The 142,102-nt window shown below is 48.6% G+C and overlaps 2 protein-coding genes across 8 annotated transcripts; one reads left to right on the forward strand and one right to left on the reverse strand.

Moving 5' to 3' along the window:
• Nucleotides 1–412: 412 nt before the first annotated feature.
• On the reverse strand, nucleotides 413–49,383 carry UROC1 (urocanate hydratase 1). Of its 6 annotated transcripts, XM_044754967.2 has the most exons (23): nucleotides 49,245–49,383; nucleotides 47,564–47,686; nucleotides 41,525–41,680; nucleotides 34,559–34,689; nucleotides 33,387–33,480; nucleotides 32,386–32,445; nucleotides 31,920–32,048; nucleotides 31,723–31,784; nucleotides 27,273–27,339; nucleotides 27,043–27,186; nucleotides 25,912–26,000; nucleotides 23,959–24,021; nucleotides 23,481–23,660; nucleotides 23,056–23,153; nucleotides 22,255–22,327; nucleotides 20,673–20,794; nucleotides 19,071–19,141; nucleotides 16,007–16,105; nucleotides 14,220–14,319; nucleotides 8,885–9,003; nucleotides 8,376–8,457; nucleotides 2,176–2,275; nucleotides 413–1,147 (listed from the first exon to the last, which is right to left on the reverse strand). In XM_044754967.2, the coding sequence occupies exons 3-22, from the start codon at nucleotides 41,648–41,650 to the stop codon at nucleotides 2,202–2,204; spliced, it is 1,983 nt and encodes a 660-aa protein (XP_044610902.1). In that variant the 5' UTR covers nucleotides 41,651–41,680; nucleotides 47,564–47,686; nucleotides 49,245–49,383; the 3' UTR covers nucleotides 413–1,147; nucleotides 2,176–2,201. The 6 variants fall into 6 exon arrangements, with proteins under 6 accessions (XP_044610902.1, XP_014701578.1, XP_070348827.1 ...); XM_014846092.3 differs by lacking the exon at nucleotides 8,885–9,003 and having other exon boundaries at nucleotides 49,245–49,376; XM_070492726.1 differs by lacking the exons at nucleotides 8,376–8,457; nucleotides 8,885–9,003 and having other exon boundaries at nucleotides 49,245–49,381.
• Nucleotides 48,115–81,881, forward strand: CHST13 (carbohydrate sulfotransferase 13). 2 transcript variants are annotated; one of them, XM_070492728.1, is made up of 4 exons: nucleotides 48,115–48,339; nucleotides 71,473–71,688; nucleotides 72,073–72,152; nucleotides 77,336–81,881. In XM_070492728.1, exons 1-4 carry the CDS (start codon nucleotides 48,243–48,245, stop codon nucleotides 78,179–78,181), a joined length of 1,239 nt encoding a protein of 412 aa, XP_070348829.1. In that variant the 5' UTR covers nucleotides 48,115–48,242; the 3' UTR covers nucleotides 78,182–81,881. The 2 variants fall into 2 exon arrangements, with proteins under 2 accessions (XP_070348829.1, XP_044611119.2); XM_044755184.2 differs by lacking the exon at nucleotides 71,473–71,688 and having other exon boundaries at nucleotides 48,118–48,339.
• The last annotated feature ends 60,221 nt before the right edge of the window (nucleotides 81,882–142,102 follow it).

Below are 142,102 nucleotides of genomic sequence, written 5' to 3' on the forward strand. Positions count from 1 at the left end.
AGCAACCAAGGGTCAGGGAGGCAGGAGGGGCCCTAAAAGTGGGAACCCTTGAAAAAAGAAGTGCCTGCTTCAGAATGAAGGTCTGGAAAAGCATGGTCACAGAATTGCCTTTGCCTGGGGCTCCGCATCTAAGGCTGGACTCGGATCTGGGGGCGGGAGCAGGAATCTGGCCTCAGGCCCCCATGGCTCCTGCAGGGCACGTTCCCCTAAAGCGGCCCCTGAGTGGACTTCTGTGTCATGAGTGACCAGGCTGCATGTTCTTGTGCTTTGTGTTTTGCCGCCTGCCAGGAGCCCCTTCCTCTCTCCTTTTCCTCCCAAGAAACCATCACTTATCCTTTAGCACAGAGCCCTGCCTGTCCCCCACCCGCCACCCCGTGTCCCCCCTGCCCACGACACCTGACACAGCTCTCTGGTCAATTCTTTATTTCCCGGTCTGTCATCCAAGCCCAGGGCCTGGTCATGCTCCTTCGTGCCCAGAGCCAGGGCACCGAGGTACAGAAAGTACCTGCATAGACAAATGGATGGGCCAGCAGATGAACAGATAGCTGCGTGGATGAATGGAGGGCAGACAGGAGACAGAGAGACCGATAAATACCTGGCCAAAGGAAACCCTGCCCCTTGTAGGAGAAGGGCTGGCAGGAGCTTAGAGGGACTCGGCTGGCACCTGCTCAGCCAGTATTCACGGCACGCGCATCCCCCAAGGCTCCTGGAGCCTGCTCCATGGCAGACTTGAGGAGTCAGCCTTGAACAAGGCTTTCACTGCCCTCCAAGCATTCCCTGTGGTCGTGGGCAAATGGCTCCACCTCCCTGGGCTCAGCTGGCCCATCTGAAAAATGGGAACAGTAGCGGCACACCTTCCAGGGTGTTGTGAGGCCAAATGAGGGCGTGTGTGTGAAACTCCTGACCCAGGAGACAATGGTCTGTGGTAGGAGGTGTGGTGTGGCTGTGAGAGTCACGACGGGGACCAGGGGGACAAGGGGACCATGGCTGGCTCTTGTATTTCTGCTCACGACTGCAGGGCCTGCTGGAGCACATGCTCATCAGCCACCTCATGCGGGAGTGTCACCACCAAGCCATTGTTCTCTTGCATGGTCTGGCAGATGATCTCATAGGCCTTCTGGTTCCCGGACCAACAGCGGCGGGCCACCTGCCAGGAAGACGGAGAGAAGGCGGTGCAGCAGGTGGTACCAACATCACCCGGTTCCCAACAAGGTATTCTGGACACACTGCGACTTGGTTCCAAACCCCCTGCCCTCCTGCACATCAGGGACCCTCTGTGCTATCGGTAGGGCCAGCAGTCCTTTGCATCTGCCCCATCCCTACCCCTGGGTCAGACCCCCTCCTCCTCTCTTGGCCAGACTTCTGATGTGCCCACCCCTCTGATCTGCAACTGGCCACCCTTCCACCCAGCCTACCCCATTTCCACGCAGGGGCTCCAAGCTAGGCACCAGGACTCATCCTCAGCACCCCTCGGCTCCATCCTCATAGAATACACATCAGCCTTGGCTCTGCCTTAAACTCTCTCTCTGGTCAGCTTCCTTCTCTCCATCTCTGTCATCAGGGCTCACGCGGATGACGGCCATGGTACCTCCTCTGCCTCCTTGCTAACCATGTCCCCCCCACAACTCCCCCATCCATTCTCTCACTGCTTCACTGCCTTCAGGATGAAGACCACCACCCCTGTTGGGGGCTCCTGGAAAGTCGGCCCCCCCAGGGACCCCTCGACGCTCCACTCTCAAGTTCACCCTCTGGGCCACCCAACGTCACACATCACACTCTGGGCCCTTGCACTCAGCTCCCCAAGCCCTCCTCCCTATTTTGCTCAGGTCCACACAGACCCTTCCCCATTACCACCTGACTTCCCATTTGTGCTGCTTCCTCCTTCTTGGCAGACTGTGATGTTGTCATGGGGAGGGATGGAGCGCTCCCTCCCCACGCACACCAAGAGAAGACTGCATGGAGCAAAGTAGGTTATAGCTGCACTAGCTTAGGAAGCTGCATCTGACCCACCTTCAGAGATGGTGGGAAGCTAGCGCTTTAAAAGGAGGCCTCTCAGCACCAGCAGTGGGCATGATCTCACTGGGAGGGAAGGGTTGGGACCCTGGGGCCCTGTGAGAACAGAGGCAAGGGATACAAAGGAGACTCTGGGAACAGCCCTGGAGAGCTGTGCCTTACTCCGTTGGAGACGTCCCAGGTGAGCATCATCTTGGCCTTCTGCTCAGCTTCCTGGGTCCCGTCCAGCACAAGGCCAAATCCCCCGTTGATCGCCTCACCCCTGCAAGAAGCAAAGGTCACTCTGGGCCCTGACCCTGCTGGAGCAGGCAGAGCACAGCTTGGAACGTTTTGGAAGCATTGGCTTGAGGAGGTGGCACAGTGGGCCCTGCAGCCTGGAGCCGGCACCCTCTCCACAGCCTCGGGGATGCAGGCGTCCCATGGCTCTGCACTGCCCACTCATGCCTCTGTGCTTCACCGGCTTGGCCATGCGCCCACCTTTGGGACCCATTCCTGTGTCACTTCCCGGAGGCAACGTGACCTCCCTCTCCTGCGGTTCTCAGAGTGCTTCCTATAAAGGTGTGCTTTCTTTATAGGCGTCTCTTGTATGGCTCAATTCAATTGTCCTTCTTCCACGCCCCTGGCTTTCCCTCTGTGCTCCCGATCTTCCTTACCCCTTCTTTCTGCTACAACTTTAGGTGTATTTTGGGATCCTGATCACTTGATGTGAAGGCTGAGTTCCCTTATTTGCAGTATTTCTTGTTTTCTAATTAGTGCATTTCTCTGAGTACTGTTTTCACTACCTCCTCTCACAGGTCAATATGTTTTTGTGGTCATTCATTTCTTCATAGATGGCATTTGAATCCCACTGAAGATATTACTGCTACTCCAGTTTCCACATGTTTGTCCCCAGGTTTGTCTCCATCAGCTATGAGGTCCTTCTCCTCCTGGAGCCCCTGGATCCATCCTCGCCCTCAACATCATTATCAAGGGCTGCTGGACCTGGATGCTGGACCCGGCCTCGGTTCCTGCTCAGCTCACATCCCTACATCCCTTGTGCCTCCTTCAGTTACACGCACTGGAAATGCCTGGATCTTGTCAGCACCTGCCAGGGCTGTACTGCCGAACACAAGCCCCTGGGACCACAGCGTCTCGCCTTCCAGTCCTCACTTCCAGGGAATTTGCTCTTTCTTCTCCCGCCCCCAAAAGGTGCAACTGTGCCTCCCTCTAGTTTCTCTAGTCTCACATCCTCAGGCCCGTCTGGCCTTACCTGCTTCTCTGCCCAGCCTGGACCTTACTGACAACTTTAGCCAGTTCCCACCAAGAAGGCTGAGGCCTCTGTCCCAGGAGCCATCAGCGTTCCCCACTCTGGGCAGGTAAGCTGAGCACCTCTTGTAAGCAGGCCAGCTGCCCCTGCCTGCCTTCAGCCTGTATTCCTGCAACTGGCAACCCTCTGCCTATGAGCCAGCTCCCATCCCGTCTCCCACCAGCCTCCAGGGTGGAGGCTGCTTTGAATAGACTTAAGGTCATCACCATTCACCAGTCAGAGGCTGATGGTGGGTATCAGAGGGGAAAGCAGGCGGCAGCCACAGGCACCAAGCGAGGACCTGATGCGATCTTTGACCAGAGAGGGGTTTTGGAAATTAGTACTACATCTTTTGTTTTGGGAGTCTGAAGCCCAGTCAGAGAGCAAAGCTACTCAGCTCCAGTGACCTCAGCAAACCCCACCAGGGAGGAGCCGGAGCACACTGAGCATGGAAAGATGGGATGAAGAGAAAGGCAGCACTGCTCTCAGTGGAGCCCTTGGGCCACTCACAGACAGTGGGGACAACCAACTGTCCCTCTTGAGAAAAACATGAAAGCAGGGGCCTACATCACACAGGGAGAAGATGAGTGCCAGGTGCACTAAAGAAAGGAACACTCAAAATTATAGGATGAATAAAGCAACTTTAGTTGCCTGTTTTTTCTTAACTCAAGAATGGAGGAGGTCAGGGCCGGCCCCATGGCCGAGCGGCTAAGTTCATGTGCTCCGCTTCGGTGGCCCAGGGTTCACTGGTTCAGATCCCAGGTGCCAACCTACACACCGCACATCAAGCCATGTTGTGGTAGCATCCCACATACAAAAGAGAGGATGATGGGCATGGATGTTGGCTCAGGGCCAGTCTTCCTCAAAAAAAAAAAAAGAAAAGAATGGAGGTCTTTTAAAGCAACATTTAAAAAAGCAAAGAGCCGGAAGAGACAAGTCACTGGACAAAGATGTGAAGCTGCCCTGTGGGAGAGGAGGCCGGTCCAGGCACTTTGCCCAGAAAGCCCTGCCGGGAAGGCAGTCCACTCACAGCCCCCGTGATAGCTCCTCAGGGTCCTTCTCAGGCGGAGGCTGAGCGATGCTGTGCATGGAGCCCACCCCTTTCTGCCTGGTGCAGGCTCCTCCAGTGGCCATCTGGGCCCTGGAACTCACACTGGGCAGCAAAACTGTGGGGTCTGCATGGAGACTGAGGGCCCCCCAACCTGTCCTGCCCCTCTTCCTTTCCCAGGTGGTCCTCCCCTCTAAGCCTTTTGCACACTCCCAACTCAACCTCAGCGTCTGCCTCCTGGAGAAGCCAACAAGCCAGTTACTTTAAACAAAGTTCAAAGACAGGTGACAGGCAGCAATCTGTGCATCTGAGACCTAGAATAGATCAAGGACATCTGCAAATCGATAAGGAAAAGCACACGACTCAAAAACAAAAACCTGGGAGTGGAAAATTCAAACCAAAACAAAAAGGATTTGTTACTTCTTGCCGACCAGCCTGGCAGATCCCGCGTCAACATCCAGTGGGCGGCAACATCCAGGGAGATGAGGTTATGCAAACAGGGATTTTTATCTAGAGAAACTGCCGCAGCTGCCAAGTTTAAAATGCCCACACTTTTTTTTTTTTTTTACTGAAGAAGATTCAACCCTGAGCTAACATCTGTGCCAATTCTCCTCCCTTTTGTGTGTGTGCGTTGCCTCCACAGCTTAGCTGGTGAGTGGAGTGGGTCCGCGCCCAGGTTCTGAACCTGTGCACCCGGCTGCTGAAGCAAGGCGCACGGGGCTTGAACTGCTCAGCCATGGGGCCCGGCCCAAAAATTTTGCCCACACTTTTTGAGCCTGCAATCACAAATACCTCGCACACAATGAAGGTTAACACTTACGGGAGGTGTGCTGCGTGCCGGGCCTGTTCTGGCTCCTTTACGAGTGACTCGCGGTGGTGAGCGCATGCGTGCGGGCCAGCCCTCCTGCAAGCCCTGCTGGCTGTGAACCCTGGGCCAAGTCACTGACCCCTCCCGGGCAGCACTATGTCTTAGATGGGACTGTTACGGCAAATAGACGAGCTAACATATGTACATTTCTTAGAAGGCCTCACACATTATGCACTACGTACACGTTAGCTATTATTATTAACTCATTTAATCTGCACCACTAGCTTACAAAGCAGCAGCTGTTATTATGACCCTTTTGTCAATGAGAAACAAAGCTGAACAAGCTTAACTCATGCAGACAGATCCACCTCAGAATCCATGCTCTTAATTGTGCCACAAAACGGTCCCTACGAAGATGCTCCTCCTGAACAGTGCAGGGGGAGCCTCAAGGAGAGGGCTGTGCACAGACACCAGAGCCCTCGGAGCCTGGCTACGCAGAGTGGAGGGGTCCCCTGGCCAGCAGAAGCAGCACGACCTGGGAGCGAGTGAGGTCTGCTGAATCTCTGCCCCACTCCAGACCTGCTAGTCAGAATCAGCATCTTCACGAGCTCCCAGGGGTCTCCTATGCACATTCAAGTTTGAGATGGCTCTAAGACATTGTTTGGTGAAAAAAAGGTTAGTATCCAGTAAAGATGGTGGATCAAATATATGCCTTTATTCCTCAAAGACATAGGTCCCCTGGGCTGGATCTGGGTGTGAGGGCAGAAGGCACATCTGAAAGTGAGACCATGGATATGAAAACACAGGGATTGGGGCCGGCCTGGTGGTGCAATGGTTAAGTTCACACATTCTGCTTTGGTGGCCTGGGGTTTGTCAGTTCAGATCCCGGGTGCGGACCTACATGCCGCCCATCAAGCCACCTGTGGCAGGCGTCCCACATATAAAGTAGAGAAAGATGGGCATGGATGTTAGCTTAGGGCCAGTCTTCCTCAGCAAAAAGAGAAGGATTGGTGGCAGATATTAGCTCAGGGCCAATCTTCCTCAAAAAAAAAAAAGAAAGAAAGAAAGGAAAAAAAAAATATACAGGGATTGAGGAGAAGTCTCAACACCCAACAGTGAGGACCTGTCCTTCCCACTCAGCTCCCAGAAATGGCTACACCCTCTATAAGGAAAGGAGACCAGAGGGTCTTTACTGAGCTGTCCAACCAGCCCAAGACCAGAGACTGGCCACTGACCTCTCCTGCTCTGCAGCCCATGGTCCAAAGGTCCACGAGCACACTGGGCTGCCACCTGCCTGCCTCTCTGAACATGAGGCTCCCTGCTGCCTCTCCTTGCACCAACTAACCAGCTTTTACTTTTCTACCCCGGTTTGTTGTCTCTCTGGATTCCCATCCTGGGGACAAGAACCCAGTGTGCCGGGAACATTGCACCCTGGTTTTCTCCAGGCTGTGTATCCGAAAGAACAGCTCTCTAGTCACATTTTCCGTTAAGTAGAGCCACCCGCCTGGGCTGCAGCTCGGAACTCTGGCCTGGAAGGGCCCAAGGGCCAGCCAGCCCATTGGAATGCTCTGGGAAGCTCCGGTGCTGAAGGACCTGGCTCTGGACGGTAAGGCCAGGCTGGGCTCGGAGGCCGGGTCAGAGGCGGCCAGCCTGGGCAGCTGTCCTCCTCTCCGAAGCCACAGCACCCTCTCCTGCTGGGAGTAGCCAGGGATCCAGCTGCCTGGGAGCCCAGACCGGGGAGCTTCCCCCAAGAGACTCCCCACAGAGGCGGCCCTGCGCAGGTGCAGCTCATTAACCTCCCAGTGCCCCAGTTTCCTCATCTGTAGAATGTATTTTCCTTCTAAGATTAGGTGAGAGAGTGGATTCAAAGAGTTTAGCAAATGCTTGCCACATGGTCCACGTGCAATAAACATTAGTTATTCACTACTCTTAGCAGTGGATGTGATATTGTGACTTGTAACAATCAACATGTATGTGGTCTTCGTCCCTGTCTCTGGCACAGAGCTCCTAAAACCCTTGACACTTGCTAAGTGATAAGGGCTATAAAGGTGTCTCTTGTTATGTTAATGAGGTGACTTTTGGAAAGCACCTGAGGATGCGGGCTGGTTGCCAGGGGAACCAACCACATGGTTAGGGGGTTGAACTTTCAGTCCCACCCCCTGACCTGCAGGGAGGGGAGAGGGGCTGGAGGTTGGATCAATCCCCAATGGTCAACAATTTAATCAATCGTTCCTATGTAATGAAGCCTCCATAAAACCCAAAAGGACGGGGTTCAGAGAGCTTCCAGGTTGGGGAACCAGATGCTTCCACATTCCACTGTGTCGGGCCCCAAACACCACAAGGACAGAGCTCCTTTGCTCGGGACTTCACCCTGTGTATCCCTTATCTGCTGCTGGTTCGTACCCTTTAACATCCTTTGTAATAAGTCAGTAATCTAGCAAGTAAATGGGTTTCCTTAGTTCTGTGAGCTGCTCTAGCAAATGGATGGAACTCAAGGAGGGGGTCCTGGGAACCTCTGGTCTATAGGAGCACAGGTGACATCGTGGACTTGCCATTGGCATCTGAAGTGCAGGCAGCCTTGTGGGACTGAGCCCTTAATCTGTGGATCTGATACTATCTCCAGTAGACAGTGCCAGAAGTGAGCTGAATTGTAGGATACCCAGAGGGTCCTGGAGAAGAGCTTGGTGGGGCGAGGAGAACTCCCACATGTTGGAATTAGGGGTGCAGAATTATAGTGGACATCTTCACAATGGAACTGTGACTGTCAGCCAAATGAGACCCTTCCAGAAACTGCAATTTCCCCATGGCACAGACTGGAAACAGGCCTGCAGGACAAAGCCGTGGGCTGGGACCCAAGGGAGCCCAGAATCCAGATCTCGTGCCTTCCAGACCAGCCACCCTGGGAACTTTGGGTGGAATGCAAAGACCTGGGCCGGGACAGCACTGAGGATTCCTGAGAAAACATCTTTGAAAGCATCATGGAAACTGACACGAAAGGGCAGTTGCTGCTCTGACAGCATCACAACAGGCCTTCATGTCAGGTGTGACCCCAAAGGTAGAGTGGCTTCGATGAGGCGCCCCCACACCCTCCAGTTTCCATCCCACAGAAGGAACACGTAACAGCAAAGCCTTGAGCAGACGGAGCTCAGCGGAGGCGGGGCCTGGGACCCTCGAGGGAGGTGCCACGGTCCCCACATCCCGGGGCTCTGAAGCCTTCTTACCAGCCGACGCCCCCGCCGTTGTGAAGAGCCACCCAGGTGGCGCCACGAAAGGCGTCTCCCACGAAGTTCTGCACAGCCATGTCTGTGGAGACAGAGGCCACCCGTCTGGCCTGAGCGAGGCAGCCGGGGTGGGTGCACAGTGGGCCTCTGCAGGTCCCACTGGCTAGCCAGCGTCGCTCAGGCCTAAAGGACAGATAGAGAACTGGGATAAGCAAGTCTAGAAATAGCAATAATTTATGTTTGCAGAGCCAGCGAAGGCAGGAGGAACTGACAAAGGCCAAACTGGCTTCCCTGTGGCTAAGCTCTCTAGCACCGAATGCCAGATAAAGGGCTCCAGAGGCAGGAAGAACACAAGAACGAAAAGGGACGTGGTGGCAGTTTCAGCTCAGAGATGCAGACAGCCAGAGTGTCACTCCCACTCTTAAAACAACAAGGTGGGGGATGAACTGCAAATTAATGACTTTTCCTGACCCCATCAGAGAGCTGAGGGCCCATGGCAACCAACTGACCTGAAATCTGGGGAGACACAGGCACTTGCACAGAGAAGCAGAACCCAAGCTGGTTGCCTCACAAGGGTCTGACAGATCGCTGAAGGACAGGTGTGAGCCAGCCTGAGCCTGTGAAGCCCCTGGAGACACAGATATAGGGAGGGGTTGCACCCTCTGGCAGGGTCTTCCGCCAAAAACCCTACTGATCAGGGACAGTCCTGATCATGCTCCCCCTGGTGCTGGGCTGTGAGAGGCAAGAAGTGCAGCTCAAGCATCTGGAAGAGGCTGGAAAGAGGCTCTCCCCCAGGGCCTCCTAGGGTCAGGGCCCTGCCAGTACCTTGACCTTAGCCCACTGAGACTGGCTTCAGACTTCTGAGCATCAGAACTGCGGGAGAACACAGCTGTGTTGTTTTAAGCCACTGAGTTTGTGGTGATTTGTTACAGGGCCACAGATATGAATACAAACTATATTAGCATCAGAGAATTTCAGAACAAGGAATAATATCAGGGACGAAGAGGGACATTACATAATGATAAAGAAGTCAATTCTCTAAGAAGACACAATAAACCTAAATGAGTGTGTACCTAAAACACAAGGCAAAAATTGATAAGAACTGAAAGGAGAAACAGACAAACCCTCAAATAGAGTTGCAGACTTCACCACTCCTCTCTCAGTAAGTTGTAGAACACGTAGGCAGGAAATCAGTAAGGACCCAGAGGACCAGAGCAGCATATCAACCAGCCTGACCTACTTGATGTTTAGAACCCACCAGGTAAGAGCAGGATACATGTTCTTCTCAAGTGCACCCACACAGACCACATTCTGGGCCACAAAACAATCCTTAATAAATTTAAAAGAACAGAGCCAATACAAAGTAAGTTCTCAGACCATAATGCAATTAAACTAGAGGTCATAACAGGAAGATATCTGAAAAATCTCCCCAAACTTGGAAATTTAAAAAGATACTTCTAAATAACCCATGGGTCCAAGAGGAAATCTCAAAGGAAATTTTAAAATATTTTGAAATGAATAAAAATGAAACTACATTATATGAAAATTTCTAGGATTCAGCTAAAGCAGCATTTTAGAGGGAAATTTATAGCTTAAATAGATACATCAGAAAAGGAAAAAAAAGGTCTCAAATCAGTAACTTCAGCTTCCATGTTATGAAACCAGAGAAAGAAGAGCCAATTAAACCCAAAGCAAAGAGAAGGAAGAACACACTAAAAATTAGAGCAGAAATCAACAAATTTGGAAGCAGAAAGCAACAGGAAAAAAGTCAATTAAACTAAAAACTTCTTTTCTGAAAGACCAATAAAAATGATAAACTTCTAACCAGACTGACCAAGGAAAAAGAGAGAAGACACAAATGACCAATATCAAGAATGAGGGGCCAGCCCTGTGGCCAAGTGGCTAAGTTCGTGTGCTCCACTTCGGTGGCCCAGGGTTTCACCAGTTCGAATCCTGGGTGCGGACATGGCACCACTCATCAGGCCACGATGAGGCAGCGTCCCACATAGCACAACCAGAGGCACTCACAACTAGAATCTACAATTATACTGGGGGGCTCTGGGGAGAAGAATTTAAAAAAAAAAACAGAATGAAAAATGGGACATCACAACTGAACCCACAGACATTAAAAAGATAATAAAGTTGAGGCTAGCCTGGTGGCATAGTGGTTAAGTTTGGGTACTCTGCTTTGGTGGCCCAGGTTCGCAGGTTCAGATCCTGGGCGTGGACCTAAACTCTGCTTGTCAAGCCATGCTGTGGTGGCATTCCACATAAACTAGAGGAAGACTGGCACAGATGTTAGCTCAGGGCCAATCTTCCTCAAGCAAAAAAGAGGAAGATTGACACAAATGTTAGTTCAGGGCCAATCTTCCTCACCAATTGGAAAAAAAAGTACATAAGAAAAAGGTAATAAAGCGATACAACTATATATCTATAAATTTAATAACTTAGATGAAATGGACCAATTCCTTGATAAAGTGATGCAGATGGTGTTCCTGAGTGTCTACTTGCTTCCTTTGGGATCCCATCCATAATGGAAGGAGCCCTCAGGTGCTGGGAATGAGAAAGCTACCCCAGAACTAAACCTGCTAGTCTCTGTGATGATTATAATAATTACAGGTATACTTCATTTTATTGCACTTTGCAGATTGTGTTTTTTACAAATTGAAGGTTTGTGGCAACCCTGAGTTGAGCAGGTCTGTTAGAGCCATTTTTCCAACAGCATTTGCTCACTTTGTATCTGTGTCACATTTTGCTAATTCTCGCGATATTTCAGACGTTTCATTATTATTATATTTGTTATGGTGATTTGCGATCAGTGATCTTTGATGTTACTATTGTATTGTCTGGGGCACCACCAACCACACTCATATAAGACAGCGAACTTAATTGATAACCGTTGTGTGTGTTCTGACTGCTCCACTGACCAGCCTTTTCCCTTCTCTCTCCTCCCCCTTGGGGCTCCCTATTCCTTGAGACACAACAATATTGAAATGAGGCCAATTAACAGCCCTACAATGGCCTCTAAGTGTTCAAGTGAAAGGAAGAGTGGCACATCTCTCACCTTAAATTGAAACCTAGAAGTGACTGAGCTTCATGAGGAAGGCATGTCGAAAGCTGGGATGGGCTGAAAGCTGGGCCTCTTGCACCAAACAGTCAGCCTGCTGTGAATGCAAAGGAAAAGTTCTGGAAGGAAATTAAAAGTGCTGCTCCAGTGAACACACGAACGATAGGAAAGCAAGACAGCCTTATTGCTGACATGGAGAAAGTGTGAGTGGTCTGGACAGAAGACCAAACCAGCCACAACATTCCCTTAAGCCAAAGCCTAATCCAGAGCAAGGCCCTGACTCTCTTCAATTCTCTGAAGGCTGAGAGAGGAGGAAGCTACAGAAGAAAAGTTTGAAGAACCAGCCAGCGGAGGCTGGTCCGCGAGGTTTAAGGAGAGAAGCTGTGCCCATAACACAGAAGGCGAAGCAGCACGTGCTGATGTAGACGCCGCAGCAAGTTACCCGGGTGATCTAAGTAAGATATTAATGCAGGTGGCTACGCTGAACAACACGTGTGCGATAGAGACACAACAGCCTCATATTGGAAGAGGACGCCCTCTAGGACGTTCACAGCTAGAGAGGAGTCACTGCCTGGCTTCAAAGCTTCAAAGGACAGGCTGACTCTCTTGTTGGGGGCTAATGCAGCTGGTGACTTTAAGTTGAAGCCAATGCTCCCTTTTTTCGTTAGTGCCCTCGAGTCGATTCTGACTCCCAGTGACCCTGTGTACAGCAAAGTGGAACCATGCCTGGTCTTTGTGCACCATCCTCTCATCTTCCAGTGCTGGATCAGACAATGCTCCACTGCTATTCACAGGGTTTTCAGAGCCAATTTTTTCGGAAGTGGATGGCCAGGTCCTTCTTCCTAGTCTGGAAGCTCCACTGAAAACTGTCCACCATGGGTGACCCTGCTGGTATTTGAAATCCCAGTGGCACAGCTTTCAGCAACACACAGCTGCCACAATATGACAGCCAACAGATGGATGGTGTGGTTCCCTGACCGGGAAACATACCCAGGCCACACAAGGGAGAGCACCAAATCTTAGCCACTAGAACAAAAGGCTGGCTATAGTGCTCATTTATCATTCCAAAAATCCCAGGGCCCTCAGGAATTATGCTAAATCTACTCTATAAATGGAACTTTATAGAGCCTGTGCTCTATAAATGGAACAACGAAGCCTGGATGGCAGCACATCTCCCTACAACATGGTTTACTGAATATGTTAAGCCCACTGTTGAGACCTGCTACTCAGAAAAAAAAGATTCTTTTTGAAATACTACTGCTTGTTGATAGTTCGCTTGGTCACCCAAGAGCTCTGATGGAGACACACAGTGAGATTACTGTTGTTTTCATGCCTGCTCATACAATATCCGTTCTGCAGCCCATGGACCAAGGAGTAACTTCAACTTTCAAGTCTTACTATTTGAGAAATACATTTTGTAAGGCTATGGCTGCCATAGATAATGATTCCTCTGATGGATCTGGGCAAAGTAAATTGAAAACTTTCTGTAAAGTGTTCACCATTAGGAACATTTGTGATTCATGGGGAGAGGTCAAAAATATCAACATGAACGGGAGTTTGGAGGAAGGTGACTCCAGCCCTCATGGACGACTTTGAGGGCTCAAGACGTCAGTGGAGGAAGTCACTGCAGATGTGGTGGAAACAGCAAGAGAACTGGAATTAGATGTGGAGCCTGAAGATGGGACTGAGTGCTGCAATCTCATGGTCAAACTCTAACGGATGAGGAGCTGCTCCTTGTGGATGAGCAGAGAAAGGGGTTTCTTGAGATGGAATTTGCTCCTGGGGAAGACGCTGGGAAGACTGTTGAAAGGACAAGGATTTAGAATTTACATAAACTCAGTCGATAAAGTGGCAGCAGGGTTTGAGAGGGCTGACTCCCATTTTGAAAGAAGTTCTGCTGTGGGTAAGATGCCATCAAACAGCACCGCACACTGCAGAGAAATCGTTCATGAAAGGAAGAGTCAGTCAGTGCCGCAAACTTCATTGTCGTCTTACTTTAGGAAGTTGCCACAACCACCCCCCTGCTCCAGCAACCACCGGCCTGCTCAGTCAGCAGCCATCAAGGTCAAGGCAAGACCCTCCATCAGCAAAAAGCTTATTACTCGCTGAAGGCTCAGATGATGGTTAGCATTTTGTAGCAATAAAGTCTTTTTTAATTAGGGTATGTACATTGTTTTTTTCAGACATATTTCTATTAAGAGACTCTAGCATTGTGTAAATAGGACTTTTATATGCACTGGGAAACCAAAATATTTGTGTGACTCGCTTTATTGTGGTGTTCTGGAACCAAACCCACGACACATCTGAGGTCGCCTGTAGAGTGGTTGTGGCAGCGGCAGCAGTGGCAGCAGCAGTGGCAGCTGGCCTTCACTGAACGCTGGCTGCGGGACACTGATGTAAGGCTGCACGTGGATTAACTCATTTCATTCTCACAACAACGCTTTGAGGCGGGTACTACTGTTATTTCTATTTGGATGAGGAAATTGGGGTTCAGAGACTAAACACCTTGCTGAAGATCACCCAGCAAGTGCCAGGGCCAGAAGCACACTCAAGTCTAGGGCACCTAACTGTCCCCGTTTGGCTGACGCTGGCCCAGTTTCAAAAGCAGAAGCTCCATGTCCCACAGCCCTCTGTCCTGGGCTGCTTACCCACGCAGGCCTCTAGACGCCAGCACATTTTTTGCAAAATCATGACTGACTGAATGAATCAGTTGATTTTTAAATAAAATCCAAATCCAATATTAACAAATTTTTTTTTTAATTTTTTGTCTTCCTCACCTGCACAGAAGGCAGAGCCATCGTAAATGTTGGAGGTCTCCCTAAAGGGGCTGTCTGTGCCACTCACATCATGGTGGTCTCGGCTCAGGACCACCGGCGCCTGCAGTGTGGAAGGATATGAGATGTCAGCCAACAGTGTCCACCATGGCTGCCCAGTGGAGGGCAGAGGTCAAGGGTCAGGCCACACCAGAAGCCCTTCCCCTGGAAAATAGATCTTCTTTAGCAAGAGGAAGCGCAGACATCCCCGATGCCTTTCTATATTTATGAATAGATTCTGCTGATTTTGATGCTTTCTATATGCACAGGAGCACCCACGTACTACGCATGTGTTGCTCAGTGCGTCTTCTCAACAAACGCTCCAGAGGAGTTATCATGCCCGTTCTATAGAAAGGAAGACTGAGGGCCAGAGAGAGTCAGAAACTTGCCCAGCGTCACAGAGTTGGTGAGAGGACGGGCTGGGATTTAGTCTCATACAGTTTCCCTATGTCGAGCTCTCCCCTCGGGCAGCGTGGCCCTGAGTCTGTGACACCACTGGGTGTCAGGGTTCCCTGAATTTCACGGGATCCCCATGTAGGTGGAGGTATCCCACTGAAAGGGGAACTCCCCCCACTCTGAATTAAGAGGGCCTCCTCTCCTTTCCTTGGACAGGCCAAGGTTGCTCCCGCCTCTTCACCTTTGCCCTGGAACCACCTGCACCCAGTGTTCTGGCACCTTCTGGATATTCAGGCCTCAGCTCTACATCAGCAACTCAGAAAGGCCTATCCTGAGCACCCCTTGAAAGTCACCCCTCGAAGGTCACCCCTCACCCTCACCCCATCACCCTCACCTTGTCACCTCAGTTCATTTTCTTCATATGTCCATCACCGCCTGAAACTCTGAATTTATACCGCCGGCTGTGCATCGTCAGTTTCCCCTCACTACGAGTAGATACGCTGAGTGGGGACCCTGTCTATCCTGTTCTCTGGCACTTTGTCCCTAGTGCTTAGAACAAGACTGGCACAGAGGAGGTGCTCAATCAAGCTCTGTCGAATGAATGAATTCATTCATTCATTCAGCTCTCTGGGCCAACCAGCCGACTAAAGCCTGGATGGGAGCCTGCCTGGAAGGCTGTTCCAGCCACGCTGCGCCAGCCATCCACACAAGCACCTGGGCTTTCAGGAAGCGCCCAGCAGCCATGCACGCTGCTGGTGCTCCCTGAGAAAGGCTGGGGCTGCTGTCCTTGCCGCCAGTGCCACCCGGGGCCACAGGGACAGCCTTCACAGTCATCCGTCATGACTTCCTTCTCACATCTGATCATTACTACTCCTGGTCCTTGCAAACAGAGGGATGCCAGCAAGAACTCAGGCAGGAGGCACAAGAGGAGTGAGAGGCCCTGAACAAGTGTGCCTGGAGCTCCACGCACCCCAAGGTGGGCCAGGCTGACTCGGAGGAAAATGGAGAAAAGCTCGGGAAGCCTGTTATGATTTGAAAAAGATAATTCAGCAAAGATATATGAAATACTTGTGTGGACTGACTCATTTAATCCTCACACCCATGATCTGAGGTTACGGTTATTTTCCTTTCACAGAAGAGGGAAACTGAGGCTCAGAGGGGGCACCTGACTTGCCCAAGATCACACAGCAGGAAACAGTGTCAGAGCCTGGGTCTGAGGACAGGCCTCATCACTCCTGGCCCCCAGTTACCCGCTCCCCACCTGACACACACAGAGCTGGGGCCCCAAGGCAGGGCTGGCACTGACAAGAAGGAGCCTAAGGGAGGCCTCCCACCAGCAGCACAGGGCACGTCACCTTGATCTTCCCACTGGCGATGGCTTGGTTAAAGGCCACGGCAATGGCCACACGGCCTTTCTGGTCAGAGTACAGGATCCTTGCCTGGGAGCCTACCACCTGCGGAGAGAGGGAAGAAGAGGCACCTCGGTGACCTGTGACACGGGGGGAGACTTGAGTGACATGTCCCACCAGCAGCCAGATGGCCACCCCTAGGAAGGTCCTGGAGGCCCCCGAGGTACATGGTGGCTCTACAATCCGTGGGCCTGAGGCAAGGCCTCACATCCAGCCCACCAGGCAGCCACGCCAATTGCCCGCCTGTTCACGCGCAGTCTGGGCCCCCGGCGTCCCTCTGTGGTCCTTCACCTCAAGGGCTAACCCCCGGAGGGGCCTCTGAGACCCTGAGCCACATCCTACTATGAGCATCACCCTGCATGAGCCCTTCCAATAATAGTAACAGCAACACCACCTAGTGCACTGATGGCTGCACCCGGCACAACTCCAGGAACTTACACTCACGCATTTGTGAGTGTTATGAGGAAGATGCTGTTACCCTCATGGTAGGCTCCATTTTACAGGTGAGGAAACTGGGGCCCAGAGGGGCAGAGCAACCAGCCCAGAGTCACCCAGCCGGGAGGTGGCAGGGCTGAGCACCTACGCACTCAACCACCAGGACACAGCGCTCCTGGAGGGCGAGGCACAGCTCCCAAGAAAGAAAGGCTTCAGCAAATGACAAGGAGTCACCGTGCAGCACAACGGTCCTCAGCCAGAAAGGCATCTGGCAATGACTGGAGACACTTCTGGGTGCTGCCGGCATGGACAGGGATGCTGCTCAACATCCTACAAAGGCCCCCATGACAAAGAATTATCCAGCCCCCAGGGACTCGAAGAGACATCTGTACACCACGTCCATAGCAGCATTATTCACAGCAGCCAACAGGCGGGAGCAACCCAAGTGTCCATCAACGGATAAATGCATAAACACAATGTGGCCTGTCCATACAACGGAATATGATTCAGCCTGAAAAAGGAGGGAGATTCTGACACCTGCTACAACACGGACGGACCTTGAGGACATTATGCTAAATGATATAAACCAGTCACAAGAGGACAAATACCGTATGATTCCACTTACGTGAGGCCCCTAGAGAAATCAAATCCATAGAGACAGAAAGTAGAATGGGGGCTGCCAGGGGCTGGGGAGGGGGTGGGGAGTTGGTGTTTAACGCGGATGAGCTTCAGCTGGGGAAGATGGAAGAGTTCTGAGGATGGACGGCAGCGATGGCTGCACAGAATGTGAATGTACTTAATGCCACTGAGCTGTACCTTAAAAATGGTTACGATGGTAAATTTTATGTTAATATTATTTTACCACGTTTGGAAAAAAAAAAAAAGAATTATCTGGTCCCAAATGTCAGTAGTGCTGAGGCTGAGAAACCCTGGATTCTCCAAAAAGGTTGCAGGTGCTTCCCTCAGCTGCCTGGCCAGCTGGTGCAGGAAGGGGTGAGGAGGCAGGAGCGTGGTGGAGCCAGCCTTGTGCCTGACCAGGAGCCTGAAGTGAGAGCTCGGTCCCGCCACGTCGTCAGCGGTCAGCCGGCTGCTGCTTACTTCCTCGTGCCTTTCTCTCCCTCGGCCCTAGTGTACTCACATCAGTGGCCTCAGGCCCTTTTTGGAAAAACCATACTATACATCAGCACTGCAGAAATTTTCAGGTTTCTTCGATCCAGAAAAAGAAAACTGAGGAGGAACTGACACAGGATTGCAGCTTTGGCAAGAGCATACATTAAAGAAACTCAACTAAAATTTGTACAAAGGACGACCTTCTGCGATGACCATTTTTCACAAGAGAAAGAGCAACATGAAACAAGCAGGAGAACCCAATCTCTGAATAAACGAACTTAGACACAAGGACAGAGGCCTGCTTATGGCCCTCGCAGCAGTGCCCAGCTGGCCACGGCACGAGCCCTGATCGCGTGGCCACCTGGCACGACCACCTGGCAGCCCTTCTCCTGGGGGCTGGCGGCCCGCCCACAAGGTGGGGTGCTGCTCTCCCCTCCAGGCCCCGTTCTGGACCAGCCCTGTCCTCCTCCCTGGGCCCCAAGCCCTCAAGTCGGCAGCCGGGGCCTTGGGCATCTCCGACTTGGCTGGCCACAGAAACGCTGTTGGCACAGGGGTTTTGCGGCTGAAACACACGTGCGAGGCAGGGGGCGAGGAGGACAGACGTTTGGGAGGATGCTGTTGGAGCACGGAAGCCCAGGAAAGGGGGCAGTGCTCAAAGCAGTCCCCTCCCAGCCCAGGGCCCAGCCAAGGAGCCACTAGTCCAGACGTGGTGGCAGTGTCGGGCTACTGGGGTCTGTTGCCGAACATGTGTGAGCCACAAGCCCGTTTCTCGTTCTGGTACAGCAAGCCCGCTGCCACCTCAGGGCTGTGACTTGGCTGGTCCCTCTGCCTCTGGTGCCAGTCACACAGCTGCTCCCCGACTCCCCAAACCCCAGCATTGAGACCTGAACCCACGAGTCAGCTCCTCAGAGACACCTTTCTGCCTGGTCTGTACACAGCAGCCTCCAGCCCATGTCACCCTGATTCGTGCGCACACTCACAGCCACAGAAACGAAGCAGCAGGCACGCCTGTCTGCCCAACCCGGGCCCCGGCTGTGCCTGATGCACCAACTGCCACAGAGGGCCTGCTCCAAGCTCACCCCCACAGCCAGAGTGCATGTGCCATCACAGCATCTCATTGCACAGATGAGGCAGGAGGCTCAGAGAGGCTGAGCCACTCACCCCAGGTCACACAGCTGAGAGGCCAGGAGGCCTGGCTCCAGGGTCCTGCAGGGGCCACCTCTTGAGAGAGCACTATTTGTGGCGTAACTGCGTGAAGAACGACCTAACTGACCCTGGTCGCTGCCCCAGAGCCCCAGGCCACCTTCTGAAAGGCCCTGGGCTTCTTTGTCCAGCGGCCCCGTGGCGAGGTGGCTGCTGCCACCTCCTATGAGGCTGATGGGGCTGCCGCCTAAGCAGTCTCATGGGACGTGTAGAGACCCTCTCCGGGGGCCCAGCCCTGCCTCCCCCAAGGCTGAGCCCTCACCAGCTGGTGCCTGGCGGCCTCCCGGATCCAGCGGATGTTGTCCACATACTGCAGCCTCACCGCCGGGTTCACTGCAAGGGGAGAGGGAGGGGTGGCATGGCACAGAGGCCTCCGCCCCGTGGCGGGGGGCGCAGACCCTCCCTCTCGCAGGCTGCTCGGCGCAGCCACCTGTTCTGCACCCATCACTGGAGCCCGGACAGCGGGTCAGGGAGACCCCATCCCAGCACCACACCAGGCCATTCGCCTTCTGGACCCAGCAATGCACACGGTCACGTGAATTAATGCACTGCCTGGTACCCTCATTCCCTCCACAAACAGCTATCGAGGGCCTACCATGCGCCAGGCACTGGGAACAAAGACTTCCACGGGTCATGAAGAAGATAAGAGTGCAGTGAGGGCGTCACTAGCATGGGGGGCAGGGGACCAAAGGCCTCTCTGAGGAGGTGGCAGTCAAGCGACGTCCTAAATGCTAAGGAGAAATCGGCTACATGAAGATCTGAGGGAACAGCATTCTAGGCAGAGGGAATAGCACGTGTAAAGGCCCTGAGGTGGGAAGGAGCTTGGCTTATCCCAGTAAGACCAGCCAGTCGGCTAAGGAACGGAGGGCACGGGGGAGGAGAGCAGGCGTTAAACCTTCAGGAATTGTGTGAGCCAGTGGTTAAAATTTCAACTAAATAAACTTACACTTTAAAAAGCTTTTATTAAAAATGAAGGTAATGCTCACAAGTCGTCACATCTTAATTCCTTTACTCTCTTCTACCAGGACCTGTGCTACAAGGTTCCTGCCTGGTGGAAACACTGCTGCTGCTCCAGTGGAGCCCCCTCGAGAGCAGCCACCCCGGGAGCATGTGTCCCGCGCAGAGGCCCCTGCCGGAGGGCGGCCGCTGGCCACCTGCCACCACCTGCCGAGGGCCGTGCAGCGGTTCTAACACCAGGAAACCTGCGAGGCCTCTGACCAGATTTCCAAGCAAAGGCCACTTCCCACCTGCCCAGAGGCGCCCCCGCCAGCTCCTCCCCCGCACCCCCCAGCCTGGCTCCACAGCCCTGACCCCTGGCCCAAGGAACCTGGATGCAAAAATGGCCCCTGGGGATGTAAAATGACAGCAAAGGCTGGCTGACCCGCACAGAGATGGGGAGAGAAGCCTCCTGGACCGAGGCAGAGCTGCAGCGAGCCAGCAGGAGCCCTGACGGCGAGGAAGCGTCCCCCAGGAAGCGCCTCTCCCCTCCCCGGATCAGAGACACGGCAAACCCACCCCACGAGAAGGGACCGCGGCTAACCGAGGGGGCAGGCAGACGTGGCCCGCCACTGCCGTCCCCATGCGGACGCAGAGCTGGCGTTCCATGTCAGAGAAACCAGAGACGCACTGGACGAGCCCTGGTGGGGAAAGCGGAGGGGGGCTGGGGGCAGTGAAGGCCACGGCACAGACGGGGCACAGAGAGCAGCCGCAAAGACCCAGAAGCACCGCTGGTGGCACCCCCCTGAGGCTGCATGCTCCTGCGCCCACAGGCAGGGGACAGCGGAGAAGTCGGGGGGTGCGGAGGGGCAAGGACAACCGCCTGCACCGCTGGCTGCCAAGAGCACCTCCCAGCCCACGGCCCTACCTCCGCCAGCAATGGCCGCCTCCAGCACAGACACAGCCAGCTGGTCCGTGACCGCCAGGTCCTGGGGGTCCCCTGACGTGCATACCCAGCGGAAAGGCCCGAATCCTTGGGAGAATATGTCCCTGCAAAGACAAAGTGCCTTATCACTCTGGGGCTTCCCAAGCTGGCTGCACCCCCTGGCCAGGCTCACCACGATCCAGGGAGGGGAGGCCAGCAGATGATCCAGAACTGAGTGGGGTGACGGCTGTGTGTGAAGTGAGCGTGTGCTGGGGTGCGTAGTGTGTGGGCATGTGTAGTGAAGTGGGAGCTTCCACATCTAGAATTGTTACTGGAAGCCCCTAAGCCATTTATTGGACAGGAAGCTGCGGAGGCCCTGCCTGCCACAGGCCCCCTCCCTCCCCTTAGCCCCTTCGTGACCTCAGTGCCCCCCTCAGCCCCCTCAGTGTTCCCTTTCCCTCTAGCCCTCTGCCCCCATCTCAGAGCTGCACCATCTCTAGCTGCGGGAGCAGGGACCTGGGACACGAGCAGAAATGTCCTTAAACTGCTGTTACAGACAACCTAAAAATCAGTCAAGTAAAACTAAATAGTTGGGAGAAAAGTGAAAGTGGGGACTTGGCCACATTTGCCTTAGGGGACCTGGCCTTCCCAGGGGACCTGACCTTCCTGGGAAACCTGACCTTCCCAGGGGCCTGACCCTCTCAGGGACCTGACCTTCCCAGGGGATCTGGCCTTCCTGCGGACCTGGCCTTCCAGGGGACCTCGAGCAGAGGGTGCAGCAGCCTGGGCGTCCCTGGCCTCCCATGCTCACCAGCCCCCTTGCAGGCTACCTTCCTGCCTCCCTCCTCAGAGACACCCCAGCTGCCCCTGCCCCTGTGGCCGGCACCCACATGGCTCTGCCTCCCCACCCCCAGTGAGCCTGAGAAGGAGGCGTTTTGGTCTCCCTCCCTCCCGCCCTCTTGCCCACCTGGTGCATGCGAGGGCTGGCCAACCTTCCAACAGCATCATGAGGCTGCCGACCCCCCACCTCCCCCTCCCCCCGCCGCCCCCTTCCCCCCTGCCCCCTGCGCATCTGTGTTGCTTAAGCCTAGGTTGCTTGGCTTGGCGTCGACACCTCCACCCTCAGCCCAGCCCCTTGGGCACTGCCCACTCCTCCCTCCGTGTCCTGGGCCGCTGGTCTCTCCAGACCTGCCTGAGAGGCCGGGGGGCACACAGGCTTCAAAGTCTTGGCCTTCATGGACTGAGCCACCAGCTGCCTGCTCGGAGCCTGCGGCTGTGGCCACGAGATGGGCAGCAATGTGGATGCAGCACTCAAGGTACACAGACGTTGGGGTGTTCACCAGGAAGTGACCTCGGCTGGCGCCCCCAGCCTCCTTGCTCTCTCCCTGAGGCCCTGCACCAGGTCACTGAGGGTTTCAGCTCCTCTTCACCTGCATTTTGTGGTGGAAGCCCTGTGACCTGGTGTGATGGCCACTCTACGGCTGAGCAAAGGCGTCAGTGCACGACCCCAGCGGTGGTCAGAGGGGGCAGCTTGCCCGACCTGATTGTCCAGGCCCAGGACGCTGGGAGGGGCCCCATCACCTACCCCATGATGTGCTGGACATACGAGGGGTAGCGGAATTCTGTCTTACGGGCGCCTTTCTTCTCCACGTCGGCTCCTGTGGACAGAGCCCCCGCCCAGAATCACTTGGAGGGGCCGAGGGCTGGCAGGCCCCCCAAGGTAGGACATATGCCACCATCCAGAGGGTGATTTAACAAAGGCCTGAGGAAGGACCATGGGAGCACCCTGTCCCGACAGGGAAGCACCACCCGTCTCTGTCGAGGTATAAGGAGGAGAGAGAGAGCAAGGGCACGCTGCCCTCTGTGCACACTGCACGGGGTATGGCTGCCTCTGCCCGTCCATCTGCCTCGCATCCAGACAGGCACTCCAGAGGCTGAAGACTCCAGGAGGGAGCTGGTGCCAGACACAGGCCAGGAGGGAGACTTCCCACTGTCTATCTTTTGTACCTTTTGAACTTTACCCTCCATGAATGATTCACCTGTTTTATAGAAAGAAGTTTCCATCACAGAAAAGTAAAAGTGCATTTTCTTGCACTTTTTTCCCTTATACCCAAGCATCGCACCTGCTCTCCCCATGGTGCTTTCCGTTGTTCTTAAAGCAAATGGAGAAACCAAGGCCCAGTGAGGCCAAAGACTTAGCGGGGCCAGTTTCCAGAAGGCCTGGGCAGGGGCACTGTGGAACCTGCATGCCGTGGTCTCCACCTCCCCCAGGCACCTACCAGCCACCCCTGGCTGGAGAGAGGGCAGGTTGCCCAGTGCCAGCATCTTGGCCCCTCCCAGCCAGGGAGGCTGGGGCCCCCTCACCCAGCCTCAATTCTCCTCTCACCTGCTCTTTGGGCCTCCAAGAGGAAGGCGTTGCCATAGTCCCAGAAGAAGAAGTTCTCCTTGGCCAGCCTGTTGATGGCTGAGACTTGCCTCCTCAGGCTGCAACAAAGCAGTGGCCAGTGGTCAGCTCGGCCCACCAGTGAGGCTCTGAGAGCTGGCCCTCTCTGTCCCACCTCTGTCATCGCAGAGCCCCACCCCTTGGAGCTCAGGCAGCTCTGCTGACTTCCACTTTGTCTGATAGAGGTGGAAACAGAGGCTCAGAGAGATTAAGGGTCTTGCCCAAGGCCACACACCTGGCCGCTGGAGAACCAGGTGGAGGCCAGAAAAGCCCAGTCCAAAAGCTCCTGCCGGCCGTGTGTGCTTCCCCGACTCTGCGCCCATGCCCCAGGCCCACACCCACCCCCGAGCAGCCCAGGGCCAGCGCACCTTTCCTGGACCAGGGCCTTGAATGCAGCTGGGTTAGAGGCCAGGAGGCTCTGGGCCTCTGTGAAGCCCAGCTGCACAGGGTAGTAGCCGCCATTGAACGGGTTGTGGCAGGACGTCTGGTCTGAACCCAAGTCCACCAAGAGCTCCCCTGTGGTATCCAGTTCGTGGACCAGGCGCTCCCTGGGGAGATGCAGGGTGGGTGGTGATTGCCAGGTGGCACCTGCTGGGGGCAGGGGCGGGCACCCTCTGGCCTGTAGCACATTTTGCAGCCCACAAGACCTGCAGCAAGCTGAGACTAATCCTGCATCCCCCCCACAAAGAATTCTGCTGGGGAGACTGCCGGGCCTGGCAGAGAAGCTGCTGTGAGCTGACACTTGAAGCTTTGTGTCCCAGGAGTACTGGCCGCCCTGAGGACCTTGGCCAGAGGGGGAGGTTCACCTGGGGTTCTCTAGGCTGCCAATGCCATACCCCAACTTACCAAAGATCCACCACATTGCCATGGTAACCAAGGCTGAGCACCTCCTTCCTTCTCCTTGCTTCCCTAGAAGAGGATACAAGCAGGACAGATGTTCCCGTCACACCTGCCCACAGCTGCCCCCCACAAACAGGGGGCACCAAGCTGGCCAGATTACAGGAAACCCAGAGGACCCCCGAAAGTTCTGTGTGCAAGTGGAGGGCAGGGCCTGAGGTGCAGGCACTGATGAGGCATGCCATCTGAGGACCTGACTGTAAGGGCCGTGGTCTCGGCTGCCCCAGACAGGAGAACGGACACAACAGTGTGACAACCCTCACCCAAGGACGATGAGGAGACTCACAGAACTAGGGCTATTGCTATTAGGGCTCTGGGAGATCTTTCTAGAACTTACTCAAGGTGATCCTCAAATTGTAGATGTCATTAAAGATGATTCCAAACATTACTTGGAAAAATAAAAGGACAAAAATGTGAAACATATTTTGGGGAAGAGATTTGAACATATAAAAGCCATCACAGGTATCAGAGGTGTCAGAAAGCAGTCAGTGAGGTGGCACGGCACCTGCTTAAGATGCAGACTGACTGAGCCCAAGCTTGGCGGAGGAGGCCAGGCACGCTCCTCTCCCAAGAGCGCAAGGACGACGAAGCAGGAAAAGGCACCGAGTCCCGGAGCAGTGAGTGGGCCCCCAGACCGTGCCGAGCTGGAGGAGGACTGCATCCCAGCCGAAGGGCCAGCACAGGGACGGGGCCCCGGAGCCTCACTCCATCCCCAAGTGTGTGTTCCGCAGCTCAGGGAGCAGACGTGCGACGACAGGCTGCTTAAGGCAGTTTGTTAAACTGACTTGAAGTGATTTTGTTGTGTGTGTGAGAGACAGCAGGAATTAAGCTGGCCCAAACTTTGTGTGAGCTACAAGAGGGAGAAGGCAGATGGAAGAGAGATATTTAGAGATGACAAAAATATCAGAGCGGTTGGAAGTGTGTGTGAGAGCGTATGCATGTTGAGTGTGTATGTCTGCATGTGTGTGAAAGTGGGCATATGTAGGAATGAGTGTACATGTGTATGTATGTGGGCGTGTGTGACAGTGTGCAAGTGTGTGTGTGTTTTCAGGATGCTAAACAGCATTAACAGACATAGGAGCCAGATGAGGCCGGACCCTTCGACGCCACACCAGGAGTTTGGAATTTCTCCCATAATTGATGAAGAGTCAGCTGAGAGCAATGTGGTCAAAGTGATATTTTAGATAGATCTATGTCAAAATAGTACCCAGTCTTCAGTGTGCATTTTGACATTTCATACAAACCCCCTTTGAAGCCCCGGGTTCTAAGCGTGGCTGTGCGGCGGCGGCCTTCCCCGCGGGACCCAGGTCTGCTAGCAAGTGAGCCGAGAGGGCGCTTCACAAATCGCATCTGGGTGGCAGCTCCCAGCCAGTTGCCCCCCATTCCCACTAAAATACCTCAGGAGACATCAGCGAGGAGGGAAACGCTGCCTCTGATGCGGCACAGACACCCCAGCCTAAATGGGGAGGAACCTGAGGGGTCCCGCTGAGGAAAAGCTCCACCGTTCAAAGGCTCACGCCCCCTAGCAGGTGAGACGGGCACATGCTATGTGGTGTGTCCGGGCTGGCACTGAGGCCACAGCAGGGAGAAACAAGACACATTCTGTGCAGAACTGTGGCTGAATATCATGCATAACTGTGGGAACACCAAGAGAGTGACTGAAAATCTCTTGGAACCCAGTGTCTCACCACAAATCTGCAGACCCAGGGGTTTCCTATGCACTGGCAATACGGACCAGCAAGAAACAGACATGGAGAAGACCCTCCCCCGATGCTTCTCCTGTACGACCTGAGTATCACTTGGTGTGGTGCCCACCGGTGGCCGGGTGTCAGGCACTGAACAGCCACACGAGGCAGCTCAGCCTCCGGGTCCCCACTTTCGACCTCACATCGGTTGTTGTACCTGAGTCTTTGAATGCAGTGGTCCAAGCTGTCGGCTACCTCCATCAGCCAGCCTTGCTTGTGGCGTTTCATGAGGGCTGCTCTATCCACCTGGGACCATGAGACACAGAGCCACCCAGTGACTAGTCACCCCTGAGTGTGTCACCCTCCTCTAGGCAGGTGCCAGGCCCCATGTAGATCACCACTTTTTAACAGTCAGTGCCTTCCTTATCAACAGAACTTGGATTTTGTTCAGACTGACACTGTGCTCAGTCCCAGGAGATGAACCATGTCCCAGCTAATCACAACTGTCCTTCCCACTGTTTCCAGCCTCCCTTGTAGATTGACCAATGACATAAAAGAAGGAATTTCTAAGACATTATTTTTCTGCTAAAATAGAGTCAGCCATAGCTGGCACTTCCCCTTCTCCCTTCTTCCTGTCTTGAATATAGATGGGATGGCTGGGGCTGAAGCAGCCATTTTGTATCCATGAAGGAAGCTCAAGAGAATCTAGAGATGTTGGCCCTGACATCACTGAGCTGCTGAACCAATGCCAGCACCGCTGGTTACATGAGAAAAATAAAACTATTTGTGTAAGCTGCCTAGTTCAGTTTTTTGCTAGCTGCAGCCAAATGGGCTCCAAACAAGTACAGCTACATATGTCACAGGTTTAGTATTAACTAAGAGCAAATCACACTGGTGTGTATCAAGGCTTTCCTCAGAGCCACTCACCTCCTCTTCCTGCTTCCCTTCCTCTCCTTGGCACTACCGATGAAAGCTGAGAGCCCTGAAGGAAAGCCACCTGCCCTCGCCCCCAGCAGACGGCAACGTGTCACCTTCCCCACCGAATGGGGACCGGCTGAGTTGGCGGAGTCTGTGTTCATTTATTCTCAAACATTTACTAACTCCCACCTACATTCCAGGGATGTGGTGGAAAAGGGAAGTGGTGCCCACAGAAGGTCAGTGTCATGGGGGCATCGACAGGCCAGGGAAGGTGGGGGCACATCGAGGGCAGCAGGCGTGCTGCGGTGGGGACCCAGCCTGGGAGGCTTTGAGGAGGGGTGAGAGAAGAGAGGGTGAGGCTGTGAGCGGCTCTGGAAGGAGGATGGGGGGAGGTGGGTGGGAAGCAGACTCGGTCCTCCTACTGGCTCACCTCTGCTATCACGCCGATGCACCCCACGATGACTGCCGCTTTGGCCTGAGCTCCACTCATGCCGCCCAGCCCAGAGGTGACAAAGACCTTCCCGGCCAGGTCCTCGGTGCCCAGATACCGACGCCCGGCATTCAACACGGTGAGCTGCAGGGAGAGAGTGGGGCGCTCACTGTCCACTCCCAGGATGTCCACCTCCCATCCCCGACGGCCAGACGCGGCCCCTGTCTCACCACTGTGCCGTGGACGATTCCCTGGGGACCGATGTAGCAATAGCTGCCCGCTGTCATCTGGCCATACCTGACCACAGAGAAGGCAAGCAGCGAGGTGAGCCCAGGCCCAGCTTCTCCCCGTCACCCACTTTGGATGCTCGAAAACTCATTTTTAGTTACCCCAGAATGCATTAGTACAGTCTCCTTAAAAAGCATTTTAGAAAAGGCTACAGTCCCCATTCCTGGTGCCCTCTGGCCTCTCGACCTGCTATAAACAGGTTTCGCTCTCTCAGAAGCTGTGGTCTCAGTGGCAGGATTGCAGTGGGGAATACTTAGCCACATCACCGCACGCTCAGTGTGACCTGACCCAGCACCGGCACTTGCACTTTCCAAGCTTGTGCCCACGTAAGGACGCGCACACCATCGTTCACAGCAACCCTGAGACGGGGAAGCGCCCATCACAGGAGGAGGAAGATGAACCGCAGCGAGCATGATGGAATGCACCCAGCAAAGAAGAACGGAGCCCTCCCATGTGCCACCCTGCTGAGCGAAGAAGCCAGACATTAAAAAGAGTACATTCCGCAGGGGTCCACTCAAGGACCTTTACTCAGGGAGCCTGCCCGCCAGCAGGGGGGAGTGAGCTACGCATACTTGTCAGGGCTCTCCGAGCCACACTCTTCAGGTGTGTGCACTGTGCTGTGTGGGAACGGCATTCAGAGAGCTGTTTGGCGCGAGGAGTTATTATTATTGTTAGTATTATTCACATCAACGGCCTCATTCTGTAGGTATTGTTTCTGAAGCTTGTTTTTCCCCTGAACACAACGCCTGTGGGGGTCTTTGCACATCAGCACACACACATCCTGCTCGTTGCCTTCACGGCTCGCAGTACACAGCACCAGGAGCCACAGAATGTTCTTCTCTCCCCTACTGATCATCGGGATGGCTCCAACTCTGCTACACGGACAACGAACAACACTGCAGCGAGTGACCTCCTGTCCCCCTCCTCGGGCCCAGGGGCCATGCCGTCCAGGGTAGAAACCAGAAACGGGAAGCACTGGGTCCTGGGTCCTCAGTGCAAACATTTAAAATATGAATGGATACCGTCAAATTCAGAGGGATTGTGAGCAGCAATGCATGAGTGTGCCTGTTCCCATCACTTGACAGCCATCAACACTGGAATCTGGGCCGTGTGACGGGAATGACAGCCTTTTGCTCTTGCCTGAGTTTCACCCTTCCCAGAGGACTGCAGAGGTAAGGAGAGTCTTGAGCGCTTACTTCCTTGTAAACTTCAAGTTCACTGTTCTTCTCTATTGGGCTCCTGCCCCCCAGCAACTTTCCCCAGCCCCTTCTCTCTTCTGGATCAAGGGTGGACCCTGATTCTCACAGGTCTGTGTCTGAATGCCAAGCCTGTCCCAAAGCTTAGGCAAGGCACTGGTCCACTTGGAACCTCTGCTTCTGTGACGGGGGAGCCAGGCAAAGAAAGGGTTACTGAGAATCTCATCAATAACTGAGAAGGTCTGTCAAATGTTTTCCAGACAAGGAGAAACTGAAAATGTGCTGTTTTTCAGAAGCTGATGTACCGGTCTCACAGATGTTGCCATCTTGCAGAGAAACGCAGCAAAACCCCTACAAAAGGCTCCAGCCGCAAGCGTCCAAAAGTTGCCTGGAACTTGCTCTGTAATGGTGTGTCACCTTGCACTTGGTGCGTGAGGGTCTGCTGACCCACTACACAGGCGCCCTAGTTAAGCACCGTCATTACACAGTTGTAGCAAATAAACCCGTTATCCTCAGAACTCTTGTGTACGACGTCTCTACTGGCACTGAGCTCAGGGAGACACTGCTTTTGAGAAATGTCCCTGGTGTTCTCCATTGCTTGTGAAAGCAATAAACCTTTCCTTCACCCACTTCTGCCTTGGTTGTGCTTTTCAGCTCTGCACTCACCAAGAAACGAACGTACTGAGTTCGGTATGAATATCACACAACGTAAAAGAACACTGCTAACATAACAGACCTCCATCGGGGGCAGGTGAAACCATCAGACCCCCAGCCCGTGCCAGAGCTGTGCTCCCTGGTGGGCCTGCGTCCACTGGAGCGGAGTGCCCAAGGGCCCCCTTCGTGCCCCGGTGCTAAGGGTGTTACCTTATCATTTCATTAGTTCTCACACAATTCTCTGAGACAGGAGCATCAACATGCCCTCTTTACGGCCAGGACCCGTGTTCTGGTGTTATACAGGGACACATGGCAGAGCTGGGAACTGACGTCAACTCTTTCTGCCTCAATCCTTTGTGACCTGCTGCATGCTGCTCCCAAGATAACTCTTGGAAGTAAATTTGTGGGGACAAATTTTCTCCATTTTGAACTTTTACCCCAGTCACTGGAAGTGACCCTCTTGGCCACCTGTGGCCTTGCTGTCCTGACCTAGACTCCACCCCAATCTGTGACTGCCGTTTTCCCCACAGCCTCCCCAGCACTCGGTGCCATCTGTAGCTTCATTTTTTGTCAGCCTGAGAGTGAAAAAGCTTTGTTTTATTTAGTTGTTCTCAGATTGCTTAGACAAACTTTTTCCTGTCTCTACTGGCGATTTGCATCTTTTCTTTAGTCAAGTGCCAACAGCACCTGGGTCAACCCTCAGGTGCAGCCAACCAGGTGTGACTCTGCAGCTGTACCCTCTTTAAACCTCCAACCTGAATCTACGAAGCAGAAGTCCAGCAACTGCCCGAAGTCACAGTAGGCAACAGTGGAGCCAGGATGTGGACCCTCTGACTGCACGGCTGCTTCTCTTGGTACAGAAGAGGTCTTCAGGCCTCACAATAACATTAACAGCAACAGGAACAACTATGACCAACCAAAAAAGTGCCTGGGTTTCTGAGCCTCAGTTTCTTCCTCCACAAAATGGGTTAATAAGGGTACCTAGTTCAGAGGGTTGTGTAGAGGATTAAATGTGATGGCATCTATAAACCCTGGAACAACACAGTGGTGACTATTATTATGATTATACGATGAAGCTAATGCTGAGGCTAAAGCTAACTAGCCTGAGGCCTGCTTAATTGGCTCCCGGTACGACAGACATGATCACATTTTACTCATGGTTATTATCTCAGAGCAACGCTCCCAGAGAGCCACAGAGACATACGAATCAGGACACTCACTGTAGTATTCATAATCCCAGAGAACTGGAAACGACCCAAATCAGGTGGCAAGTGGGCTAAATAAAGTAAATAATGGTGCAACTGACACCACAGGTAAAACAAGAGTAAGTTAGACCACCTGTCCGCAAATGAGCATGCTCCAGGCTGTGAGGTCAAAGCAGAAGGGCCAGTGCCGAGGGCACTGATGACGGGCTCATTACCTAAACCTGCACCCACACACACGAGAAATGCGTGCAGACACAGGAGTCACTGTGAACTGGGGAATCCAGGGTAGGAGAGGATTTCCCTTCATTGTAGCTCCTTTTACAATGTTGGAGGGACAAATTCTCAGTCTAGAGCATGCATTGATTGCACAACATAAAACGGTAGTGCTCTGCACCTTGACGGGGTTCGAGCTGCACAGGTGCGCGCATTGGTTAGAACTCATTGAATGGTGCACGTAAGGTGTACATTTATTACATATAAATTTCACCCCAAAAGAAAAAATATAAACACATATGGAATTCCAGGCCATAATATTGCATCTTACTTTGAGAAGCATCAAAAACCAAGTTGGAGGGATAGATGGGAGGACAGATAGAAAGATAAACATGGGATAAAGTGAGTTGAGTAGTGTGTTAATCACAGAATCTTGGTGTTCACTGTAAATTCTTTCAATTTTTTGCATGTTTGAAATTATTCATAATAAAATATTGGAGAAAAGGATTCAAACTGTATGTTCACTTGCTTACAAGTATATAAAAATTGTAAGCATATCCATGAAAACTAGTAGGGAACACGTAAATATGAAATTGTGCTCCAGTGCTGTGATTGGAAGTGGTTTTGAAAATTGTATTTAGCATTGCTACATTGTTTTATAATGAAGCATGGCGTGAAATGAATAAAGGAAAATCTCCTTCAAAGTGAGGCCAGGAAGCCCTGAAGGGGGAGCTCTGGTGCACACACCGGCTGTCGCAGCTTCTCGCACAGCTCCGGGAGGAAGCAGGTCAGTCACCATGCCAGGAGGAGGGGAGACCCCCCTGCCCAGCAACAGCCCAGCTGCTAAGCAGCTGTCACCACCCTGAACGCTCTCTCTCCTCCAGGGGACTTTTGTTCAAAACAGCCCCTCCCAACTTCGCCCTTTCCTCTATAAAAGCAAGTCCCTCTCCTTTGTTCTCTGGACTTGCCTATGATTTTGCCATAGTTTGCACATCCTGAGTTACAATTCTTCTGCTATCCCTGAATAAACTCATTTAGCTGGCAAAATGAGTGGCTCTTCTGCTTTTAAGGTCAACGACGGCTAAGGTGGAAACGCCATAGTATAAACTGAAATAGCGACTTACATTGTAACCCCCATGGCAAAGAGCTTGTCATACTCTGTCCTGGAGGAGTAGTTGGGAATGACCTGGAAGAGAGGGACGGAGCCGAGGGCTGGGGCAGCACAGAGCCCTCGGAAATGACGGCTGAGCAAGTGTCAGGAACACCCGGTTCTCCCCGCTGCCCCCGGGCAGGCTCTGTGCCCAGCTGCCCCGAGACCCACCATCCCATTGGTGATGACCAGCCGAGGGGCACCAGGGCTGCTCGGAAAGAGGCCCAGCGGATGTCCACTGTACATGACCAGGGTCTGCTCCTCTGTCATCTGTGACAAGTAGGACATCGTCAGCCAGAACTGCAGAGGAGAGCAAAGCACAGAGGGCTCTGTTAGTGGGGGCCCCACAACAGGCCTCAAGTCACCAACCAGGCCCAGAGGCCCCCACAAGCCCTGGGAGTCCCCCCTGGTGCCTCTGTCCCTCCAGGTCTCCATTGCACTCCAGCGGCTCCTGGGGCCCCCAGTAATGCCACTCCTGCCCGCAGGACCTTCAACATCCCCAAAGAGGCTCCAGTGATGGCATCTCAGGCATCCGGGGGGCAGAGACCTGAGTCCTGAGCTGTGAGTTTGTAAGCTCCTTCCAGGCAGAGGACGTGGTTGGGGGAAAGGCCTGGGAGTGAGGGCCAGGCCAGCATACCTGAGCCCAGTTGCCGAACACCTGCCCATTTCCTCCATAGGTCACGAGCTCCTGGGGAAACTGGAGAAGACGCAGTGTTGTCTGAGCTGAGGGCCTGGGAAGGGAGGGCCCCCATCCCTGCACTGGGCTCAACAGGGCACGGTGGCCCACAGCCCCTGAAGAAGGAGTTGGGGGGGGCAGGGGGAGAAGCCAGAGGGGACGAGACCCAGGGACAGAGGCCTCTGTCGGAAGACTGGCCCATCTGTGGGGTAAGGGCGTGGCTTGGGGTGAGGGTCAGAGCTAGGTCTGAGGTCACTTTGGGAACTCATCCTGGGGTCAATGTCAGGACTCTGTGACCAGGTTCCGGGGCCACGGCCAGGGCTGCAGAAGCTCTGACCATGAGGCACAGTGGCCAGATTCCAGGGATGTATTGCCCTCAAGTATGACCCTGGGACTCACTCCCGCAGAGGCTATCCTTTCTCAGATGTGGGCATCCGGTGCACAGACCGGCTCTCGAGGATGCCTGTGACAGGCATGTGCGGCCATGTCCACGTGTGGCTATCAAGCCCTTGAGCCACGGCTCGTTTGATATGCTCTAAGTGTAAAATACACCCCTGATTTCAAAGACTTAGTAGGAAAGAAGATTGTGAAATATGTCAATAATTTTTTTATCGATTACATGTTAAAATGATAATATTTTGAATATATTGGGATAAACAAAATACAGTATTAAATCTGCTTCTTTTTACTTTTTCATGTGGCTATTAGAAAATTTACAGTTACACGTGTGTCATTGTACCAACGTTGACGTCCTGGTGCTGATGCTCTGCTATAGAGATGGAAGATGTACCACTGAGGGAAGCTGGGAGGGGGTATGTGGTCCTCTCTGCACTATCTTTACAACGTCCTGTGAATCGATCATTATTTCTAAGTACAAATCTTAAAGGAATTACATGTGCGGGTCACATCATGTTTCTATTGGACAGCGCTGGCCCCCAGGCCTTGGCTCCCCCAGCCGTTACCTGGGCCACGGCAGGGTCCAGGTTGTTCATGATCATGTGCATGATGGCCGCAGCGGCTCTCGTCCGGCAGGGGTACTGCTCAACTGGGTAGGCCCTGCAAGGGGAGGCCAGTGGCCAGGCGTGAGGATGGGAGCGCACCAGGCTTCCCTCTGGCAGAGCTCAGGCCCACACTGGCCACAACCCAGCACCTGGCCACACAGGGGTGGACAGCCAGACCTGCGTCCTGCACAAGTCGCCAAGAAGCTCCTAGCAGGAGGTGGTTCCAAGCTACCAAGGGGCTCATGCTGGGCTTTGTGCTCCCCCTTCTAGGGGTGGGGAGTAGGGCCCGAGCCCACCTGGGCCACCCTTCCTTCCTACTTGGCAGGCTCCAACTGGGAGAAAGCTGACTTTGAGGCAAAGCTGATGGCTGCTTTCCAGAAGCCTCTACCCTGGGCAGAGCTTACTTATTCCTTCTTTTCTTCATGTCACCAGGGTTCCTGGGCACTGATTCCAGAGCAGGTGCAGGCCAGCAGACCCTGACAGGAATGAGGGGACACGGCTCCTGCTTTATGGGGAGGACAACAGTCCCTAGGTAGTCCCAGACAAGTCTGGCTTCTGGCACATTCAAGACCAACGGTGCTCAGCGTGTGACCCCTGGGCAGGGGCAGCAGCATCTGGGAACTGTGAGAAAGGCAGACCCTCCCACCCCACCCTAAAACTACCGAATCCACCGTGTTGGGTAAGGCCAGCCAGCCACGCTCTCACAGGGCCTCCAGTGCCGCGCATGATTCAGCTTGAGACCCCTAATGGGGACCCTGAGCATGTGAAGATGCACAGAGACCCCTCTCCTCACCCTCTGGCAGGACGGCAAGATGTGAAGTTTAGAAAGCGATTTTGTACACAGTTTGGCTCCAGAATTGCACAGAACTGACTGCCCAGGACGGTGGGCAGAGACCCATCTGATAAGGATCCCGTATCTAGAGACCAGCCCCAGGCTGCAGACGCCACAGATGACAACGCAGCCACCCCCTCTGCGCGAGTGCGTCAGCTCGGCATGCCACGTGCAAGGGGCTCCTGGTGCACAGCCCGGATGTGCCCCCCTCCTGCTGGCTCTCCCGGGCACCTGACCTCCAGCACCCCTCCTGGTAGCCCCGCTCCGCGCCCCCTTTGAAAGTGCGCTTTCCGGTGCTCACCTCATTTCAATGCTGGGGCAGAACCGGTACATGTAGATGTGCCCGTACAGTCGCAGCTCTTCGGCGAACTCAGGGGCCAGCAGCTCCTGGAGGTCCGGGGGGAAGTAGCGCAGGGCGTTCCTCAGTGCCAGCTGCAGGAGGAGAGCGGTGAGGGGCAGCAGGCGGTGCAGGGCTCCAGGATGGGCCATCCTTTGTCCTCACCTGGATTTGCCTCTGCTCCACTCAGAAACATACGGTGCCACTCAGAGACTGCCTAGTTCTCACCCCAGGCCCATCTACAACATCACCTCCTTCAGGAAGCCTTCCTGGATTGCCCTCCCCCTTCACATGGGCAGACCTCTAGTCCCTCTCTTTTCCACATACTGGGGATCAAGTGCCTTGACCCCAGGCAAGGACCAGAGAGGGGTCTGCTCTGAGGCTCGAGACTGCAGTGAGAGATGCAGACTCAAGAGGAGGAAAAGCAGGCCTGCAGGTCCCACAGGCACCTTGTCAAGCGCAGGGGGAGCGCCCTCCAGCAGCACACAGTGTGGTCAGCAGCCTCAGGCGGTGCTCAACTGCATGCCTGCAGCTCTGGAGGGAGAGCCCGCGGATCCCGGGGAGCTCTTCTCAGGAGGAACCTTCGAGGGCTTCTCCTCGTCCCACCAGGGAAGGCAGCCCCAACTCCCACACCCCACAGCCGTCAGGCCTCTCCAGACACCGGCTGCTCCTGTCCTGCCTCAGGGCCTTTCACTCACCCTTCCCTCGGCCTGAATCCCCGCCACCACCCCGCCTTCTCTCGGAGGGCGGGGCTTCACCCAGGCCTCGGCCCCAGGCCCCTCCTCAGAGGCCTGCCTTGACTCCGCCTTCTTGACTGCCAGCCTCTCTCCCCATCTTTGTTTCCTTCCCAAGCCTTACATTGTCAGCGCTCTACGGTTTGTTTCCTTGCTTCCAATCTGTCTCGCTAAGCTTAAGGAGGGCCAGAGTCCTGGCGGACCCTTCACAGCCCTCTTCCTTCCAACACCAGGACTGGATCCTGATGGTGGGAGCAGGCGAAGGCGGAGGGGCCCAGGGTGATGACCTGGTGCACGGGTGCACATTGAAGCCATTTATTCAACCAGCTGACCCTGGAGAACAAACCACTTTGGCGGTGAGGGGAGATGAGGAGCTGGGTGTGACGAATTTATTCATTCATTCATTCAACACGTGTGTGTTGAGGGGAGATGTGGTGGAAGGCAGGAGGCGACAGGGGAAGTGCCTAGGGCACAGGACTGGGCCCTGAGGACATCAGTATTGGGGCAGTGGCAGAAGTGCCACCCAGGGAGACCAGGAGCTGGGAGCTCAGTCAGGAGCACAGGCGCCCTAGGGACGAGGGCAGAGGGGTGGAGAAGGAGGACAGCCAGTCCAGTGCACCCAGAGGTCCAACACAGCCCAGGCTAAGACATGTCCCCAGGATGGAATGACAAGGGTGTCACTGGGGGCCTCAGGGGTGGGGTGGGGCGGGAGGAGAGAGAAAGAGAGGGATAATTCAGGAAGGAGCTGAGGGCAAGACCAGATAACGAGGGAAAACACCAGCTCAGGGAGCTATAGAAACTGGAAAGGTTTGCAGAGCCGTTCCCTCATTTAATTTTCACATGGAATAAAAGCACAGACTCCCTTCTCCCTTGGAAAAACCTGATCAGGAATATGAGCTTCTCCAGAATGGTGGCTGGAATACGCCCCAGCAGGAGGCGCTCAAACTCCAGCGGCCATCACCATCGCCCAGGTCTGTGCAGCCCAGGGCTGGGCCTCCCGAAGTCTCTGACTTGCATCTCTGACATGTTGCCAGGTGACGCTGCTGCTGCTGGCCCAGGGGCCCCACTTCGGGAATGGCTGCAGGACAGCAACGAGGATGAACAATCCAGAGCTCTGTGCAGCAGGAGGATGACTCTCCCGCCGTGAGCTTGGGAGAAAGAAGCCAACGCAAAAGGGGCGCACTGCACAGCTTGCAGCCTGGGATTCCAAGAGCAGCAAGGTTCAGGGGTGCGCTCAGGAGTCAGGGCAGCGGGCCCTCGGGGTCGCAGCCCCTCCTTTCTGCCCGTGCGTCTGTGAGGGGCACACCTGTGCACAGGTGATTTCAGCTGCTTTCTGTGAACGTTACACTTCATCACAAAGACTGGTTTTTGTTTGTTCGTTTTTTCCTTGTGTACAGCTGAAACCAGGGGCCAACTTGCTTTAACTATACTCAGTTAGTTATTTGCAAAAGCAGTCAGATAGCGCATTACCAAAGCCCAACCTACAGACAGCAGCTCTGATGCTTGGTCACCATGGTAACGCATGCTTAAGCTGTTTTTCAGGAACTGAGAGTCGACTCCTGGTCCAGTTGAGGCCAGTTAAGATCACTGACTCATCAACTGACAGGCACCCTTTGATGCCAGAGGGCCGAAAACTCCACCCTCAGATCATGCTGAGGCCACGACTTTGTGAACACATGTCCTATGAGGAGCCATGAAGCTGGGCCACGCCTGCCCAGATCCTCAGTTACCTTACTCCTGCTCACCTCCAACCATCCATCCCACACTTCACACCACCCTGCCCTTTTATCCCATAAACGTCCCTAATCCCCATTTTCGGGGAGGTAGATTTGAGATCTGTGCTCCCCTCTCCCTGCTTCACTGCCTCATGAATAACCCCTTTCTTTGCGGCAAACTTGCCATCTCAGTGATGGGCGTTCTGCGTGGCAGGCCAAACAAGCCTGGTTCGGGAACACAGCTTCTAATCAGAGCTTGCCAAGCGAAACTGAACATTTAAAGAAAAGTTTCAAAAGCAATATCTATTACACACACACACACAAGACTTGACCTTACTACCCGGGTCCTAATATAGTCTACCCTATTCTAGCTTCTTGCATTTCATTTTCTAACAAATACTGAATGCAACACCCTAACCAATTTCATAACTTGCCAAAAGGTGGCAGCCACAGTCTGCAACCCCGTGTTCCCGTTTCCCAGCACTGCTGCTTCCTTACTGGGGTGAGCCTGGCATCTCACTAAGATGCTAGATGGAGGGGGGCCCGGGCTGAACAGAGTCAAATGCTTTTGCAACAGTGTATATAACTCGAAAAAGCAAAATTAAGGTTCCCGTCAAAATTAATGATTTTTAAATTGTATCATCGATAGAATGGACCTGGCCACTCTTTAAATGTTTTAAAGGCTGTACTAACATCAGTCTGTTCTAAAATGAATGCACGTGTGCCATAAACATCAAGGGGATTCTGGAAAGTTCTTGAATCCTAAGCACAGCACAAAAGCTGTTTCCCACATTCTCCCTGGTATAAGATTTCCATCTTAAGACCACTGAAATTTTCTTTATCCCTGAAATTCACTAATTTAGCCTAGACATGTCTCCTTTTCTCTTCTTTTGAGGATAAACGTTATCTTTTCATCTGCAATTTCATGTTTTTCCTTAGTTCGGGAAAATCGTCTTCTATGCTTAACAGGCATAAGAATCTAACAAGCTTAGCAGCCTGCGCCCTTAGGGCCAGAGGATTGATTCATAAAAGGTCCCATGTTCAGCCATTGGGTTGGAGAATTCCTGATGGTATGGTGGGCAGAATAACGGCCCCCAAAGCTGTCTTCGTCCTATTCCCCAGAACCTATGAATATGTCACAACACACGTCAAAGGAGACTTTGCAGGTGTGATTAAGCCAAGGATTTCTAGTTGGGAGATGACCCCACACTATCCAGGTCAGCCCTATGCAACCACAAGAATCCTTCCAAGAGGGAAGCAGGAGGCTCAGAGCCAGAGAGATGTGAATTTGCTATGCTGCTGGCTTTGAAGGCGGAGCAAGAGGCCAGAAGCCAAGGACTGCAGGTGGCCTTGGGAAGCTGGAAAAGGCAAGCAAAGGGATCCTCCCCTCAGAGCCTCCAGAAGGAACGCAGCTCTGCTGCATATACTTTTCTTTCTTCCTTTTTTTTTTTTTTGAGGAAGATTAGCCGTGAGCTAACATATGTTGCCAATCCTCCTCTTTCTGCTGAGGAAGACTGGCCCTGAGCTAACATCCATGCCCATCTTCCTCAACTTTATATGTGAGACGCCTACCACAGCATGGCTTGCCAAGCGGTGCCATGTCCGCACCCAGGATCCGAACCGGTGAACCCCGGGCCACTGAAGTGGAACGTGCGCACTTAACCGGTGCATCATGAGGCCGGCCCTGCATATACTTTTCTAACTTGACATTTTATAAAATACTTAATGCTACTAAAAATAGATTATGAACTTTTAAAACATAAACTAGGACAATCTGATATGTAATATTTGTGCCAAAAAATGAGAATCACGAGACCCAACAGGGGAAGCAAAAGAACAAGTATGATTTCAACATGCCTGCATTTGCACTAATACTTCTTGCCTTTAACCCAGTGAAACCATTTCAGATTCCCAACACCCAGAGTTGTAAGGGAACACAAGTGCGATACTTGAAAGCCACCATGCTGTGGTGGGCTGTTACCGCAGCCCTAGGAGACTGACTCAGTAACAGAATCCTGCCTCGGGAAGAAGGTTTCTCCTGCCATGAGCAAACCCTTCCTGTGTGGTGGCTGACCACCTTGGATACTGGCCTATGACTCTGTTTAGCTCACAGACAAGTGTCTGTGTTTGTGTACACAGTGTGTGTTTACACTGTGTGTGTGTGAGAGAGAGAATTTGGCCTATGCCTTACTCTCATTCTAACCTGGCTGCGTGCTTGTGGGGCAAACCTCACCCACCTGAAAGTTTTTGTCACTATTTCTGCCGAAAATGATGGCCATGATCCAATTGGCCTGGCCTTGTTTGAATCACCCCATCCCTGCACCCGCTCTGGCCCAGCCTTCATTAGGCCAGTTCTAGTAGGAACTGGAGCCAGACTTCCTGGGTCCAAATTATGGCTCAGTCTCTTCCTAGGCCTCTCCAGAGCTTCCATGCCCTCTTCAGCTCTCCACCCCCATAGGTAATGGAGGCTTGAGCAGGTAGGCGTGATCAATTATTAACTCCATTTCCAGCCCCTGTCCCGTCTCTGGAGGATGGGGGGTGGGGCTGACCTGTCCAAACTTCTAATCATGGCTTGGTCTTTCTGGCCACCAGCCCCCATCCAGGAGCCCGCCGAGAGCGGCCTCTCTAGAACAAAAGACACTCCTACCACCCAGGAAATTCCTAAGGATTTAGGAGCCCTGTGTCAGAAACCAGGATCAAAGACCAAGTACCAGTAGAAAGGGAGGGCGGGCAGAGTCACCATCTACATACCTATCTTATTTCACAGGCCGAGCTGAAGGCCGGCTGAGGCCAGCACCCACACTGGAGACTTAGCCCTTCAACAGCTCAAACTCCCCAGACCAACAAGTCACCCCTACTCCGAGGGCTTCTGCCCTTCAAGCAAACGCCGACGTACACGGACAAAGACAGGTGGCCCAGCTCCTCAGTGCCCTCCTCCCAGCACAACACAACATCACACATCTGAGATGTGCAGGTGGCAGAGCTCTCGTCCCCCGGGGACCTGAGGAAGAGGCGTTAACGCCTAGGAGGGAGGTGATCAAGGGGGAGAAATATAACCACGGCTTTGACCAGGCTGAGGCCGGTCGGAAGGACCATGCAAGAGGGGCCGTACTCTTCCCCAGCGCCTCCCACCGCGGCCCCACCCCCCCACGCCCCCCCACCCCGGCCCGCCCCCACACCTTTCCCCAGAGCCCCCCTGCACCCACCCCACCCCCATCCTTCCCCAGCGCCACCTACACCAGCCCCACCCCCACCAGCCCCACCCCCACCCACCCCCAGCGCCCCCTACTCCCGCCCCGCCCCTTCCCTTCCCCAACGCCCTCCACCCCCGCCCCGCCCCCATCCTTCCCTAGCGCCCCCCACACCCACGCCGCCCCGCCCCCGGCTCCTCCCACCCCGCCCTGCCCCCACCCGCACTCTTCCGAGGGGGGGCCCCCCCACACCCACCCCGCCCCCAGCGCCTCCCGCCCCACCCCCACCCTTCCCCAGCGCTCCTTCCATCCTTCCTCAGCGCCCACTCCCGCGCACAGCCTAGGGGGGCAGCCACCGGAAGCGAAGCAGTGTTTATCAGGAGTGGTGGGACTCCTCTTTTCATCTTTGTGCTATTTGTATTTTCTTTTTCCCATTGTTCCTGAAATTCCTGAGGAATCTTGCTTTTTTAAAGGTTGGCACCTGGGCTAACAACTATTGCCAATCTTTTTTTTTTCTGCTTTTTCTCCCCAAATTCCCCCAGTACATGGTTATATATTTTAGTTGTGAGTCCATCTAGTTGTGGCACGTAGGATGCTGCCTCAACATGGCCTAACCAGTGGTGCCATGTCTGCGCCCAGGATCCGAACCAGGAAACCCTGGGCCGGGGAAGCAGAGCACACGACCTTAACCACTGGGCCACCGGCCAGCCCCCAAACTTCCTGAGTAATTTTTAGTAAAGGAAAAGGCGAGAACTATTTCTATAATGGGTCACCCACTTCATTTCATCCATCCCCCACTGGTGCTGCCCCGCAGCTGCAAAAGACCTTGAAGATTTGAGGGGAGGGACACAAACGGAAACAAGAGCTGCCCTGCTATGGGTACAGCTGCAGGGTCCTGGCTGTCTGGGGCAGGAGGGCTCGCGGTGGGCTGCTGTGCCTTCTCGGCACTGCACACCGGCCCCCCACTCCTCCGACTGGAGGCCCCCACAGGGCCACCACTGACTGGCTGAGTGACCTGGAGCCTCAGGTCCTCATGAATAAATGGGGACAGTAATCCCGCCCTGAAGGGGGGGGCCATTGTGGAGAGAATGAGGGATATGGGGTGTGATGGAGTCTGGGACACCTTGGTCCACACCCCACTGCCCCCGCACTGGGAGCTCCTGGAGGGCGGGGGTGGGGGGCGTTGAGTTGAGGAGCTGCAGCTCCTGCAGAAAGAGCAGGAAGTAGAGAACCCCACTGGGACCACCCAGAGAGCAAAGGTCCCCACAGGAATGGGGCCCAACTTCTTACCTGCTCCTCAGCAGGGCTGAGGCGTGGGGTCCTGACGGGGGCATGTGGCACCCCAGCCTGGCGGCCCCGGTTCTCGGGTAGAGGCCACAGGGGCAGGCCGGAGCACAGTGCCTGGAGACTGGACATGTCTAGCGGAGGCTGAGATGGAGGTTAGCTCTGTGGGGAGGCCAGGAAGAGACTGGGCAGTCAAGGTCCAGGTGGGCGGGGACCTCCCACCCCAGGGCCACCTCCTCCAGCCCCTCATTGGGCCCAGGGCCTGCAGAAGGTCACAGGGTCACTGGCTCTAGGCTGGCAGCCTGAGGTGTTGACTTGGGGGGGGGTGCAGGCTTCATGCAGGGGAGGCGGCCAGGTGGAGGCCCATTTGTCCTCTTGGTGGGGTGTTGGCTTTGAGGGGCTGCTGTGTTCTCTAGGACGCAACTTTGGAGAGCTGGCGGGGCTCCAGTGTTGGGGTTTGCTCTGGCCGTGGAGGCGGGGAGTTACACAGGAGGTGATGTTGGGGTTTGGGTCTTGAAGAGGAGCCGTGTGATACTGAACCTGGCCCAGAGGTCGGGCTCTGTGCAGAAAGCACGCAGTGTCCCCTGTGCCACTTCTCCCTTGGCCTGGAGCCCACTCAGCAACAGGTGTATCCTTGTTGGCTCCCACTGAGGTGCACATTGCTCCGCCCCCCCAGAGATGGCTCTCATCCTCAGTCCCATCAACAATCTTCCAGAAAGTACTTCCCTTTAGCCCTGTTCTACAGATAGGGCACGGAGGCCCAGGTCTCACACACACAGCCAGGAAGTGGCTGGAGTCCATCCTGGCTGTCCGCGGAAGCAACCCACCTGGGTGTGAACCAGCGCAGCTCCTGACCAGCCCTGTGGCCTTGGGACCCATCCCAATACACACAAGTGGGTGGTAATTAACCCATCAGGCTGCGGAGACGCAAATTGGTTGTGTAAGCGCCAGCGCAGCGCCTGCGCGGAAAGGTGGAAAGAGCAGCCACCCCTTTCCCGTGTTACCGCTGCCGAGCCAGCCACGTGACCCAGTCCACACTGTCCTCTTGTCGGCCTGTGGGGCTCACTGTCCCATTTTACGGTTGTGGAGACCGACGTTGAGAGAGATGAGGGGGCTTGCCCGAGGCCACGCAGCTAGTGGAGCTGGGATTTGAACCCTGGGAACCCAGAAGTCCGGCTCTAGCCACCCTCCGGGCTGCTCTTGTTCTCACTGCGGGAGAACAGTGAGGACACGAGCGAGGCGGGCGCCCCTCCCCAGCGGCGGCTGCTGACGGCTGAGCGCCCAGCGCCCTCGTGCTTGCGCTCTGGCGCTCACGCACTCACTCCATCCTCCAGCACCGTCGACCGGGCACCTTCCCACGCCAGGCCCTGTTGTAGGCCCCGGGACGGGAGTCCTGGCTGCAGACCCGGATCCCCCACCCCCGCCCTCCGGGCCTACACTGCATGCAGCCTTGTCTACCAGCGGCCAGCGCCTGCATCTTTCTGCTCCAGGGCTGCTCCAGGTGACCCGGTGCCTGCGCTTCTGGCTCAGAGGCGCTGGGAGGGCTGGAGAATCGACAGCCCCCTCCCCACCTGCCCGGGAGCAGCCCTCGGCCAGCAACAGATGGGGGCTGGGGGATAAGTACCTGCTTCCTCGCCCCTTGTCAGCGGTGGGGGTGGGCCGTAACTCTGGGCAGTGTTCTACTCTGTCTCCAGAGTCCCCAGTAGGGCTGGGCTGAGCCGCCCCTGGTGGGTATCGCACCCCCCCCCCAACCTCGGCGGGCCGCTTTCCCTCCCCCGCCCCCTCCCCGCTCCCAGAACAGACAGCCCTCAACAAACTGCCTGGACTGAAGCCTCTCAGGATTTGCTTCTGGGGGCGCCTTCTCATCTCACTGCTCAAAAGAAGACAGAAACCTGACAGGTCTTGTAAAATCTCTTTCTTTTTAAATGTTTGCAGCCAATTCAAATTATTTGTTAAACATGGTACTGAACAAGGTGGGTGGCTTGTATCGATGCCAGTGTCCTGGCTGAGATATTTACCATAGTTTTGTGAGATGTTACCACTGGGACAACAGGGCACGTAGGGTTTCTCTGTATTATTTCTTTCACATGAATCTACAAGTATCCCAAAATAAAGTTTAATTTTTAAAAAATTGTACAAGCTATTTTAAAAAAAGAGAATCTCACAGTTGTTAAATATGGTAGACTGGTAGGTTCAAACTCTGGCTATATCACTCAGTGGCTGTGTGTGCTTGGGTGAGTAACTTAGTCTCTCTGTGCCTCAGTTTCCTCAGCTGTGAAATGAAAGTAATATATGCAAACATACATACACATGTACACACATATATACAGACATAGAGAGAGATCTGGGCATGAACTATTTCTGAAGGACACACGAGGGCCTGGGAGAGATGAGGAAGAAAGAAACTTCACTGTAAGTCTCTGGTGCTTTTGACATTGTCAGTGTACTAAATGCCATGGAATTGTATACTTTAAAATGATTAATTTTATGTTATGCGAATTTGACCTCAATAAAAAAAACTCTGGTGTTTCTGAATTTTGATCCATGAACAAGCAAAGTGAATAAAATTTAAAAACTAAGGAGTAAAGGAAGGCAGCTGGGGGGCCGGCCCGGTGGCCGAGTGGTTAAAGTTTCCTGCGCTCCACTTCAGCGGCCTGGAGTTCGTGAGTTTGGATCCCAGATACAGACCTACTCCACTCATCAGCCATGCTGTGGAGGCACCCCACATACAAAGCAGAGGAAGACTGGCACAGAGGTTAGCTCAGGGCCAATCTTCCTCAAGCAAAATAAAGAGGATTGGTAATGGATTTTAGCTCAGGGTGAATCTTCCTCACACACAGAAAATACATAAATAAAAAAGAAAGGTGGGCAGGAACTGCAAGCCAAGCCCTGTCTCACAATGTGCGCCTCCTGGGGCCTCAGCCCTGGGGCTCCTGCTGCTGGACAGGGCCTGTCACTTTTCAGCCAGCAAGTGTCTGCCTTAGTTTCTCTGGTGGTCGCCCCCTAGCTAGTGGCTGCTGCTGTCCTGGCCACTCTCTCCTCCTAGCACCGCTTGGTAACCAGCAGCACACAGCCCAGCCCTGCCCAACTGGCACTCCCAATCCAGGCCACACTAGACCCCAATCTCTGCCATGTCACCAGCATGTCCAGCTGACCTTCCTAAGCCAGGCAGTACTGTTGTCCCTTGGATCATCAGCCTGCTCCCACCTTCCCGTCCTTCCCCTCCTGTCACTCTGCCACCCTGGGCACCAGATACCTTCCCTGAGCTGCCCTGACCCCTCTACCTTCAAAACATAGCCTGGACCCTGGGACCACCACACCCTGGTCCACGCCCAGCACCTCCCCCAGAGACAGCACCAGCCTGTTTTCCGGTCCCCGCCGCCCACAGCCTACCAGCGACACAGCTGTGGCCGGTGCTGAGAGGAGCCCACACGCAGCCAGGATGCACTGGGGACAGGGACCCCTGTCTGCCTCTCTGCCTCCTCCACTTCTCCCATCCACTCTCATCCACCCCAGAGCCTCCTTGCTGGTCCTTGTTCAAGGAGTGCATGTTCACGCCTGTGATGGTTTAAAAACATGCTGGCAAATCTTGCTTCTCCAAGTGAGGCTGGGGTGTGGCCCCACCTCCTGAGCCTGCCCAGCCTTATCAGTTTTCGGGTAACCAACAGAACGTGGTCGGGGTTCCGTGGGAGCAGTCCAAGTGCCCTGGGACCCCAGGCTGGGGCGTGCCATGTGGAGGTGCTCAGGGCAACCTCCCTGCTGAGCTCCCCAGTGGGAGGGAGCCGCAGGAACGGCCAACCTGGGCCAGCCTCCAGATAGCCAGTCCCAGCTGCCGTCTGACAGCAGCAGGAGGCACTCAGTGGGAAGCACCCAACTGAGCCCCTTCCCCAATTCCTGACCCACAAAATTGTAAGCAAAATTTAAATGGCTGTTTTAACCTGCTAAATTTTAGGAAAATTTGCTACTTAGCCGCAGCCCCAGAACATCACCTCAGGACCTTGCACGGTTGCCCCTCTGCCTGGAAGGCGCCTCTCCCATATCCCAGCATGGCTCCCCTCACTGGATTCACACCTCTGCTCAGGTGTCACCTCCTCCCAGGCCTCCCCCACCACCCTTGTTATAGGCAACGCACCCTTCACATCTGTTCATCCGCTTCATTCTCTTCACAGCACCAGCTACACTGTCCCCATGGGATACACTTACCCCTGGTTTCTGTGCCTCCCCATCTACGACGTAAACCCACGAGGGCAGAGAGCATCTCTCCTGTCCTCCCCCTGGGGCCTCAGCACAGGTGGGTATTCAGGACCGGCTGAATGAATGAATGAACAAGTGAACCAATGCCTGTGAGCCCCTGAGAGAGGGCAGAGGCTGCAGAGGGCGTCTGCTCAGGGGACTACTGAGGCCCCAGGGCTCTGGAGAGGCATATTCACCCTCCCACCAGAAGACCCAACAGTGGGGCCACCCATGGGCCCCCAGGGACCAGGTCTCCAGGGACTTTTCCGGACACGGATGGGTTGAGATGTTGTTCTCAATTGTGGCCACCAGGTGGCAGCCCAGGAGGCCAAGACTCAGGCCCTAAGGAGGCCAGGGGCTGGGACTCCCTACAGAGAACCCTGCTGCCTGGGCGGCTCAGGAAGGCAGGTGTAGATGAGATTTGGGCTGGCTGGTGGTGTGGATGACCCGGAATCTCTGGGGCCTCGGCCCAGAGCAGCAGCAGCCCTGCCTGTGGGCCAGTCCGGGGGTGAGCTGGACGCTCCCCAAGGCTCTCTGTCCAGGTCACTTGGAAAGCCATAATAAGGAGCTTCTGGTTTGATATGTGGGCTGGGTTTCCCACCCCTCTGCCATTTGACTCCTATCATCACCATTTGGAGACAGCTCTTTAAATCAGCAAAACTATTGTTTAATTAATATTCTTCCTTAAATATACCTTTAAAACAAATCAATGTAACAGGAAGGAATTTTTACACCACCACTGTAACAGAAACCAGAGTCACTTGCCAGAAACAGGCAGTAACTGTAAAAATAGTTAATCACTAATATCAAGTCTTAGATGGCACTCACTGAGTGCCAGCCGCTTCCAAACAGCTCCTGCATCTCATTTAGTTCTCACAACATGATGAGGTATGTCCTAGTGATGTGGATTAAGGCTGCCCCAGGTAGAGAAGCCCAAGGTGACCTGGCCTACATGCCAAACTATATGACCCGGTGGATTTTTATGGTATGAATTAGGGCTGCCCCAGGGAGAGAAGCCCAGGGCATCCTCACCTACATGCCAATCTATATGACCAGATTCATATCTAAAGGTATATGACCGCACAATAACCAGACCCCACCTGCACTGAAATCACTTAATGACTTTTTACATCATCTTTTCTTTTACCAGTAAAAATAAGTCACATACCCATGCCTTATAAAATTAGCCCTAACCCTCAACTCAGGGCAGCAGCACGAGCTCTGACTGCCCATGGGTCCTGTCCCCATGCAGCAGCAGCAACAGCTCTTCACTGCCCATGGGTCCTGTCCCCATGCCTGCAGCTCTTCACTGCCCATGGGTCCTGTCCCCATGCTATTCTGTACTATTCTCTAAATAAAAGAGCACTACTGCCAGACCTTGAGAGTCCGAGAAATCTTTCTTTTGACTCCTCGGCTCACCAACCCCGCATCACTAGCACCACCCCACTGTATGGGAAACTGAGGCACAGAGAGGTTAGGTGACTGTCCTGATCTCACACAGCCAGTAAATGGCACCCGCAGGGTTTGGAGTCACTAGATTTTTCAAGCGCAGTTAAAAAACTGGAATTTACTGCAACACCCTTCCCTACCTGCTCATGCTGCTAAGTGTGGGCTAAGCACACACACGCACACGCACACAGCACCAGCTGTACCCTTGGGTTCCCGGCTAGCCTGACTTCTGGGCAGCAAGATGCTGGAGCCAGACCTGGTCTCGCCACCCCAAGGGCTAGCTGGATGTCTTTCTCTCTCAAGCCTTGATTTTACTCTCATCCCCTCACACACAGGAGTCCTCAGCAAGTTCTGAGTGCTCACCTGGAGTCTGGAGGCTGAGCAGGTGAGGCACAACTGTCCTGATGCCCAGAGGGTGGTGACCTGAGACCTCTCCTATGGAGGGAGGCTGGCCGGAAGCGGCATGAGCCAGGATTCACGCAGGACCTGGAGACACCCACGGAAAGCAAGGCTACGGGGTGGGCTTGGGCAAGGAAGGGGCACCCTTAGGCCTGGTACTTGGGATGGGGCCCTGGGAGAGTCGCATATAGGGGGCTGCTCTCCCATACCCGCCCTTGGGCCCTTAGCATATAAGGCAACAAAAAGGCAAGGGGACACGGCGCTCCTCTGGTCCCCCACCCTCCACCGTGACAAGGCTTCTTGGTCTTGGCTGGAGGATGGCACCCCAGGGCAAACTGCAGGAGGCGGAGCCTCACCCGCGACAGGGCTGCCTTCACATGGTCTCCACCCTTCGCGCCCTGGACCTCTGCCCTGCTTCATCGGCAGGGGGGCCTGGACACTGGACCCGGCCCTCGGACCCGCCCTCGCCCGCTCCCCAGGCCCCAGCGGTCTGCCCCGCCCCCACCTCCCCGCGGGCAGCGCCCTCGCACCCCCGCGCCGCGCGGTTGGTCCGCGCCGCCGGCCGGGCGGGCGGGCCCTGGGGCGAGCCGGGTCGGTCCCTTGGCCCCGCGGCCGGCGACAGCAGCCTGGCGGCCGGGCCAGCATGGGGAGGCGCTGCTGGCGGCGGCGCGCGCTGGCGGCCGCGTGTCTGGGCGCCGCGCTCCTGCTCCTGGGCGCCGCGCCCCGCGCCCTGCGCCCGGGTGAGTGCCCGCCGGGCCCCGGGGGTCGCCCTACCCCCCGGCGGCCTGGCCCCTCGACGTGTTGGGGGCACCTGCTGTCTCCTCCTGGGCTGGGGGATAGGGCTGGGTGGGCCCAGAAAGCCTCCCGTTCCTGCCCAGCTCCCAGGAGCGGTGACCGTTCGGGCCTCACAGCGTTTGCCTGGGGCCGAGGGTCAGGGGTGGGCGGCGAGGGCATCGGGCCCAGTGGCGAAGGCAGCCTCATTTACCGCGCCCCCACCCCACCGCCCCCCGAGCGCCCGAAGCCCCTCCCCGTAAACCGTATGCGCGGGCGTGGGGAAGCTTGACGCTGCTGGGTCCGGACCGTGATCCCCCCGTGCGGGTGGCTCTCTGCCTGGAGGGCGCTGCTCCGCCCTGAAGTTCCCGCCAGAAGGACTGGGGCTCCTTCGCACCTACTTCATGGTCTAGTTGGGGAAACTGAGGCAGCCAGTCAGGACTCTGCCTTGCGGCGTACCTGCTCAGGGCCAGGCATGTGCTGAGCCTTCACTTACGGCATCTCCCCATTTCACATAGGAGGAAGCTAAGGTCAGAGAGGCCGAGGGACAGGTGTAGATGTCTAACTTGAGTGCGCAGGCAGTGGCCTGTTCTCCTGACCTCTGGCTGTTAGCCTCTCCCCGGTTTGGGGGGGGGAGGGATCTGCACTCTCCTCCCCCGCCCCCTGTGGGCTCTTCGGGAATCCTCGGGGTCCCATCTTTGGAGCCTGAAGACACAGTCCCAGGGAGTAAGGAAGCACACGCAGGATGGCCAGGGACCCCGGGGCAGTGGGGCTGGGTGGCCCAAGAAATGAGGCTGAGGAGGCTGTTCTTGGGGTGGCACTCACCCACCCACCTGGGTCTTGTTCGTGAGTGAGGGTCATCCTACAGCCTTACCTGCGGGTGACTGTTCCCTCCGCTCTGAGAGCCTCAGTACTCCCATCTATCAAATGGGCAGCTCAGGGCCTTCCTGACACGCTTCTGGGAGGTGAAGTTATGCAAGAGCAGACAGGAGGGGCTGACCCTGAGCCTCAGGGCGGCAGGGCTCCCTCCTTCCCGGGGAGGGCTGCCTTCTCCTGCCCTGCCTCCAGCTCCTCTTGGCTGCCTCTGGGCTGGAAGCCAGGGTTTGGTTTGGATCCAGGTGAGCAGGGCTTGGGGAAGCCTCCTCAGTCACCCTGTCACTCACATCGTCCCCTCCACCTCTGGGCACAGACGCCCAGACCTGGACGCCTCCCCAAGCCCACAAGAGAGAGCCGCGGTCACTCTTCCACCTTCTGTGTTGGGAAGTGGCTGGCTGGCCATCTGAGGGCGGAGCTCCCAGTTCGTGGTGGGTGCTCCCAGGTCTTAGCTGAGCAGTGTCCCCCGGCACAGTGTGGGCTGTGGTGCTGGTGTCTATGGCCGTGACAGTCTCTGTCTGCACAGTCATTCATAGACGAATGTTTGCCAGGCCCTGGGATGGGGCAGCACATGGTGGCCCGCAGCCCCGGGGCTCAGCCACTGGTGTGGGGGGACAGAACCCCAGCGCGCCTGGGCCCCGGCAGGGGGCGAGTGTGCTCAGGGAGGATCGGTGGAGGTGTGGGCATGTTTGGGTGGCTGCCTGTGAGGCGAGTGTGTGTCTCCGAGGCTCTGGGGGAGAAAGTGTCATCTCCCCCCAACCTGCTCCACCCAGTGTTGAGAGGAGATAAAAATCAAGGCATTGCTCTCCTGTGCTGAGTTCCCTCCCATGGCCCTCTCTCTCCTGCAGACCCAGAAGAGCAGGTGTTCGGGTGGCTCACATTGCCCTCCCCAGCCTTTGCCCAGGCCGTGCCCTGCCTCAGGGATACCCTTGGCCATGACCCTCCCAGCCAGCAGGCTTGTCTCACCATGTCTGGTCTGGCAGACCCTTCTGGACCCCTGCTTCTGCTCTCCTTAGGCTGGGCTGGGCCTCTTCTCTGAGCTCCCATAGTGCAGCCCCTTTTGCCTCCCAGAGTCCCTTTCTGCTCCTGCTAGGCCCTCAGACCTTTCCCCATGGCCTCTTTGCAGCCATCACAGCTTTGTGGGTGACTTTGGATAAGCAAGGGTTACCTACCCGACCTACCTTGCTGGCTCTTCTCCCTCCCAAGCCAGAGAGGGTGTGTTAACAGGGTCCCTGCAGCACAGGCTGCATGTCTGGAGGAGAGATGGCTGGGTGGAAAGGCCTCTTGCCAGCTATCCCGCCGGAGGTGGATCTTGCTCCAAGGCCTCTGGAAATGGCGTCAGTGGGGCTTCGGCAGCTCTGAGTGTGTCCTGCAGCTGCGGCCTGAGTTGGAAGGGTTGAAGCATGTGGTTCATGGCCTCTAAGGGCCTTTGGCCTGGGAATGGGCCTCCAGAGCCCAGAAGGAATTTCAGCCTCTCTGAATTCCAGGTGGGCGGGTCGGGCACTGTCCCCTCCTCCAAAGCAGAAGGTGTTGCCACAAATTGGGCAGGGGACCCGTGAATGGCTGTCAGCTCAGGCCTGGGGCTCCTGCTGCCCCTTTCCTAGTGGGGAGGTCTGGAGCAGCCCGCCCCAGCACCTTCCGGCCCCCAGGACTCCACCAACGCTAACCTAGTGCCCAGGGCCCTGGGGATGAGGAAGATGCAGGGGGAAGGCGGGACAGCTGCCCAGGACGCTGCTGGCCTCAGCACCCCCCTCGCCCCAGGGTCCCAGTGGCAGGTGCACTGTCACACCTGGCCCCTTCCACCTTTGCTTCCTCTGTGTCCCTGCCTGGGTGACTGTGCTGCTGTGGGACACCATCGACCAGGGATTCGCTGGGCGCCTGCTTGTGCGAGGCGTCTATCTGGGACAGGGAACAACACTGACTAATGTCCCTGTCCTCACCGAGCCAGCATGTCCAATATTAAAAACCCGAGTCTCCATCTGCACCCTCCGCCCCGAGTGGCACACCCAGGGAGAGCCGTGACGCCGCTACCCTAGATCGCCCGGCTGGCCCACAGGGGCCTTCTTGGGGGTGCTGGACCATCCCCAGCTCGTTCTGACCCTCCATCCCCTGCCTGGGTTCCCAGGGGCTGAGCATCTTTCCTGACATTGGAAGTCATGGGTGTTTCTCCTCGAGCCAGGCTGGGCCTCTTTCCACTTCCAGGGGACCCTGGGGCTGGTGGTGGGAAGGGAAGGTCTGGAATGACGTTGGGTGGGGGTTGAGGAGGGCCTGTTCCAGAGGAGCCCCCCTACCCCACTCCTGGATCGCCGTCCTCCTCTTCCTCTAGGCCACATCCCTTCCCTTAGGGCCCAGGGCTTCTGTCCAGGGTCCGAGGGTGATGTGTGCTAACAGAGACCTTCTCCCCACCTAACCCTTCCTGGAGAGTCTCCAGGGGTAAGACCCAGGAAGCCCAGGTGGGCCCTGGCCCCCTCTCCCTGCTCTGCCACCACAGCACCTGGGGGCACAGGCTGCATAGACAGTCATGGCCCCTATGCAGTGTACAGTGTGGCGGCCCTGTGAGCATCCAGCGTTTTTAGTGAAATATTAGTATTTTGGTCCTATGCAGAAGGCCCAGTGACTAGTGGGGAGCTAAGCTGCCAGGGCTGAGGCAGGCTGAGGGGGACTCAGATAGGCCCTTGGAGGGCTCAGCAGGGCTCCTCAGTGCAGAGGTCACGGCCATCGCAGGAGCAGCCAGAGGAGGCCTGGGTAGGCTGATTGTTCCCCAGCTGCCCTGTGTCCACTGCCTCCCACTCAGCCCCTGCAGGCCCCCCGTCTGTAGGCTCTCCTTCAGCACCCCTGCCAGTGGGGCCCCAGTGCCTGACTCTGCACATCCTGACTCCTTCCCCAATCCCAGCCCCTGGTCCCTCTCAGGCAAGTGAGGAATCAGAGATTGGGAGCCCCAAGACAATAGTGTCCCAGCAAGGACAGTCCAACTCAGACCCACTTAAGCCAGATGTTGCTGCCTTCAGGCACAGATGGATCCAGAAGCTCAAACCATGTCTCCAGCTCTAGGTTTGGACTTTCTCTATGGTGGCTTCACTCTCAGCTCCCCCTCAGCAGAAAGGGGTGGCTCCTTTCCCAGTAGTTCCAGCCAGAGTTCCAAGGATGCATCTCATTGGCCTGGACTGGGTCGCATGGTGCCCACACAGAGCCAGTTGCTGTGGCATAAAGGGATGGACTGCTCTGACTGGCCTGGCCTGCTCACATGCCTATCCCAGCAGCTGTGGGCAGAGGGCAGCCTATCTGAACCACATGGACCAAATGTAGGCAGTTTGCTCCTGGAGGGAAGTCAGGTGGGCTGGCAAAAGGAGACGGAGTGGCTGGTGGGAGCCAAATCAATAGGAGCTCGCCACACTGCTGTCTGTTCTCAGGTCCTGCCTGAGTGTCTGGAGCTCAGAGGCACCTTCCGGGCCTCCAGAGAATCCCGCGAGAAGAGGTAAGCTGGCAAGAGCGATGGCTCGCCACAGCAGTGATTTTGTAGAGGAAAAGCTAAGACCAGGAGAAAGGAATCGCCTTGCTCAAGGTCATCCAGCTGGGAAGTGTAGGGGCCAGGATTTAAACCCTAGTTTAAATCCAAAACCCTTATGCTTTCTACTCTACAGGGTGGAGTTATTTGAGTTGGGCTTTGAAGGTGGCATAGGAGTTTACCAGGTGGGAAAATGAGGAAAGGGAATTGCAGAGAGAGGGAATGGCACAGACAAAAGCAGGGGAAAGTGAAATGGCCTGGTGTGTTAAGGGATGTGCTGTGGGCAGAGCTCAGGAGTTATGAGAGGGAGTGGTGGGGTGGAAGCCAGAAAGGTATTCTAAGTTGGGGCCCAGTCTTAAGTGGCCTTGAATGGCAGGCCAGGAGTTAGGGTGCTCTCCCTATAGTCATCGGTCTTTAAGTAAATATCCACTGGCACTAGTGAGGTACAGCGTTTATAGGGAAACAGGAGAGTCCCCTGCCTTGCAGAGCTGCCCTTGCAGAGGGCAGCCAGGTGTCACCCACACAGAGATGATTTCAGCAGTAATAACCTCCGTGAACACAGGAAAAGGAGAGACTGGGAGAGATCCCAGTGTGGAACCTGTTCATTGGAGAGGCCCTCTGTCCGCAGGGGACATTTGAGTTGAGATCTGAACAAGAAGAAGTTTCTATGCCAGAGGGTAAAGATTCCTGGAGGAGCGTCCCGGGCAGAAGGAGCAGTCAGTGCAAAGGCCCTGAGGTAGGAGTACACTTAGTGTGCTCAGTGATCTGCAGGAAGGCCCGTGTGGCTGAAGCTGAGTGAGGACGCAGGGAAGCGGGGAGCTGTGCCCAGAGGGGCCCTGGGGAGGAACTGGGATTTGTTGTTAGCCGGTGGGAAGCCACTGGGTTTTAAGATCACCAGGTGGAGCGAGTAGAAATAAGAAGCCTGGCGAGGAGAGGCTGGGACTGCCCTGGGCAGAGTGGATGGGGCTTGCCCCGGGCTGGCTCCCGTGGAGGAGTGGGCGCTCCTGATGGTTCTGGAGGCAGGGCTGAGGGGACTCTACCCAAGAATGGCCCGGTCAGATCAGGGTTCCGTTCCAGATGGTTTGTGGAGGTCAGTGAGTAGAATCTGAATTTTAAATACAAGTGGAGAGAGCTCTATTTCCTCCAAAAAAAAAAAGGTGGTATTGTTGTTTACTTGTGAAAGGCTGGTCAACATGTCCCTCCCCAGGCCTGATCGCTGGAGGGAATGTCCCTGACCTGGGGCACACAGGTCACTCCAGAAGGCCAGGTCACGGCAGGGACTGAATGGGGCGGGCTCCCAGCGCAGGCTCGCTGCGGGCGGCGCTGGCTGGGCCTGGCAGCTCCGCGTCTGGTCTTGCAACACTATGTCCAGCTAGAACTCATTAACCAGAACTCGTGTGTCGGAATCTCTGCTCATGGAACAGGGGATCACCAAACAGCGTTCCCCCCAAAGTGGTGAAGCACAGGTTGTCCGCTGAGCGACTTGTGCCCTCCCTTGCCAGGGGGCCAAGACTTTCCTTGGAGTGGGCATGCCTAGGACGATCTGTTGGGTGTCTCTATTTTGTTTCCCTGTGTGGCACATCACCGACTGGCCTGTGGGTGCCGGGAGGATGGGTGGAGTGGGTGCCCAGAGGCAGGACAGCAAGGCTGCATTCATGCTGTCGTCTGGGGTCAGGTCCTGTTTCTGGCCCTTACTTGCTGTGAGGCCTCTGGCACATGTCTTTGCCTCTCTGAGCCTGTTTCCCCATCTCTAAATGGGGATAATGACAGTTTCTACGTGGCAGGACTAAGTGTGTCAGTGTGCTCAAAGCACGGAGCCAGGCGCTGGAATTTGGGGGCCTGGCTGTGTCCCAGGCTCGTCCTGCACTGGTCCCCCACCAGGCCAAAGCCCTGCCCCCTTTCCGACTGCAGTGCTCCCCAGGGCTGCGGGCCCACAGGCAGGAGGCACCACAGGGTGCCGGGTTGGGGCCCACTGGGCTGGGCCAGTGCCTGCCCGCCCATCTGGGGCTCCGTGCTTCTGTGGCCTGGGCCCCCGTGGGCATGGGCCTTGGGCTCTCCCAGACTGCAGGCAGCTCATCCCCCACTGTATCCCTCCCCTCAAACCCGGCTGGTCTGCTTCGAGCTATTTCCAAAGTCCGCTGTTTCACTACTGTTATCTCTGTCTGCCTCTCCTGCTCCAGCCTCGGTCCCTGTCATGGTGTGCAGCTGTCTGTCTGTCTGTCTGTGTCTTTGGCAACCCCCCAGTCCCTCCCACCCTCCCTCCCACCAGCCTCTCCCCTTTTCTCCCCCTCTGTCTCTGTTTCCTTTTCCAAAGCAGGACCACCTCCCCCCCCCCGGCAGTTTTGCCTGTGGCTGCTCTGGGCTGGCCCAGGCCCCTCCCTGGGCATGAGAATGGGGCCTGCCCACCTGGCTCTCCCTGGCCTGTCTGTTCCACAGCGCCCTTGGCAGGAGACCTGGGACCTGGAGCCTAACGGAGGGCTGGGGGCAGAGGACATAGGCCAAGAAGGGCTCGGGGTGATGGGAGTGAAGGTTGGAGGATGCCTCAGTGTGGCCAGAGTGGGGGCTGGGCCCCGGGATCCTCCGGGCGCTCCTCTTCTCACCCTCCTAGACCTGTCTGTCCTCATCTGGGGCCGGCCTGCCCATCCCGCCAGACTGTGGGTTGCTCTGACCTGGGTGGTGGGCAGGGGTGGGGCCGGGTGAGGGCGGCCAGCCCTGTAATCACTGGCCACAGCTATTCTGGTGTGCCTTCCCTCTCGTCCTCCGCCCACTGGCCCCTGGGGTCTGGTATGGGACCCACTTTCCTGCCGGCTGTGGTCTGGCCAGGAAATGAGAGGCCCTACGCAAGGGCTGGTGTTTCCGGAAGGCTGGGCGCCTCCGAGCCGTGGGGCCCTGGGGTAGAGACGGGCCTGGGTTTGCTTCAGTGTCACTGGGGACTCCTCCCGCCCCCATGGTGGGCACCAGCCCTTCCTCAATCCCCAGGGGGGGCCCTGAGGGGATGTGGTCACCGGGTGACCTCGGAGCCTCCACCTTCCCAGGCTGCCCTGCTCCCGGCCGTGAGCGGTGCTGGGCTACAGGGCGGCCAGCAGCTCCTGGCGGCTGCTGCTGCACTTAGGCCAGTGATGGTGGCCAGACTCCCTGGCTCCCAGGCTGGGGCCTCCCCACACTTCAAAGGGCCAGCCAACATTGCTGCCCTCTCCTGTCAGCTTATTTTCTGATGACAGTTATGTCCCAGGGACACCATGTCCAGCTGCCACGAAGGCCACCGTGGTTCCCACAGAGCTCCCTGGGTCCGAGTTTGGAGACAGAGGTTCAAGTCCAGGACCACTGACGAACCCCAAGACACAAGCAGGCCCTGCGCCCCCAGGGCCTCAGCCTCCTCCATATGCCCCCGTCCCAGGAGAGCCCTGCTCTTGTCTGGGTGATAATGGAGTGGGAGGGTCCCTGAGGCTGCCAGAGGTGTGGCAGGGGAAACTGGGTGGGGCTTCAGGTGCACACAGAGGGTCTGGAGGCCAGGGCAAGGCCAGTCTGGCTGCCGTTCGTTCATTCACTCATTGAACCGACCTCTGTTTATGGAGCACAGCCGTGTGCACCCTGCTCTACCCATCAGGCATTGCTCTGGGGCCGCTGTTCTCCAAGCGCGCTCCCCACCAGCGGCCTCAGCATCACCTGGGACTGTTGGAAATGCAGATTCTCGGGCCCCACTCCAGACATCCTGGGCCAGAACCTCTGGGTGTGGGGCTGGGTAATCTGTGTTTTAAGAGGCCCCCGTGCACACAAAAGTTCCAGAACCACTGTTCATGGTCAATTTGCCAACAAATCCGCTCTTCAAATTTTCCAAGTTTATTTGTGGGCCACAAACTTGTCTTAAGGAAAACTCTTGAATCTTCAACGAATATATTCTTTTTGGCAGCATTTTAAAGATTCTTCATTTTGTTGAAAGCCAACGGTCACGGAAACATTCTTTTTTCTTATGAATATATTCATTTCTCATATGTTCCTGAATCCTTGAAGATATTCTTATGAATATTCAATACTCTTATGAATTCAAGAATATATTAAGATAGTCGTGGGAGCCGGCCTGGTAGCATAGTGGTTAAGTTTGTGCGCTCCGCTTTGGCGGCCTGGGGTTCACAGGTTCAGATTCGAGGCGCGGATCTAGCACCGCTCATCAAGCCACGCTGTGGCAACGTCCCATAAAATAGGAGAAGACTGGCTCAGATGTTAGCTCAGCAACAGTCTTCCTCACACACACACACAAAAGATAGCCATTGCATGTATTTAAATTGGCAAACTAGATTTGTATAAAATGTTCTTGGATATATTCTGTTTTATGATCAATATTTTTATTTGTTTTGAGAGAGAATTCTCATTCCATAAAATTCCCTTTTTAAAAGTGTACAATTCAGTAGCTTTTAGCATATTCAAAAGTTGTGCTGTGTCACCGCTGTATAATTCCAGGACATTAGCCAGTAGCAGTCACTCCCCATTCCCCAGTGCCCCCCCCTCCCCGCCCCTGGCAATCACTAATCTACTTTGTGTCTCTATGGATTTGCCTATTCTGGACATTTATGTAGATGGAATCAAACAATATGTGGCCTTTTGTGTCTGGTTTCTTTCACTTATATAATGTTACAAGGTTCAGTCACGTTGTAGCATGTATCAGTACTTCATTCCTTTTCATGGCTGAATAATATTCCATTGTACGGCTATGCCAGATAGTCTTTATCTTTTCATCAGTTGATGGACATTTGGGTTGTTTCCACTTTTTGGTTATTATAAATAATGCTGACAGGAACATTTATGCATAGGTTTTTGTGTGAACATGTTTTCAGTTCTCCTGGGCATATAACCTAGGAGTGGAGTTGCTGGATCATATGATAATTCTGTGATTAACTTTTTTTTCAATTTTTTTATTGTGGCAAAATACACATAACACAAAGCTTACCATCTTAGTCATTTTTAATTGTATAGTCAAGTAGTAGCAAATCCATTCATAGTGCAGCCATCACCACCATCCATCACCATAACTTCTCATCTTCTAAAACTAAAACCCTGAACCCATTAAACACTGAGTCCTCATTCCGCCCTCCCCCAGCCCTGGCAAGCACCATTCTGCCTTCTGTCCCTATAAATCTGACTACTCTAGGGAACTCACATAGTGAGATCATACAGTATTTGTCTTTTTGTGACTGGCTTATTTCACTTAGCATAATGTCCTCAAGATTCATCCATGTTGTAGCATGTGTCGGAATTTCCTTTCTTTTTGAGGCTGAATAATATTTCATTGTCTGAATAGACCACATTTTGCTCATCTGTTCATCCACTGGTGGACACTTGGGTTGCTTCCATGACTTAGGTATTGTGAATAATGCTGCTATGAACATGGGTGTACAAATATCTTTTTGAGACCCTGCTTTCAATTCCTTTGGGTATATACCCTGAAATGGAATTGCTGCATTATACAGTAATTCTAGGTTTAATTTTTTGAGGAGCCTCTGTACTGTTTTCCACAGCAGCTGCACCATCTTACATTCCCACCAAAACTGCACAAGGGTTTCAATTTCTCCACATCTTCACCAACACTTGTTTTCTAGTTTTTTTGACAGTAGCCATAATAATGGGTGTGAGATAATATCTCATTGTAATTTTGATTTGCATTTCCCTAACGATTAGTGATGTTGAATATCTTTTCCTGTGCTTATTGGCCATCTGTATATCTTCTTTGGAGAAATATCCATCCAAGTCCTTTGCCCATTTTTGAATTGGGGTTTGTTTTTCTGTTGTTGAGTTTTAGGAGTTCTCTGTATTTTCCTTATCAGATACATGATATGCAAATATTTTATCCCATTCTGTGGGTTACCTTTTTACTCTATGGATAGTGTCTTTTGATGCACAATTTTAAAAAATTTTCGTGAGTCCAATTTATCTATTTTTTCCTTTGTTACCTGTGCCTTTGGTCACATCCAAGAAATCACTGCCAAATCCAATGTTATGAAGCTTTTGTTGTATGTTTTCTTCTAAGAATTTTATTGTTTTTACTACAATGAGGTATCGCCTCCCTCTGGTCAGAATGGCTATAATTAACAAGACAGGAAACAACAAATGTTGGAGAGGATGTGGAGAGAAGGGAACCGTTGTATACTGCTGGTGGGAGTGCAAACTGGTGCAGCCACTCTGGAAAGCAGTATGGAGTATCCTCAGAAAATTAAGAATAGATCTACCATATGATCCAGCTATCCCACTGCTGGGTATTTATCCAAAGAACTTGAAAACGCAAAGGCATAAAGATACTTGCACCCCTATGTTCATTGCAGCATTATACACAGTAGCCAAGACTTGGAAGCAACCTAGGTGCCCATCAAGGGATGAATGGATAAAGAAGATGTGGTATTTATACACAATGGAATACTACTCAGCCATAAGAAATGATGAAATCCGGCCATTCATGACAACATGGATGGACCTTGAGGGTATTATGCTGAGTGAAATAAGTCAGAGTGAGAAAGTCAAATACCGTGTGATCTCACTCATAAGTAGAAGATAAAAACAACGACAAACAAATACATAGCATTGGAGATTGGATTGGTGGTTACCATATGGGAAGTTGGGGAGGGCAAAAGGGGTGATTAGGCTCACATGTGAGGTGACGGACTATAATTAGTTTTTGGGTGGTGAACATGATGTAATCTACACAGAATTCGAAATCTATTATGATGTACATCCAAAAGCTATATAAGTTATAATCCAATGTTACTGCAATTAAAAATAAATAAATAACATAAAATAAAAGAATTTTTATTGTTTTTAGTATTACATTTAGGTCTTTGATCCATTTCAAGTTAATTTTTTTTGTATATGGTGTGAGGTAAGGGTCCAACCTCATCATTTTGCATGTGATTATTCAGTTTTCCCAGCACCATTTGTTGGAAAGACTGTCCTTCCCCATTGAATGGTCTTGGCACTGTGGTCAAAAATCATTTGACCTTGTATATAAGGGTTTATCTCTGGGCTCTCTATTTTATTCCATTGGTATACACGTTTGTCTTTATGCCAGTCCCACACTGTTTTGTTTACTGTAGCTTTGTAGTAAGTATTGAAATCAGGAAGTGTGAGTTGTCCAGTTTTGGTCTTTTTTAAGAATGTTTTGGCTATTTGAGGTCCATTGAGATTCCATATGAATTTTAGGATGGGATTTTCTACTTCTGCAAAATGTCACTGGGACTTTTTGTAGGGATTCCATTGACCCTGTAAATTGTTTTGAGTAGTATTGACATTTTAATAATATTAAGTGTTCCAATCCACAAATACAGAATGTGTTTCCATTTATTTATATCTTCTTTAATTTCTTTCAACAATGTTTTCTAGTTTTAATTGCACCAGTCTTTCGTCTCCTTGGTTAAGTTAATTTCTAGGTATTTCCCTCTTTTTGATGGTATTATAAATGGAATTGTTTTTGTAATTTCCTTTCCAGATTGTTCATGTTTGTGTATGGATATGCAACTGATTTTTGCGTGTTGGCTCTGTATCCTGCTACTTTGGGGAACTCATGCATTAGATCTAACAGTTGTTTGTGTGGAATCTTTAGGGTTTTCTACATATAAGGTCATATTATCTGCAAACAGAGGTAATTCTAATTCTTCCTTTCCAGTTTGGATGCCTTTTATTTGTTTTTCTTGCCTAATTGCTCTGACTAGAACTTCCGGTACTATGTTGAATAGAAGTGGTGAAAGTGAGTGTTCTTGCTTTATACCTGATCATACAGGAAAAGCTTTCAGTCTTTCACCATTGAGTATGATGTTTATTGTAGGTTTTTCATATACAGCTTATATTATGTTGAGGTATTTTCCTTCTGTTCCTTGTTTTTTGAGTGTTTATATCGTGAAAGCATGTTGAATTTTGTCAAGTGCTTTTTGGGCATCAGTTGAGATGATCATGTGGGGTTTTTTTCTTTCATTCCGTTAATGTGGTATATTACACTAATTTATCTTCATATGTTGAAACATCTTTGCCTTCCAGGAATAAATCCCACTTTGGTCATGGTGAGTAATCCTTTTAATATGCTGCTAAATTTGGTTTTCTAGAATTTTGTGGAAGATTTTTGCATATTGATTCATACAAGATACTGGTTTGTAGTTTTATTTTCTCGTAGTGTCTTTCTCTGGCTTTTTAAAAAACCAGGTTTATGCTGACCATACAGAACGAGTTAGGAAATGTTCCCTCCTCTTCAAATTTTGGAAAAGTTTGAGAAAGATTAGTATTAGTTCTTCTTTAAATGTTTGATAGAATTCACCAGTGAACCGTCAGGTCCAGGGCTCTTATTTGTCAGGAGATTTTGATCATTCATTCCATCTCCTTACCGGTCATAGGTCTGTCAGATTGTCTATTTCTTCATGATCTAACGTTGGTCGTTCTTGTGTTTCTAGGAATTTGTCCATTTCATCTAGTTATCCAGTGTGCTGGCATACACTTGTTCACTGTGCTCTCTTATAATCCTTTTTATTTCTGTAGAGTCCCTAGTAATGCCCCCACTTTCATTTCTTCTCCCTCCTTCTGTTCTTAGTCCATCTAGCTAAACTTTGTCAATTTTGTTGATCTTTTCAAAGAACTTTTGGTTTCATTAATTTTCCCTATTTTTCTATTCTTTATTTCATTTCTCTCTTCTCTAATCTTTATTATTTCCTTCCTTCTGCTAGCTTTGGTTTAGTTTTTTCTTCTTTTTCTAGCTCCTTCAGTTGTAAAGTTAGGTTGTTGATTTGAGATGTTCCTTGTTTTTTTAATGTGTTTATACCTCTGGATTTCCCCCTTAGCCTCCACTTCTGCTGTGTCCTATAAGTTTGTGTATGTTGTGTTTTCATTTTCATTTATCTCCCAGTATTTTCTGATTTTCCTTGTGATGTATTCTTAGATCCAGTGGTTGTTTAAAACTGTGTTCTTTAATTTCCACAAATTTGTGAATTTTCTAGTTTTCCTCATTATTGATTTCTAGCTTCATCCTGTTGTGGTCAGAGAAGAGATTTTATATATCTATATTTTTAAATCTATTGAGGATTAATTTGTGGCCTAATATATAATCTATCCTGGAAAATGTCCCACGTGTAGTAGACAAGAATGTAACTGCTGCTGTTGTTGGAGAGAGTGTTCTGTATAAGTCTGTTTGATCTGGTTGGTCTGTTGTGTTGTTTAACTCCTCTATTTCTTTACTCATCTTCTGTCTGGTTGTTAGTACTACCCCTTATTGTGAGTGGTGTACTGAAGTCTCTAACTATTATTGTAGAACTTTATATTTCTCTCTTCTATTCTCTTAGTTTAAAAAAATCATTTTATGAGGTCATAATGGCTTAGAACACTGAAATTTCAGGTGTAAATTATTATATATCAGTTTCGGTATAGACTGCATGATGCTCACCACCAATAGTTTAGTTTTTATCCGTCACCATACCTATGTGCCCCTTTACCCCTTTCGCCCATCCTCCCGACCCCCTTCTCCTCTGATAACCGTTAAGCTGTTCTCTTTGTCCATGTGTTTGTTTATCTTCCACATATGAGTGAAATCATAGGTATTTGTCTTTCTTTGTCCGGCTTATTTGGCTTAACAAGGACCTCAGGGTCCATCCATGTTGTTGCAAATAGGATGACTTTATCCTTTTTATGGCTGAGTAGTATTCCATTGTATATATATATATACCACATCTTCTTTATCCAGTCATGAGTTGATGGGCCCTTGGGTTGCTTCCACATTTTGGCTATTGTGAATAATGCTACAATGAACACAGGGGTGCATAAATCTCTTTGTATTGTTGATTTCATGTTCTTTGGATAAATACCCAGTAGTGGGATAGCTGGATCATATGGTATTTCTATTTTCAATTTTTCAAGAAATCTTCATAGTCTTTTCCATAGTGGCTGCACCAGTTTGCATTCCTACCAGCAGTGTATGAGGGTTCCCTTTTCTTCATGTACTCTCCAACCTTTGTTATTTCTTGTCTTGGTGATTGTAGCTATTCTAACAGGTGTAAGGTGATATCTCATTGTAGTTTTGATTTGCATTTCCCTAATGATTACTGATATCAAACATCTTTTCATGTGCCTGTTGGCCATCTGTATATCTTCTTTGGAGAAATGTCTCTTCATATCCTCTGCCCATTTTTTGATCAGGTTGTTTGTTTTTTTGTTGTTGAGTTGTATGAGTTCTTTATAAATTTTGGAAATAAACCCCTTGTCAGATATATGATTTGCAAATATTTTCTCCAAGTTGGTGGGTTGTCTTTTTGTTTTGTTCATGGTTTCCTTGCCTCGCAGAAGCTTTTTAGTCTGATGTAGTCCCATTTGTTTATCTTTTCTTTTGTTTCCTTTGCCTGAGTAGACAGGGTATTTGAAAAGATGCTGCTAAGACTGATGTCAAAGAGTGTACTGCCTATATTTTCTTAGGAGTTTTATGGCTTCAGATCTTGCATTCAAATCTTTAATCCAATTTGAGTTAATTTTTATGTATGGTGTAAGATAATGGCATACTTTCATTCTTTTGAATGTGGCTGTCCAGTTTTCCTGACAATATTTATTTATTTATTTGAGGAAGATTAGCCCTGAGGTAACATCCGCCACCAATCCTCCTTTTTTTTTTTTTTTTTTTTGCTGAGGAATATTGGCCCTGAGCTAATATCTGTGTCCATCTTCCTCTGCTTTATATGTGTGACACCTGCCACAGCATGGCTTGATAAGTGGTGTATAGGTCTGTGACTAAGATCTGAACTGGTGAACCCAGGCTGATGACACAGAGTGCGTGAACCTAACTGCTATGCCACCCAGACAGCCCCATCCCAGCACCATTTATTGAAGAGACCTTCCTTTCTCCATTGTATGTTCTTAGGTCTGTGTCAAAGATTAGCTGCCCATAGATGTGTGGTTTTATTTCTGGGCTTTCAATTCTGTTCCACTGATCTGTGTGCCTGTTTTTGTGCCAGTACCCTACTGTTTTGATCACTATAGCTTTGTAGTATATTTTGAAGTTAGGGATTGTGATGCCCCCAGCTTTGTTCTTTTTTCTCAGGATTTGCTTTGGCTATTTGGGGTCTTTTCTTCCATATAAATTTTAGGATTCTTTGTTCTGTTTCCAGGAAGAATGTCATTGGGATTCTGATGGGGATTGCATTGAATCTGTAGATTGCTTTAGGTAGTGTGGGCATTTTAACTATGTTCATTCTTCCAATCCATGAGCACAGAGTATCTTTCCATTTCTTTATGTTTTCTTTCAATAATGTCTTATAGGTTTTGGTGTATAGTTTTTTCACTTCCTTGGTTAAATTTATTCTTAGATATTTTACTCTTTTTTTGTGATTGTAACTGGGATTGTATTCTTTTTTTTTTTTTTTTTTTATTAAAGATTTTATTTTTTTCCTTTTTCTCCCCAAAGCCCCCCGGTACATAGTTGTGTATTCTTCGTTGTGGGTTCCTCTAGTTGTGGCATGTGGGACGCTGCCTCAGCGTGGTCTGACGAGCAGTGCCATGTCCGCGCCCAGGATTCGAACCGACGAAACACTGGGCCGCCTGCAGCGGAGCGCACAAACTTAACCACTCGGCTACGGGGCCAGCCCCTGGGATTGTATTCTTGACTTCTCTTTCTGCTACTTCATTATTAGTGTATAGAAATGCAACTGATTTTTGTAAGTTGATTTTGTACTTTAAATCTTTGCTGTAGTTGTTGATTATTTCAAATAGTTTTCTGATGGATTCTTTAGGGTTTTCTATATATAGAATCATGTCAGCTGCAAATAGCCAGAGTGTCATTTCTTCTTTTCCAATTTGGACTCCTTTTATTTCTTTTTCTTGGCTAATTCCTCTGGCCAAAACCTTCAGTACTATATTGAGTAGGAGTGATGAGAGTGGACATCCTTGTCTTGTTCCTGTTCTCAGAAGGATGGCTTTTAGTTTTTCAGTTAAATATGATGTTGGCTGTAGGTTTGTCATATATGCCCTTTATTACATTGAGGTTCTTTCCTTCTATATCCGTTGTATTGAAAGTTTTTATCATAAACGGATGTTGGATCTTGTCAAATGCTTTCTCTGCATCTATTGAGATGATCCTGTGATTTTTATTTCTCATTTTGCTATGTAGTATATCACATTAATTGATTTGTGGATGTTGAACCATCCCTGCATTCCTGGTATAAATCCCACTTGGTCATGGTGTATGATACTTTTGATGTATTGCTGTATTCGATTTGCCAATATTTTGTTGAGGATTTTTGCATGTATGTTCATCAGAGATATTGACCTATAATATTCCTTCTCTGTGTTGTCCTTTTCTTTGTCCAGTTGAGTGTTTGGTAGAATTCTCCAGAGAAGCCATCTGATCCTGGACTTTTGTTTTTTTGGGAGGTTTTTGACTGCTGTTTCTATCTCTTTATTTGTGATTGGTCTGTTCAGACTCTCTATTTATTCTTGATTCAGTTTTGAGAGGTTGTATGAGTCTAAGAATTTATCCATTTCTTTTAGGTTATCCAATTTGTTGGCATATAGTTTTTATAGTATTCTCTTATAATCCTTTGTATTTCTGTGATGTCCACTGTAATTTCTCCTCTTTCATTCTTAATTTTATTTATCTATGCCTTCTCTCTCCTTTTCTTAGTGAGTCTGGCTAAGGGTTTGTCAATTTCATTTATCTTCTCAAAGAACCAGCTCTTTGTTTCATCGATCCTTTCTATTGTTTCTTAAGTCTCTATTTCACTTACTTCTGTTCTAATTGGTATTATGTCTCTCCTTCTGCTGACTTTGGGCTTTGTTGCTCTTTTCTAGTTCTGTTAGGTGTAGTTTAAGGTTGTTTGAGATTTTCCTTGTTTCTTAGGTAGGCCTGTGTTGCTATCAACTTCCCTCTCAGTACAACTTTTTCTGCATCCCATAAGCGTTGGTATGTTGTGTTTTTATTTTCATTTGTCTCCAGGTATTTTTTAATTCTCCTTGGATTTCTCCCTTGACCCAATGGTTGTTCAGTAGCATGTTGTTAATCCTCACATATTTGTGCCTTCCCCATCTTTTTTCTTGTAGTTGATTTCTAGTTTCACAGCATTGTATTCAGAAAACATGCTTGATATGATTTCAGTCTTCTTAAATTTATTGAGGCTTTTCTTGTTTCCCAACATATGGTCTATCTTTGAGAATGTTGTTTGTGCACTTGAGAAGAATGCGTATTCTGCTGTTTTTGGATGGAATGTTCTATAGATATCTATGAAGTCCATTTGGTTTAGTTTTTCATTTAAATCCACTGTTTTCCTGTTGACTTTCTGTCTGGATGATTTATTCATTGATGTGAGTGGGATGTTGAGTTCCCCTACTATTATTGTGTTGTTATTAATATTTCCTTTTAGGTTTGTTAATAGTTGCTTTATCTATTTTGGTGCTCCTGTGTTAGCTGCATATATATTCATAAGTGTTATTTACTCTTGGGGGAATGTCCTTTTTATCATTATACACTGCACCTCTTTGTCTCTCATTGTCTTTTTATTTTGCTGAGGAAGATTTGCCCTCAGCCAGCATCTGTTGCCAATGTTCCTCTTTTTGTATTTGGGCCACTGATGGGTGACTGGTATAAGTCTGCACCTGGGAACTGAACCCAGGCTGCTGAAACAGAGCACACTGAACTTAATCACTAGGCCACAGGGGCTGACCCTCTCATTGTCCTTTTTAGCTCGAAGTCTGCTTTGACTGATGTAAGTATGGCAACACCTTTCTTTTGCTTGCCATTTGCTTGGAGTATCATCTTCCATCCCTTCACTCTGAGCCTATGTTTATCTTTAGAGCTGAGATGTGTTTCCTGGAGGCAGCATATTGTTAGGTCTCATTTTTTAATCCATCCAGCCACTCTGTGTCTCTTGATTGGAGAATTCAATCCATTTACATTTAGAGTGATTATCCATATGTGAGGGCTTAATACTGCCATTTTATCACTTGTTTTCTGGGTTTTCTATATTTTCATTGTTTCTTTTCCCTTTATTTCTGACTGCCAATTCAGTTCGTTGGTTTTCTGTGATGGTTTTCTCAGTTTTCTATTTATAATTTGTGGCTTTGCTCTGATTTTTTGTTTAGTGATTATCATGAGGTTTGTATAAAAGATCTCATAGATGCATTCTCTTATTTTTTGCTTCATATATGTTGATGGTCTGTCATTGTTTTATCTTCTTGCTGTACTGAACCTGTTATTAATATATAATGTTTTTCTTTGTGTCTTGTAACCTTTTTGATTTAAAATCTATTTTGTCTGACATTAGTATACCCATTCTTGGTCTCTTTTGGTTACTATTTGCATGGAATATTTTTTTCTATTCTTTCACTTTGAACCTGTCTGTGTTGTTGGATCTCAGGGAATCTCTTGTAGACAGCAGACAGAGTTGGGTCATGTGCCAATTCATTCTGCCAATTTCTGTCTTTTGATTGGAGAGTTTAATACACTTATGTTTAAAGTAATTAATGATAAAGAGGGACTTCTATCATTGTGCTATTTGTTTTCGATATGCTCTGTAGCTATTTTTTGTCCCTCATTTCCTGCATTACTGTCTTATTTTGTGTTTAGTCCATTTTTTTGTAGTGAAATATTTAAAGTCCTTTTAAATTTACTTTTGTGTATATTGTATAGCTATTTTCTCTGTGGTTACCATGGGGATTACATTTAACATCCTAACATTATAACACTCTCATTTGAATTTAAAGCAGTTAACTTCAATAACATACAAAAAATCTGCTCTTTTACGGCTCTTTCCCCACCCCTTTCAGTTTTTGATGTTACATAATTATATCTTTCTACAGTGTGTGCCCAAAAACATAAATTAATAATTCTTTTAAATGCTTTAGTGTCTTAAATTATGTATGAAACAAGATTTGGAGTTACAATACTATCTTTTAGACTAATAATTGTGTTTTTTTCTTTTAAATATATCAGTCTCTTAAATCATACAGAAAAGAAAAAGTGCAGTTACAAGTCATTGTTACAATAATACTAGCTTTTATAATTGCCCATGTATTTACCTTTATTGACATCTTTATTTCTGCATATGGCTTCAAGTTACTGTCTAGTTTCCTTTCATTTCACTCTGAAGAAATTTCTTGAGCATTTCTTGCATGGAAAGTGTAACAGTAACAGCTTTTTGTTTATCTGGGAATATCTTAATTTCTTCCTCACTTTTGAAGGACAGTTTTGCCAGATATAGGATTCTTGGTTGACAGTTTTTTTCTTCAAGCACTTTGAATATATCAGTCCACTGTCGTCTGGCCTCCAAAGCTTCTGATGAGACATCTGCTTGCAATCTTATTGAAGATCCTTCTATGTGATGTCACTTCTCTCCTGCTGCTTTCAAGATTCCCTCTTTGTCTTTGTCTTTTGAAAGTTTGATTCTAATCTGTCTCAGTGTGGGTCTCTTTGAGTTCAGTGAACTTGGGAGTTCCTTGAGCTTCTTGGATGTTTATATTAATGTCTTTCATAAAATCTAGGAAGTTTTCAGCCATTATTGCTTCAAATGTTCTCTCTACCCCTTTCTCTTTCTCTCTCCTTTCTCCTTCTGAGACTCCCACAGTGTGTATGTTGGTGCACTTGATGGTGCTCACAGATCCCTTAGGCTCTGTTCACTTTTATTCAATCTTTTTTCTCTCTCTTGCTCAGACTCAATAATTTCCATTTTCAAGTTCACTGATTCTTTCTTCTGCCTGTTCAAATTTGCCTTTGAATTCCTCTAGTGAATTTTTCATTTCAGTTATTGTACTTCTCAGCCTCAGAACTTCTTTTTGGTTTCTTTTTAAGTTTTCTGTCCCTTTATTGATATTTCCATTTTGTTCACACATCATTTTCTTCCATTTCTCCACATCTTCCTTTAGTTCTTTGAGCATCTTTGAGACAGCTGTTTTAAAGTCTTTGTCTTGTGTATCTACCATCAGATCTTTTTCAGGGACAGTTTCTATTGATATGTTTTCATTTGAATAATTCACACCTTCCTGTTTTTTTTGTATGCTTCATGATTTTTTTGTTGAAGACTCGACATTTGAATCTAATAATGTGGTAACTCTGGAAATCAGATTCTTCCCCTTCCCCAGTGATTGCTGTTTTTGCTTCTTGTTTATTGTTTTTCTTTTTCTGTCATAGGCTGTCTCTAGTCCACGGGTCAGCCTGAGGGGTAAATTTAAGGTCTTCTTGGGTCTTTTCTGAGCCTTTCCTGGGCACACATGGTCACTTCCTAACTTTCCTCTTATATGCAGTTGTTTTGAATGTTGTAGTGTTTAATGTCTAGCTCCCAAAGGGCAAAAAAAGGGGAAAATGAAGGCAGAGGAAGGCTGCCAGCCCCCTGGAAGTCACTTCAGCTGGGGGAAGAGGGGCTGGAAACAATAAGGGCAGGTACAACAACAATGGCCTCTGCCTCTTTGTCTGCACCTCTGTGTTCAGAAGTAACAATCAGTGTGCAGAGCACAGCTCTCTGATGTTTGAAGGACAGGGTCATTCTTGCCCATCCTGGCTCCCACATGCTGTGTGTAAGCTGCTCCAGGAACAGATGCACAGCTGCTTGCCATGTGGCTGGGGTTTGGGGACAGGTAGCTGCCACTGTGCCAAGCACTGAAATTGACTGAAATTAACCATAATTTATCATCCAAGCCTTCCCCTGGAAGTTGCAAGCCTTCAATAGACTTCAGAGTTCCAAAATGGTTATGTTAGATTCTGCCAATATAGTTGTTGTGTAGGTGGGTAGACAGATTCCTCATGCTTCTGACTCCACCATCTTCCCAGAAGATGTAAAGTTGATCAAAAACCAATCGGCCATAAATATAAGGGTTTGTTTCTGAACTCTGAAGTCTATGTAATTCATTGACATCTCTCTCCTCTCCCAGAACCACACAGTCCTGATTACTGTAGACTTGTAGTAAGTTGTGAAATTGCAATGTGTGAGCCTCCAAGTTTGTTCCTTTTTAAGATTGTTTTAGATATTCTGATTCCCTTGAATATCCGTGTGAATTTAAGTATCAGTTGTCTGTTCCTAAAAGAAAGGTAGCTGGGATTTTGGTAGAGATTGCATTGAACCTGTAGATCAATTTGGGGAATATTGCCACCTTAACAATATTAAATCTCCCAGCCCATGAACATAGGATTTTTTTCTCTTCATTTAGGTCTTTAATTTCTTTCAATGATGTCTTGTAGTTTTCAGTGACAAGTCTTACACTTCTTTTGTTAAATTTATTCCTTATTAGTTTCTTCTTTTTGATGTTATTGTACATGGAGTTGTTTTCTTAATCTCATTTTTGGATTATTCATTAATAATATTGAAAAATACAACTGACTATTATATATTGATCTTGAATTCTACAACCTTGTTGAACTCATTTATTAGCTATAATAGTTTGTGGAGTCTTTAGGGTTATGTGTGTGTGTGTGTGTGTATGTATATGTATATACATATATATATATATGGTCATGTCATCTACAAATAGACATAGTTTTACTTCTTCCTTTCCAATCTGAATGCTTTTTATTTATTTCTTTTTCTTGCCTAATTACCCTGGCTAGAACCTCCAGTACATCGTTGAATAGAAGTGGTGAAAATGGGCATCCTTGCTTTGTTCCTGATCTTAGAGGGAAAGCATCCAGTCTTTCACCATTAAATATGTTAGCTGTGGGTTCTTCCTAGATGGTCTTTATCTATTTGATGAAGTTCCCTTTGCTTCCTAGTTTTTTTTAATCATGAAACGTATTGGATATTGTGCAATGATTTTTCCTGCATCTATTGATGATCATGTGGGATTTTTTTCTTTATTCCATTGATATGGTGTATTATCTTGATTGATATTTGTATGTTGAACCAACCTTGCATTCCTGGAATAAATCTCACTGGGTTGTGGTATATAAACCTTTTTAGATGTTGATAGATTTGGTTTGCCAGTATTTTGTTGAGGATTTTGTATCTATCTTCATAAGAGACATTGGTATATAGTTTTCTTTTCTTGTGATGTCTTTGTTTGGCTTTGGTATCAGAGTAATACTGGGCTCATATAATAAATTGGGAAGTATTCTCTCCTCTTCTGGGTTTTTTTTTTTTTTTTTTTTTTTGGAAGGGTGTGGAAGAGATTGGTGTTAATTCTCCTTTAAATACTTGGTAAAATTCATCAGCAAAGCCATCTGATCTTGAGCTTTTCTTTGCGAAAAATTTTAAAAATTATTAATTTGATCTCTTGTTATATGTCTGCTGAGATTTTCTTTCTTCTTGAGTCAATTTCAGGAATTTGCATCTTTCTAGGGGTTTGTCCATTTCCAGTAGGTCATCTAATTTGCTGTGTTATAGTTATTCACATTATACTTTTATAATCCTTTCTTATTTCTGTAAGGTCCAGTACTAATGTCTCCTCTCTCATTTCCATTTTTTAGTAATTTGAGTCTTCATTCTTTTCTTGTTGGTCTAGCTAAAGATTTGCTAATTCTGGTCATCTTTTCAAAGACTTAACTATACTTTATTAGTTTATTAATAAGTATAATCATATTTAAGAAAAATATGATCAAGAAGCATAAGGTCATGAACATCTCATTACCTACACTGACTTTATCACTAAGAACATATTCATATTAATTGAACATGTTTAAGAAGGTATTCCTTACAAACACATTTTGAGTAAAAGAATCAACTTAGCAAGCTGAGTTTTTGGAAGTGTTAGGGAGACTGAGGAATGCAGCAATGAGACAGACAGATGGTGTCCTTGCCCTCAGAGCCTGCCAGTCTGGGAGACAGCCAAACCTGCATTTACCAGAGGCAGCATATGTACTGGCAGGGGAAGTACAGGCTGCTGCATGAGTCCACGGGGGTACTGGACCTGGTGAGCTGTCACTGGAGAGCCTGCGGTCTGGCTGTGCCACACCTCCACTGCTTCCCAGCCCTTTCTGGCTGTCTATACCAGGATCTGGGAAGGCTGGACAGACAGCTTGGTGAGCGCCTCAGGGTTCCATGGACATGGGGCTGGCAGGACTGTGGCATGAAATGAGGGCACATGGAGGTGGGTGAGGTTGGGTGGTCAGGTTGGTGGCCAGAGGGCTGTGGGCTGAGTACCACCTTCCCTCTAGTCCCTTCCTGCCTGGCACCCTCCAACTCTGGAGGGCAGTAGTGATACCAAGCATCGTGCCCTGGTAGATTAGGGGGCCTGTCAATGCCACCTGCATTCCAATAAACCTCCTGGAGGCAGGTGGGACATAGAAGGGAAACTGAGTCCCAGAGATGGATCAGATATACCCTAGGTGAGCTGGCCAAGCTCCCCAATGCCACGGCTAGTCCCTCTGGTACAGCAATGACGCTTCTCTCCTTATGCTTCACAGCGTTTGAAAACAAGGCCCTGGACTCCAGCTGGTTTGGTGGGAAGAGGAGTGCCCTGCAGAGGCTCTACGACCTTGACCAGGTAGTTGGACAGACTCCTGCTCCAGGAGCCCCTCCCTTCCAGCCACAGGAACCCAAGCACCCCAATGCAGACCTGCTGTCATGACGCTGGCCCCACAGTGGGGCATGGGGAGGCTCCCTCTGCCAATCTGCGCTCTGTCCAGAGAGGAGAATGCCTGGGGCTGTGACAAGGGCAAATCTTGGGGCTAAGTTGAGAGCCCTGTGGTCTCCACCCTCCCATCCACCCATCCATCCTCCACTCCACAGTAGAGGCCACACTCTGTGCCACACACTGCTCTACGCCTTGCTGATATAAAGGAGAGTAAACACCCTGTACCTGCTCTCAGGGAGTTGACAACCTAGTGGGCAGACAGTAATGAAGTGAACCTCCAAATTTTAGTATCGGCTGCGATAGGAAGCATGCAGGGAGCCCCCACCCTGTGTCGCTCTCAAGCACACAGACCAGGCAGCTCACGGGCCCACATGCTCCATCCACTTCTGCTGTGGCCCCGCTGGCACCACACAGTGCCCCAGATGCACACACAGTCGTACTCCACTGAGAGCCACATGCCCCTGACTCACACACCCCAACAGGCACACTCAGAAGCACCCATTCAGGCAGCATGTGTTGGGCACCTACTGTGTACAGGTTGTGCTCAGGATACTGTGGATCCAGTGGCAAGCAGGTCACTGGGTCCCTGCCTCGTGGAGCTGACAGTCCCATGGGGGAGACACCTGATCCCCTCCTGCACTAACCTGTGACTAATTAGAGTCTAAAGAGAAGTACTGGGTGCAATGAAAGCTCCACAGGAGGGTCCTGGTTTAGATGGGGGAGAGACCCTCTGTGAGAAAGGGGCGTTGCAGCTGAGACCTGCAGAGGAAGAGTTAAGAAGTGAACAGTAGGGGTCGCGTGCCTGGCGGGGAGCGGAGGACAGAAGAGGGTGAGTGCAGTGAGCCAGAGGTGGGCAGCAGCCTGGCAGTGCCTGGCAGGTGGGGCAAGGGCAGTGGGGAGCTGTGAATTTTAGTCCAGGGAGAAGATCAGACGGGGGTTGGGAAGGTGGCTGCTCACAAACCCCTGAGGGCTGAGCTGCAGGGGCCTGAGAAGCCCGTCTGGCCCACGCTCTTGGACTGCAGGTTGGGAAGGCCTGAGTTCTGCAAGCTGCGGGCAGGCCTGGCTGTGTTGGGAGGCCCGTAGCTGGTGTATTAAGTTAAATCGAGAATATGCAAATTATGGTCTGCTGAATGAGGAGGCACCACCCACCCACGTGGGGTCAGCAGGTAGGTCCCTCCGCATCCGAGCTCCTACTTTGGGAAAGTGAAAACCCTGGGGTCCTTTTGATTAAAGGCGCAATTTCAGTACTCTCGCACAAAGGACGTGAAGTCACAAGAGTGAGGACTTGCAGATCTCAGAAATGGGGGGCGGGGTGCAGTGAGCCACAGGAAGGGCGGTCCTCCATGCCAGGTCACGAGCGACCAGGAGACAGAGAGCAGGGCAGCAAGCACTGGTTACTTACAAGGTGCTTGGGGTCACTAGCTTTTTCCGGGCTCAACTCTAAGTGGTTATTTTAAAAGAGGCCCCAGGAAAAGCTAAGCAGGAGCTTGTGGCAGGGACGCGAAGCTCAGGTTGTTGACTGACTGTCCAGACGCCACCTGCGAGCAGGGGTCATGCTGAGAAATGCCAGGCCTCATCACAGCCTCTCAGCAGGGCCCCGGGTCCACCAGCTCCACAGGGTGCCGAGGGGCAGACAGGGCTGGCTCAGCCCCTCCCAGCGGGAGGCTCCAGGGACGCGAAGGCTCTGGAAGCGAAGCACCTTGCAGCTGGAGAAATAATAGCAATAAAAACCGTCTCCCGACGAGTGCTAACTGTCCCAGGCCCTCTAGTTCTGTGAACTCATTTAGTCCTCATGGCAACCCAACAAGGTGGGGCTGTTGCTGTCCCTGTTTACAGATGAGGAAACCAAGGCACAGGGAGGCTAAGGACGCTCAGAAGGTCACAGAGGCCATAGGGACTAGAGCCAGGCTAAGGATCCAAGCAGTGAGTGCAGCCAGCCTGGGAAGGATGAGGAGTGTGGCTGTGGGATTCAGGCCCAGACCAGCAGGCACAGCCCTGGCTTCTGAGTCCCAAGGGACCCAAGCTGGTGCCCCAGCTTCCTGACTTGAGAGCTGTAGGAAACTCATTTCCTCTGAGGCTGTTTGCTTACCCGTAAGAAACGGAGACAGCATTGACTGAGTTGGTATTCACGGGGCTACACGCAGCAGAAAAGCTGACTGAGGCCACTCTAAGCCATTAGCACAGTCAGTACTTCCTTCCCAAGATGCTCAGAGGCCAGCAGCCCCACAGCACGGCAGCAACACATGGCCCACCATCACCCTCTGGATGACTTCTTCTGAGGGATGACCCTCTTCTGACTTCTGTCCTACCCTTGTTGCCTCATCGCTGCAAGAAGACTGCCAGGGCTCTGGACATCTCTTCACGGGACAGCATCCCAAGCAGAAAGGGAGAGTGTGGGGCAAAGTGTTTTTCCCTTCAGAAGCCCTCACTTCACTCCTGAAGAAAAGTCTTTCCTGGGAGCCATCCAGCAGACTTCCCCTTCTGTCTCCTTGGCCAGAACCAGGCCACATGCCACCCCTGGACCTGTCACTTTAGCGAAGGGGTGTGAGGCTGCCAGGACTGGCTCCTCCCTGAGGTGGGCACATGGCCTAACACAGCTGGGGGCTGCTGGCAAGGAAGCAGGGAGACTGACAGGCGGGCGGGCGGCCACCAGTTCCTGCCACAAGAGATGTGTCGGGTTGTCTGGAGGCTGAGAGCAGCCCCTGGCTGTGGGGCGCTGGGTGCAGCCTTCTCCTGACACCCACAGCACCAGACTCCTGAAGCCACTTGTGTGAGTCAGTGAGCCCCTCAAGGGGTGGCAAAGGGGTCCTCTGAGTGCCCTCGGACCCCACAGCCATGGCTGACCTTGGCAGCCACGCGCACGGTGAGGTTTTGAAAAAGCAATAGCAGCAAGTGCCAGGGCAGTCAGCCCTCCCAGAGCATCCTGCGAAGAGGGTGTTCCCTCCCACCAGGCCCCGTCACCCCTGTGCGTCCTTCCAGAAATGGTCTAGGCACGTGTGCAGCCTCAACTGCGCCAGCATGTGCTTATGTGACCTTCTCAAAATCTTTACCTGCAGGGACAGGGATCGTCTCTCTGCTTGAACTTTTCATTCTGAAGAATTCAGACATGCACAGTAGAGAGAGCAGCACAGTGCAGCCTGCATTCCCGTCCCCCGGTCTGAGTCTTGTTTCGTCTAGACTGCCCCCACTCCCGCCTGGAGTTATTCTGAAGCAGACCCCAGCCTTGCTGACTCTGTGACTATTTCAATCTATCTCCCTACAGGAAAGACTCCCCACAGTCCTTCCTTCTGGAAACATTTTTTATTTACTTCACCCCTTTTAAACCCAAAGCGTGGCACAATACACCGCTTAACACACTTCCAAGTCCTGTCCTGTGCTTCAGCTTTTTCACTCAGCGTGCCTCGGGTGTCTGCGGACGCTTTCAAAGGCATCGGAAGCACCTGTGTGCACACCCACCATCCAGCCCACCTCATGTTCTCCTGCCGGCGCTGGGTTGCTGTCCCACCATCGCAGACGCTGCTCTGACCTCCTCTGAAATGGAAACGCTGAAGGCTTCTTTCTTACCTGAGATATAACTCAGATACCATAAAATTCACTCCTTTAAAGCATACAATTCAGTGGGTTTTAGTATATTTACAAGTTTGCACAACCATCACCACTATCTAATTCCAGAACATTTCATCAGCCGGAAAAGAGGCCCAGAACCCATTACAGTCACTCCCCATTCCCCCTCCCCCCAGCCCCTGCCAGCCACCAATCTGCTTTCTGTCTCTATGGGGCTATTCTGGGCATTTCATATAAATGGAATCATACAACCTGTGGCCTTTTGTGGCTGGCGTATTTCACTAAGCATAATGTCTTCCAGGTTCTTCCATGTTGTAGCATGTGTCAGAACTTCATTCCTTTTCATGGCTGAATAATATTCCACTGTATGGATGCACTATATACTGTTTATCTGCTCATCAGTGGATGGACATTTGGGTTGTTCCCACTCTTTGGCCATTACAAAGAACGCTACTGTGAACATTGGACAAGTTTTTGCGTGATGTCTGTTTTTAGTTATCTTGGGGATCTACCTAAGAGTGGAATTGCTGGATCATATGTCTACTTTTTTGAGGAGCTGCCAAACTGCTCTCCACAGCAGCTGCACCATCTTACATTCCAGGAGCAAGGAGCCAAGGTTCAACTTTCTCCACATCCTCACCAACATTTACTGTCTTTTTTTATTATATCCTAAAGGCTTTTTTAATGCAACTTTGAGAAACTGAAACACTGTCTCCTAAGAACTCAGACTACTAACACCAAGGGGAGGAGGTGGGGGGTCTGGAGTGTTAGTCTTGGAAGTGGTGACCCTATTTAGGGCAGAAAAGACTTGAAGAAAGGGAGAGAGGAGCCTGGAGGTGGTGGCCTAGGTCTCGCAGAGCCCAGGCAGGCAGGGAGGGCGGGCCTGGGTATCCTCCTACGATTACCGACTACAACGAGCTGTGCAGCGCATAGCCGGCGCTGGGCACCTTGTGAGGGCTCCCGTCACTTCACAGAGAAGGGACGGGCCCAGAGACAGCAAGCTTCCTGTTCAAGGACTGAGATTAGAATTTGTTGGGGGGCAGAAAAAAAAATCAAGACCCAAAGGAACATGCCAATTCATAAATATTAAATTAGCTAATTTTATTATTCAACAAAAAATATCCTGATAGCCTGCAAGTAGCTGCAGTTTTCAACTCTACCGATGCGGAATTAAAGCTACCCTTCTTAGACACTGTCCTACTTCTAGTCAACACTGAGCAGATATTTCACCGGCGCCAGCGGTTAGCACGCCAAAGTCATTCTTCTTTATCAGGCCTCCTCTGACCTTGTCACGTTCGTTATCAGGACCCCCTCAGTGCTGAGTGCCCAAGAGGTGATCAGTCACATCCTTCCACGTGCCTCGGCAAGCTTAGATTCATTTCCCTCCCAATCAAGGTCCAGGACGCGCACGCCTGGGCCCTAAGCCACACAGCGATGGGCGGCAGCGCCGGGCTGCGGGCACAGGTCTCCTGCCTGCCGCCGGCCCCGGCACTGCCGCGAGTCCCTGACCCGCCCCCTGTCGCCCGCAGGGCCCGCTCTCCGCCCTGGCCGAGGTGCACCGGCAGCGGCGCGACCTGCTGCGCCGCGCCTGCAGCCGCCACACGCGCCGGCAGCGCCTGCTGCGGCCGGAGGACCTGCGGCACGTGCTGGTGGACGACGCGCACGGCCTGCTCTACTGCTACGTGCCCAAGGTGGCCTGCACCAACTGGAAGCGCGTGCTGCTGGCGCTGGGCGGCCGCGCCCGCGGAGACCCGCGCGCCATCCCCGCGCACGAGGCGCACGCGCCGGGCCGCCTGCGTTCGCTGGCCGACTTCAGCCCGGCCGAGATCAACCGGCGCCTGCGCGCCTACCTGGCCTTCCTCTTCGTGCGCGAGCCCTTCGAGCGCCTGGCCTCGGCCTACCGCAGCAAGCTGGCGCGGCCCTACAGCGCGGCCTTCCAGCGGCGCTACGGCGCGCGCATCGTGCGGCGCCTGCGGCCGCGCCCGGCCCCCGACGCGCTGGCCCGCGGCCACGACGTGCGCTTCGCGGAGTTCCTGGCCTACCTGCTGGACCCGCGCACGCGCCGCGACGAGCCCTTCAACGAGCACTGGGAGCGCGCGCACGCGCTCTGCCACCCGTGCCGCCTGCGCTACGACGTGGTGGGCAAGTTCGAGACGCTGGCCGAGGACGCCGCCTTCGTGCTGGGCCTGGCGGGCGCGCCCGGCCTGCGCTTCCCCGCGCCGCCGCCCCGGGCCCCGGCGGCCGCCGCGCGCGACCAGGCGGCGCGCCTCTTCCGGGACATCAGCCCCTTCTACCAGCGGCGGCTCTTCGGCCTCTACCGCATGGACTTCCTGCTCTTCAACTACTCCGCGCCCGCCTACCTGCGGCTGCGCTAGCCCGCAGCGCGCGCTCCCCGCCGAGGCCCCGCGGTCTGCGCTCGGGCCGCGGCTGTGCGTTTCTAACGAGCCCCGAGATGCTGGTGCTGCCGCTCCGGCGCTGCGCTCCGAGACCTGCGCCCGCGCCCTCGTGGGCCTGGGCCGCCCTCACGCCGGCCGGGCTTGCGGGCCCCCCAGGTCAGGTGGGCGGCTGAGCACCTGTGCGCCCCCCACCGCCGACCCTGCCTGGTGCTAGGTGCTTCCTTCCTCTGCCTGCTCCGGCGGGCAGCGCCTCCCCTGGCTGGGTGAGGACTGGCTAACAGTTTTTTAGGTTGTGAGAGGCCATTCTTTTTGGTCAGCTCTGCCGCCCAACCTGTCTGCGGCGTAAAAGAGTGGAATGCTGGCTTGGTGCAGACTGTGGCCCATCCCAGTGCCCTCCTCACCTCACCCACCCTGGAAAGGACAGCCCTGGCCAGGGAGAGAAGCCCTCCCTGACTGCATTCGGGCGGGGCCGTCCTTGCTGAGGGGCACAGGTCAGGCGCCAGCCGTGAGCCGCCTTCCACTCTGCCTGTGGCTGCTCCGCCGCGGCCCCAGGTGTCAGTCTGGCCAGATGCTTGGTCGTCTGTGTGCCCACAGAGCCCAGGGTGCAGTGCTGTGGCAGGTTTCATAGGACCTTGGAGAGCTAGGGAGCGCCTGTTTTTGAAATAAATGTGTTTGTTGCTTTCTGACATTTTGGAGTTTTTCCGCTTCATTTTGCCATTTGCTCTGGAGGCCCGGGGCTGTCTGATCTTACCAACTCATTGAGTCTCTGAGCCTCAGTTTCACTTGCCGCCAAATGGCATAAGAGTGCCAGGGGGTCGTGAAGATCAGATGAGAGGAGAGCCGTGGTTACCTTCCCAGCTGCCCACGGGTGTGAGGGGCCACGTGGGGAGTGGGGTAAGGAGGGGATGCACCTTGCGGGGAGGGGGTGCCAAATTCTGCCTCGAGGTGTTACAGGCTCTGAACATCAGCCCTGATATCAGTTCCCCCACATCGAACCCAGGGTATATGGGGTTAAAACTAAAACCCACCACCCCCTTTCCTGCTTCTCTAGCTCCACTCATATGTAAATACCTGTTTCTTTAAACTTGGACTCTTTGAGCTTTACAACTAAATGGGAGTTACAAATTGTTAAAAGCCCAGGTGGCCTGGAGTTGGAGGCACACTAAAGTTTAGCTAATCATGTGTCCTTGAGTTTGCCAGGAAACCTGCTGTCTCAAGAGTATCAAGGAGCGGAGGCTTCCCAGACCTCAACTCCTCGACTCCTGGGGCTGGCACCGCCTCAAACAGGAAGACCAGACAATGGCAAAGGACGCCCACCGGCCATCCTCCTATCTCACCCTCCCCCCGCCTCGCTGCAAGCAGCCTCTCAAGGCCAAACGCAGGCTGGTGGGAAAGCAGCGAGCTGCACAAGCTGCATGCTCCCCCCTCCCCTACCCGAAACCCCAAATAAAAATCCCTACCCATTCCTCATCAGGGAGCCAGCAACTTTTGAGGCATGAGCCCTTGCTTTGCTCCCTGTGCCTGGCATAGTAAAAACCTTTCCTCTTCCACTCAAGACTCTGTTCTCGTTATTTGGATTGGCATCGGGTTCAGAGACCGAACTTTCAGTTACAGAGGGACGACAGTGACAATTTGAAGAAAATCTAACCTTTCACTCTGCCTGGGTCAGATTAAAGCCCAAACCTGCTCAGCAAAGCCCTGTGCCTTGGGCTGCCTCCACCCTAGTGTGAGTGTGTGCGTGTGTGTGTGTGTGTGTTGGGCCACTTGGCAATGAGGATCCACCCTTCTGGCTTTGAGGAGACCCAGCCACAGGAGTCCCTTGGGAGGAGCTGAATGTCCCCTTAGTGACTGTTTGAAAATATGGTGTCCTTTCCCAGTTTCCTTAGATGATATATAAAAATTCCAGAACTCCAGGAAGAACAGGGCAGGGTACGCTTGAGGGTTTGAAAAACAGAAATCAGAACACAACCAGGGAAGGACGGCTTGCAGGGATGAGGCCAAACCCCAACTGTGGTGCCCCCACATCCTGTGGTGTAGGCCCATGAGCCGGGTCACAGGGCCCAGCTGGCTTGTGGGGGCCGGGCTGGCTAGGGCTGCAGCTCAGTCACATTCATGCCCCAGCCTTTGCTTATTACTGTCCCCCTGTCTGCGATGCTCTCCCTTCCCAGGCCCCTGCCCAAGGCTTCAGGATGCCCCTCTCTGAGGTCCCCCAGCACTGTGTCCTTCCAGCATGGGTCAGTGGCAGAAACCCCCTGTGGACCTGGGCAGGGGCTGCTGCTGCCACTGGGCTCCCTGTGAAGCCTTGCCCCACTGGAGGTAGGCAGAAGGTGCAGGACCCTGGACCATTACTAGGATGGGGGCAGGGGCTGGGCCTGTGGACACACCCAGGGGCTGATGTCTCTGTTACAAGCGCCCTGTTGCCACACACTCCCTCAGAGGCTACGCACACACTGTGTTACATGCTACTCCATGCTCAGTTGTTACACACCGGCTTTGATGACACATACCTTTCTTTGTTCCAGGCCCACTCAGTGCCCACATAGCCTCTGATGTGAACTGTTTGCTGAAAATTGATGCCCATCCAGATGTCACACCTCCAGGTGCATCAATTAGAAGCCACCCTCTCGCTCTGTGGTCACATTCTGCTGTCATCCCCTCAGCACCTCCTGCATTCTGATGCTTGTCACATGCACACACTCTCCCTCGTGTGGGGCAGGCACTCTGCTGCCCCATCTGACCCACTGATGTCCCCCATGTGTGCAGATGTTGCATGCGCTCAAGGTCACACACGGGGCTGTACCCCCACCACCCAGCCCTCACCTCTGCAGTGAGTGTGCGGCCCACACCCCCAGCCTGTGAACACTGGAGGTGCTTCTTCTCATCCCGCCTGCCGTGAGGAATTCCTCCTGCTCTGGCTATCCTCTAACCTGTTTTTCTCTCTGTCTGGCACCAGGATGTGTCTGTCTTCTCAGATCGCGGGTTGACTGCCTGTTCCCCAGTGGCAGTGGCAGGGTCCCAGCTGGGTCATCGGATGACTTGAGAAGGGGTGTCATGTGAAGAGCTGGACAAGATCTGAGAGCACCTAGGTGGGCTCTTCATCTGGCACCCCCTTCAGTGATTTTTTAGTAAAACCATACACCAGTTCCTACAGGGATTTGTAAAATGAATGAAGGAAACTTCAACTAAATTGGAGTCAAGAAGGCCTGTTAGGGAGCTCTCATGCCCTGTCACACATCATCAGTTACACCAAACCAGAAGAGACTGATACTTGCATCTCTGGCAGGAAGTACAACTACTTTACTACTGAAGGAAGACTTCTCTCCCCACCTGGCAACAGCCCAGCCAATGAGAAATGCCAGGGCTCAGCCAATGAGAAACACCACAGCTCAGCCAATGAGAAACACCACAGCTCTGCCAATGAGAAATGCACAGCTCAGCCAATGAGAAATGACACAACCCAGCCAATGAGAAACGCCACAGCTCAACCAATGAGAAGCTGTTCCCACCTTGGACTGTTAATTGCCTCCAATGGACTTTTGTTAGAACAGCCCCTCTCACTCCCTGTTTTTCTCTATAAGAGCCGCTCACTCCTGTGTTCTCTGGATTTGACTATGCTTCACCACAGAACGCACATTCTGAATTGCAATTATTTTGGCTATTCCCAAATAAACTCATTTTGATGATTAAATAACGGGCAAATTTGCTTTTTAAGTTGACATATATGGTGTCAGAAGTGGGATCTAAAGGAAGTGAGCCCCAGAATTAGCGAGGTACCCACAGGAGCCCCTTTTATCATCACTCCTGTGAGCTGCCGCCTGCTTTCAGTTTGGTGAGTCTCCTCTCAGATTCTGAGCTCTGCTGTCCTTATGTTTTGGGCTCTCCAACTTTATTTGGGATTGAGAGAGGCTTTGTCCTCTTGGGGGAGGGACTCTGTCCTTCCCAGTTCAAGGCTGTGTCCTTGGGTTCAAGGCATCATCCTTAGTGAGTACTCAGTTATTCTCTGAACATAGCACAGTTCTTTTGGGGGCTTGGGGTTGTGGAGAATCCAGTTTTCTTTGGCTTTCAGATTCCTTTTGGGATCAGGGCTGGAATATGGCAACTTTCTTTTTTTTTAGATTCCTTTGGGGATCAGGGGTAGGACTATAGCAACTTTCTTAGATTTTCAGAAGAAATTTCAGAAATGAGATCACAGCCATGTAAATGTTCTGAGGTAAACCCTCTTTCAGGGACCCTGGCTGGGTTTATGTTTAAGAACTGTGGGCCCTGTACATATGCATTTTTAACCAAGAGGGCCAAACTGACCGAGAGTAGTCTGGAATTCCAATGGCCATTATGGGGAACTTTTGATCTCCCCAAACTTGTCTTTCTTAGGCCAAATTGGAAGAGTGTGGCTCTTAAGCAAGATGAATGGTTTGTTTTTTATTTTTTTATTGAGGTCACATTGGCTTATAACATGTAATTTCAGGTGTACATTATTATATTTCGGTTTCTGCATAGACTTCATCTGTTCACCACCAATAGTCTAGCTTTTATCCATCACCATACATATGTGCCTCTTCACCCCTTTTGCCCTTCCCCCAACCCCTTCTCTTCTAGTAATGACTAATTTTTTCTCCTTACCCATATGTTTGTTTATCTTCCACATATGAGTGAAATCATGTGGTGTTTGTCTTTCTCTGTCTGACTTATTTCATGAGATGTTTATTTTAATTAGTACCTACAGGATTACAATCATGCACAAACTCTGAAACTGCCTCGCTGCAAGATATCATGTCCAAATTAACCGAAACAACTGAAAAACTGAGGGAGAAGAAAACGGCTTCTGAAGCCTCCTGTCGCCCCTGCTTCTTTGTCTTGGGAGCCATTTGTTTGTCTTGCCCGACTCCTTTGTCTCAAGCTCTAACCTGGCAGCCATCTCGTCCACGGACTCTGCCCTGTCACCATCTTTCTCTTTCCCTTCTGCACCACCCCCACCTTTTCTGTACCCTCTGCTTCCTGACTCTAATCTTCTTGCAGAATTTCCTTTCTCCTCCGAACCTACCCTCACCCCTTCTTCTTCTGAACCTATCAGAACATGCGCTTTTAAAGTTAAATCCTCTGAGGATCCAAACAAACCTCAGTTCTCTTATGTTCCCTGGACTAAGGCTGAATTGTGAGCCATCAGTAAGGATTTCCCAAAGGCAACTGAGGACCGCCATAGATTTGTGGATGAATTTAATGTAGTTTTTCAGACCTACCAGCCGAGGTTTTCAGATTTTTGTTCATATGCTTGTTGGGGAAGGCCAGGCCCAATATTGGGTGAAAGTTGCCTGATGGGAACATCCCGAAAGGGATTTAGAAAAACAAACCCCTAAGTTTTGGCAAGAAATTAGCACCCTTGCTGGAAAACCCCACCAAGCAATCCCAGTAATGTTTCCCAGGCCTGTTGGTTGGAACAAAATTCAGGCTCGTATGCAAAAGCCTGGTGAATGTGTTCATGACTGTTTTAATCGACTTCAGATCACTTTCAAAGGAAACTCTGGCCTCCCAGGGAAGCTGAATCCACTCAGGTAGCTTTTTTTTTTTTTTTTGAGGAAGATTAGCCCTGAGCTAACGTCTGCTGCCAATCCTCCCCTTTTTGCTGAGGAAGACTGGCCCTGAGCTAACATCGGTGCCCATCTTCCTCTACTTTATATGTGGGATGCCTACCCCAGCATGGCTTGCCAAGCAGTGCCACGTCCGCACCCGGGATCTGAACCAGTGAACCCTGGGCCGCTGAAGCGGAACGTGCACACTTAAACCACTGCGCCACCGGGCTGGACCCTCAGGCAGCTTTTATTCTGTGGCTGTTAGTGGGCTGAAGCGAGATCTTTCCTTGTAGTGAAGAGGACCCGGATGGAGTGGGAGACCACGTCTGCTCCAGATTTGGTCAGTTTGGCAAGTCAGCTCACTCAGACCATAGAGGATTTAACTAGAGAAAAGACCACAAAAATCCTAAATTTTCAATTCCAACAAATAGAGGCTTCCGGACGGAACCAGAAACTTCCAGTCTCTGTTATTTCTGTAAAAAGCCAGGGCATTGGAGAAGGGACTATTGCAAGCTAAAAAATCCCAGGGGTTTTCAGCCCTCCAATCAACCCTTCCAATGTCCCCCCAGTCCCCAGTAATGGGGCTCCGAGGAAGCGCAGGGCTCTTCCCAATCCTTCCCCTTAGTCAGCTTGGGGGGAGCACTGTCCAGATTGGGAATGAGTCTTTCCCTGCACTCATCGACACTGGTGCTGTGCTCTTGGTGCTCAGCCCCACTGCGAGTAAACAGTGCCTGCCTCGTGTGCTGAAACAGCATGGACAGTGAACCCCAACAGGCCCCTGTATCTAGACCATGCCCGTTGGTTTGGGCCCTCTGAGGGACACTCACTCTTTTCTCCTAAGTTCCTCCACTCCCACTCATCTGTTAGGCCCAGATTTCCTGGAGAGACACCATGCTGGTATTTCTTTCTCCCAAAAGGGGGAAATAATTCTAGAATTTGATAGCAGCAGCGACAGTGGCAATCAAAATGGCCAACTAGGTGAATTAAATGAGCCTTCAAGATCTTTTATTTGCTCTGTCTCTGATGAAATATGACACAAGTGATTTATCCCTATTGAATCACCTGCCACTCTCCTTATGGGCAAAGTCCACGACTGATATGGGCAGAATCCACAGTGCACATCTCATCAGTATTCAAATAGATCCTTCAAAGCTTCTCCCTAAAACTAATCAATACCCTATAGGGTATTTATTTATAAATAAAGAAGCCCTCCAGGGCATTGGGCCAAGAATAGAAGACCGTAATGGCCAAGGCCTCATTATTTCCCGGTCCCCGTAATAGTCCTATTTTACCCACAAGAAAACCCAGTGGCGGAGGATGGAGATTCGTCCAGGACCTCAGAGTGGTAAATAACGTTGTCATCCCCAGGCACCCAGCTGTTCCTAACTGTCATGGGCTGCCGGCGTCTATCCCGACTGGAAGCACATTCTTGACCGTGACCGATCTGTGCAGCGCGTTCTCTCGTGCCTCAGGTGATGAGGACAGCCAGAGCCTCTTTGCCTTTGCTTGGGAAGGAGAACAATTTGCCTGGACAGTGACGCCTCAGGGCTTCACTGAAAGTCTTTCCTACTTTTCGCAAGTCCTGAAGACTGATCTGAATGATGCACAGTTTCCTAGTTTCTACCGTGTTGAGGTGTGTAGACAGTGTGCTTCTTGTTCTCCCTCTCAGGCCTCCTCACAGGAAGACAGCATCCACTTACTAAGGCTTTCCCCCCTAAAGGGACACAAGGTCACCAAGGAGAAACTGAGGCTTGTCCAAACTCAGGTTTGGTGTTGGGGAACCTGCCATCAGAACAAGGGCTCCACCTAGATCCAGACAGGCTTCATGGTGTCCCCAGCTTCCCAAAAGCCCAAAGTAAGCGTCAGCTATGAGATTTTCTCAGGCTGGATGGCCACTGCTGAAATTGAACTCCAAATTTTTCTCTTATGGCCAAAATCTTGTATGTCTTACTAAAACACAATAACCCTGACCTGATCTTGTGGGGAGAACAGGACGACAGCCTTTCAAGCCTTATAGGAGAGCTTCATAAAGCCCCCTGCCCTTGGGCGTACAAATACCAGCTTTCCTTTTTCCTTTTTGTTTAGGAGAAGGCAGGGAGTGCCCTCGGGGTGCTCGTGCAGAAACACCAGGATCACCATAGACCTGTAGGGTACTGTCGTCAGCACCTGGACCCTGTAGTGCAGGGACACCCTCCCAGCCTCAGAGCTGCACCTGTCGCCGCCCTTTTAGTTAAGGCCACTGAGGAAATAGTCGTGGGGTCCGCTTTAACAGCTTTTGTAGCCCATGCAGTGGAAGCCCACCTAAGTCCTCACCACAAGCATCTTCCAGCCAGCTGTCTTGCCTCTTCCGAGATCCTCTTGCTAACTGCTCCTCACACAACTCTTTCTCGCTGCAATAACTTTAACCCTGCCACCCTTCTCCCCCTTGCTACCTGTGAAGCCCCCATGACTGGTTAACACTGCCAGACCGCCTCCCCGCCCCTCGTGACGACACAACAGACTCCTTGGAGCAACGCCGAGGACTCGGGGTTCACTGGTGGTCTTATTTAAAGAGTGACAGTGGCAAGTATTGTGCTGGACATTGTACTATCAATGCCCTTTGAGGTAATCGAGGTGGCACCTTTGCCCTTGCCTACTCCGGCCCAACAAGCCGAATGAATGTGCTTACACGGGCCTGCGCCCCAGCCAAGGGCAAGACTGCCAACACTCGTACCAACAGCATGTGTGCTTTCGCAGCAGCCCCTGACCTTGGGATGTTGTGGAAGCAGCGTGGTTCCCGTACGTCCAGTGGAGGTAAAATAATTGACAATGGCCCTTCTGTTCAGGAACTATTGGATGTGATACCCACACCTGCCGCTTTAGCTATTCTTAAGATCCCAGGGCGTTCTAAACCTGACTCTCTGGGAGCCAGAGGAAATCACCCTGCTGACACTTCCACTAATGGTGCTCGTCTTCAAGGATGAAATAGAAGCCAAACCTCTGTCATGGCCCAAAGGGATGCTTCCAAATGATAGCCTGGGAAAACTGGCTAGAGAAGCCCAAGAAGCAGCCTCAGAAAAGGAAAAACAAGAGTGGAAATTCAAGAGGAGCAGTTGGCTTGACAAAAAGAGAAAACTGGTTTGGGCCAAATAACAGCCCAGTCTTACTGGAGCCTCTCAAATTCCCGTTACTAACCACTGCACGTGCCTAGAAGCACTGATCTGCAGAGAAAATGGTAATCTTTATGCACTAATACTGGTGTGGAAATATTAATATAGCTGCAAAAAGTGCCTATTTTGCTTGCCCCACGTGTGCAAAATACAGTTCAGGAAAACCTGTCGCACTGCTCCTGGACACTCTCAATTGCCCAATGGACCATTCGAGGTTTGGCAATGGATTTGACACGGCTTCCCCATCGCATGGATATAAATATGTCTCGGCCATGGTCTGTATGTTTTCTCTCTGGACAGAAGCTTTCCCTTGTAGACAGGCCACCGCTCCTTCTGTGGCTACAATTGTCAGAAAAGATTCTCTCTCCCTGGGGAGCCCCCTGGAACTTCATGGGGACTGGGGAGCTCATTTCACAGGTCAAGCACTTCAACAGGTCTGTGCTGTTTGGCTGGTTCTGCAGCACTTTCACTGCGCTCCTCATCCTCAGTCCTCCGGGCTGGTCGGGCGCACTAACAGCATTACCGAGACTCAGTTACTGAAGCTGTAGAAACCCTCCAGATACCCTGGCTAAAAGTGCTTTCATCGGTCCTCCTAAATCTGAGGTCTGCCCCTCTTGGAACCCTTTGAAATAATCAGAGGTTGCCCAATGCACTAGGCTCCTGCTTCTCTTGACCCTCAGTTGGTAAAGGGAGATGGACTTCAATACTTTTATTATTTCCTTCCTTCTATTGATTTTTGGCTTTGTTTGTTTTCTTTTTTCTAGTCCCTTAGGTGCATTGTTATATTGAGATTTGAGATTTTTCTTATTTCTTGAGGTACATCTGTATTGCTATAAACTCTCTTAGAACTGCTTTTTCTGTGTACCATAAATTTTAGCATATCATATTTTCATTTTCATTTGTCTCTAGGTGTTTTTTTTTTATTTCTCCTTTGATTTCTTCATTGACCCAATCATTGTTCAGTAGCATTTTGTTTAAACTCCACATATTTGTGGAGTTTCCAATTTTCTTCTTGTAGTTGATTTCTAGTTTTATATCTTTGTGGTCAGAAAAGATGCTTGGTATTATTTCAATCTTTGTAAATTTATTGAGACTTGTTTTGAAGCCTACTGTGTGACCTATCTTGGAGAATGTTCCATGTGCATTCAATAAGAACGTATATTCTGTGGGTTTTGGATGGAATGTTCTATATATATAGCTACTAAGTCCATCTGGTCTAATGTGTCATTTAAGGCCAATCTTTCCTTATTGATCTTCTGTTTGGATGATCTGTCCATTGATGTAAGTGGGGTGTTAAAGTCTCCTACTATTATTGTGTTACTGTTTCTCCTTTTATGTCTGTTACTAATTGCTTTATACATTTAGGTGCTCCCACATTGGGTGCATAGATATTTACAAGTGTTATATCCTCTTGTTGGATTGTTCCCTTTATCATATGTAGTGCTGTTCTTTGTCTTGTTATAGTTTCTGTTTTACAGTCTATTTTGTCTGATATGAGTATTGCTACCCCAACTTTCTTTTCATTGTCATTTGCGTGCAGTATCTTTTCCATGCTTTTACTTTCAGTTTGTGGGGGTCTTTAGGTCTGAGGTGTGTCTCTTGTATGCAGCATATATGCAGGTCTTTTTTTGTTATCCAATCAGACATCTTTTATCTTTTGATTGGAGCATTCAGTTCATTGACACTTAAAATAGCTATTGATAAGAACGTACTTATCGCCATTTGGTTACCTTCTGTCTGGGTGTTTTAGTCGTTCTTCTCTGTTCCTTTCTTCTTCTCTTGCAATTTGATGGCTTTCTTTAATATTATGTTTGAGTCCCTTTCTCTTTATTTCTTGTATTTATTACAGGTTTCTGGTTTGTGATTACCATGAGGTTCATATATAATAGGCTATGTATATAGCAATCCATATTAAATTGATGATTTCTCAAGTTTGACCTCTTACTAAAAATCCTGTGCTTTTACTCCTCCTCCCCAAGTTTTATGTTTTTGATATCATGTTTAACCTCTTGTGTGTGTGTGTCCCTTAACCTCTTATCATGGAAATAGACAATTTTAGTGCTTTTGTCTTTTGACCTTCATACTAGCTTTATAGGTGGTTGATTTACTGCTTTTTCTATATATTTGCCTTTACCAGTAATTTTGGTTTTTTGATAATTTTATTATTCCTATTTGTGGTCTTTTCTTTTCCACCTGAATAAGTCCCTTTAACATTTCTTGTAAGGCTGATTTATTGGTGATAAACTCCTTTAGTTTTTGCTTGTCTGGGAAATTCTTTATCTCTCCTTCCATTCTGAATGATAACCTTGCTGGGTAGAGTATTCTTGGCTGTAAGTTTTTTCCTTTCACCATTTTGAATATAGTGTGCCACTCCCTTCTAGCCTGCAAGGTTTCTGCTGAGAAGTCAGCTGATTGCCTTATGGGGTTTCCTTTGCGTGTAACTTGTTGCCTTTCTCTTGCAGTTTTTAGGATTCTCTCTTTATCTTTAATTCTTGACATTTTAATTATAATGTGCCTTGCTGCGGGCCTCTTTGGGTTCGTTTTGTTTGGTGGTCTCTATCCTTCCTGCACTTGGATGTCTGTTTTTTTCCTCAGGTTAGGAAAGTTTTCAGCTATTATTTCTTCAAATAGGTTCTCTGCCCCTTTGTCTTTCTCTTCTCCTTCTGAGACACCTATAATACAAATGTTAGTGTGCTTGATGTCCCAGAGGTCCCTTAGACTGTCCCCATTCTTTTTAATTCTTTTTTCTTCACATTTTCAGCGTGGGTGATTTCCTCTAGTCTTTTGTCCAGCTCACTGATCCATTCTTCTGTCATCTACTCTGGCATTGAGGCCCTCAAGTGAATTTTTCATTTCCATTGTTGTATTATTCAGTTCTGATTGGTTCTTTTTTATATTTTCTAATTCTTTGCTGAAGTTCTCAACGTGTTCATCCATTCTTCTCCCAAGGTCAGTGAGCATCCTTATGAGTATTAGTTTGTACTCTTTATCAGGTAGATTGTTTATTTCTGTTTCATTTAGTTCTTTTTCTGAGGAGTTGTCCTGTTCCCTTATTTGGAACATATTCTTTTGTCTCCTCATTCTTCCTACTTCTCTGTGTTTATGTCTATGTATTAGGTAGATCAGCTATGTCTCTTGATCTTGACAATGTGACCTTATATAAGAGATGCCTTATGGGGCCCAGCAGTGTGCTTCCCTCTTTTCAGTGTTCCAGGAGTGTCGCCTGTGTGGGCTACATATGTGTTTCTGTTGTGGTAGGGTTGATTTTGCTATGGGTGTAAGGGTAGGCTAGACTGGCCCCCGGGCTTGCTGCTTGTAAGGCTCACACATGGGCAGCTTCCATGGATGTTTTACTGGGCAAGGCAAGCCCAAGCATGGCTGGCTATGAGGTCTAATAGCACAAAACTACTACTGTTTTGCTGTTAAGCAAGTCAGGCCCCCAGTGTGGCTAGTTGCTAGGCTCAGGGGCTCATAATTGCTGCAGGCCTCTGCTGTGGCTCTCTGTAGTATGCTGTTGTTGTTGGTTCTCTCAGAAGTGCAGATGGGTGGGGATGGCCCCAGACAGGTGGGGATGACCCCAGACACAGCAGTGCACAATTGTTCCAGGTGTAGGAAGGTGGGGAAGATCCCTTGTGTGCCTGTTTGAGATGGCCTGGGGCACAAGTCTGCTGTGGCTGATGTGCCCCACTGCTGATGGGCTCACAACCCTGCCAATGCAGGCCTGCCTGCACACACGCCCTGCCAAGGCAGACCCACTCACCCCACTGCAGAGGTCTCACACACTCACCTACATGGGCCCACAAGTTTGCTCTGGGCTTGCTGGTGGGTGGAGCCAGTCTTTGGGGCAGGCTGCCTGCCCTGGCTGCTCTGGATTAAATCAGTGCTTTGGTGGATGGGGCACACCTCACACTAACAGGCCAGAGGAAGAAATGCCACAGCTCAGCCAATGAGAAATGCCACAGCTCAGCCAATGACAAGCTGTTGCCCCCCTGGACTGTTACTTTCCCCCAATGGACTTTTGTTAGAACAGCCCCTCCCACTCCCCCTTTTTCTCTATAAGAGCAGCTCCCTCCTGTGTTCTTTGGATTTGCCTATGCCTCACCACAGCATGCACATCCCAAATTGAAATTCTCTTGGCTATTCCCAAATAGACTCATGTTGAGGGTAAAATAAATGGCAAATTTGTTTTTTAAGTTGACAGATTGATAGAACAAGCTGAAGGTCACATGACATTTTAACTTACTTGCAATTGTCTTTAGTTCCCAGTTTTTCAGTCTTTCAGAACTCCACTCTGGCAGCCATCTTGTGCTCAGGCTCCACCCCAGTGTCATTTTCCTCTCTTCACCTCTGCAAAAAACTGCCCCTTTAAAATAAGAGCCTCTGAGATCAAATGCTAAACTCCCGGGGCTGCCCCGTGGCCGGGTGCTTAAGTTTGCGCACTCCACTTCGGTGACCCAGGGTTTCGCCGGTTCGGATCCTGGGTGCGGACATGGCACCGCTCATCAGGCCACATTGAGGCCGCATCCCACATGCCACAACTAGAAGGACCCACAACTAAAAATATACAACTATGTACAGGGGGGTTTGGGGAGAAAAAGCAGAAAAAAAAAGAAGATTGGCAATCGTTGTTAGCTCAGGTGCCAATCTTTAAAAAAAAAAAAAAAAGAAATCTTTAAAAAATAAATAAAATAAACTCCTAATTACTATTTCTAAGTTAACTGGAGCAAATAAACAACTAGAAGGAAAAATTTAAATAACATTACTCTAGACTTTCATTATACTCTGAAACTCCTAGGATAAAACTTGCTTTCTGTTTCAGTCTGTTTGCTGGAGCTTCTTGGTAAGGCATCTATCCTGTTCAAAAGGAGAGGAAACACATGATTCCCAGTGTTTTGGAACAGCTGTTTGAAAATAGGGCCCCTCGTGGTTAAAACATCTTTGGGAATCCAAAGGCAATCCAGGTTTTGGGAATCCAGGTGGCTTATGGACCAGGATCTTGTGCTTTCTGAAAATTGGTGAACTTTTGGATAATTTGTAATTGTAGTGGCTATTTTGGGGGAAACTTTGTTTTAAATAAGCCCACCTTAAGGGGCATCCTTGAAGGAGAGAGTTCCAAACTTCTCAGGATACAATGGAATACCTTCTTTGATTGGTATGCAGAAGTTCCCAAAAGACAAAATGACTCCAAAAACAGCTGTAAAAGGAGTCTTACAACATGTATATAAAAATCCTTAGTAAACAACTTTGGCCATCTGAATAAGTAACTTTAATCCAGTCTATCTGCCAGAAATACAAATTGGATCCAACTATTCTTTTGAGTTTTGTTCTTGAGACATGGTTAAAATATTTTAAATGGAAGTTATGAGATCTTTGTGTCTATCTGTATGTTGTGTATGACTATGTATGTATGTTATGGAGATGCGACATATTTCTATCTCTGGATTTAGCAACTGATTTAATTAATTAAATTAAATGTAAAATAGCTCTGTTTAATTGGCTTAAAAATAAACAAATGCCTATATGAATTAAAATATAATGGAAACTAACCCAAATGCTTTTCAAGTTTAGGTCATCTAGGACTAATCTTTAGTAAATAAAAGCTAGCTTAAGGTTGTCAGTTTAATTGAAACAGGAATGTCTTCAAAGTTATCAATACTGAATATCATGCAGATACATAACTTTCATTCTACCTGGGTTTATTAAGTTCATGTTATCTCTGTTACAAAATTTGTCAGCAAAAAAAAAAATCCAACTTAAGGTGAAGGCTAACTGCTGTAACGTCACGTAAGATTTTTGTGAGTAATCTAAACCTAATTGTTGGGAACAAATGATTTAGATAGGTGAAAATGGAATTAGAGTTTTGGGGTGAAATAATTATGTTTTATGGTGTGTGCACTTGAAAAACAGCTTTCAAAATCTTTTTGGTAACTTAAAACTTTCGAGTTTTGCTAAGTTGAATGATGGAATTTTATTAAATATCTGGATCATTTCCCAAAAAGATAAAATACTAAAACATTAATTACTGAACATAGGTTTATCTACTTTTAGCTCTCTACTGCAAAGATGCTAAAGATAAATTTGGGTCTGTTAGTAACCACGTCTTGTGCCACATTGAAAGTTTACACTATCTAAAAGGGCACATACTTCTAAAAATTATGAAATATATTTATAAAACTTGCCAGTCCACAATTGCTTACTTCTTGATTTTCACTAGGAATTAAGGATTTGAAAGGTTAAGAATTCTAATATATGTAACTAAAGCTACTAGAGAAAAAAAGGGAAACATCTCCATATACAAGGACAGTAGGATGTGTGCTTCAGTAAAAGAAGGAATGAGGGATGGAAATGCATTTTGTTGAGGGCAAAGAACATAATTTTGCCCTAAAGAGAAACTGATTGTTTCAGGATGGGAAAGAGAAAAAATACAGGATGAAATTTGAGTGTAAAAAAAGTTGTAGGAGCTTCATGGAAAAGAGTCTTGGGAAATAAATGTTAGACACAGTCAGTACTGGCTAAGATGGGAATGAATGAGTTTTAACGCCAAAAATAAGCAGATGAAAATTAAAATTAGGCTTTCTTTTCTGTTAAAAGGAGATTTTCTTGGGCTATTCGTCTGCTTTTGATAATAGATTGTGAAAACTTCTTTAGGTAATGTGCCTAGAAAACAGAGATTTTGTATTTTATCAAAATAATTTCCTGTGCTGTTTTTATTAGATCCTTAATTACTCAGGAAAACTAAGTCTTCTTAATATTGAAGGAGTTAAGTTTTGCTTACAACTAAGTAACATTTTGTATTTACCTTTGTAACATTTATTGTTACTTTGGTCAAGTAGATACTTAAGTATTATTTCGTAATGATCTGTGATTCTATTTGGTCAAATGTCAAAACTTTTTGATATTTTTGACAAGCTTCCCAAACTTCCAAATTCTAAATTAAGTCTTTTTGACCTGAAAGTAATGTTGGGAATTTCCAGAGGGCTCCAGGGACTTCTCAAATGATTCGTTCTTGTAAAAAAGGGGGTGTTAAACTAAGTAAGCTTATTTGATATATCAAATTACATAGGAAGTGTGGTCAAATAAGTGACCATAAAACATTTTAGGTTATATTACATGAATGAATATTATTGATATGAGTGTTCTAAAACTATATGAAATTCCTAAAATTCTGTTGTGTCCTAGTACAATGTAATTCCAGTTACTATCTAAGAATGTATGTCACAAAAATATCCAAGTTTCCCTGTCAATTGCATTGTAATGAGCCCTCATCTGATCATTAGCCATTGCCCTTCTTCTAAAGTCTTTTGTCGTTTATAGACAGTTATTGTTTTACTCTGATGCTTTTCTAAATACATTTCATCTTCAAAGAGATTCATGGAAAAGACTTTAACAGATACTCTGGAATACAGATTTTTGATAACTTTAAGATCACAACACTGAACTGGGTAAGAATTTGTAAAACTCAAATGGAGAACTAATTGGTTTAATGTTTGTTTCCCAGATGTCAAGGACCCCTTTTTCTCCTCTCCTGTAAGCTACCTATAACTTACAGAAATTTGGTAAAGTGTATCTTTGCCACAAAGGTTGAAGCATTTATCTTTTTCTCCCTACTTGACTCCTCCAGAATTCAGAAACTCAAGTATTATTTTCATGGTAATATATGTATTTGCATAAGTTCAATGAGAATTTGTTCTCCTTATAACAGGACAAAATTGGAAATATTGGCTACATTACCAAAGCTTTGACTAAAATATCATGTTTGAGAGAGATATACATAGATTCAGAAATGACCAGACAGCTTTAAGGAACTGCTTTCAAAAAATTGGCCTAGTACCTTACTTACAAGTTTCTAGCAAGGCAATCTTAAAAAAGGGAGCTTGTGTGGTTAGTCACTATTCTTGTTTCATTTATGTAAATAATTGGGCCCAGGTTTAATACAAAAAATTAGTTTTATTATGATTATCTTTAATAAAATTGGGGATAATTGTGGAGAAAGAAATTACGTTTGTACTTTTGTAGATATTAAATTCTAGTTCTATTAATTGTCTTTAAGGTTTAATTACATACCTGTAAGATGGATTGGATCCTTCCAGTTTCCTTAAATATCTGGATACAACTGTCCCAAATAACATTTCCCATTTTTATTGCCCTTGAAGTCTCCTTGGGAGGGACTACACCAGGCCCTCCTCTCTACCCAGATGGCAGCCAGACTTCAGGGACTCGAGCCTTGGGTGCACATCTCACAGCTGAAGAAGGCTCCACCTGACATCTGGTCCTGAACAAACACTGAGGACCTCAAATCAAATTGACTAGGGAGAGAAGCAGCCGATGTCTGAGGCAGACAGCTTTCCCAGGACGAATGGACCAGGCCTGGGCACCCTCTTCCACTGTTGTTTCTTGCTTTATTTTCTCCCTCTCTTTCTTAGAAGGACAATGCCCTTGTCCACATTTCCCAGTCCCCTGAGAAAGGGAGAAACCTCTCTGACTGCTGGATTTTCCAGCAGAAACCTCAGTCTGTCCAAGAGAGTAATGACACCTTGGTTCAATCTAAGTAATTTCACTGAGTTTCCAGATGCCATTTTCTGTTTAAATTGTTCTGCAGGCTTGTTTTATAGAGTAGGGTGCTAAGCCTATCTAAACTCATTCTTTGTTTTAATTTAACCCAAATTTGGGAGGGGGAAAAATGAGATATTCTAAATATTTGTATGAAAAATTCTCTGGGACTGCCAACGTAAATCAGGCCATTTGTAAACTTGTTGACACACATATATTTAGGCAACCTCTTGCTAGTAACAACATAATCTCTAAACCCTGGTTAAATGATGCTAACACCTCTATCCCAATGAATGACTCCATACATACCATCATTTATGCAGGAGCCTTATGTGAACCCTCTGGTTACACCTTCATCTGTGGAGGTTTCAGTAATGGCCTTTATGCTTGGGCAACTCATTGCCTTGATAGATGGAGAATAGAAGGACAGTGTGCCCTTGCTGTATCCACTGTCCTGTTCTCTCTACATAACCAAACAGAGGCCACTCACTGGTCCGTTCAATTGAACCACTACAAGTACTTTAAATGAGAACTTCCAGGAGGTGTGTGTGATTCTGGGTTTGCCTCTGTGGGAAGAGCTTTCTTCTCATGGATTGGAGTCAGTACCAATGAACAAATGATCAGGAATCTCTCCCTGACACCGGAAGAGTTGGCCCACTTCACAGCCAAAGCAATTTCAGCTCAGCGATGATCCTTTAACTCGTTGGCCAAGGAAGTTTTGGATAATCATACAGCCCTTGATTATCTATTTGCTGAGCAAGGAGGTGTCTGTGCTGGGGTGAACACCAACTGTTGCACATGGATAAATGCCTCTGGGGAAGTAGAAACTCAGCTACACAAGATTATAGAGCAAGCACTTTGGCTACAACAAATTTCACCTGACAATCCACTGTCTCTTGATTTGTTCAGCTGGTTACCTTTAGGGCTGGGATCCTGGTTTAGAACCATCCTGCAGGCCAGGTCTATAGTATTGCTCTTAATCTTATTCTATATACTTGTTGTAAGTTCTGTACCTATTGCCTGTCAAACCTCGTAAAATAACATGCCCAAGAAGATGATTCTAGCCCAGCACCTGAAGATGATTTCCAACACTTACAACATTAGTGAAATACAGACTTTGGATCAGAAATGCCTAAGAGTTTCCCTCTTAACCTTCCATATTTCTCAAATGTGGCCTAAATGGCTTCCAACCTCTATGCACTTTCCCTCCAAATTCAGACATGACAACCAGAAAGGGTCTTTCCTGGCACCAGGGGACAAGAGCACTATGTGCAGGGAGCCTGACTGTTGATCAGCGATGCTTTTGGAGAAAGGTCTTGATCAAAAATGTGGAAACTAATAAAAGAAACCCCAACTAATTTGGAGTTGGGAAGGCCTATAAGGGGAGCTTTCACACTCTATCATACGTCATCAATTACTTAAACAGGAAGAGAAGACACTTCCGTCTCTGGCAGGAAGTACAACTACTTTACTGCTGAAGGAAGATTTCTCTCCCCACCCCGCAACAGCCCAGCCAATGAGAAATGCTGCAGCTCAGCCAATGAGAAATGCTGCAGCTCAGCCAATGAGAAATGCCATAGCTCAGCCAATGAGAAACACCACAGCTCAGCCAATGAGAAACATCACAGCTCAGCCAATGAGAAATGCTGCAGCTCAGCCAATGAGAAATGCCACAGCTCAGCCAATGACAAGCTGTTGCCGCCCTGAACTGTTACTTTCCCCCAATGGACTTTTGTTAGAACAGCCCCTCGCACTCCCCCTTTTTCTCTATAAGAGCAGCTCCCTCCTGTGTTCTCTGGATTTGCCTATGCCTCACCACAGCATGCACATCCTGAATTGAAATTCTTTTGGCTATTCCCAAATAGACTCGTTTTGTGAGTAAAACTACTGGCTGATTTGCTTTTTAAGTTGACATACCCCAAAGTGAAGATTGCTACCTGCTCCACATGCACATGCACACACACACTGTTTTCTAATATACATGAGATGGTAGCATGTTAGACACACTCTTCTGCTATAGTTTTTTTTTTTTAAAGATTGTCACCTGAGCTAACATCAGTTGCCAATCTGCATCTTTTTCTTCTTCTTCTCCTCCCCAAAGCCCCCCAGTACATATTTGTATATTCTAGTTGTAGGTCCTTCTGGTTGTGCTATGTGGGACGCCGCCTCAGCATGGCCTGACAAGCAGCGCCATGTCCACACCCAGGATCCCACCCGGTGAAACCCTGGGCCACCGAAGTGGAGCATGTGAACTTAACCACACGGCCACAGAGCCGGCCCCTGCTATGCTCTTTACTATCTTAATATACTTTGTAGATTGTTCCAGATCAGTATATAAAGAGCTGGTTCTTCATTTTAATGGCTGCCTAGTATTTCCGGGTGTAGCTGTAGTATAATTTATGGATATTTAGGTAATTTCCAATCTTTTGCTATTTCCTACAGCACTGGAACAAGCATCATTGTCCAAATGTCCTTACCTACAGGTGTGAATATATCTTTGGGATAAATGATTGGAAATGCCATTCACATTCTTTTTAATCCTCACAGCAACCCTGCAAAAATTAAACATTACACCATTTTATAGCTGAGAGAATGGAGGCTCAGAGATGCAAAGTGATCAGTCCAAGTGGGAGGAGGACATGAATCTAGAGTTTATTCACGGGGCGTGATTTCTGAGGGGATGGATAGCCCCCTCAAGGCTGTTCCTCTCACTGCAGTTCACCACAGCCCAGCAAAGTTCTCTGCAGCTGCCACCTGAGGCCACAAGGACAAGGTGGCCAAGAGGAAGGCTGCACAGAACTGGGCTCTAGGAGAGGCCTCTGGAGAGGTGGTCAGCATAAGCGTGGATGGTGGGGGCAGCACAGGCACCTGGCCTGGGGAACCAGTGGCTCAGCAGCTTCAGTTCCCAAAGGTTGCTCAGTGGAGGTGGCGGCAGCAGGTGGAAGCTGGACGGTGATGTAAAATCTGGGGCCCCAACCTAGAGAAGCCACACAGAGCCCCGTGCTGACCCTCTGGAGCCCTTCCGGTCCAGAAAAGTCGGCCAGAGCCACAACCAGGACTCTGCTCCCAGCCCAGACCTTCCTCCAGCTCCCACACATAGCCTCTGCCGCCCTCCCAACTGCCGTCCGTCCAGAGGTCCAACAGGCCTCTAATGCCTCCCATGCTTTGTCCCATACATAGCCAGGGAACTGGTCCCCCAGTGGCCATCCACTAAGCTAGCGTCATCTGAGTGCCTTCCAGTAGGTGTACTGCCTCCAGTAGGGGCACCGGCATTGTGCGCCATCTCTGCGCTGAGACCGCCCTCCCCTCCTGCTTCCCAGACTCCCCATTACCCTTCAGGTAAGTGTTGGCGTTTAGCGCTCCGTATTTCCTAACCATCCTGAAAAAAAGCACTTCAAATTCCCCAATTGGGACATTATTCTCTGCCACTTCACGGCATTTGCGTCCCACAGCCGAGCACCTCCTTCTCCAAAGTGCCTGCTTCTCCCCTCGGCCCCCACACCCTCCCTTCTCTCCTCCCCATGCACTCTCCACCCTGCTCTGCTCTGCTGACCCCTCTCCTGCCCTGCCGACCCTGGTCAGTTCCCCAACAGAAGGGCTGGCAGGAGTTCAGAGGGCGGAGGACGCACTGGGAGCTGCCTCCCACCGGCTCCCCCCTGCCGTGCTGCCTTCGGCAGGGGCCCCACAGCCACAGCCCCTCCCCGGTCGCGGGCTCACGGCCCCTGCCCGCTCCTCTCGCCCAGGGGAGGGAAGGGCTCCCCGAGGGCGCTGGGCCCCGGCGGGTTCTCCGGCGCCCTGGCGCGCTGCCCACAGCGCGGGCTCCTCCTCCAGCGCTCTGCCCCGCGGCGCGCCCCCGGAGCGCTCCTCCGGGAGCCTGCCCTCCTGCTCGGTGTAGGGCTCCAGGGGGGCCTCACCGTGATACGGGCGCAGGGGGCAAGGGAGGGTGGTCTCCCTGGGGCAGGCCTCAGCCTCCCTCCTCGCCCCAGCACGAAGAACCGGCCCACGTGCACAGCCTGGCTGGCCGGGTTCTGTGGGAGTAGAAGCTGAGACCCAGGGACATCTGTGCCCTCGGGCCCCAGCCTCAGCAGCTCAGCCCCACCTTTCAGTTCGGAGGTTTGGAGCAAAAGCCTGCAGCCAAATGAGGGAAGGGTGGTGAGGCCAGGGCCGCCGTGGCAGGGAGTGCGCATGCGTCTGTGCTTCGGTCTGGGGTGTGTGGGGGTGTGTGCAGCGTGTGCGTGCTTGTACTGCCTTTCGGGTCCGTTCAGGGGCCTGTGTGTGCACCTTTGTGACCTGCCAGAGGTGACACACAGCGTGTGGAGCCCTGGGCATCGCCGGGCAGACCAGACACTGCCCTTAGCCCTGAAGCCCTGCCGCGCTGAGCGCCAACTGTTTCTTTGCTGGGGGTGTCCGGGCGGGGGGCGGCATCCACCGGGCCCGGAGGGGCGGGGTGGAGGCAGCAGGGCCGCGGGGGCCGGGGTTGGGGGGCATGGTGGAGGCCACCCGGGCGGGCTGGGGGGCCGCAGGGGCAGGAGGGAGGCAGGCGGGTTGGGGGGTTGGGGGTTGGGGGGACGGGGGGGCGGGGTGCGGCGTGGAGGCTGGCTGCCGGCCCGGCGGGGAAGCCGTGCCCTATGAACGTGGGTAACAGCTGGGCAGTGCCCGCTGAGTGCCCACCCAGGTTGAAGTCCCGGTTTAGGGGAAGTATGTGTGTCTGTGCGTCTTTATTGATGTGGATTAAGGCTGCCCCAGCTAGAGAAGCCCAAGGTGACCTGGCCTACATGCCAAACTATACGACCCAGTGGACTTTTTTTATGGTATGAATTAGGGCCGCCCCAGGGAGAGAAGCCCAGGGCATCCTCACCTACATGCCGATCTATATGGCCAGATTCGTGTCTAAAGGTATATGACCGCACAATAACCAGACCCCATCTGCACTCAAATCATTTAATGACTTTTTACATCATCTTTTCTTTTCTCCAGTAAAAATAAGTCACGCACCCATGCCTTATAAAATTAGCCCTAACCCTCAACTCGGGGCAGCAGCAGGAGCTCTGACCGCCCATGGGTCCTGTCCCCATGCCAGCGGGGGCAGCAGCAGCTGCTCTGCCTGCCCATGGGCCCTGTCCCCATGCGAGGGGGGGCAGCAGAAGCGGCGGCAGCAGAAGCTCTGACTGCCCATGGGTCCTGTCCCCATGCTATTCCACACTATTCTCTAAATAAAAGAGCACTACTGCCAGACCTTGAGAGTCTAAGAAATCTTTCTTTCGACTCCTCGGCTCACCGACCCCGCATCATTTATGTTTGCGTGTGTGGGTCTTTCCAGGATGTCTGGGTGTTTCACTGTGTGTCCCCTGTGCCTTTGGTGTGTATGGGGGTGTGTTTGTGTGCACATGGTTAGTCCAGCGTACCCGGTGTCGGGGTCCCCTGCCAGTGTCCCTCCCTCAGAGCAGGCTGCACGGAGTCCAGAAACTTCCAGGCTCTCCTTCTGCTTTGCCTCTGCTGTGGAAGGATGTCGGCTAAGCTCCTGCCCCCCAGGCCTGTTTCCCCAGCCACGAACGAGGCTCGGCCCAGGTGAGGCCAGGGCCGGCCCCAGGGTCCTGTGCAGCCTCGCCCGGAAGCTGCCTGGCTGTGGGAGAGCCCACTGGACTTGAGCATCTCCTTTCTGGGCCTCAGTTTCCTCAGCTTGGAAGTGGAGCCTGCTGGGAGGATGATCTGAGCGTCTGTGTGCAGACCTGGGAGGCAGGCCAGGCAGCCTGTGGGTGCATGGTCAGTGGGTGGCAGTGACCTCCAGCGTCCTGGGCCTGCGACTTGCCCTCTGACTGAGATGGATCTTGTTGGCACCAACATCTTCTTCAGGGGCAGCTGTTCCCCCAGGGAGCTGTTCATCTTTGTGACCTCCCATGGCTGCAGGGACTACAGGTTGGCCTGCGTCAGCCAAGAAAACCTACAGTGGGCACTTGGCATCTGAGGTGGCCCAGAGCCACCAGGCATGTGAAGTACGTCTCCTTCAACTGGAACTTCCTGTTTGCCAGGCTCTGCTGCAAATGCTTTGCAAACCTCAACCCGTATGTCAACTCACAATCGTGCTATGAGGTAGGTATTGTTCTGCACACTTTGTAGATGAGGACTCTGAGGCACAGAGAGGTTAACTGCTTTCCCCAGGTCACACAGCTAGGAAGTGGCGAAGCTGGGCTATGGGCCAGCAGCTGGCTTCCGAGCCACATCTCAGCCACCGCAGCTAAGGACTCTGGCCCAGGGTACCCTCAGTCCCCAAGTTTTAGCCTCCCCTTGTGTTAACCCAAGGGTCAGACACTCTGTGCCACGTGTATCTGCCGCATTGGACCACACAGGACAGCTTCTGTGGCCTGGTGACAGAATGGGAGTGCGAGACGAAGACGGGTGTTCAGCCCGGCCTGTGCAGGTGTGCTGCATGGAGACCACCGCCTCTGGAGGTTCAGCTCAGGGAAGCGTCAGCTCGCCCTCTGCGGGCTCCACTCCTGGGCGGAGGTGTAGGGGGGCAGGGTCAGGTCAGAGGGAGCTGCAGGAGGCTGTGGGCGGAGAGGACAGCTGGGCACTGGGAGGACAGCCTGCCCTCCAGGGGCCTCGCCTGAGCAGCTGCTCAGCGTTCAGACGTGGCCCCAGGCTCCGGGGAGCAGACACCTCCCGGAGGAAGGCAGGTCCAGGCCCCATGGGATCACACTGCACTTCCTTGAGGGGTGACCACTGCCTCCATTTCCACTCTAGCGCAGCACGCAGTGGCCCGTGAGTGGCGTGGCTCTGCATCCCGGCCTCACCTCTGGGTCCAGAGCACCCATTGCTGGGGCAGGATGGAGCAAAGAGTGACCATCAGGAGGGCAACTGCAGGGGCAGAGGACACCAAACAGAGTTCCAGAAGAGGCGGGTGCTGCCCCACCCCCACCCCCTGTGCCACAGGACCCACGTGGCTCTGTGCCCTGGGCATCGAAGGACGGTCCCTTTCCCCCATCTGGTAAGGGTGGTCTCCTTTGCATTTCCCGGAACTACTCATCTTGGGCACTGCTGTTTGGCCACATGGCTTTCTGGTTGTGTGAAGCGCCCTTCGAGGCTCCACCCAGCCCCTGTGTCCACCCGTAGTGGCTCTTCTGGGGGCGAGCCTTCTGTCACCTGCTCACTGTCTCTCTTTTTTTTTTTTTTAACTTTTTATTAAGATTATGATAGTTTACAACCTTGTGAAACTTCAGTTGTACGTTATTGTCAGTCATGTTGTAGGTGCACCCCTTCACCCTTTGCGCCCACCCCCAGCCCCCCTTTCCCCTGGTAAGCACTAGTCTGTTCTCTTTGTCTACGTGTTTATCTTCCACCTATGAGTGGAGTTATACAGAGGTCGTCTTTCTCTATCTGGCTTATTTTACTTCACATAATACTGTCAAAGTCCATCCATGTTGTTGTGAATGGGACGATTTTATCCTTTTTTATGGCTGAGTAGTATTCCATTGTTTATATACACCATATCTCCTTTAATCATCAGTTGATGGGCACTTAGGTTGCTTCCACGTCTTGGCTATTGTGAATAATCCTGCAATGAACATAGGGGTGCATGGGACTTTTGGAATTGCTGATTTCAAGCTCTTTGGATAGATACCCAGTAATGGGATGGCTGGGTCATAGGGTATTTCTATTTTTAACTTTTTGAGAAATCTCCATACTGTTTTCCATAGCAGCTGCACCAGTTTACATTCCCACCAGCAGTGTATAAGGGTTCCTTTTTCTCCACAACCTCTCCAACATTTGTCACTTTTTGTTTTGGTTATTTTTGCCATTCTAACGGGTGTAAGGTGATATCTTAGTGTAGCTTTGATTTGCATTTCCCTGATGATCAGCCATGATGAACATCTTTTCATGTGCCTATTGGCCATCTGCATATCTTCTTTGGAGAAATGTCTGTTCGTGTCCCCTGCCCATTTTTTGATCGGGTTGTTTGATTTTTTTGTTGTTGAGTTGTGTAAGTTTTTTATATAGTATAGAGATTAACCCTTTATCGGGTACATGACTTGCAAATATTTTTTCCCAATTAGTGGGGCATCCTGTTTTCATTTTCTTTGAAGAAGCTCTTTAGTCTGATGAAGTCTCGTTTGTTTATTCTTTCTATTGTTTCCCTTCTCTGGGAAGGCATGGTGTCCAAAAAGATCATTTTGATACTGATGTCAAAGAGTGTACTGCCTATATTTTCTTCTAGAAGTCTTATGATTTCAGATCTTATCTTTAGATCTTTGATCCATTTTGAGTTTATTTATGTGAATGGTGTAAAAGAATGGTCAATTTTCATTCTTTTGCATGTGGCTTTCCAGTTTTCCCAGGACCATTTGTTGAAGAGACTTTCTTTTCTCCACTGTATGCCCTCAGCTCCTTTGTCAAAGATTAGCTGTCCATAGATGTGTGGTTTTATTTCTGGGCTTTCAATTCTGTTCCATTGATCTGTGCACCTGTTTTTGTACCAGTACCATGCTGTTTTGATTACTGTAGCTTTGTAGTATGTTTTGAAGTCAGGGATTGTGATGCCTCCAGCTTCGTTCTTCTTACTCAGGATTGCTTTAGCGGTTTGGGGTCTTTTGTTGCCCCATATGAATTTTAGGATTCTTTGTTCAGTTTCTGTAAAGAATGTCATTGGGATTCTGATTGGGATTGCATTGAATCTGTAGGTTGCTTTAGGTAGTATGGACATTTTAACTATGCTTATTCTTCCAATCCATGTGCATGGAATGTCTTTCCATCTCTTTCTGTCATCAGCAATTTCCTTCAGGAAAGTCTTGTAGTTTTCATTGTATAAGGTCTTTCACTTCCTTGGTTAAGTTTACCCCGAGGTATTTTATTCTTTTTGTTGCTACTGTGAATGGGATTCTTGAGTTCTTTTTCTGTTAGTTTGTTGTTAGTGTATAGAAATGCTACTGATTTATGTATGTAGATTTTATACCCTGCAACTTTGTTGTAGCTGTTGATTATTTCTAATAGTTTTCTAGTGGATTCTTTGGGGTTTTCTATGTATGAGATGATGTCATCTGCAAACAGTGAGAGTTTCACTTCTTCATTGCCTATTTGGATTCCTTTTATTTCTCCTTCCTGACTAATTGCTCTGGCCAACACCTCCAGTACTATGTTGAATAAGAGTGGTGAGAGTGGACACCATTGTCTTGTTCCTGTTCTCAGAAGCATGGCTTTCAGTTTTTGTCTGTTGAGTATGATGTTGGCTGTGGGTTTGTCATACACGGCCTTTATTATGTTGAGGTACTTTCCTTCTACACCCATTTTATTGAGAGTTTTTATCATAAATGGATGTTGGATCTTGTCAAAAGCTTTCTCTGCATCTATTGAGATGATCATGTGGTTTTTGTTTCTCATTTTGTTAATGTAGTGTATCACGTTGATTGACTTGCAGATGTTGAACCATCCCTGTGTCCCTGGTATAAATCCCACTTGATCATGGTGTCTGATCTTTTTAACGTACTGCTGTATTCGGCTTGCCAGAATTTTGTTGAGGATTTTTGCATCTATGTTCATCAGTGATATTGGCCTGTAGTTTTCCTGCTTTGTGTTGTCCTTGTCAGGTTTTGGAATCAGGATTATGTTGGCTTCATAGAATGTGTTAGGAAGTGCTCCATCTTCCTCAATTTTCTGGAATAGTTTGAGAAGGATAGGTATTAAATCTTCTTTGAATGTTTGGTAGAATTCTCCAGAGAAGCCCTCTGGTCCTGGACTTTTATTTTTGGGGAGGTTTTTGATTACTGTTTCAATTTCTTGTGATTGGTCTATTCAGATTCTCTATTTCTTCCTGCTTCAGTTTTGGGAGGTTGTGAGAGTCTAAGAATTTATCCATTTCTTCTAGGTTGTCCAATTTGTTGGCATATAGTTTTTCCTAGTATTCTCTTATAATCTTTTGTATTTCTGTGGTATCTGTTGTGATTTCTCCTCTTTCATTTCTAATTTTATTTATTTGAGTGTTTTCTCTTTTTTCCTTAGTGATCCTGGCTAAGGGTTTGTCGGTTTTGTTTATTTTCTCAAAGAACCAGCTCTTTGTTTCATTGATCCTTTCTACTGTCTTTTTTGTTTCAATTTCATTTATTTCTGCTCTAGTTTTTATTATTTCCCTCCTTCTACTGACTTTTGGCTTTGTTCTTCTTTTTCTAATTTTGTTAGGTGTCGTTTGAGATTGCTTATCTGAGATTTTTCTTGTTTATTGAGGCGAGCCTGTATTGCCATGAATTTCCCTCTTAAGACTGCTTTCGCTGCATCCCAAATGAGTTGGTATGGCATGTTTTCATTTTCATTTGTCTCCAGATATTTTTTGGTTTCTCCTTTAATTTCTTCAATGATTCATTGGTTGTTCAGTAGCATGTTTAATCTCCGCATTTTTGCCCCTTTCCCAGCTTTATTCTTGTAGTTGATTTCTAGTTTCATAGCATTATGGTCAGAAAAGATGCTTGATATTGTTTCAACCCTCTTGAATTTGAGGCTTGCTTTGTTTCCCAACATATGATCTATCCTTGAGAGTGTTCCATGCACACTTGAGAAGAATGTGTAGCCTGCTATTTTTGGATGGAGTGTTCCATATATATCTATCAAGTCCATCTGGTCTAGTTTTTCATTTAATTCTACAATTTCCTTGTTGACTTTCTGTCTGGATGATCTATCCATTGGTGTTAGTGGGGTGTTCAGGTCCCCTCCTATTATTGTATTGTTGTTGATATCTCCTTTTAGTTTTGTTAATAGTTGCTTTACATACTTTGGTGCTCCTGTGTTGGGTGCATATATAAGTGTTATGTGTTCTTGGTGGAGTGTCCCTTTTATCATTGTAAACTGCTCCTCTTTGTCTCTCATTATCTGTTTTGCTTTGAAGTCTACTTTGTCTGATATAAGTATGGCAACACCTGCTTTCTTATGTTCATTGTTAGCTTGGAGTATCATCTTCCATCCCTTCACTCTAAGTTTGTGTCTTTGGGGCTGAGGTGTGTTTCTTGAAGTCAGCATATTGTTGGGTCTTGTTCTTTAATCCGTCCTGCCACTCTTGTGTCTTTTGATTGGAGAGTTCAATCCATTTACATTTAGAGTGATTATTGAAATGTGGGGGCCTAATGCTGCCATTGTATCTCTTGTTTTCCAGTTCTCTTGCATTTCCTTTGTTTCTTGTCTCATGATTTTTGGACTACCAATTCAGGTAGATGGTTTCCTATATTGGCTTTCTTCTTATTTGTAATTTGTGTCTTTATTCTTGTTATTTGTTTAGTGGTTCCTGTGTGGTTTGTATAAAACATCTCATAGATGAGACAGTCCATTTTTTTTGATAGCCTCTTACTTCTTTAGATTAAGCTGTTCCATCCCTTTCCTCTTCCCCTTCTAGATTGTTATTGTCAGATTTTTTTTCTTCCTTCTTGTGTTGTGAGTTTGTGGTTAAAATGACAACATTATATTTATTCTTGGTGTTTCCCTTCCTTTTACCTTTAATGTTATGCTTAGCCTTTGCTAACATGTTCTGATGGAGAGCTGCAACTTTCTGATTTTGTCTTTCTATTTATCTCATTTGCTCTGAGTTTTGTAACCCCTTTCTTTTTTTTGTTTTTTCAGGTATGAGGGTCTTCCTGAGCATTTCTTGTAGGGGGGGGTCTTGTGGCAAAGAACTCCCTTAACTTTTGTTTATCTGGGAAAGTTTTTATTTCTCCATCGTATTTGAAGGATATTTTCCCTGGGTGGAGTATTCCTGGCTGCAAGTTTTGTCCTTCAAAGTTTTGAATATATCATTCCACTCTCTTCTAGCCTGTAAGGTATCTGCTGAGAAATCTTCTGATAGCCTTATGGGGGTTCCTTTGTAAGTTATTTTCTTCTGCCTTGCTGCCCTTAATATTTTCTCTTTGTCATTGACTTTTGCAAGCTTCACTGCTATATGCCTTGGGGTTTGTCTTTTTGTATTGATAAAGTTTGGAGATCTGTTAGCTTCTGTCACATGGAGTTCCATCTCTCTCCCCAGGTTTGGGAAGTTCTCAGCCATTATTTCTTTGAACAGGCTTTCTTCCCCCTTCTCTTTCTCTTCTCCCTCTGGGATACCTATAATCCTTATGTTGCATTTCCTAATTGAGTTGGCTATTTCTCAAAGAGTTCCTTCATTTCTTTTTAGTCTTAGTTCTCTCTCCTCCTCTATCTGCAGCATTTCTATATTCCTAGCCTCCAAATTGCTAATTCTGTCTTCTATATTATCGATCCTCCTGTTCAGAGAGTCCAGATTTTTCTTAATCTCCCCCATCATGTTCTTCATCTCCAGCATTTCTTTATAGTATCAAGCTCTTTTGTGACATAGCTCCTGAACTTGTTGAGTTGTCTATGTATATTCTGTTTTAACGCATTGAGTTTTTTGATGATGGCTATTCTGAATTCATTGTCATTTAGGCTATAGATTTCAGTGTCTTTGGGATTGTTTTCTGGGTACTTGTCATTTTCCTTCTGTTCTGGAGATTTAATATATTTTTTGATACTGCTTGATGGTGTGGATTTGTGCCTCCGCATAGAGATACAGTTTAGTTACTGCACTGCTTCCACTTGCTTCTATTGGTGGGGGGTGGGGGGGGACCAGGAGCTGTTTAATCTGCACCAACCAGGATCCCTGTCAGCTGTTCCTGATGAAGCCTGGGCCCCTCCTCGTGATTGCAGTGGCCCTCTGGGGTCTCCTGTCAGCTGTGGGGACAATCGCAAGGGGGCCTCGGGTTGCTGGTGCCTACTTTCACAGACTGCCTACACGTGCTCCCTCCTTAGGGTCTCCAGTGGTGTTATGGGCTTTCACAGAGGCTGGGAGCAGGTTCACCTAGATTCGCAGCTCTGTCACTGTCAGAGCCCACAAGACCTCACTTGTCTACTGTGGGCCACAGCAGAGCTATGGGTATCTACTGCAGTCTGTGGTTAGCTCACCCAGCTGTGCTACTTCTGCCCCAGGGCCTTCCAGCCTTGTGATTGCCGGGCGGGGCCTCTCCACTAACACTGAGCAGAGGCTTTCCCTGTGATTGCTGTGGGACTGTGGATTTTCCCCCTGGACCAGGGAGCAGTCAGGCTGGGGCTCCAAAGTCTCACTGCCCCTTTGCATTGTCCCACTGGGTCTCCCTTGCCTCCTCGGGGCTGTAGCAGGGCTTTGTTTGTTAGATGTGGCTGGCAGGTTGCTCAGCTGACCAAACCCCTTTTGTCCCAGGGCCTACCAGTGGTCTGATTGCTAGGTGGGGCCTCTCCACTAAGGCTGAGTAGAGGCTTTCCCTGCAGCTGCTGTGGGACCGTGGATTTTCCCACTGGACCATGGAGTAGTCTCACTGGGGCTCCAACTTGTCACCGCCTATGCTTGGGGTCATAGCAGGGCTTTGTATGTTAAGTGTGGCTGGTGGTTTGCTCAGCCAGCTGAGCCCCTTTTACCCCAGGGCCTCCCAGTGTTCTGAATGCTGGGCAGGGCCTCTCCCTAATGCAGAGTAGAGGCTTTCCCTGCAGCTGCTGTGGGACCATGGATTTTCCCCCTGGTCTTAGGGGCAATTGCAGGGGCCTTAGGGCTGTAGTCACCTGTTTCCACAGTTGTGCCGCCAATGTGTGCACACGCCCACCCTTGGTGCCGTGGGGATGCTATGGGCATGACAGCTGGTAGAAAGTCACTTGCAGGTACGAGGCTGTCTAGGGGTCAGAGAGTTTTCACCTATCGCCACCTCCTCCTAGGGGGAAGTCCATCCACCTTCCAATGTATGGCAGTGTGGGTCTCTCAGGCATCCTGAGCTGCTGTGTGGATATCCTTTGTTGACCGATGAATGTCCAATTAGTTGTAGTTCGAGGTGGGAGAGACAAAGAAAACCGCTCACTCCCCACGTTGCTGACATCACCTCACTGGCTCTGTTGATGGGCAGGCACCTTGGCTTTAATGGACCCGGACTAGGTACATGGTTTTCCCTCTTGGGACCACAGTATCCTCCTCTGCAGAGGGGACAGGGCAGTGCAGCCCTGCTGGCCTCCTGGTGCTGAGTGAGGGCTGGGTCATGCCAGCCTGTCGCCCAGTGCTCAGGCCTCACACTGCACCAGTTATACACACTTGTATGTGTGTGTTTGTGTAGAGTGTGTGTGTGAGTGGGTGAGTCTGTGGGTATCTCTATATAATTTTATCACATGTGCACCTTCATGTAACGTCCACACCTGAGATCTTCAACTTTATGGCCCTCAAAAGTCTCCCTTGTGCTACCCCTCCATAGCCACATCTGACCTGTATGCCATCCCTAACCCTGGCAGCACTGATCTGCTTTCATTGCTATGATGATGTGATTTCACCAATGTTATATTGGTGGTATCATGCAGTAGGTATCCTTTTGAGACTGGCCTCTTTCTCCCAGCATAATTTCCTCGAGAACCATCCCAGTTGTTGTATGTATCAATAGTTGGTTCCTTTTTCAGTGCTGAGTAGTATTCCATGGTGTGGCCATACCACAGCATGTTTAACCATCATCATCTATTGAAGGGCATTTGGGTAGTTCCCAGTTTGGGGCTGCCATGAATATTCAAGTACAAGTTTCTACATGAAAGTAAGTCTTTGTTTCTCTGGGATATATGCCCAAGACTGCAATTGTTGGGCTCTAGTAAGTCCATTTTTACTTTTCAAAGGAACTGTCAAGTGATTTTCCAGAGTGGCTTGTGCCATTTTACATACCCACTGGCAGTGTATGAGTAACTCTGCCTTTTTAAAAGTGCCTCAGTGCTTTAAAATATAGAGAGAATATAAATACAAGTCAGCGTTGAGAACGACGGGGGTTAAGATCTAGCCACTGGTGTTTCATTTGCCATCACATCGGCTGACATTTGCCCACAAACAGCTGTGCTAATATGTCTTCACTGTGGTCTAAACACCCATTGTACTATCAACACGTGACCATAAAGCTTGTTCTTATGACGCCAATCACTTGCCACCGCCCCAGGCTCCACATTTGGTCCCCAAGCTGACAGGTGAAGCCCTGGTGGGGGTCTGGCTCCTATGTGGGAAGTCCCCTGGAGCAGGCCTCATGTGCTGGCCGCGGCCCTGGTGTCAGGCTGGGACTTGTGCAGATGGTCAGTGCCTCATGCACACACCCTGCTCCCACCTCTACACCTGGAGGCTGGGTCTGTGACTCTGCTGAGAGTACCTGTCCAGCTGCAGAAACGTGCCAGGTCCTTGCACAGGGCAAGGCAGGTCCCAGGGAGCTGGTGCCCTTAGAAGCAGCTCTCACCAGCGACGCACAGGAGCTGTGGATACAGCGCCAGCTGCCTGCCCCTCAGTTGGAACAGCTCCGAGGTGTGCTCCCCACCACCACCCAGAGGACACAGCGGGACTGGGCTGAGTGGTCCACTGTGGTGATAACACACCCTGAGTGTCTCCTCCCTTCTCGCCTCCCAGAGGAGCAGCTCCCCAAAAAGTGTCTGCACTTGCATGCTTATCCCAGGGTCTGCTGCTGGGGAACTACAGTGCTCCAACTTGGTAAGACCCTGGTTGAGAGGGCAAAAACTAGTTAGCTCCCCTTCCCACTTCCTGCACCCGCACCATGTGTCTCTGACCACACACACACAGACACACAGACATACACACACACACACACACACATACAGGCGGGGCCATCTGTCCATGGCCTCGCTTCTCTCCCTCACACCCCTCTGCAGCGGGGTGGCGAGGAGTCTACCCTCTTGCTGTCCCCGTGGGACCCAAAGCCTCAGCCCACTGCAGCTGTCCCAGGCTGCAGCGCCCCGCTCCCCTTTTCTGTTCGCAGCTGCTTGGTGTCCTTGATACCCATCTGCATGATAAAGCCTCCAGTGAAATCTGGAGGGAAGCCACAGGGAGCAAGGTGCACCTCCCCTGGGGTCTCCAGAAGGCTGCTGGGCCTTAGGCCAGGCTGCTCCAGTGGAGATGTGGTTTTCCCTCCTGAAGCAAGAGATGGAGAGATGGGCCATGCAGCCCCTTACCCCCAGGGGCTACAAGGCTGCTGTAAATGCCGCTGTGGGCAGAGAGGCCCTGTCCTGGGGGGAGGGGGGTTTGCTGGGGTGCTGCCTGCTCCAGGGTTGTGGGAGACTGGTCCTGGGTCCTGGATGGAGGCTGGACAGCCTCATGGATGCAGACCACCCCCCAGCCCAAGGCCAAGGCCACTTGGGAAGGCCTCCTCGTGAGCCAAGCACAATCCCCTCACCTCTTGGTTGCCCGATCTCTGACTCTGGGAGATCAGCTGTCGCCAATGCTGGGACCCAGCGGAACTTAGCCCAGAAATGCTGGCAGCCCGGCTTGTGACCTGTCCCCTTCACTCCACCAAGAAGTCTTCCTGACCCTGCACCCACCTGGCAGAGGGCTTTATGAGGGTGTGGCTCTCTGCACCAGCGCTGGCTGGGGGGCCTCTGTGGCCTCAACATGGGGCCTTGGCTGTTATGAGGACACCGGGGTCCTCCATGGCCACAGCCCTCTACCATGAGGTAACCTCGGGCAAGTCACTGACCCTGGTGGCGGCTTTCAGCCCTCCTGCCCCTGAGGAGCCAGGCAAGGGCCCTGGTCCAAGACGAGCAGCTGTGAGGCACAAGCTCTGGGCCTGGTGAAGTGTCTGCTAAACTCTGTGCATGACCTCCTTTAATGTTCTCCAGCTGATGGAGAACAGGTTATGGTTACCCCCAGTTTTCAGGGAAGGAAACTGAGGCTCTGTAAGGTTGAGTGTTTTAACTGCGTTCCCCCCTCCCCACAGCGAGGAGCAGAAGTGGAGCCCAGGGTGGGCGTCTGGGTCACACGGCCTCAACAGTCCTGGAGAGGGCTGGGAGAAGAGACTGCACCCAGGACTGACCTGAGGAAGCGGCATTGCACAGGAGCCCGGGGCTCTGGAGGAGGAGGGCTGGGATGCCCCTCACGTCCACCCCGTGCCCACCTGCAGAGCCCCACACCATGGGCATGACCCTGCAAACTCACATGCCTGAATCTGCTTCCTGTGGGGACAGGAGGGCCCCTGCAGGGTTCAGGGCAGCCCTCTGACCTCATAGTCATCTGTCCCAACCGCCATCCCACTGCTGCTTCCCAAACAACTTGCGACTCTCCTTCCCAGACACACAGGCTGCCTCCCCGAGTCCTGGCAGTGACGATGATCAGAGTGCTGGCACTGTCCCTACCCTGGAAGACGCCGGTGTGAGAGCTGCTGCCCCAGCCCCAAGGCTGGACCCAGCAGGGTGAGGACTCATGGGGGCAGGGCCTGGCTAAAGTGCTCTCTTGGAAGGCTCAGCAACATGGAGAGGCCCAGGCCCTGGTATCCAGAGCCTCCAACCAGAAAGGAGGGGCCAGGCGACCCATCCAAGCTGCAGGCAACTCACGGGCAGGCCCATGTGACGCCAGAGGGGTGGGAGCTGGCCATGGTCCTGGCTTCCATGCCACCACAGGAGCACTGACCCCAGGGTCCTGGTGGGCCTGGGCCACAGGCTCATTGTAACATCAGAGGTCACAATGAGTGACGCCGCAGCTACTGAGCTGTGTGGCTCAGCTTCCGGCCTGAAGCTCCTGTGGCCCAGGGAGTGGCTGTAGAGACAGCAGTTGTGGGCCAGGGCTGGCTGGCATCCCAGCTTGAAGCACCCTGGACCGGAACACCCGCACCTACATGTTCTATGGCAGGGGTCTCTCCCCATTCAGATGCTGCAAACAAGAGAGAGGCCAGAAATAGCTAAAAACCTCACTTTGGCTGCAGAAAAGCTTCTTTTCTGGATGATCTTGATTGGAGACCCAGTCACAGCCTAGGAACTGTTGGGCGAGGGTTCAAGCCCAGGAGAGTATAGTGGTTTAAGGCTCAGGCTTCAGGGTCTGACTTCCTGCCTCCTGGTCTGTGCCATGCCCTTCTGTGTGGCCTCGGGTTAGCGGCTCAGCCTCTCTGTGCCTATGTCCTATCTTAAGGGGGACACCATGAGTACAGCCTGCCAAGTGCTCAGAACAATCCTGGTGCCCAGCAAGGCCCATGAGGCTAAGAACTGACCAGGCCACAGCTGGCCTACCGGCATCCATGGAGTGGAGAAAGTGGTCTGAACAGGTGATGGAGAGCCTCCTCAGTTGGGACTGCTGCCTCGGAGGTGGGGAAGAGGCGAGCAGAGGAAGAACTGATGTTAAAAGGAGGAGAGCAGAGGAGGAAGTGATGAGAAAAGGAGCATAAGGGAGGAGGAAGTGATGTGAAAGGAAGAGAGGAGAGTAAGGAGTGATGTGAAAAGGAAGGGAGGAGAGGAAGAGTGATGTGAAAAGGAGGGGAGGAGAGGAAGAGTGATGTGAAAGGGAGAGGAGGAGAGGATGAGTGATGTGAAAAGGAGGAGAGGAGAGGAAGAGTGATGTGAAAAGGAGGAGAGGAGAGGAAGAGTGATGTGAAAGGGAGGGGAGGAGAGGAAGAGTGATGTGAAAGGGAGGGGAGGAGAGGAAGAGTGATGTGAAAGGGAGGAGAGGAGAGGAAGAGTGATGTGAAAAGGAGGAGAGGAAGAGTGATGTGAAAAGGAGGGGAGGAGAGGAAGAGTGATGTGAAAAGGAGGAGAGGAAGAGTGATGTGAAAAGGAGGGGAGGAGAGGAAGAGTGATGTGAAAGGGAGGAGAGGAGAGGAAGAGTGATGTGAAAAGGAGGAGAGGAGAGGAAGAGTGATGTGAAAGGGAGAGGAGGAGAGGAAGAGTGATGTGAAAAGGAGGAGAGGAGAGGAAGAGTGATGTGAAAGGGAGGAGAGGAAGAGTGATGTGAAAAGGAGGAGAGGAGAGGAAGAGTGATGTGAAAGGAAGGAGAGGAGAGGAAGAACTGATGTAAACAGCAGGCACTCCCCCTGCCCTGATTCCCCAGGACTTCATTTATGATTGCCAGCATAGAGAAATCTGTGTAAGGTCTGGGCTCTAACAGCAGGGCCCTAAAAGCAGGACCTGAGTTGAGGATTCTAGTCAGGTGCTCTGCTGAGGGAGGGCGCCCAGCAGAGGGGCAGTTTGGATGCAGGACGGTGCAGGGAAGAAGTGGGCGAGGATGCAGTCTTGGCTGGACATGGGCCCCAGGGGAGCTCTCCTGAGGAATTGCCTGCGAGCCATTCCTACCCTGCGGTGGCGGTCCATCTAGGCTGCAGATGGGTGGGGCCCGCGGCTGTCACCTCCCTGGTGCAGCAGTGAGTTATCCATCTCTCTCAGAGCAGTGGTTGATACAAGCTTGCTGTATTTCTACAAAGTAGAAACGGCTAGAGCAGGAGTGGGTGAGCAAGAGGGCAGAAGAGGCCTGGGGAGATGGCTGTGCTGCCAGGAGACTCTCAGGAGGTTTTCAAGGAGAGTGATGTGGGATGCTCCAGGGGACCTAATCGAGGCTGAGCAGAAACTGCAGGTTGCCCAAATCCTTAAGCCTAAATTTAGGTTTTCCCTGACTCTACTGTGGGCCAGAGCATCCTGGCAGCTCCTCAGACAATGGCTTAAAATGGGCAGCAAGAAAGGGTGTGTCTGGTGCCGTCAGCACTGGCAGGGGCCAAGGGCCCTGAGACTATGCCCAGGAGATGGGGTCCCCCTGAGTTCTTACAGTGGGTGGGGCTGTGAAAGGCGAGACTTGCAATGGGGAGAGGCAGGTGAGAACACCACTTCTGTCCAACTCGCCATGTGGCCTGGGGCAAACAATCACCCTGTCTGAGCCTTGGTTTCCGAATCTCTAAAAGGAAGAGAAAGTCCCTCAGCCAAGTGGCCGTGTGGAATAGAGATGAGGACTTTCCGAGGATCCTTGCATCACAGTGGTGCAATGTCACAGATACTGATGGACAAGAGCTTTGCTCCAAGAAGTGGCTAACCTGGGGGGCTAGATGGGGGTCTCAATTATCTTAGCTTTTTATGCATCTTTCCCCCTCCTTCCCAGCCTAATTATCAGGCATAAAGAGCTGAAAGGAGGCCTCTCTGGCCAGAGCACAGAGGAGCAAGGCAAGGCTAGAGTGGTGGGTCCTGAGGGCTGAGGAGTCGGGTCTTACAGGCTGTTACAGAAGGTCAGTGAAGGTGCCAAGGGGAGAAATGACAAGACTAGATATGTGTTGTGAAAATATTGTTCTGATGGCAGTGTGGAAAACAATGTGAATGGGTCCAAGAGTATGTGCAAGTAGACCAGGTGACCAGCAAAGCCAGTGACTCAGATGAGAGGTGGTGGTGCCTTGGGATGAGGTGGTGATGGAGCGTGGAGGGAAAGGGTGGATCTGAGGGATGTTTAGGAGATAAAGTTAACACAGTGTGTAGTGGAGGCTCTGGGAGGGTCAAAGACAATGCTGGGTTTCTTTCATTGCCACTAGATGGGACTGCACAAAGCCTTGGAGGGAGACTGTGAGCTCAGTCTTGGTCAAGTGGAGTTTGAGATGCCTTTAAGACATCTAAATGGAGATGTCCCCCAACTTACGCAGCTATACATCTGGGTCTGAGATTCAGATGGGTGAGTTCTGGGCTTAAGATAAGGTTTGGGTGTCGTTGCATCAACGGTAATTGACTATCTTCAATGAGTGCAACAAGGTAAGGACTAAGAAATAAGTGCAGTTTTAGAGCTGTTAGTTTTATGCAGAGCTGTTTCTGTGGAGAAACAAAGGGCAGATTGCAGGGGGTTGAGGACTGAGAAGGTGAAGGAGTTGAACCGGAGGTGGCGTGGCCACTTTCCCTGTGCCTTATGTCCCAGAGCCACTCTCCATCGTAACCTACAACTTTGATGAATTCGTGTGTTAATACTAACAGTTTTTTTGTGGAGTCTTCAGGGTTTTCTACATATAAGATCATGTCAACTGTGAACACAGATAGTTTCACTTCCTCCTTTCCAATTTGAATGCCTTTTATTTATGTTTCTTGCCTAAATGCTCTCTCTAGAACTTCTGGTACTATCTTGAATAGCAGTGGGCAAAGCAAGCATCTTTATCTTGTTGCTGATCTTAGAGAAGAAAAGCTTTCCGCCTTTTAGCTTTGAGTATGATGCTGTCTGCTGTCTGTGGCTGTTCATTTCCGGCTTCATCATGTTGAGGAGTTGAGTGTTTTTGTTATGATAGGGTGTTGGATTTTGTTAAACGCTTTTTCTGCATCAATTGAGATAGTCATGTGGTTTTTCTCCTTCATTCTATTAATGTGGCATACTACATTGATTAATTTTCTTATTATGAACCATGCTTGCATTCCGGGGATAAATCCCACTTGGTCATGATATGTAATCCTTTTAATATGCTGCTGAATTTAGTTTGCTAGTATTGTGTGGGGGATTTTTGCATCTATCCTCATAAGGGATATTGACCTATAGTTTTCTTTTCTTGTAGTGTCTTTCTCTGGCTTTGGTGTCAGGGTAATAATGGCCTCATAGAAGGAGTTAGGAAGTGTTTCCTCCTCTTCAATTTTTTGGAAGAGTTTGAGAAGGATTGGTGTTAATTCTTCTTAAATGTTTGGTAGAATTCACCAGTGAAACAATCTGGTCCTGGGCTTTTCTTTGTTGGTTTTTTAAAATCAACCTTGTTAGGGTGTAATTTAATACCTTAATTACACCTTACAATACAATAAAATGCATTTCAAAAATTGTGGTAAAATACACATAATATAAAAATTACCGTCTTAACCATTTTTAAGTGTACAATTTAGTACTAGTAAGTACATTCATATTGTCATGCAACTATCACCATCATCCATTTGCAGAACGGTTTTCATTTTGCAAACTTGAAACTCTGTCCCCATTAAACACTAACTTTCTCTTTCCCCTCCCCCAGCCCCTCGCAACCACCATCCTACTTTCTGTCTCTCAATTTGACGACTCTGGGGACTTCATATGAGTGGGATCATATAGTATTTGTCTTTTTGTGACTGGCTTATTTCACTGAGAATAATGTCCTCAAGGTTCATCCACGTTGTAGCAGGCATCAGAATTTACTTCCTTTTTAAGGCTGAATAATATTCCATTGTGTATATAGACCACATTTTTTACCGTTCATTCATCAATGGACACTTTGCTTCCACCTTTTAGCTGTTATGAATAATGCTGCTTCGAACTTGGGTGTACAAATATCTTCATGAGATCCTGCTTTCGATTCCTTTGGGTATGTACTCAGAGGTGGAATTGGATCATATGATAGTTTGTTTTAATCTTTTGAGTTACTGCCATACTGTTTTCCACAGCGCTGCACCATTTTACATTCCCACCAACAGTGCACAGGAGTGCCACATCCTCACCAACATTTGTGTTCTGGTTTTTGATAATAACCATTCTAATGAATATGAAGTGGTATATTGTAGTGTTTTCAATTAGCATTCCCCTAAGGATTAGTGATGTTGAGTATCTTTTCATGTGCTTATTGCTGATTTATATATCTTCTTGGTACAAATGTCTATTGAAGTACTTTGCCTATTTTTAAATCATATTGTTTGTTTTTATGTTGTGTTTTGGGAGTTCTCTCTACCTTCCGGATATTAATCTCTCAGTAGATATGTGATTTGCAAATGTTTTCTCCAATTCTGTGGTTTCCTTTTCACTTTGTAGATAGTGTCCCTGAGGCACAGAAGCTTTAAATTTTCGTGAGGTCAAATTTATCTATTTTTTCTTTTGTTATCTGTGCTTTTGGTCATATCCAAGAAATCATTGTCAGATCCAATGTCATGAAGCTCTTGCCCTATATTTTTCTTAAAGTGTTTTACAGTTTTAGCTCTTACATTTAGGTCTTTGATCCATTTTAAGTTAATTATATATGTATTAGGCAAAGATTTAACTTCATCCTTTTGCATGTGGATATCCAGTTTCCCCAGCACCATTGTTTGAGAAAATTGTCCTTTCCCCTTGAATGGTCTTGGCAGCCTTGTAAAAAATCATTTGACCTTCTATGTAAGGCTTTATTTCTAGGCTCTCTATTCTTTTTCATTGATCTACATATCTGTCTTTGTGCCAGTACCATGTTGTTTTGATTAATGAAGATTTGTAGCAAATTTTGAAATCAGGAAAAATAAGATCTCCAAATTTATTTTTCTTTTTCAAGATTCTTTTGGCTATTCAGGATGACTTGAGATTCCATATGAATTTTAGGATGGATTTTTCTATTTCTGCAAAAATTGTAGTTGGGATTTTGATAGGGCTTGCACTGAATCTGTAGATTGCTTTGGGTAGTATTGACATTTTAACAATAGTAAGTCTCCCAATCCATGAACATGGGATGTTTCCATTTATTTATGTCTTCTTTAATTTCTTTCATCAATATTTTGTGGTTTTCATTGTTCAATTCTTTCACTTACTTGGTTAAATCAATTTCTAAGTTTTTGTCTTTTGGTGCTGTTGTAAATGGAATTGTTGGAATTTTCTTTACGGATTGGTCATTGTTAGTGTATAGAAATTCAGTTGATTTTTGTGTGTTGATTATGTATCCTTCTACTTTGCCAAACTCGTTTATTAATTCTAACATTTATTAGTTCCTACGTGTAATCTTCAGGGGTTTTTACAAATAAAATCATATCATCTGTGAACAGAGATAATTCTACTTCTTTCTTTCCAATTTGGATGATTTTTATTTCTTTTTCTTGCCTAATTATTCTGGCTAGAGCTTCCAGGACCATGTTGGATAGAAATGACAGAAGCAGGCCTCTCTGCCTTGCTCTTAATCCTCGGCCAAAAGCTTTCAATCTTTCACCATTGAGTTGGATGTTAACTGTGGGTTTTCATATGTGGCTTTTATTATGTTGAGGTAGTTTTCTTCTATTTCTAGTTTGTTGAATGTTTTGTATCAGAAAAGTGTGTTGAATTTTGTCAGATGCTTTTTTGGCATCAGTTGAGATGATTGTTTGCTTTTTTCTCTTCTTTCTGTTAATATGGTCTGTTCTATTGATCAATTTTCATATGTCGAACCATCCTTGCATTCCAGACATAAATCTCACTTGGTCACGGTGTGTAATCATTTTAGTATGCTGCTGAATTCACTTTGCTAGTATTTTGTTGAAGATTTTCCCATCAACATTTGTAATGGATATTGGTACGTAGTTTTCTTGTAGTGTCTTTGTCTGGCTTTAGTATCAGGGCAATACTGGCCTCACAGAATGAGTTAGGAAGTGTTCCCTCTTCTTCAGTGTTTTGGGAAAAGTTTGAAAAGGGTTAACATTAGTTCCTTAAATGTTTGCTAGAACTCAGTAGTGAAGCCGTCTGATTCAGGGCTTTACTTTGTCAAAAGATGTTTGATTACTGAATTAATCTACTTACTGTTTATAGGTCTATTCAGATTTTCTATTTCTTCATGATCTGTCTTAATAGGTTGTGTGTTTCTAGGAATCTGTCCATTTCATTCAGGTTATTCAATTTTTTGGCATACAATTGTTTGTAGTATTCTCTTATAATCCTTTTTACTTCTGTATAATCAATAGTAATGTCTCCACGTTCATTTCTGATTTTAGCAATCTAAATCTTCAGTCTTTTTTTCTTAGTCAATCTAGCTAAAGTTTTGCCAGTTTTGTTGGTAATCTCAAAAATCAACTTTTGGTTTTGTTGATTTTGATTTTCTATATTATTTTTCTATTCTCTATTTATCTTTATTCTAATCTTTGTTATCTCCTTTCTTCTGCTTTGGATTTGGTTTCTCTGAGTGTTGTAGTCCCTTAAGCTGTATAGTTAGATTATTAATTTGGAATCTTTTCTCTTTTTAAAGTAGGCATTTACAGCTGTAAATTTCCCTCTTAATATTCCTTTCACTACATCCTTTAAGTTTGATATGTTGTGTTTTTGTTTTCATTCATCTTAAGGCACTTTCTAAATTCCCTTGTGATCTTTTCTTTGACCCAGTGGTTGTTTAAGAATGTGTTGTTTCATTGCTACATCTTTGTGAATTTCCCAGTTTTCCTTCTGTCATTGATTTCTAATTTCATTCCATTGTGGTCAGAAAATATATTCTGTATGATTTGGATATTTTAAAATTTATTAAGACTTGTTTTATATAGGCCTAATGTATCCTTTAGAAAATTCCGTGTACACTTGAGAAGAATGTATATTCTGCTGTTGTTGGGTGGAATTTTCTGTCTGTCTGTCAGGTCTAATTGGTTTGTAGTCTTGTTCAAGTGCTCCGTTTCTTTATTACTCTTCTGTCTGTTTCTATCTACTATCGAAAGTAGAGTATTGAAGTCTCTAAGAATACAACTATCTATTTCTCTCTTCAATTTTGTTAATTTTGGGGCTCTGTTGTTAACTGTGTATGTGTTTATATTATTTATATCTTCTTCATTGGATGACTTTTTTATCAGTATAATGTTTTTCTCTGTTTCTTGGAACCTTTTTAACTTAGAGTATATTTTGTCTGACAATAATATAGTTACCCAGCTCTCTTTTGGTTACCATTTTCATGGAATATCTCCTTTTACTTTCAACCTCTATGTATTTTATATCTAAACTGAGTCTCTTGTAAAATGCATATAGATGGATCTCTTTTTTAATACATTCTGCTAACCTCTGCCTACTAATTGGAGAGTTTAATCCATTTACATTTAAAGTAATTAATGTAAGGAAAGATTACTTCTGCCCATTAGTCTTTGTTTTCTTTATGTCTTATATGTTCTTTGTTCCTCAATTCCTCCATTACCACCTTGTTTTTGTATTTATTTGATTTTTTCATGTGCTACATGAGGAAGATTGGCCCCAAGCTAACATCTGTTGCCAATCTTCCTCTTTTTGCTTGAGGAAGATTGTTGCTGAGCTAACATCTGTGCCAATCTTCCTCTGTTTTATGTAGGACGCCACCACAGTGTGGCCTGACGAGCAGTGCTAGGTCTGCACCTGGGATCCAAAACTGCAATCCCTGGGCCACCGAAGCAGAGCATGTGAACTTAACCACTATGCCACTGGGCCAGCTCCTTTATTTGACTTTTGGTAATGTGCAATTTTGATTCCTTTCTTCTGTCCTTTTCTGTATACTTGTAAGTTACTATCTTAGTGGTTACCTTGGAGGGTTAAAATTAAAACCTTACACTTATAACATCATAGTATGACTAATAGCAACTTAGTTAAAATTGTGTACAAACAGTCTACTCCCATGTATCTTCATCCCTCTCCCTTTATATTGTTATTGTCACACATTACATCTTTATACATTGTGTGCCCATTAACATAGATTTGTAATTATTGCATTATGTATTTTTCTCTTAATTCATATAGAAAAGAAGAGGAGTTACAAACCAAAAATACAATCATACTGGCTTTCATGTTTACCTATGTAGTTACCTATTTCTTATTATAGCTTTGAGTTATTGTCTCGTGTCCTTTCATTTCTGCCTGAAGAACTCCATTTAGCATTTCTTGTAGGGCAGGTCTATTGGTAACAAACTCCCTCAGCTTTTGTTTACTTTGAAATGTCTTAATTTTTCCTTCCTCTTTAAAGGATAGTTTTACTGGATATGGAAATCTTGCTTGAGAGGTTTTTTCTTTCAGAACTTTACATATGTGATCTTTCTGCTTTCTGGACTCCATGGTTTCTGATAAGAAATCAGCTGTTAATCTTATTGAGAGTTCCTTGTATGTGGCGAGCAGCCTCTCTTGCTGCTTTCAAGATTCTCTCTTCTTCTTTGCTTTTTGACGATGAGACTATAATGTGTGTTGATTTGGATCACTTTGAGTCTATCCTGCATGGAGTTCATTGAGCTTCTTGGATGTACATGTCATGCTTTTTATCAGATTTGGGAAATTTTCAGCCATTATTTCTTCAGATGTTTTTCTGTCCTTTTCTCTCATTCTTCTACTGAGACTGCTATGATGTGTATGTTGGTATTCTTAATGGTGTCGTATAGGTCCCTCAGGCTCTGTTCATTTTTCTTCATTCTACTTTTTTCTCATTTCTCAAACTACATAATTTTTACTGCCTTATCTTCAAGTTATGAGTTGAATTGTGTCCCTCCAAAATTCCTATGTTAAAGTCCAATACACCAGAACATGAGTTTGTTTGAATATAGGGTCATAGCAAATGCAATGAGTTAAGATGAGGTCATGCTGGAATAGAGTGGGCCTCTAATCAAACATGACTTATGTCCTTATACAAAAGGAAAACTTTGGGTGCAGACACACATATAGGGAGATTAACACATGAATATAAAGGCAGAGATCTACAAGCCAAGGAATGCCAAAGATTGTCAGCAAACCACAAGGAGTTAGCAGAGAGAATGGGACAGACCCTCTCTCACAGCCCTCAGAAGGAACTGTAGGGGAGGAAGGCATTTCCTCTACCCACTTCAGGTCCTTCTGGCTGGGCTGTGATTAAATTCACATGAGACAGAATAACAGGAGGAAATCAGACAAAGCTTTATAACATGTATACATGGGAGAGATTCAGGAAAACTGAGCAACTCACCAAAATGGTGTAGGCTCTCATCTTAAATACCGTCTTCAGCTACAAAGGAGGATTTTGGGGGTTGGGAGAGTCAGTTATGGGAGATCACAAGTAAAGCACAGTAAGCAAGAGTAAGGTTATGCAGATTTAAGTCCTTGCCTCCTGTGTTGATAAGAGTTTCTAGAGATAAGGTCATCCCCCCTTCTTCCTGGTACAGAGGGAGATACCTCTATAGATGGAGATTTCCCTTACAAAGGGTAACTTCTGCTTTTCAGAGCTTCCCCTCCATCTGCAATTTTTAATGGTAACCAGCCCTGGGGACAGCCCTGTGGCCAAGCGGTTAAGTTTGTCTCCTCTGCTTCGGTGGCCCAGGGTTTTCCTGATTCAGATCCTGGGCCGGGACATGGCACCACTCATCAGGCCATGCTGAGGCAGCATCCCACATGCCACAACTAGAAGGACCTACAACTATGTACTTGGGGTCTTTGGGGAGAAGAAGAAGAAGGAAAAAAGAAAAAGGAGATTGGCAACAGATCTTTGCTCAGGTGCCAATCTTTAAAAAAAAAGAAACAACCAGCCTAAAATTATCCTCATTTGAAAGAGATGCATTTTGGGATGGCCAATTCTAAACCTCCCCAGAACCAACCTTGCTATTACCTTGATTTCAGATTCTCAGCCTCCAGAACTATGAGTCAATAAATTTCTATTGTCCAAGCCACCCACTTTGTGGTACTTTGTTACATCAGCCCTACCAAACTAATACATGTGCTTTGTTATATTTTGTTGAGAATTAGACATTCTGAATTTTATAATGTGACAACTCTGGAAATCACATATTCCCACTCCTCAGGGATTTCTGGTTTTCGCTTGTTGAAGGCTAGAGCCATCTGTGACTTTTCCAAACTGTTTTGAAAAGTGCGTATTTTTTATTGAGTGCAGTCACTGACGTTTCTGTTCTCTATGGTCAGCTAGTGACTGGAGAGAGATTTCCTTAAATGTCTGGCTCTCAGAAGGGGAAAAATAAAAATAAAATAAGATAAAAATATAAAGAGGACTGTCTCTTTAAATTTCCTTGTAGCAGGGGCACTGCTTCAGACTGTGAGGGTTGAAAGAACAACCAGCCTCTGTGCCGGCCCCTCAGCAATCAAAAGCAGTGATGAGCAGGGGCCAGCCCCATGGCATAGTGGTTACCTGTAGTAGTTAAGTTTGGCACATTCAGCTTGGGTGGCCCAGGTTCATGGGTTTGGATCCCAGGCACGGACCTACACCACTTGTCAGCCATGCTGTGGTGGCAACCCATATATAAATTGGAGGAAGATTGGCAACAGATGTTGGGTCAGGGCTTATCTTCCTCAGCCAGAAAAAAAAGCAGTGATCAGCAGTTAAAACCCCAAACCCTGAGTTTTGAAGGACAAGGTTCTTTTGTTCACTGTGGAGCCCAGGCCACTTGAGCACAGGCCACTGTCTCATCAGCTGCCTGCCACATTGTGGGGGAGGTGAAGGGAGGAGTGCAGGATGCTGGCCTCTGCTGGAAACTTTGAAATTCACTGAAATTTCCCAGCCTCTTCACTGAGCTCTCCCTTGGATGCTGCAAGCATTCAACTAGATTTTTAGACTTCCAAAATAGTTCCTTCAGACAGGTTCTACTAGCTCAGTTATTGTTTCACTGGAAAGATGGTTTCATGAAGCTTCCCACTCTGCAATTTTCCATAATGTCACTCTTCTTCATCCATCTTTATTGCTGAATAGTATTCCAGGGTGTGCATGTGCCACCATCTGTTTAACCATTCACCTGCTGAAGGACATTTCAGTTATTTTCCCTTTGGGGCTGTTATGAATAAAGCCACTATAAATGTTCATGTACATAGAGAAATCAACATGTCTTCATTTCTCTGGAATAAATGCCCATTCACTGGGTTTTTAATTTCTGCTATCACATTCAGTACTCCTGATAGCTGTCTTTTGTTTCTCTGGATGTTACTTTTGACAGCATGTCCTATTCTCTTTTCATGATTGTAATACATTATCTCTGACAATATCAGCATCATCGATTTCTTTCAGGTCTGATCATCTTTGATTGTCTGCTCAGGTTAGATGTTGGAGATAAAAAAGATGTCTGATTTTCAGATGATGGAACTGTTCTATATCTTGATTATAATGGTGGCTTTACAACTATGTTTGAAGTCATAGAATTGTGCACCAAAAAATCTGAATTTTATTGTAAGTAATTGATGCCTCAATTTTTAAAAAAATGTTTTTAAAGTTTGAAATCTCTGAGCTTCTGTCTAGAGCTTACTGAATTTGAGCTTCACTGTCAGGTTAGCTAACTGGGAAGTTTATTTGGGGACCCTTATTCAGTAGCTTTAGGTCTTTCCTTACGGGCTTGCCAGAGTCCCCTGAGAAACAAGGCTCCACCAGTCTCGGGCCAGAGGAGAGTGAAGGGCTGGCTTCCCGAATTTTGGGAGCTGAGTGGGAGAAGAGGTCTCAGGACTCAGCATGTGTCTGTGCACTTAAATACGGTGCTGGCATGGCACCCATGTTGTCACACGAACCTAGTGCCCCTAGTTAAGAGACCCTCGGGTTTAACCCTCTCTGCAAAACACCCTTCCAGGCATTGGCCAGTGTGAGTGTGTGGAAAGTGCTCTGGAGAGTGGTGCGAGGTGAGACTCACTGTTTCTTTTTTTAATTTGAGTTCGTAATAGTTTACATCATTGTGAAATTTCAGTTGTACATTACTTCTTGTCTGTCACCACACAAGTGCTCCCCTTCGCTCCCTCTGCCCACCCCCACCCCCTTTCCCCTGGTAACCACTGAACTGTTCTCTTTGTCCATGTGTATATTTGTATTCCACATATGAATGAAATCATCTGGTGTTTGTCTTTCTCAGTCTGGCTTATTTCACTTAGCATAATTCCCTCCAGGTCCTTCCATGTTGTTGCAAATGGGATAATTTTTTCTGGCTGAGTAGTATTCCATTGTGTGTATATACCACATCTTCTTTATCCAGTCATCGGATGATGGGCACTTGGATTGTTTCCACGTCTTGGCTATTGTGAATAGTGCTGCGATGAAGATAGGGGTGCACATGTTACTTTGGATTGTTGATTTCAAGTTGTTTGGGTAGACACCCAGTAGTGGGATAGCTGGGTCATATGGTAGTTCTATTTTTAGTTTTTTGAGGAGTCTCCGTACTGTGTTCCACAGTGGCTGCACCCGTTTGCATTCCCACCAGCAGTATGTGAGGGTTCCCTTTTCTCCACACCCTCTCCAACACTTGTTATTTTTAGTCTTAGTGATTATAGCCATTTTAACAGGGATAAGGTGGTATCTTAGTGTAGTTTTGATTTGCATTTCCCTGATGATTAGTGATTTTGAACATCTTTTCATGTGTTTACTGGCCATCTGTAGATCTTCTTTGGAAAAACATCTGTTCATACCCTCTGCCCATTTTTTGACTGGGCTGTTTATGTTTTTGTAGTTCAGTTGTGTGAGTTCCTTATATATTATGGAGATTAACTGCTTATCAGATATATGATTTGCAAAAATTTTCTCCCAATTGGTGGGTTGTGTTTTGACTCTAGTTTCTTTTGCCTTGCAGAAGCTCTTTAGTCTGATGAACTCCCATTTGTTTATTTTTTCTTTTGTTTCCCTTGTCTGAGAAGACATGGTATTCAAAAAGATCCTGTGTTTAAGTTCTGTGTCAAAGAGTATACTACCTACATTATCTTGCAGGAGTTTTATGGTTTCAGAACTTATCTTCAAGTCTTTGATCCATTGTGAGTTTATTTTTGTGTAAGGCGTGAGATAATGGTCTACCTTCAATCTTTTGCATGTGGCTGTCCAGTTTTCCCAATACCACTTATTGAAGAGACTGTCTTTTCTCCATTGTATGTTCTTAGCGCCTTTGTCAAAGATTAGCTGTCCGTATATGGGTGGTTTTATTTCTAGGCTTTCAGTTTTGTTCCATTGATCTGTGTGCATGTTTTTGTACCAGTACTGTGCTGTTTTGATTACTGCAGCTTTGTAGTATACTTTGAAGTCAAGGATTGTGATGCCTCCAGCTTTGTTCTTTTTTCTCAAGATTGCTTTAGCAACTCAGGGTCTTTGGTTGCCCCATATGAATTTTAGGATTCTTTGCTTTATTTTCATGAAGAATGTCATTGGGATTCTGATTGGGATTGCATTGAATTTGTAGATTTCTTTAGGTAATATGGACATTTTAACTATGTTTGTTCTTCCAATTCATGTGCATGGAATCTGTTTCCATCTCTTTATGTCATTATCTATTTCTTTCAATAATATCTTGTAGTTTTCATTGTATAAGTCCTTCACCACCTTAGTTAAATTTATTCCTAGGTACTTTACTCTTTCTGTTGTGATTGTAAATGGAATTGTATTCTTGAGTTCTCTTTCTGTAAGTTTATTATTATAGTACAGAAATGAACTGATTTTTGTAAGTTGATTTTGTACCCCTCAACTGTATTGTAGTTGTTAATTATTTCTAATAGTTTTCCAATGGTTTCTTTAGAGTTTTCTGTATATAAGATCATGTCATCTGCAAACAGTGAGTTTCACTTCTTCACTCCCTATTTGGATTCCTTTTATTTCTGTCTCTTGCCTAATTGCTCTGGTGAAAACCTCCAGTACTATGTTAAATAAGAGTGGTGATAGTGGGCATCCTTGTCTTGTTCCTGTTCTCAGAGGGATGGCATTCAGTTTTTCCCCATTGAGTATGATGCTGGCTGTGGGTTTGTCATATATGTCCTTTACTATGTTGAGGTAATTTCCTTCTATCCCCATTTTGTTAAGAGTTTTTATCACAAATGACTGTTGGATCTTGTCAAATGCTTTCTCGGCATCTACTGAGATGATCATGTGGTTTTTATTCCTCATTTTGTTAATGTGGTGTATCTCATTGATTAATTTGCAGATGTTGAACCATCCCTGTGTCCCTGGTATAAATCCCACATGATCATGATGTATGATCTTTTTGATGAATTGCTGTATTCAGGTTGCTAATATTTTGTTGAGGATTTTTGCATCTGTGTTCATCAGCGATATTGGCCTGTAGTTTTCCTTTTCTGAGTTGTCCTTGTCAGGTTTTGGTATCAGGGTGATGTTGGCCTTGTAGAATGTGTTAGGAAGCGTTCCATCTTCCCTAATTTTTTGGAATAGCTTGAGAAGGATAGGTATTAAATCCTCTCTGAAAGTTTGGTAGAATTCCCCAGGGAAGTCCTCTGGTCCTGGGATTTTATTCTTTGGGATGCTTTTGATTACTGTTTCAATCTCTTTCCTTGTGATTGATCTATTCAGAGTCCCTATTTCTTCTTGATTCAGCTTTGGGAGGTTGTAAGAGTCTAAGAATCTATCCATTTCCTATAGATTGTCCATTTTGTTGGCATATAGCTTTTCTTAGTATTCTCTTATACTCCATTGTATTTCTGTGGTGTCTGTTGTTATTTCTCCTCTTTCATTTCTAATTTTCTTTATCTGAGCTTTCTCTCTTCTTTTCTTTGTAAGTCTGGCTAGGGGGTTGTCAATTTTATTTATTTTCTCAAAGAACCAGCTCTTTGTTTCATTGATCCTTTCTACTGCCTTTTTTGTTTCAATAGCATTTATTTCTGCTCTGATTTTTATTTTTTCTTTCTGCTGACTTTGGGCTTTGTTTGTTCTTTTTCTAATTCAGTTAGTTGTAGTTTGAGATTGCTTATTTGGGCTTTTTCTTGTTTGTTAAGGTGAACCTGTATTGCGATGACTTTCCCTCCTCATATGGCTTTTGCTGCATCCCATATGAGTTGGTATGGTATGTTTTCATTTTCATTTGTCACTGGACATTTTTTAATTTCCTCTTTAATTTCTTCTATGATCCATTGCTTGTTCAATAGCATGTTGCTTATTCTCCACATCTTTGTCCTTTTCTCAGCTTTTTCCCTGTAATTAATTTCTAGCTTTATAGCATTGTGATTGGAAAAGTTGCTTGTTATTATTTCAATCTTCTTAAGTTTATTGAGGCTTGCCTTGTTGCACGACATATGGTCTATTCTTGAGAATGTTCCATGTGCACTTGAGAAGAATGTGTATTCTGCTGTTTTTGGATGGAGTGTTCTATATATGTCTATTAAGTCCAACTGTTCTAGCTTTTCGTTTACTTCCACTGTTTCCTTGTTGATTTTCTGTCTGGATGATCTATCCATTGATGTGAGTGGAGTGTTGAGGTCCCCTACTATTATTCTGTTATTGTTGATGTCTTTTAGGTTCGTTAATAGTTGCTTTATGAACTTTGGTGCTCCTGTGTTGGGTGCATAGATATTCATAAGTGTTATTTCTTCTTGATGGAGTGTCTCTTTGATCATCATATACTGCCCCTCTTTGTCTCTCTTTGCCTGTCTTATCTTGAAGTCTACTTTGTCTGCTATAAGTATTGCAACACCTGCTTTCTTTTGTTTGCCATTCTCTTGGAGTATCATCTTCCATCCCTTCACTCTGAGCCTGTGTTTGTCATTGGAGCTGAGCTGTGTTTCCTGGTGGCAGCATATTCTTGGGTCTTGTTCTTTAATCCATCCTGCCACTCTGTGTCTTTTTACTGGAGGATTGAATCCATTTATGTTTAGGGTGATTACAATATATGAGGGCTTAATGCTGCCATTTTATCACCCATTTTCCAGTTGTCCTGCATTTCCTTTGTTTCTCATCCTGTGTATTTTGGTCTACCAGTCGAGTTATGTAGTTTTTTCTGTTGTGTTTCTTTGTTTTCTCCTTACTTATTATTTGTGTCTGTATTCTGCTTTTTTGTCTAGTGGTTACCCTGAGGTTTGTATTCAAAATCTCTTGGATAAGATAGTCCCTTTTCTGATGACGTCTAATTTCCTTAGACTAAACCTATTCAGTCCTTTCCTCTTCCCCTCCTAAGTTGTTTTTCTCACATCTTATTCCACCTTGTGTTATGAGTTTGTGGTTAATGACAAGATTATCTTTGTTTTTGGTGTTTTCCTTCCCCTTGTCTTTAATGCTACACTTGAGTATTTGCTATCCTGCTCTGATTCTATTTATCTTCTTACTCTGTGTCTTGTAACCCCTTTCTCCCCCCTTCTTTTTTCAGGTAAGAGGGCCTTCTTGAGGATTTCTTGTGGGGGGGGGGCATCTCATGGCTACAAACTCCCTTAGCTTGTGTTTTTCTGGGAATGTTTTTATTTCTCCCTCATATCTGAAGGATATTTTTACTGGCTAGCGTATTCTTGGCTGAAAGTTTTTGTCCTTCAATGATTTGAATATGTCATTCCAGTCTCTTGTAGCCTGTAAGGTTTCTGCAGAGAAATCCACTGAAAGCCTGATGGGGGTTCCTTTGTAGGTTATTTTCTTCTGCCTTGCTGACCTTAGTATTCTTTCTTTGTCATTCAGTTCTTCCAGTTTCGCTACTATATGCCTCCAGTAGGTCTTTTTACGTTGACATATTTAGGAGCTCTGGCAGCCTCTTCCACATGGATTTCCTTCCCTAGGTTTGGGAAGTTCTCTGCTATTATTTCTTTGAACAAGCTTTCCATTCCATTCTCCTTCTTGAATGCCTATAATTCTTATGTTGCATTTCCTAATTGAGTTGGATATTTCTTGGAGGCTTTCTTCATTTCTTTTTAGTCTTAATTCTCTCTCCTCCTCTATCTGGAGCATTTCAACATGTCTATCTTTGATTATGCCGATATGCTCCTCTATGGTGTCTGTTCGAGTGTTCAGGGAATCCATATTTTGTTTTATTTCTTCCATTATGTCTTTCATCTCTAATATTTCTGACTGATTCTTCTTTATAGTTTCAATCTCTGTTATGAAGTAGCTCCTGAACTTGTTGAATTGTTTCTCTACATTCTCTTTTACCTCGTTGAGTTTTTTGATGATAGCTGTTTTGAATTCTTTGTCATTTAGATTACATATTTCTGTGTCCTCAGGACTGACTTCTGGGTACTTGTCATCTTCTCTCTGGTCTGGAGATTTAATATAATCTTTGATATTGCTAGAGGGAGTGGCTGTTTTTTCGCATCCTGGAGTTATTTGGCCACAGTTACCACCTATCGCCACTGGGTGGGGGTCGAGAGCTGCATATCCTGAGCCCTCTACTTTCAGCCAAAATCCCAGGGACTGGAGCCGTGCTGAGTACGTGGAGGGGAGGGGAGCCTTCTCCTGCATGCTCTTGGGGTTTTCTCACTCTGCTCTCACTGTCTGCTCTCCTGGGGTGTTGGCTTGACAAGGTTACCCCCCGCAAAAGCTTTGGCCCTGGTAGAGGGCTTCCCTCTAAGCTTCAAGGGCCCTCAGGAGTCCTTGATGTTCCTGTGAGCAAATGTCCCCTCTCCTGTTCCTTCCCTCTCGGAGACCTCCCATGGTCCCGGATCCCAGTCTTTAAGGGGAGGGAGCGAAGTTTTCTCCTCCCCCATTCCTCCTCTTCTTCAAGGGGGGTTCCAGCTCCTCCACCCTCTGTCGTATGGCTGTGTGGGTCTCTCTGACTGTTTTTGTGTTGTGTTTGGATGTCTTCTGTTGAGTATGAATGACCTTTTCATTGTATATTGGAGGGTAGAGATTACTGGAAAGACTCATTCTGCCATGATGCTGACATCGCTCTTGCTGTTTCTTAGATGGACTTTCAAACAGTCTACCTTAACTGCCCCCACACCTTTCTCCAGAGGTACGTGGTGTCACTAATTTTTGAGCCTTTGATGACTTTGGTGTAAAGCCAGGTTGGTTTCTTTAGTTTCCCCATATGTGCTTAGAAGTTTTTTTTGATCTGCTGAGTTATTTACCACCCATCTGTTTTTTTCTCTTGAATTTCACTGCTGTTTGTGTCCTCTGCTTTCCTGAAAGAAATTAAATAATACATGAATAAATGGGGAGACAACCATGTTTATGGATTGGAAGATTTAATATAGTTAAGGTCAAAATACTACCTAAAATGTTCCACAAATTCAATACAATCCCTATTGAAATTTCATTGGTTTTGTGCAGAAATGGCAAAGCTGATCCTAGAATTCATGTTGAGCTTCAAGGAACCCCAAATAGTCAAAATAATCTTGAAAAAGTAAAAGAAAGTTGAAGGACCCACACTTTCTGATTTCAAAACTTACTACAAAGTATAGCAATCAAAACAGTGTGGTACTGGAATAAGAATAAGCATAGCTCAATGAAATAGAACTGAGAGTCCAGAAATATATCCATACTCTATAGTCAATTGGTTTTTGACAAGGTTACCAAGACCATTTGATGGGGGTAGAATAGTCTCTTTAACAAATGGTGCCAGGATAACTGGAGAACCACATGCAAAAGAATGAAATTGAGGGACTGGCCTGGTGGCACAGCAGTTAAGTTTGGATGTTCTGCTTCTGCGGCCTGGGGTTCACTGGTTTGGATCGCTGATGCGGATCTATGCACCACTTGGCAAGCCATGCTGTGGCAGGCATCCCACATATAAAGTAGAGGAAGATGGGCATGGATGTTAGCTCAGGGCCAGTCTTCCTCAGCAAAAAAGAGAGGATTGGCAGCAGATGTTAGCTCAGGGCTAATCTGTCTCAAAAAAGAATGAAATTGGAACCTTACCTCACACAATGCACAAAAATTAACTGAAATGGATCCAAAACCTAAATGTAAAACTCTTATAAAGAGGCTTCTAAACTACAAAACTCTTAGAAGGAAACACAGGTTTAAATCTTTGTGATCTTGGGTTAGGCAAGGGCTTCTTAAATGTGACACCAAGAGCATAAGCAATCAAAGAATAAAAGGAAGACAGATCTCATCAAAATTAAAAACTTTTGTGCTTCAAAGGGCACTATCAAGAAAGTCAAACGATAACACAGGAATGAGAGAAACTGTTTGCAAAACATACACCTGAGAAGGGTTTAACATCCATAATATATGAAGATCCTTACAACTCAACAAAAAGATGACACATCAACTTAAAAATGGGCAGACAGGGCCTTGCCCCGTGGCCTAGTAGTTAAGTTTGGTGTGCTCTGCTTTGATGGCCCGGGTTTAGTTTCTGGGCATTGTCCTACACCACTTATCGGTGGCCATGCTGTGGCAGTGACCCACATACAAAATAGAGGAAGACTGGCATAGACGTTAGCTCAGGGCAAATCTTTCTCAAGCAAAAAGAGGAAGATTTTCAACAGATGTTAGCTCAGGGCGAATCTTCCTCGGCAAAAATAAAATAAAATAATTAAAATGGGCAAAGAACTTGATAGATGTTTCACCAAAGCAGATGCACAAATGACCAACAAGCAAATTAAAAGACGCTCAACATCATTAGATGTTAGATAAATGCCAATTAAAACCACAATGAAATACCACTTCACATCCATTAGGATGGCAGTAGCCTAATAATCAAAAAAAAAGAAAAAGAAAGATGTGGAAAAATCAGAACATTTGTACATGGTGGGAATGTAAAATGGTGCAGCTGCTGTAAAAAACAATCTAGTAGTTCCTGAAAAAGTTAAACATAAAATTACTATATGACCCAGCAGTCCCACGCCTAGGTATATACCCAAAGAACTGAAAATAAGAACTCGGGTACTCATACACCAATATCCATCGAAGCATTATTTACAATGGCCGAAAGGTGGAGACAATTTGCATCCATCAACAGACGAGTGGTGCCATCGTGTGACAGCAAGGGGTAATAGCAGCAGTGGGCTCCGTGGAGACTTGCCATCTCCCTTTGGGACTTTGCAGGCCCTTGAGATCTTGAACATCCAGAGAGAAAGGCAGCCCTGGTGGCCCAGGAGGCCTGCGTTTTCTAACAAGGCCTATCTGGGCTGGAGCGATGAACGCCGTGCCCAGCACAGGAGCTGAAGCCACATTTGCCCTTGGAACTTCTGGGGCTTCAGACTCATCACGGGCGCAAAGAGGTTCCTGATGTTTCCATCTCCAGTGTGGACAAAACCCTCTTTGTCCTGTTCAATATTTTTTCTTTTCACTTCTTTCTGACATTATGATGGTGACCCAGGACTTTGCCTAGGTAATGAGGTTTGCTCTGGGATAATTCAACCATCCTCTCCTCCCACCATTCACAAAGTTGCTGGAGAAGCAGGCACAACCCAATCTTGGGACCTGGAATCCTGTCCAAAATTCTAATCTGGGGCCTGAGAGTCTGTTAAAGAGAAAACTCAAACTGCATATTGTTAAATACAGAAACCCAGATTCAACTTTGGGGGTAGAATGCTGTGTTTGCAGGGGAAGGGGTCTGCATGGGGTCACATGGGCAGCACTCTGGGGCCAGTGAGAAGACTCCTCCAAAACTGGCCTGTGACTGCAGGAACAGGGTCGTTTGATATTGTTGACATTTTACCTGTGTGAAGTCTTCTCGTGGCCTCAAAACTTGGGTCTGCGTTCACAGTGCTTGGTGCAGCCTGGGCCTGTGGTGGGAGCTGCATGCCCTGGGGAGGATGGTGGTCCCAAGACCTTGTCTCCTCATGATGGCAGTGATGAGAGTCATGGCCCTGGCTATGGAGACAGCCAGCCATGTGAGAAGACAGGAGTCCGACCTTTTCCCCAAACACACCAGAGTCAGGTGGCCCTTGAAGGGTTGGGACAAGCCCACACTTGTTTTCTGAGCAAGGGGAGGTGTGGAGAGGAGCCACTGATGGCTGAGCCGACTAGCCAGCAGCCAAGGCTCCGGTCAGGAAAGCAGCCTGGGGGAATAGAGGCAGAGCTGTGGCCGTTCTGACTCAGCCCACTAAGGCCGTGGGCTCACCGCTGAGTGAGGCCCTGAGGCTGGGCACACTGGTTGGTGCCTTGCCCCCTGTGGAAATTAGTAAAAGAAACCTTAACTAAATCAGGTTCAGGAAGGCCTGTAGGGGAGCTCTGATCCCCATCACACATCATCAATTTCACCAAACAGAAAGAGAAGATGCTTGTATCTCTGATAGGAAGTAAAACTACTTTACTACTGAAGGAAGACTTCTCTCCCCACCTGGCAGTAGCTCAGCCAATGAGAAACACCACAGCTCAGCCAGTGAGAAATGCCAAGGATCAGCCAATGACAAACACCACAGCTCAGCCAATGAGAAACGCCACAGCTCAGCCAATGACAAACACCACAGCTCAGCCAATGAGAAGCTGTTGCCGCTCTGATCTGTTACTTTCCCCCAATGGACTTTTGTTAGAACAGCCCCTCCCACTCCCCCTTTTTCTCTCTAAGAGCATCTCCCTCCTCTGTTCTCTGGATTTGCAGATGCCTCACCACAGCATGAACATCCTGAATTGAAATTCTCTTGGCTATTCCCAAATAGACTCATGCTGAGGGTAAAATAATTGGCAAATTTGCTTTTTAAGTTGCCATATATGGTGTCAGAAAAGTGGAGTCCAAAGGAGGTGACTCTCAAGAGATGGTGACCCCTGGGAGCGAGGGCCGCACCTGCACAGAGCCGCTTGTGCTCATTGCTTCTGTGAGTTGCCTCCTGCTTTCGGTTTGTCTCCTCTCAGATTCTGAGCTCTGCACTCTTGGCGTTTTGAGCTCTCCAACATTTTTTCTTTTTGAAGAAGACTGGTCCTGAGCTAACATCCATGTCCATCTTCCTCTACTTTATGTGTGGGACGCCTGACACAGCATGGCTTGATAAGTGTTGTGTGTCTGTGCCCAGGATCAGAACCGGTGAACCCCAGGCCACCAGAGTAGAGCTCGTGAACTTAATTGCTATGCCACAGGGCTGGCCCCTGAGCTCTCCAACTTTATTCAGAATCTGAAGAGGCTTTGTCTTCTCAGGGGGAGGGACTTTGTCCCTCCAGGTTCAAGGCTCTGTCCTTGGGTTCAAGGCTCCATCCTGGCTGAGGACTCAGTTGTTTTCTGAAGGTGGCACAGTTCCTTTGGGGCTCAGGCTGAGAATCCAGTTTTCTTTGGATTTCAGGTTCCTTTTGGGATCCGGGCTGGAATCTGGCAACTTTCTTTTGTTTGTAGATTCCTTTGGGGTCAGGGGTAGGACTCTAGCAACTTTCTTGGGTTTTCAGAGGAAATTTCAGAATGGGATCCCAGCCATCTAAATGTTCTTAGGGAAACCCCCCTTCAGGGGCCCTGGCTGGGTTTATGTTTAAGAACTGTGGGCCCCCGACATGGGCATTTTTAACCAAGAGGGCCAAACTGGCCGAGAGTAGTCTGGAATTACAACGGCCATCATGGGGAACTTGCGATCTCCCCAACTCACTTTTCCTAAACCAAATTGGAAGACCGTGGCTCTAAAATTAAGCAAAATGAATGGTGTCTATCTTCATTGGTACCTGGAGGCCTCTGGACACACACAGAGCTCTAGATCACCTCGCTACAGGACACCTTGTCTAAATCAGCTCGAACAACTGAAAAACAGGGAGAACAAAATGGCTTCTGAAGCCTCGTGTTCCCCTCCCCCTTCTCCTTTGTCTCAGGCACCCTCTTCTCTTCCCAGACTCCTCTGTCTCAGGCTCCACCCTGACAAATAGAAATGGCAAGCAATAGTACATATTGGAGTATATGAGGAAGCCATTTGGTGTAAACCTAATTCGGCCTGACCTTGTTTTTCCAAAAGGGCCTGACCATGGCCGTTGAGCACACGTTGTATATCTGCTTTAAACATTTACTATGGCAAGAACAAATGCCCTTAAGATAAAGGTGGAACTTCCCCCCACATTGGCATTTCCTTAAGGATAAACATCTTTCCTCAGGCTAGGAACTGATTGTTGTGCTCACCTTTGACCACCCAGCTCGAGACAACAGACCTGCCACCATGCTGTGTCCACCGAGACAGCAGACCTACTTGCTGTGTGCATCGATCGCTGTGCTGACAGAGCAGTCTCGAGACTATTGTAAAAGGGACATTTCAATCACATGTGAAACATCCACTTTGGGGGTATATAACCACTCTGTACACCCCAACTCTTTGGTGCCCTTTCTTCCTTTGGGAAGAAAGGCCCTGGGCCATGGTCCTCACATTTTAGCTCAGAATAAACTCTCCCAAATTTTCATTTATAGATTAGTTATGGATTATTTTCGTTGACAACCACTAGTAGCCATCCTGTGCCTGGCTGCACCCCGATACCATCTTCCTCTCTTCCCCTCTGGGGAAACTGGCCCCTTTAAAATCAGACACTCTGAGGATTCAAATGCTGAACCCCTAATTACTAATTCTAAGTTAACTGGAACAAATCAACAACCAGAAGGAAAGGTTTACATAGCAATTACCCTAAACTTTCCATAAAAGACAAAATGACTTCAAAAACACTCTACCAGGATCCTTAGAGCATGCAAATAAAAATCTTTAGTAAAAGACTTTGAGCATCTGAACAACTAACCCTAACTGAGTCTATCTGCAAGAAATACAATTTGGATCCAACTATTCTTTTGAGTTTTATACCTGTCGGTGTCGCGATCCAGTGTACACACCAGGATAGATGCGGAGAGGGCTCATGGCCACTCTGAGTTTATTATAACCAGTGTTTCAATATATACATAGCTTACATCTGTTAAACATACACAGGTCTTCTGGATGAAGTAATTAGCAAATGCCAAGAATTCTTAGTGATTTCTCAAGGAGCCCTCCCTCATCCTCTGTTTTGATATTATCATGTTATTGCTGTGCTCCTATATTTTTATCTCGGAGCAGGCAAAGTCTCCTAGGCAACAGCCCCTCCTGCTCCCAATATCGATATTGTGTCTCCATCTGTGCCCCCAGGCGACCGCGCCTGTCTTAGGTTGCCCCGCCCTGGAGGTCTTACCCATCATTGGCTGACCAGCCTTCTTACCGCAGGGTCAGAGTTTGTTGCCAAGCCTTTTCCAGTGATTATTAACCCTTCCTGCATCAGGGGCGGCTACAATACCTCACACATGGCTAAACATTTTAAAATGAAAGCTATGACATCTCTGTCTGTGCTTGTCTGTATATTACGTCTATGTATTTATGTTACAGACATGTGATACTTTTCTACCTCTGGATGGTAATGCTAGAATTGATTTTTAAAACGTTCTATTTAATTGACTTGAACTTCAGTGCTTATAAATTAAATATTCCTAAATATCAGAAATATAATAGGAACTAATACAAATGCTTTTCAGGTTCATGTGATCTAGGATTAACTTTTAGTAAGTAAAAGCTACTTTAAGGTTGTTTATGTAATTTAAACAGGCGAGTCTTCAGAGTTGTTAGTATTGGGTGTAATGGAAATGTGCAACTTTTTTCTCTGCCTGAGTTTACTAGTCGAGAAGGCTCAAGTTGTCTCTGTTACAAAATTTGTCAGCAAGAAAGTAATTTTGGATGATGGGTGGCTACTTAATGTCTAATCCAAGCATGATTGTTAAAAGCAAGTAATTAAAATAAATATGATCAAAGTTTATACTAAGTTAAGTTAAATAATGTATAGTCACTGAATGCATAAATCGTTTTCCAAACAAGATAAAATACTAAAATATTAATTACTGAACATAGGTTTATCTACTTTTAACTTCCTAGTGCAAAGAAACTAAAGATAAATTTGGGTCTGTTGGTAACCATGTCTTGTGTCACACTCAAAGATTGCACTGTTCCAAAGGACAGATACTCCTAGAAATTATGAAATGTATTTATAAATCTGCCAGTCGACGATTGCTTACTTCTTAGTTTTCACTAGGAATTGAGGATTCCAAGGGTTAAGAATTCTAATCTATGTAACAAAAGCAACTAGAAACAGAAAGGGAAGCACCTCTGTAGGCAAAGAAAGCAGGATGTGTGTTTCAATGAAAGAATGGAAATGGATTCTGTTGAGGGAAAATTATTTTGTCCTAAAGAGAGACTGGTTATCTCAGAATGGGAAAAAGAAAGACTAAGACAAAATCTGAGCATAAAAAGAAAGTTGTGGAAGGTTTATGAAAAGGAATCTTGGGAAAAGAATTCTGTGAGCAGTCAGGACTGGCTGAGAGTGGAATGAGTAAATTTTAATATCAAAATAAGCTGATGCAAAACTAAAATTTGTGATTTTTTTCTGTTAAAAGGCCAAGTTTTCTTTGGGCTATTGGTCTGCTGTTGAAATAGACTGTGAAAGTGTTTTACCTTTAAACAATATGCCTAGAAAACAGAGATCTTGTGTTCTGTCAAAATACTTTCCAGTGTTGTTTCTATCAGGTCTTTAATTACTTAAGAAAACTGCGTCTTCTCAGTAGTGAAGGAGTTAAGTTTTCCATAGTGGCTGCACCAGTTTGCACTCCCACCAGCAGTGTTTGAGGGTTCCCTTTTCTCCACATCCTCTCCAACATCTGTTATTTTTTGTCTTGGTGATTATAGCCATTCTAACAGGTGTAAGGTGCTATCTCATTGTAGCTTTTATTTGCATTTCTCTGATGATTAGTGATGTTGAACATCTTTTCACTTGCCTATTGGCCATCTGTATATTTTCTTTGGAAAAATGTCTGTTCAGATCCTCTGCCCATTTTTTGTTTGGTTTGTTTGTTTTCTTGTTGTTGAGTTTCATGAGTTCTTTATATATTTTGGAGATTAACTCCTCGTTGGACATATGATTTGCAAATATTATCTCCCAGTGAGTGGGTTGTCTTTTCATTTTGTTCCTGGTTTCCTTTGCCTTGCAGAAGCTCTTTAGTCTAATAAAGTCCTGCTTGTTTCTTTTTTCTTGTCTCCCTTGCCCAAGTAGATATGGTATTTGAAAAGATGCTTCTAAGACTGATGTTGAAGAGTGTGAAAGAGTGTACTGCCTATATCTTCTTCTAGGAGTTTCTTTGTGGGTGAGGAAGATTGGCCCTGAGGTAACATCTGTTGCCAATCTTCCTCTTTTTGCTTGAGGAAGATTGTTGCTGAACTAAGATCTGTGCCAATGCTTCCTCTATTTTTTGTATGTGGGATGCTGCTACAGCATGGCTTGATGAGTGGTGTGTATGTCCTTGCCCAGGATCCAGACCCACAAACCCTAGGCTGCTGAAGTGAAGTGTGTGAACTTAACCACTACACCATCAGGCCGGCCCCTCTTCTAGGAGTTACATGGTTTCACATCTTACCTTCAAGTCTTTCATCCATTTTGAGTTGATTTTTGTGTATGGTGAAAGATAACGATCTACTTTCATTCTTCTCACGTGGCTGTCCAGTTTTCCCAACCCCATTTATTGAAGAGACTTTCCTTTCTCCATTGTATGTCCTTGGCTCCTTTGTCGAAGATTAGCTGCCCATAGATGTGTGGTTTTATTTCTGAGCTTTTAATTCTGCTGCATTCATCTGTGTGTCTGTTTTGGTACCAGTACTGTGCTGTTTTGATCACTATGGCTTTGTAGTACATTTTGAAGTCAGGGATTGTGATGTCTCCAGCTTCGTTCTTTTTTCTCAGGATTGCTTTAGCTATTTGGGGTCTTTTATTGCCCCATATGAATTTTAGGATTCTTTGCTTTATTTCCGTTAAGAATGTCATTGGGATTCTGATTGGAATGGCGTTGAATCTGTAGATATCTTTAGGTAATATGGACATTTTAACTATGTTTACTCTTCCAATCTATGTGCATGGAATATCTTTCCATCTCTTTATGTCATTATCAGTTTCTTTCAATAATGTCTTATAGTTTTCATTGTGTAGGTCTTTCATCTCCTTGGTTAAATTTATTCCTAGATATTTCATTCTTCTTGTTGTGATTGTAAATGGGGTTGTATTCTTGCTTCTGCTGCATCCGTATGAGTTGGTATGGTGCATTATCATTTTCATTTGTCTCCAAATATTTTGTGATTTCTCCTTTGATTTGAGATAGCTGTTCAGTAGCATGTTGTTTAGTCTCCACATTTTTGTCACTTTCCCAGATTTTTTCTTGTAGTTGATTTCTAGTTTCATAACATTATGGTCAGAAAAGATGCTTGAAATGATTTCAATCTTCTTAAATTTATTGAGGCTTGCCTTGTTTCCCAACATACAGTCTATCCTTAAGAAGGCTCCATGTGCACTTGAGAAGAATGTGTATTCTGCTGCTTTTAGATGGACTGTTCCCTATGTATCTATTAAGTCCATCTGGTCTAGTTTTTCATTTAATTCCACTATTTCCTTGTTGACATTCTGTCTGGATGATCTATCCATTGATGTAAGTGGGGTGTTGAGGTCCCCTGCTATCATTGTGTTGTTGTTAATATTTCCTTTTAGGTTTGTTAATAGTTGCTCTATGTACCTTGGTGCTCCTATGTTGGGTACGTAGATATTTATGTGATGTCTTCTTGGTGGAATGTCCCTTTTATCACTATATACTGATCTTCTCTGCCTCTCATTGCGTTTTTTATCTTGAAATCTACTTCTTCTGATATATGAATTGTGACACCTGCTTTCTTTTGCTTGCCGTTTGCTTGGAGTATCATCTTCCATCCCTTCACTTTGAGCCTGTGTTTGTCTTTAGAGCTGAGATGTGTTTCCTGGAGGCGACATATTTTTGGGTCTTGTTTTTTAATCCATCCAGCCACTCTGTGTCTTTGATTGGAGAATTCAGTCCATTTACATTTAGAGTGATTATGGTATATGAGGGCTTAATGGTGCCATTTTATCACTTGTTTTCTGGTTGTTCTGTATTTCCCTTGTTTCTCGTCCTGTAGATTTCTGACTGCCAGTTCAGTTTAGTGTTTCCCTTTGATGGTTTTCTCCATTTTCTTTTTATTTATCATTTGCACCTCTGTTCTGATTAGTTTTTTTGTTTTTTCTTTTTTTCAGTTTTTTTTTTAAATTAAGGTTATGAAAGTTAACATCCTTGTGAAATTACAGTTGTACATCATTATTAGTCATGTTGTAGGTGCACCACTTCACCCCTAGTGCCCTCCCCCCACCCCCTTTTCCCCTGGCAACCACGAATCAGTTCTCTTTGTCCATATGTTAACTACCACCTATGAGTGGAGTCATACAGAGTTCGTCTTTCTCTGTCTGGCTTATTTCACTCAACATAATACCCTCAAGGTCTACCTATGTTGTTGTGAATGGGACGACTTTGTCCTTTTTTATGGCTGAGTAGTATTCCATTGTATATATATATACCACATCTTCTTTATCCAATCTTCAGTTGCTGGGCACTTAGGTTAGTTCCATGACTTGGCTATTGTGAATAATGCTGCGATGAACATAGGGGTGCATGGAACTTTTGGAATTGCTGATTTCAGGTTCTTAGGATAGATACCTAGGAGTGGGATGGCTGGGTCATAAGGTATTTCTATTCTTAACTTTTTGAAGAATCTTCATACCGTTTTCCATAGTGGCTGCACCAGTTTGCATTCCCACCAACAGTGTATGAGGGTTCCCTTTTCTCCACAGCCTCTCCAACATTTGTCACTCTTGGTTTTGGATATTTTGCCATTCTAACAGGTGTAAGGTGATATCTTAGTGAAGTTTTGATTTGCGTTTCCCTGATGATTAGTGATGATGAGC

Source organism: Equus asinus, chromosome 21 (genome assembly GCF_041296235.1).
Source record: "Equus asinus isolate D_3611 breed Donkey chromosome 21, EquAss-T2T_v2, whole genome shotgun sequence".
In the NCBI taxonomy this organism is placed as follows: Eukaryota; Metazoa; Chordata; class Mammalia; order Perissodactyla; family Equidae; genus Equus; species Equus asinus.

Coding starts and splice junctions, on each gene's coding strand:
- UROC1 (XM_014846092.3), bottom strand. CDS start 41,650: ATGTCCAGTCTCCAGGCACTGTGCTCCGGCCTGCCCCTGTGGCCTCTA. Junction 26,001..27,042: donor GCATCGGCGTGATAGCAGAG/GTGAGCCAGTAG, acceptor TCATGGTCCCAG/GTGGATAGAGCAGCCCTCAT. Junction 20,795..22,254: donor TATGTCCAGCACATCATGGG/GTAGGTGATGGG, acceptor TTGTCTTTGCAG/GGACATATTCTCCCAAGGAT.
- CHST13 (XM_070492728.1), top strand. CDS start 48,243: ATGGGGAGGCGCTGCTGGCGGCGGCGCGCGCTGGCGGCCGCGTGTCTG. Junction 48,340..71,472: donor GCCCCGCGCCCTGCGCCCGG/GTGAGTGCCCGC, acceptor CCTTGCCCTCAG/AGCCTGCCAGTCTGGGAGAC. Junction 71,689..72,072: donor AAGGCTGGACAGACAGCTTG/GTGAGCGCCTCA, acceptor TATGCTTCACAG/CGTTTGAAAACAAGGCCCTG.